General features: G+C 40.4%; 5 protein-coding genes and 1 pseudogene across 14 annotated transcripts; 2 read left to right on the forward strand and 4 right to left on the reverse strand.

Annotated features, from left to right (window-relative positions):
• Positions 1–4,879: 4,879 nt before the first annotated feature.
• On the forward strand, positions 4,880–23,600 carry LOC143856717 (uncharacterized). 2 transcript variants are annotated; one of them, XM_077366994.1, is made up of 10 exons: positions 4,880–5,123; positions 5,355–5,615; positions 8,425–8,458; positions 8,564–8,642; positions 9,163–9,208; positions 9,302–9,400; positions 10,160–10,228; positions 10,321–10,615; positions 11,467–11,588; positions 21,519–23,600. In XM_077366994.1, the coding sequence occupies exons 2-10, from the start codon at positions 5,391–5,393 to the stop codon at positions 23,475–23,477; spliced, it is 2,928 nt and encodes a 975-aa protein (XP_077223109.1). In that variant the 5' UTR covers positions 4,880–5,123; positions 5,355–5,390; the 3' UTR covers positions 23,478–23,600. The 2 variants fall into 2 exon arrangements, with proteins under 2 accessions (XP_077223109.1, XP_077223108.1); XM_077366993.1 differs by having other exon boundaries at positions 4,880–5,615.
• A 6,822-nt stretch (positions 23,601–30,422) lies between these two features.
• LOC143856047 (uncharacterized) lies at positions 30,423–32,106 on the reverse strand. The gene is made up of 2 exons (XM_077366086.1): positions 31,435–32,106; positions 30,423–31,340 (listed from the first exon to the last, which is right to left on the reverse strand). Exons 1-2 carry the CDS (start codon positions 32,104–32,106, stop codon positions 30,423–30,425), a joined length of 1,590 nt encoding a protein of 529 aa, XP_077222201.1.
• Positions 32,107–37,863: 5,757 nt separating this feature from the next.
• LOC143856825 (Acyl-CoA N-acyltransferases (NAT) superfamily protein) lies at positions 37,864–76,423 on the forward strand. 8 transcript variants are annotated; one of them, XM_077367117.1, is made up of 5 exons: positions 37,864–38,411; positions 47,054–47,221; positions 58,824–58,892; positions 58,974–59,030; positions 72,400–74,462. In XM_077367117.1, exons 1-4 carry the CDS (start codon positions 37,986–37,988, stop codon positions 58,986–58,988), a joined length of 678 nt encoding a protein of 225 aa, XP_077223232.1. In that variant the 5' UTR covers positions 37,864–37,985; the 3' UTR covers positions 58,989–59,030; positions 72,400–74,462. The 8 variants fall into 8 exon arrangements, with proteins under 8 accessions (XP_077223232.1, XP_077223234.1, XP_077223233.1 ...); XM_077367119.1 differs by lacking the exon at positions 72,400–74,462 and adding an exon at positions 68,256–69,206; XM_077367118.1 differs by lacking the exon at positions 72,400–74,462 and adding an exon at positions 68,251–68,310.
• Positions 76,424–78,333: 1,910 nt separating this feature from the next.
• LOC143856195 (alpha/beta-Hydrolases superfamily protein) lies at positions 78,334–97,866 on the reverse strand. The gene is made up of 6 exons (XM_077366318.1): positions 97,519–97,866; positions 82,368–82,854; positions 81,249–81,588; positions 80,254–80,352; positions 80,010–80,133; positions 78,334–78,782 (listed from the first exon to the last, which is right to left on the reverse strand). The coding sequence occupies exons 1-6, from the start codon at positions 97,676–97,678 to the stop codon at positions 78,568–78,570; spliced, it is 1,425 nt and encodes a 474-aa protein (XP_077222433.1). The 5' UTR covers positions 97,679–97,866; the 3' UTR covers positions 78,334–78,567.
• On the reverse strand, positions 79,749–79,857 carry LOC143856839 (U6 spliceosomal RNA; annotated as a pseudogene).
• A 5,772-nt stretch (positions 97,867–103,638) lies between the features above and the next one.
• LOC143856126 (autophagy-related protein 18c-like) lies at positions 103,639–134,159 on the reverse strand. Of its 2 annotated transcripts, none has more exons than XM_077366208.1 (5): positions 134,006–134,159; positions 126,126–126,906; positions 105,832–106,087; positions 104,416–104,539; positions 103,639–104,014 (listed from the first exon to the last, which is right to left on the reverse strand). In XM_077366208.1, the coding sequence occupies exons 2-5, from the start codon at positions 126,867–126,869 to the stop codon at positions 103,909–103,911; spliced, it is 1,230 nt and encodes a 409-aa protein (XP_077222323.1). In that variant the 5' UTR covers positions 126,870–126,906; positions 134,006–134,159; the 3' UTR covers positions 103,639–103,908. The 2 variants fall into 2 exon arrangements, with proteins under 2 accessions (XP_077222323.1, XP_077222322.1); XM_077366207.1 differs by lacking the exon at positions 134,006–134,159 and adding an exon at positions 131,418–131,575.
• Positions 134,160–140,107: the final 5,948 nt, after the last annotated feature.

Here is a 140,107-nt window from a genome sequence, read left to right on the forward strand (position 1 = left end):
TGGACACCCTATGGTGATCCAATGGAGCTGATTTTTGGTAGACTACCCATCCATGATGGGGCCTTCCAAATGAATGGTTTGGATCACCCCCCGCCCCCCAATGCCCCCTCCCCTATTTCTGTGCCCGAGCGCAGAAACCCTTCTCTCTCTCTCTCTCTCTCTCTCTCTCTCTCTATATATATATATATATATATATATATATATATATATATATATATATATATATATATATATATATGGAAGTGATATATCAGCCCCTTTTGAGTACTTGGGGCACCCAGCAGCAGTGTATCTGGCAATCAGCCTCATTGAATCCTTCTGACGTGAAGTACATCAACCCCTCTGCAGCCAGTATACATTGTTGCTGGCTTTCCCAAGTAATCAAATGGGGCGGATATATCACTTCCCTACACACACACACACACACACACACACACACACACACACACACACACACACACACACACATAGGGAAAAGTGATGTTACTTGGTCGAGTAGATAAGCTTATCTACTTGGTCGGGTTAAATACAGTGGGGGCCCACATTGTTTGGGCGACCCAAACCATTCATTTGAAAGCCCCTTACCTAGATAGGGTGTCCACAAAAAATCAGATCCATAGGATCATCCTAACACATCCAACAGTGGAGAGGAAAATGGGAAAAAATGGATAGACACAGTTTGTCCACAAATCTGCCCATTTTTCCCTCCATTGTTGGATGGGTTAGGATCATCCTATGGGTCTGATTTTTTGTGGACACCCTATCTAGACAAGGGGCTTTCAAATGAATGGTTTGGATCACCCAAACAATGTGGGCCCCCACTGTATTTAACCCGACCAAGTAGATAAGCTTAGCTACAAGACCGAGTAGTAACACTTTTCCGATATATATATATATATATATATATATATATATATATATATATATATATATATATATATATATATATAGAGAGAGAGAGAGAGAGAGAGAGAGATAGAGAGAGATAGATAGAGAATAGAGTTCCTAAGGTGTCACCTCATATAGCTTATATGAGGTGGCGCTCACAAAACATAAGGGGCCCACATTTTTGGGGTAATCCAAACCACTCATTTGAAAGGCCCTTAGATGGATATGGTGCCTACAAAAAATCAGGTCCATAGGATCATCCTAACCCTTCCATTTATGGAGGTTAAAAATGGGCAGATTTATGGAGGTTTATACCCATCCATTTCAACCTCCACAAATGGAAGGGTTAGGACGATCCTATGAAGTTTATTTTTTGGGCACACCCTATCTATGTGAGGACCTATCAAATGAATGCTTTGGATCATCCAAACAAAGTTTGCCCCTTATGTTTTTAAGCGCCACTTCATATAAGCTATATGAGGTGACACCTTAGGAACTCTATTCTCATATATATATATATATATATATATAGAGAGAGAGAGAGAGAGAGAGGAAACTGTTGGTGCGCTTAAGCTCACCAAACTTATGGTGAGCTTAAGCGCCCAATCACATGGGGGCCCACTTTGTTAGGATGATCCAAAACATTCATTTGAAAGTCCCTTACATAGATGGGGGGTGCACCAAAAATCAGCTCCATAGGATCATCCTAACCCCTCCATTTGTGAAGGACAAAAATGGACAGACACAAATCTGCCCATTTTTTGTCCTCCACAAATGGAGGGGTTAGGATGATCCTATGGAGCTGATTTTTGGTACACCCCCTATCTATCATAAGGCCTTGCAAATGAATGGTTTGGATCACCACAGAACAAGTGGGACCCATGTGATTGGGGAGCTTAAGCTCACCAACAGTTTCCTCATATATATATATATATGAGTAAAGTGTTCCTGCCCAGTTGCTCAGATAGCTTATCTGAGCTATTTGAGCAGCTGCTTCAAAAACTCATGTGGCCCCACATTTTTGGGGTGATCCAAAGCATTCATTTGGAAGGCCCTTCCATGAATAGGGTGTGTACCAAAAATGAGCCCTTTAGGATCATCCTAACCCTGCCATTTGTGGAGGGAAAAAATGGTCAGAAACAGTGTCTGTCCATTTTCCCCTCCACCTTTGGTTGGGTTAGGATGATCGTATAGCGGTGATTTTTGGTACACACCCTACCCATGGAAGGGCCTTTCAAATGAATGCTTTGGATCACCCCAAAAATGTGGGCCACATGAGTTTTTGAAGTAGCTGCTCAGATAAGCTATCTGAGCAGCTGCGCTGGAACACCATTCTCTCTCTCTCTCTCTCTCTCTATATATATATATATATATATATATATATATATATATATGCCATGTACCGCCATGTGATAATTGTACCGCCATGTTTTGATAATGACACAAACTCATCCTGTCTTTTCCTTTTTAATTGGCTACTCAGAGCTTTTCAAGAATTGAAATAGCTTTTGATAGCTAGTTAAATAATAAAAGACAAGATGAGTTTCTGTCATTATCAAAACATGGTAGTGCAAATATTAGTAGACTAAATAAATCTACAAAGTGGATTTTTTATTGGATTATAGTCATATTGGCTTTCTATTTGCAACCTTGTGACTATGGTAAATACACGCATTTTCCTCATCACTAATAAAAATATCTACAAAAAGATTGTGCATCCTGCCATGGAGTTTATGTAATTGGCAGCACAACAATATCACTACAAGAAATACACTCATTGGAGACGGGCAAAATCTGTCACCAAAAGATAACAATTCGTTGCTACATTTTATGCAATAACGATGCAAAAACTGTCTCTAATCTTGTTTTTTAAATAAAAAAATACATTTACTTGTAGCAACAAAAAACAAACTGTTGCTAAAAAAATATAGGGAAATGATACCCCCCCCCCCCCCCGGCCCCTCTTTAACGTTATTCGTTAAAGGGGGTGAATTTATCCTCAAGCAGTGAACCATTCTCACTGTAACCATTACGGGCGGATATCATTTCCCAAAATATATCGCGACGGATTTCTATCTTTTGGCGAGATAGATTCTAACTTATCTTCTTTGGCGAAAAAATCTATCACTCTGTGTCAATGTACATTACCTTTTGTTACTTGGCACATCAATACATTGCTTGTCACGTTCACACCATGCCAGGTCCACCATAGCAAAATCCAGCTATGAATTTTTTTTACTATTTATTGTTAGAAATTATTGATATAATATCTTTACCCGTATTTGCAACAACGGATACGTGTATAGTCGTACACAAGAACGCCACCATCACTAAATTTTAAAAAAAAAATAAAAAAAAATTATTTAATTTTAGCGACAAAAAACAAACCATTGCTGAAAAATATTTCGCGACGGATTTCTATCTTTTGGCGAGCTAGATTCTAAGTTATCTTCTTCGGCGATAAAATCTATCATTCTGCATCAATGTACGTTACCTTTTATTACCTGGCACATCGATACATTGCTTGCCACGTTCACGCCATGCCAGGTAATACCATTTCCCAAAATATATCACAACGGATTTCTATCTTTTGGCAAGATAGATTCTAACTTATCTTCTTCGGCGATAAAATCTATCACTCTGCATCAATGTACGTTACCTTTTATTACCTGGCACATCGATACATTGCTTGCCACGCTCACACCATGCCAGGTAAACCACAGCTAAATCCAACTATGAAATTTTTTCTATTTATTGTTAGAAATTCTCGATATAATATCTTCACGCGTGTTTGCAACAATGGATATGCACATAGACGTACACAAATACGCTATTTTTGGCAAAAAAAAGAAAACTTCTATAGATGGCCTCATATCTTGACAAATTGACCAAATGGACCCTAAATACATTGAATATATATATATATATATATATATATATATATATATATATATATATATGAGTTATGATAGATACAAGGGAGCCCTTGCATAAAGAGCCAAAAAAGGGCTCTTGATTGGATCCTCGTCATCAAATGTAACTGATTTTACATTTTCAACCGATTTTAAAATGTAACTGAAAATGACGTGGATCCAATGAAGAGCCCTTTTCCAGCTCTTTATGCAAGGGCTCTCTTGTATCTATCATTGCTCACACACACACAAATTTTCTCACATTTTCAAGTGACCTAAACCTCCCTATTTTATAATAAAATGACAAGGATCTCCCAACATCTTTTTGAGTACATGAAACCATCCCTTCAAAATATATATGTATATACATATATACATATATATATATATATGTATATATATGTGTGTCTATATATATATATATATATATATATATATAGACACATATATATATATATATATATATATATATATATATAGAGAGAGAGACACACACAGAGAGAGAGAGAGAGAGAGAGAGAGAGAGAGAGAGAGAGAGAGAGAGAGAAAACGGTTCCATGTACTCAAAAAAGATTAATACAACTTAGTGATTGATTTTTTGAATGTTTTGAGATTTAAGGGATGGTTTCATGTACTCAAAAAGATGAAGGGAGATCCTTGTCATTTTATTATAAAATAGGGAGGTTTAGGTCACTTGAAAATGTGAGAAAATTTGCCTTACATTCTTTATTTCTCTTTTTGCTCTCATGCTCTCTTCTTTGTCTCTTTTCTTTCTTGCCCTGCCCCCACTTTCTTCACAGTTCACACACACACATAGGCACTCCAAAAAAGGAAAAAAAACAAAACTCTTCCATTCTAAATAAATTCGCACCCCTATAGAATGATTCACACCCCAATAAAGGAGGGTATGTGGTTTTTTAACAACAATTCACACTAAATCGGTGCGAATTATCCTACAAAGGGTGCGAATTTATCAGGCCCTTTTTTCTACATTTATATTATTCTCACGTAACGCATGGGTTTTTTTGATAAATAGATGAGAAGTAAAAAAATAAAATAAAATCATGCTTGCCCACACTCTCTCTCTCTCTCTCTGTTTCCCCTTGTTTTTCCCGTCTGAAACTCAGAGAAACAAGTAAAACCCTGTAAGACCACGGTCACATCACCCACTTAAACCCTCCCACCCATTTTCACACAAATCTCTCTAAAATCATCCTCCCTCCTGATGTGACATTGTGGTTCTATTTCTCCACATTTCCCCCAAATCAAAGAGAAAGAAAAAAAAAGTAGAATCTGGGTTTTGTTTTTAATGCATTTTCCTAGGTGGGTTTTCAATCTTTTTCAGGAAAAAGTGTCCTAAGTCTTCATTTGATGTGACTGTGGGGCTAGGATTCTAGAACCGTTAGAACTCCTCAATCCATTTTCTTTAAAAAAAGAAATTGGGTTTTGTTTTTCGTGCATTTTGATTTCATTAAAAAAGATTCTCCACCATCTTGATCTTTGTTTAAGAGAGAAAAAGAAAAAATGGGATTGATTTTTTACACATTTTTTTAGGTGGGGTTTGTTTTTTTTGGAAAAAAAAATCCGGTAATGGAGGAAGGGGGAAAAAGGAGGAGTGCTAGGCTTTCTGGTCTAGACACGTGTAAGGCTTTGGGATCGACACATGTCACGGACCCACAACAGAAGAATAGTGAGAAGGGTAAGGGTACGGGCAGCGGGCAGGGGCTGCCCGGGCGTAAGCGTGGTAGGAAGAAGAAGAGGCTAAGAACTGTGCAAGAGGTGGTAGTTAATTCAGTTGAAAGGGTAGTTGAAGAGGTGGGTTTTTTTTTTTCTCTCTCTCTCTCTTGTATTTGTTTATGAATAGAGTGGGAAAATGTGCCTTTCTTTGTGTTGCTAGATCTCTTCTTCTTTTTCTTTTCTGTTCATTTTATTTGTTACCATACTATGTTTTTATTATGATTTTAAAATTAGGTTGGGTGATTTGGAGCTTAAATGGGTGTTGCTGTAAATGATTACTTTTTTCTTTATGGTTAGAGAATCATTTATTTATATTTTGGTTTTGTGTTTTTCTTATGGTTAGAGAATCATTTGTTTGTTTTGTGTTTCAAGTTTATTGTCTTTGTTTTACTTGGAGTTTATTGTGTGTCTTCTGTGGATTTATTGTGGATATTTAAGGCACAGGTACTAAGAACTGAGCCCACAAGCTGAAATCCAAATGATTCTGTTTTTTTGTTTTTTTTCTATTGATGAGCATCTGATTACTACTGTTTTCAGTTATTTCAACAGTAATAACAGCAGTTTTTTTTTTCTTTTTTTTTTGTGGGGGTGGGTGGGTGAGGACGATAGGGTTAATTTTTTTTATTTTTTATTTTAAATTTTATGTGGATCTCAAGGTATTGGCATGAAGAGCTGAACCCAAAAGCTGGAAGCCAAGAGATTTTTCTCATTGTTGAACATCTGGGTATTGGTTGACTATTCAATTTATTATTTTGACAGCCTGTCTTTTTTATGTATATTTGTTGGAGTTGAGCTAGAAATTTGGACCCAATAACTTTTTATTAGAGATATTTCAATTATTTTTTGATGCAGTGTGATGGAATGTATGTTTGTGAGGCATCGACCTGACGAGCTGAAGCCGTAATGATTTGTTCATTGCTAAATATTTGGATATTGGTTTCTGTTACTCAATGACAATAACATTGATAATGTAAAGAATAAGAATCAAGCTATTTCTTTTATTCTGTATCATTTTTTTGCAATTAATTTTGTTGGCTCAGAGCATCTTTTGAGTTTTGACTGGTGTGTTTTCTCCTGTAATTTTACTAATGGATGCTTTCATGAATCATTAGGAGGAAAATATAACCCAAATTTTGAGTTGAGTGACCCTTCTTTTGCTTCATAGTTCAAGTAGAAAAGCTATAGTGATTGGTTTGATGTGACCTGAGAGTCTTAGCCATGGTAGAACCTGATTGAAATACCAACACCTCCATGCCCCAAATAGCCAGGGGTTCAACTTGGGCTGTCAAAGTTCAGCTTAGCAACTCCAACTGGGGAGGAACCTTTTGGCATATGGCTTTTGGGGACTGCAATACATTCGTGTTGAGCTGCCCCCAACATTTTGCTAGAGTCCATGTCAAGGAACAACTTGACGTGGTGAATGTTACGTCTCCTCGACTTTGGGTAATATAAAAGGGGTTATCGATTTTGCAATCAGCTGTAGCCTCAGATGGCACAAATTTTCTTACTAAACACATGTGGTTCCGGTCAAATGCTGCTTAAAGATTTTGTTTCTGGCATTTGTCTATTGGTGGATAAACCTTGGCATCAGGGGATGTACTGAGCTTCCAATTGACTAGGATTTTTTTTCCCTTCTTTGTGTTTATTTTTCACAAAACTATAGGATTTTCTAGTGATATTTAATTTGTATCTGCCTTGTTCGAATTGTAGTTCACTTTTCTTTGCGTGTGTATGAGGGATGTGGGGAGACTCGCCCCCCCCCCCCCCCCCCACGCCCCCCCCACGACCCACGCACACACACCCGCGCCCATATAATTCCTCTGTATATTCATTCAAAAGTAAATCCTCTGTTTTTTTTCTGCCTACATACATATTGTCCATTGAATACTGGCACTCCTTTCTTCATGTGAGTTACTCATACCCGATCTACCGATAAACAGAATTGAAATTCTTTATTTCTTGTTAAAAATTACTTATTCTATTTATTTTTGCTAGAAAATCCTCTAAATTTCCATCAATATACTGTACTCCTTCATTATATTGTACTATTTTTTTTTGTGAAACTAATGAATGAAGTGCCTTTTCCCTCCATTTTGTGTTTAATTGAAGTATATGAATATGTGGTTGTATACATTTTCAATTTAGAATGCTCCTCATTGTTCTAGATATTTGTGACAACAAATGCTATTAAGTGTTGATCTTGTTAAATCATAATGAATGGTTGTCATCCTTATGTGATGGTTTATAACTGTGTATTTGTGCTTATTCTAGCATTCCTTGGAATCTCATCATAAACTTCCATCATTTGCATGCATTGCATAAAATGTTGTAATTTTATCGGATTTACACCAAAATCTATGACTGAAAGTGATGTGTTTCCATTTCTATGGTAACTGACATAAAATTTTGCAATTTTATCGGATTTACACCAAAATCTATGACTGAAAGTGATGTGTTTCCATTTCTATGGTAACCAATAAGCATTCCGAAACTAGCATTTAAAACTTAGTCTCTTGGAGGATTTTCTCATTCTTTTCAAGTTTTGGATTCAGGATCCATTTTGTTTTGCTTTGAGGAATTGTAGGTTTTCTATTGAAAGTGCTAATAATAACTCCATTGTTATTATGGTTCTGATTACTTGTTGGATTGGAGATTCCTTGTTTCTTCCTTGGAAGCCTACAAAAGAAAATTTTGATTTGGATATGAGTTGTGCCTGTTTGCACTAAAATTTTGGTAAAAAAAGTTTCCCATCCTTTTAACATGAGCGACTACAATACTTAGTTTTATTTATCTACTTATTCAATTATTTTTCTGATTCATTCTACTTAAATATCAATAAACTAGTACTTACTCTATTGTGGCATTAATAGATTGCTCTTACTTGCAGGTGGAAGAAAATCCCATACACAATGATTGTCCAGGCAATAATGGAAATAGTTTTTTAATTGCTTTAAGTATATTTTTTAGATTTTCCAATCTAAGTTTCAATCATGTTTATTAGAACTGACTTAGTGTTATTTCAACAGACAATTCTTCAAGAGGGCCATTTATATCTTGGATGCCAGAAAAACGAGTTCTCGAGCTTATCCTTGATGTACTACAAAAGTAAGTCATATGCATATTTATTTCTTTTTTATTTGACTCATGGAGGTTAATTTATTTCATACCTTAAGCAAACTCGTTGGTTGAGAGTAGGGCTAATAGGAGTTCGAACTTTCCAAAATTTTGTCAACCCCACCATAGCGGTGAGCACCGAATTATTTTTAATGTCAAATCTCTTTTGATGTGCAATACAATAATGATTTGTCAAAATATAATAAGAGTATCGACTTTGGACTCCATGCCAAGCCTAAACTTGTCATGAAATACTAATTCGAACTTTCCGAATGTTTGTCATGAAATACTAATAGAAGTTCAAACTTTCCAAATTTTTGTCAAACCCACCATAGCGGTGGGTATCGAATTATCTTTAATTTCAAATCTCTTTTGATGTGCAAAACAATAATGATTTGTCAAAATATAATAAAAGTATCGACTATGGACTCCATGCCAACCCTAAACTTGTCATGAAATACTAATTCTTTCAACAGTTTTTCCTCTTTTATAATCCATTGCCTAATTGCAGGAAAGATACACATGAGATATTTGCAGAGCCCGTTGATCCCGAAGAGGTCTATTCGTAATGATTGATACTTTGGAATCATATTCTGATTTTTAGCATTTTTTAGCCCATAGGAATAGACTGAAATCTTTTGTTCTAGCAGGTTGAGGGTTACTATGACATTATAAAAAATCCAATGGATTTTGCCACCATGAGGGCCAAACTTCAAGAAGGACTCTACACAACATTGGAGCAATTTGAGGTTCTCTCTTTTACCTTGTCCTTAACAGCCGTTGATTCTTTTAGGGATTCTATAGTTCATGTTTCATTTTTTGAATTATGTCACAATATTGTAGTCAATAAAATAAAGGTGACATCAAGATAAGCTTCTTTTGGGTCCTCTAGATAACGGGTTCAAAAAAAGCTGAAGGTTGAACTTTTATTTGAGGGGTTAAGGTTGAGCACCAGAATTTAGTTGGAAATCTGTGTAGGAGCTGATTGTCAAAATGTTATTGTTTGGGTTTTAAAGAGGACTTCAGTCCGTGGACTTTGGTGAGCTCAATTGATGAGATTTTGGACCCGGCAATGGTGATAAATGTTTCTATTTGTCATAGTTTGTGGGAGTTCATGTTTAAAATTCGGTTTCGGTTTCAGACATGGCTGAAACCGAACTTTGATGGAAATTTTGGAAAAAAAGTAAATTTCAGAAGAAAAAAATTTAAAATTACATTTTCCCGAAATTCAGGCCAAAATTTTGGATTTTAGCCAAAATTGTATCTGAGATTTCGACTGAAATTTCGGTATTTCGGCCGAAATTTAAAACCATGGTGGGAGTCAAGCAAGATTGCAGACACCTCACCCAGAAATGTGTCATGACGAATATTATGTATTGGGAAAGCTATGCTTGTTTAATTGTTTCTAAATTTCTACATCAATAGAATTGTTACATCCGCATTTGTATGAAGCTGTATTTTGAATTTTTCAACTAATTCGTTTATTGAAATATATACATGAATTGCAGAACGATGTTTTTTTGATATCCAGCAATGCGATGCATTTCAATTCCTCGAGTACCATTTTCTACAGACATGTAAGATCTCCACTTCATATATTGAAAGGATCGATTTATCATTAAAATATTAGTTTTATTCTTACTGAAAAGTAGAATGCCGGGATTTCTAGGCTCGAGCTATGCAAGAACTGGCAACGAAGATTTTTCATACCCTGAGAACTGATAAAGAAAATTTTGAATTGGAATACTTTACTGTGAGACGAAAATCTGGTAATTTCACGAGGAAGTCATTGAAAACTAATGAGAATGGAGGCAATCATGGTGAAATTGGAGTCTCGGATTATGGCTCACTTGCAAAGCTTGCTACCAGTGTGAATCCTAGCAATTTGGCCTTACATGGTTACTCAGGTCGCAGGAGAAACCTTCAAGCAGGCCCAGCAGCTTTTGGTTCAAGTTCTCTTTTTGGTAAGTAGAGAATTTATTAAGTTATTTTTGGTATGAAGTGAGAACTAACTTGTAGCCTGATATAGTAGAACCTAATAATTGATGATTTTGATTTTAGGATTTATTTCTAAAATTGTATTCAAAGGGTTGCTGCATACATTGAGGGAGAGAGAGATTTATTTTCCACAGAAGTGATTGGCCTTCTTTATAGTCTGTTTATTATTGTTTTTCTGTCTCATCTTGCTTTCTTGGATGCATCTTTGCAAGTGATTTTTTTGGGAATTAATTATTATCTCATTATCAAATGAGTCAAAAGGTGTGGGCTTTAAAAACAAGAGTAAAGACAAAAAATGTCAACTGTTTTATGAAAGACTTATTATTCAAAAAAAAATGTTTTGTGAAAGACTGATGAAATGAAAGTTAGTCTTGAAAGGCAGATTTATATCCAACAAAGGTTTTGGATGACTCATCACGTCTTTGTTTCTTCTGTTCAATTTATTAATCAGAACAGATTTATATCTAACAAGGGTTTTGGATGACTCATCACGTCTCTTTTTCTCCTGTTCAATTTCTTAATCAGAAGGGGGTTCACCCATTTGACTCAAGAGTGATTCTCACATCAAGTTCATTTTTGTGAACTTTTGATAGGATTTTATTCAACCCATGGGCTTTATCTTCAATTATAGATATGTTTCTGCTTTGAAAAAAAAATATTTTTCATTTGTTTTCATTCATTTCTGCTTGCTCACAAACTCTTGACTCCAGTCACCGCATAAGATTTGACTTTATGTTACACATATCATTAGTTAAGTGCCTATTAGGGAAATTTTTTCCTTTACCGTTTTTTTTTTTCTTCTTAACCGGTTTTACAGATGGAAGGCAATCCAATTTCCCTGAAGAACGTCGTTCAAATTCTAGGCCATGGAGTTCTTTTCTCAATGCTAATGAGTCATTATTTTCAACCCTTTGCAATAGCCCAGGACGACTTAACTATGTAAGTTCTTTGTTGTTTTCTACATGTGTGTATTTTCTTTCTTTTATCATGTAATTATTTCCATTTTCAATTGTTAACATTGTTCTTGTAAATGCACTTATCTCAACTCTAAGCCCATTCTTTTGTATGTTGAATTTGGTACAAGTGACGGTACAAATGCATGATTCTTACGTTAATTCTACATATGCTCGAATTACGGACCATTTCTGGTGGCTTTATGTGTATGGAAGGAACGATAATAAAAACTGCTTTCTGTAATTTATTTTATAAAATCTTTACGTATTTCTTGTGGCGTTATGTATATAGAAGGAAAGAAAGACAAATAAAGACTACTTTCTGTGTTATATTTAATAAAAACTGTACCTAATGTTGTATAGTCATGATCGGTAGTGTGTAAACCATAATTGACAACTTGAGAAGGAGTGCAAGAAACAATGTGTAGATGTGATGCCAAATTGAAGGCCTACCAAGCATGTCATTAGTATGACTAACCCCTACACAAAGTTGTCCGCTACCTAATTTAATCTTGATGCTTCCAAACATACTTGATTAGAGGACGCACATAATGTGGAATGAAAATAAATAAATGGACAGTATAATAAATGGAAAGTATAATACTATGGAACCTCAGGAATCATTGTCATTAGTGTTATGAATGCTTTAACGTCTTAAGTTCACCGAAAACAATTTATTCCTAGAACCTTTATGTATTAGAATTCAGATATTTGAGTCCCAATATCAAAATAACTTGACAAAGATGCATCATCATGCGCCCACACACACATTCACAAAGACATATATTTATACATGCATATAAATATATTACATACACATACATATAATTGTAATATATATTGTGGAAACAAATCTAAAGATGAAGTGAAGGAGATAAAGAGAGAATTAAAGAAGATAACCACACTTGGGGAAAGAATTGTGTAACTAACGTCATAAATGATAGTAAATGGTATTTATGCAATGGTAGGAAATGACTAAAATACTCCTATGTGTTATTTTCTAGTACTCCCCCACAAGCTATGGTGATGGTATGAACTTACTTCTTTCGTGAATACTCCTGCAAGGTGATTTTGACTAGATATATGCTAAGGAAGTACTTCACTGTTCTGTTCTCAACTTTTCTCTGGCATTAGTAATCATTCTTGGTGTGTTTGGTTCTAGACTTCTAGCATGGAACACAAGATTCTATGGCATCTATATTGCACTTTGATTATCTCATAGAAGAGGATATACATTTGATTTGGTGGGGAATTTAATCGGGTAGAACTCACCCCTAAAAGCTAGCCATTAAGGGGAGGGTGCCCATTCTCGTATAACCCATCCCTATCCATTTCATTTATCAGATGTGGGACTATTTGCTTTTGCATGAAACCCCAAAAATCTCCCCCTCCATGCGGAAGCAACGTGGACAATCTCGCCCCTCCATGCGGTGGCAACGTGGGAACCACGAGATACTACATCGGGGTTTCCCAAATCTTCCCGAGGGACAGTCCGGCCCTCGGAGGCAAACTGGGGTTACCACGCCCTGAGCTCTTGTACCATTTGTAGGGAATTTAACTGGGTAGAACTCACCCCTAAAAGCTAGCCTCAACTGATGCAGCTCCGCCTGCCACAGTATTCCCTAGCAGCTTGTACAAGTTTCCAAATTTCTCTCCCTTCATTACAGCTAGTGCACCTTTCACAATTTTCATAACTCCTCCTGATGCGCTGTACTGGCAGCCACCAGTATCTAATACCCTAAGAGGAATTAAATTCTTCTTTAAATCTGGAACATGTCTTACCTCAGATAAAATGCGTACCAGTCCATCATGCATCTTGATTTTCACAGTGCCTATCCCAATAGCTTGGCAGGCAGCATCGTTTCCCATGAGAATCGTTCCTCCATTGTATGGCTTGTACGTATCAAACCAGTCTTTGTTCGGGCACATATGATAGGAGCATCCTGAATCAAGAATCCATGCATTTAGAAAATAACCCTTATCTGAAGAAACTAATAAAACACCCACTTCAGCTTCGCTAGAGCTTTCCGCTGCAACAATAGCTTGGTTTGAACTTCTATGTTTCTTCTCTTCGAATTCTTGTTGTCGCTTCTTGCAGTCTCTTCTGATGTGCCCCCTTTTTATGGCACCATTAGCATTCAATTGTGCTTCCACCTCTCGATTTGGATCGAGATTTACTCCCTTCTCACTTCTTGCCACGAGATCGACCACGTCGCAGCCTATTGTTAGCATTCACTACAAGCCCATCTGCCTTGGGTTCTTCCCCAATTGTTTTCTTTAGCTTTTTGCTTGCAAGGAGGGCCGACATTACCTCTGTTGTGACCAAGGTTTCCTTCCCAATGAGAAGAGTGGTAACTAAGTGGTCGTAAGATCCAGGAAAGGACGCCAAGAGAAGTATAGCCTTATCTCCCTCTTCCAACTTGCCTCCAACGTTCAACAGTTCCGAGACCATCATGTTGAAAGTATTGAGATGCCCCAACAGACTTGAGTTTTCTTTCATCCGAAGAGCATATAGTTGCTTCTTGAGAAACAACTTGTTGGTTAGCGATTTCGCTCTGTAGAGACTCTCGAGTTTGTGCCAAATCCCAGTTGCAGTCACTTTGCCGGTTACGTTGTAAACAACTTCATCCGCCAAACACAGACGGATCACACTAACCGCTTTCGTATCCAACTCTACCCAATCGTCGGCACTCATCTTTTCTGGTTTCTTGTCTTTGCCTAACAAAGCCTTCACGAGACCTTACTGAACCAGGAGATCTCTCACTCTTGTTTGCCACAAAGTTGCCTGCTCCATTGAATTTCTCCACCTCGAACTTAGCGCTCGTCATCGCTGCAATCGCCCAAAATTTTATGGCTCTGATACCATTTGTGGGGAATTTAACCGGGTAGAACTCACTCCTAAAAGCTAGCCATTAGGGGGAGGGTGCCCATTCCCTTATAACCCATCCCCGTCCATTTCATTTATCCGATGTGGGACTATTTGCTTTTGCGTGGAACCCCATCAGATTTCAAATGCAGTTCTTGTGGGAGGTGTCATATCTATGACGGCAGCTGATGTTGGACCGTGCTACTGATCGCTGCTTTTCTTTACTATTCCTGTATTCCATGATACAAGGAATCCATTCACGAGCACACAAAAACTAGTAGTAGATTGACACATGTTAGGATCACCAGCCCAGTTTGCGTCAATGTTTCCTTCTACCTGAATATCTTGCCCTTTGCTTGTGTCATAGTGCAGAGCGTAACCCATGGTGCCTCGAACGTATCGAAGAATCCTCTTGGCTACCTAGAGATGTTTTGCTCTGGGGTCATTTAGTTGCTACCAAACCATTAAGTGTGCTTTATTTCTGTCAACCATGCCATCAGGTTTTTGCTGTAGTGTAAAGACCCATTTAAAGCCAACTGCATTTGGTTGTGTGTATCCATTGCCACTAAGTGTGCTTTACTTCTGTCAACCATGCCATCAGGTTTCTTCTTTAGTTTAAAGACCCATTTGAAATCCAACTACATTCTCTTCGGAGGGTCTCACAGCTATCTCCCATGTATAATTCTTGTAGAGAGCTGCCTCATCCTGCATGGCTTCCACCCACTGATCTCTAGTAAAGCTTTTGTAAGAGAGGATGGTTCTGGGATAGATTGCAATTATGTTGTTAGTGCTTGTTGATGCCTGTGATGACGAAAATAGTGTCTCATACTGTTGCACAAACCCAGATGAAGAGCGGCGGTTAGTAGTGGGCATGTGTGTAGTGGAGATGGGAAATCTAGGGTGCGTGATGTAGAAAATTCCCCCCTCAAGTTCACGTGATGTGAAAGGATGTATTGTGGGTGGCAATGTGGAGGTCTTCCCGTAATCTCTCGAGATATGCAAGATGGATCATATAGGCGAGTCTCATCAAAAGCAGCATGTTGAGAGATTAAGATCTCTGGTGATGAAAGGAGTAACATCGAAGCCCCTTTTGTTCGTGATTGTGCCCCATAAAAGTGCATTTTATGGCATTAGGAGTAGCATCGATACCACTTAACGGTAAGGTTTCTCCATTTTGACCGGGTGGTCGACAACAGCCTCAAAGCAGGGGTAAGGCTGTGTACATCTAGCCCTCTCCAGACCCCGCAGTGGCAGGAGCCTCGTGCACTGGGCCTCCCTTTTCATCGATACCACTTGAGTGTCAGGCACATGTGTTAAAGTATAAAAGATAAATAACGCCTTTCTCCAACAACTTAAGCTTTTGGAGCAGTTGGTAAGTTAACATGGTATCAGAGCCAATGGTCTCAAGTTCAAACCTCCCAAATAGCAAAAATCCACATGTGATGGTCGGCCCAAAGTGGTGTGCCACGTGTTTGCCAAGTGGGCCACACGTGCGGGGGAGTGTTAAAGTTTAAAAGATAAATAACGCCTTTCTCCAACAGCTTAAGCTTTTGGAGAAGTTGGTAAGTTAACAACATGAATGTAGCATATGCATCCCTAAGTTAGAAGATGCGAATAGTTCAACTCTTATCCAAGAAGAGCATGTGTGGGTGTGATGGCCCAAAATGGATGATGCTAGCAAATTAATGATGTGGGTCATGGTTTGGAAGGCCTCTATCCAAAGATGTCGGGGAGCTCCTAAATGAAACATCATGGATAGTCGAGATTTTCTGATACGCAGGTGATGCCTCTAAGCAATGTTGTCCATGGGAATGAAGCCAAGAAACTTGCTTCCAAATATCTTGTGGCATAAATCTCCAAAGGTATGTGAAGTATTGATGCAGGACGATCAAAGGAAAGACTAATATTTTGCTCTGATAGCAAATCTGATGTACGATAGATATATGGAAGAAGCATTAGGTGTGAAAAAGATGGGTGAAATTAGGGGTTTTCTCCTAAAATAGGTGATTAGATTGGAAAAATATTTTAAGAGGTTTATGATAGGTTTAGAAGGGTGCATACATATGCCAGGAAGTTGTTGAAGGATGCCGGGAAGGCCTAAAATTAGTTTTGGAGCAATACGGAGGGGCGCAAGTTTAGGTTGAGATGAGATGGTTAAAAAAAGAAAAGAAACTAGGGTCTTAAGGTTTTAGTCAAGGAGAAATGAGGAACTGATCTCAAGGCATCCTACCAAGAGTTTTCTTTGGAATCTCACCAAAGAAACTTCAGCATCTCACCAACGAAGAAGAATTTGCTAGAATCACACTAACAACCCGAGGATTCACACTTTAGGAAAGATCAAAGTATCGCACCTCGAGGATGAAGGCTTCACACCCAATATTTTGCAAAGTAACAAAGAACAATCCTTTTCATTCATTTGTTTCATCATCTTTTCATCATAGCTTTAAGAAAAGAAAGAGAACCAGAAACTTTTGATACCCTAAACAAAAACATAACACTTTTGGACTAAAATACCATCTAATGACTTATAGGTTATAACTTGCTCCCCACTTAAAATTCCCGTAATACATGTGCAAAAAAACAGTTGTAATTCAAAAAAACTTAATTGATTTTGATATAAAGACTGTGGTACCGCTACTATAACCTAAGGAACTTAAAAGGCAGCTAAAAATTAAAATTTTGAGTTTAGGGTGGTCCCCATCATACCATTAAAAAAAAAAGGTGGTCCCCATCAGGTATACTGACCACCGCAAAAAATTCTCAGGTGTTTGATACATGTGTTATGATGTGCTGTGATCATGGTTTTAAATTTCGATCAAAACCGAAATTTCCCGAAATTCCATTTTTCGCCATTTACGAAATTTCAATTAAATGCCATTATTTATTAAAAAAAAAAGTGTTACAAAATTTCGGAATTTCAGCCGAAATTTCAGATTTCGCCAAAATTTCGGTTTTTGATGGGGTCCGAAACGGTTACCGAAACCGAAATTTTAAACCATGGCTGTGATCATGGTTTTAAATTTCGACCGAAATCCGAAATTTTGCTGCGGACCGAAACCAAAATTTTCCTAAACTTCATTTTTCGCCATTTCCAAATTTCAGTCCGAAATTTCGATTAAATGCCATTATTTTTATTTTTTTTAAAGTGTTACAAAATTTCGGCCAAAATTATGGAAATTCGGTCCGGAATTTCGAACCAAATTACCAAATTTCGGACCGAAATTTTAAACCATGGCTGTGATAGAGGTATAAAACTGAGAAAAGTTAAGAGAGAATATTTGATTTTTGTTTTATGAAAATATATTACTAAAACGAAAAAAAATCATCAATGAAAATATCATAATAACGACGACCGGAAGGAGAAGTGGAGAGCCGGTCGTCATACATTGGAATCTATTATCTCAAAGAGAAAAGTACTAATTTTAATAGATGGAGAAGAAGGAAGCTCGGTGTGTTTTTCAAGCTTACAATAAGAGCAGAAATATGAATTAAGTCATTACAATAAACAAGAAGATAATACTATGAAATTAAACAGTACAGCGTGCGACTGTTAGTGTGATTGAGGCAGTGATCCGGACTGATAGAGCAGAAATATGAATTAAGTCATTACAATAAACAAGAAGATGATACTATGAAATTAAAGACTACAGCGTGCGACTGTTAGTGTGGTTGAGGCAGTGATCCGGATTGATAGTGATGGAGATGGCATGGACACAAAGAAAACTTCAACATAAGCGACAATAGTGGAGGATCTAAAATGAATAGCATCTAGAATATATAGGTTGTCACGACAAGCACCCTTAGTGCAGATTTCCCTTATTGTAGATCCCTCACAAGAACATAGTGTGTAAAAATAAAATAGCAGGAGAATTGAGTTGTGATTCGTGAGAGAGAACAATTTACGTTGTGTACTAGGATCTAAATACACTTCTTGGACATGAAAAGAACCACAAGTGGAAGTAATGGAAGACCTGGCAAAGGTTAGGGATGACCCATCACCAATGACGATGCATGAGGAACCAGTATATGGAGAGAGATTAAAAAAAATTGGAAAAGCTGAGACTTCTGGCATGGTTGCGACTGGAGCATGGCTTGGAGTGGATCCTTAAAAACTCCTATCTTCTCATTGGGGTTCACTGCATTCATCGTAGCAGAGGTGACTCCTTCATCCGCGACGACTATCTTTACCTCATTATTCAATTTTCTTTTCCTTTTCTTCAAGCTGGGTCGGAAGGTGGCTTGAAATATTACTCTTGGTAGAAATCTTAAATCAAGCAAAATTGATAGCCTCTCTCATCTTCTTGTTGCTTGAAATGGTCTACAACCCACTTCAAGGGAATGATAGAAGGATTTGGATGCCTGATCCTAATGGAAACTTCTCGGTTAAATGTTTATTTCATTGTTTGGTAAACAGTCAACATCCTCTTCTCCTTGGTCTAAGATTTGGGCTTTGTCGGCCTCATTTAGAAGAGTGGTGGGTTTTATTTTGATGGTGGTGCCCAATAAATTTAGCATTTGCAATAGACTTACGAAATGACAAATTTCTATTGCAAGTAGATATATTCTTTGGAAAAGTGCTAAAGAATCCCTAAATCATCTTTTGATTTATTGCCCCTTCACCCACAAAATTCGGCGTGCACCATCTTGTGATTTATTGTTCCTTCACCCCGAATTCCACAAAATTCGGGGTGCACTCCTCCAATTTGGTATGTCTCCGACCCTCCAAGATTCTATTGACTCAATCATATTTGGATGGGATTCGTGTCCTTTTGGTTCTTATGGTAAATCTCTTTGAAGAATAATTCCTTACTCTTTATCATGGCATATTTGGAAGGGACACAGCAATCAAATCTTTGGTGACAAAAACAAGTCTCCTAGAAAGATCAGGTGACTCTAATGAAGCCTGTTTTGACAACTTCTATCATCAATTACAAACTGTAAGTGTATTCCTCTACCTGCGAGAGAATCCTGCTAGTATCTGGTTGGATGGATGGAAACCTTGCAAATTCTTAAGATCTGTGAGCTGCTTCTTAAAAAACCTCAACGCTAGTGATTCTCAGATTTCAGCAGGAAATCAAGTTAACTTGACACACCATTCCTTGAATCTCGTGGAATCACATGATGTCACTACATCTGAAATCAATCAGTTCAGATCTGCCCTTGTAATTCATAACTGTTATAGAATTCACCTAAAACCGAGCCTGTGCATTATCCATAGCAGAATTATGCTATTGGCCCACGGTTTCTCGCTAGTGTATGGTTGTTCCAGCATTGGACAGTAACCACAGTAGAATTACATAGGTGAAGAGGTATGAATCATGCCCAGACCATACCTGGATAGTTGTTTTATCTCCCTTGGATTCCTCTTTTCCTATGTCGCAAATACTGGCGATAAATTGAAAATCTCACGAAAAAATCACGAGATTTTGATTAACGATAAAAAATGTGAATTTGCCTCAAGAATGCGAATTTATCTGGTGAGAAATAGAATTTCTTTTGAATCTATCATGAATTATCACAATAAATTGGCGACTTGACTTTAAAAAAGTCTCTCAATCTTCTCCTTCACTCTAAAATCTCTCAAACATCCTAAAAGCTTCGACCTAACCCTAATTCCAGGTTAAAAAGGTGTGTATTTTTATATTTTATATTTTTAAATGATTTTATTTTACCATTTTCTCCGACATAAACCTGGGAAAAAAAAAATTTATCCCTAGATTTTCCCTTCCTGAGAAATTCCCAAGAATGATATTTATGACATAGCTCTTTTTCAATGGCTACAGAACACGTGTTATCTTCTTGATTGCTCAGCACGTTTGAACTCTAATGTTGTTTCAACTTGAAAGGACACTTTTGATCTGAGGTTATTGCATCCTACTTTGAAAATGCTGGAATTTTGATGCTTAATCTCTATAGACTTGGAACAGATCTGCAGCGCATCTCAATTTGAAAATCATTACTGTTTAGTTGATGTTATAAGATCCTCACTATTACTGGTCAGGACAGTTATAGGTATGTGATTCCTGTCTAATTGGCATGATACCGTATGTGTTACAAGTTGCATAGTTGTCCTGATATGTCAGAATTGTTATCAGTTGTTGGTTGTGTTGTCCAGTCATACATTTAAGAAAGAGGGGATCTCATTTTCATAAAATTCAGTAGACCATGGAACAGATGAAGATAGGCTGTACGTGTTGGAGCTGGATAATCCCTACGCCTGACTCTATGATGGCATTTGGGTATTTTGAATTTAATTTTTTAATTGTTTTGCAAGGATGTCATGACCACACTGAATATATATTGATATTCCAAGCTCATAATAAAGAATTTAATTTCTATTATTTATTGCATTATGAATATATATTGTAAATTCTTCTGGGTGTATAAAAATAAATTCTTCAAAAAAATTCTTCTGGGCGTATCTTAGTGCTGACACATCCTAGATCTCCCGGAAGTTACAACAATGTCAGAATCCTACTCAAGGTTTTCTGGCTCGTACAATGTTGACCAACCAGGAACCGGCCACTCCTAATTGCACTGTCAATTTTGAAGCTAAGATAAAATTTGGACTGTTATACTCGTTTTGTTGTTATAGCCTGCATCAGGAATTCTGACTGGGCAGATTGGTATCTAGAATACACTTTTCCTAGACACCTAAATCGTGCAATTACTCGACTAAGTCTTATAGCCTCAAGGCTCAATTGGGTTAGTTCCCCAAACTTGGCAAGAGGTTCTACACTATAGAATCAGCATTGCCTATATCTTACTTATAATCTTTCATCCATCAATCAGAAGGTTTGTCATTATAATTTACTTTATTTAGAGAACTTAATTGGTAGCATTTTTTGCTAATCCTCTTGAGTATGAAGCTGAAACTCTCATAACTGATGTGGTCAATGTGGAACAAATTAATGAGTAGTAGCTAGGATGATAGTGGTCAGTGCGGAACAAATTAATTAGTGTGCTTTTATCTGTTGGCTGTTAAAACTTTTTAAGCAAATGCTATTGCTGAAGTGATTAGTCTCTGATTATATACTTTGGGTTCTGTAGGTTAATCAGGGGAATTTAAGTTACAAAGAAAGCTTGACGCGGTTCGTTGCGGATTTGGGACCAACGGCACAAAAGGTTGCCTCCCGGAAGTTACAACAATGTCAGAATCCTACTCAAGGTTTTCTGGCTCGTACAATGTTGACCAACCAGGAACCGGCCACTCCTAATTGCACTGTCAATTTTCCGACTTCCCATAATCCCTTCGGCAACATCTCTGGCTATCCTAGTATCCGCGCCTACATTAGTGATAGAACAAATATTTTTGGACGCGAAACTGGCGAAAGCTCTAATTCCCAATCACATTCATCCTTCCCCACCACCCATTTTGGAAATCAAAGCTCTAATTCCCAACCACATTCATCTTTCCCCACCACTCATATTAGAAATCAAAGCTCTAATATCCAACCACATTCATCTTTCCCCACCATCCATTTTGGAAATCAAAGCTCTGATACTCTACCACATTCATCTTTCCCCACCACCCATTTTGGAAATCAAATCTCTGGTACTCTACCACATTCATCTTTCCCCACCACCCATTTTGGAAATCAAAGCTCTGATACTCTTCCACATTCACCTTTCCCCACCACCCATTTTGCAAATCAAAGCTCCCCCACCACCCATTTTGGAAATCAAAGCTCTCATATTCAACCACATTCATCTTTCCCCACCACCCATTTTGGAAATCAAAGCTCTCATACTCAACCACATTCATCTTTCCCCACCACCCATTTTGGAAATCAAAGCTCTGATACTCAACCACATTCTTCATTCCTCACCACCCATTTTGGAAATCAAACCTCTGATACTCGACCACATTCATCTTTCCCCACCACCCATTTTGGAAATCAAACCTCTGATGCCCAACCACATTCATCTTTCCTCGCCACAGATATTGGAAATCAAAGCTCTGATACTCAACCACATTCATCTTTCCCCACCACCCATTTTGGAAATCAAAGCTCTAATACCCAGCCACATTCATCTTTCCCCACCACCCATTTTGGAAATCAAACCTCTGATGCCCAACCACATTCATCTTTCCCCACCACCGATATTGGAAATCAAAGCTCTAATACCCATCCACATTCATCTTTCCCCACCACCGATTTTGGAAATCAAAGCTCTAATACCCATCCACATTCTTCTTTCCCCACCACCCATTTAGGAAATCAAAGCTCTAATACCCATCCACATTCATCTTTCCCCACCACCCATTTTGGAAATCAAAGCTCTAATACTCAACAAGATTCATCTTTCCCCACCACCCATTTTGGAAATCAAAGCTCTAATACTCAACAACATTCATCTTTCCCCACCACCCATCTTGGAAATCAAAGCTCTAATACTCAACAACATTCATCTTTCCCCACCACCAATATTGGAAATCAAGATTTTTCGGTCCCTAGGCTTGTTAACTCTTGCAAAGGGTACGCAATGACGATGTCTGGTTCTGAACAGATTGCCTCAGCTGAGTTGGCTTCAGAGTTTTCTCAGTCAAGACTGCTTGAATTCGTTTCACGAAATAACAACAGTTTGGGATCCTCATCCTGGTCATTCCAAGCCATGGAGGGAGAAAGCTCGAGCCGAGCTGCGAAACCCCTGAATGGCTTTTCTTCACCTTCTTTAGAACCCCTGAATGAATGTTCTTCACATTCTTTAGATGTAGAGAGTCAAGCCATGGCTGCCTCAGAGCTGAGCCACAGGCATGGCCGCGAACAAATGGGCCCTCCGTCCGTTCTTGACATGACATATTTGCAAGCTCGTCTCTGCGAGATGAATCGGTGGGGTCGGAATGGGATGCCAAGGCAGGAATTGCCTCCAGAAACGGTACCGGAGATGAGATTTTTAGACACCAAAGGTGATAGTGAGACTGCTTTGAGCCTTAGCCACCAAGCTGGGACGAGTTTTCAAGATTTATTGGATAATCAACACCCTGATTTACAACTTCAGCTTTAATTATTGAGGACAATTTTTTTCTCCCAATAGGTTGGAAATTATAGATGTGTTTTTTTCTTTTCAAATTCCCCTTTCTTTGTATATCTCTCTTGTAGGTTATAAGTAATTTTTATTCACCAGCAACTTGGCCTCTTTTTTATGAGTCAAATTGTTCAAGAGTTGGGGCAAATCTTTGTCCTAAACAACATGGGACTAGTGTGAAAGGAAAAGAGGAGTTAGTGTAAGCTGACTTTCAAGTTAGGGCTCTCTCAACAAGGAATGAATGAGGGAGAAATAATATGATGCCCGACCGTGAAAATAAAGGGCGGAGAGAGACACCTCTGCCCTTGATTTGCGATCCTGCAAAAAGTAAAAAAAGACGGCTTTTGCTGGTTTGCAAATTAAGGGTGGAGGGGTTCTCTCTCTCTCTCTCTCTCTCTGCCTTTGTTGTCTTGACGGTCTGGCACCATGGACTCTTACTATGTGGAGCAAATGGGGATCGTTGTTGAGTTCCAACTCCAAGCTACAAAATATTCACTTCAAATACTTCCATTACCACACCTTTGGAACCGAAAGTAGTAAAGAGGGGAGACAACTTTAGATTGCCGGAATCAGGCGGTGGAATCAGTATCCTATTTCTACTCCCGTGTATGGTTCGAAAAAGGGAGACCACTTTGGATTGCCGGAATCCGATGGGGACACGGTATCCTATTTCAATTCCAGTGTGGTTCAAAAAAATGAACAGAATCAAGGGGTGAAAATGACACCAGGCAGAATTAAAGGAGCGAGAAAATGCCGGAATCCATTTCCCGCCCCAAGAGGTGGTATTCTGCTTCTGCTCATTCCAAATGAAATTTTTATTGAATTAAATTTTTTATTTTACTTTTTTCCATTCTGTTTCCAAGGTAATCAGAATAGAAACAGGTCGATTCCTGATTCTGGCAATCCAAACACAACCTAGATGTTATTGGGCAATCACATCATAGTGTGTGTGACTGGCTTTGGAACGGAGGCCCCTAAAATGAAAGTGTAGCCTCCAATTCTTTAGCTTGAAAATTGTTAGGCCAAAAATTGGTAACAGATACGGCAGTGACGTAAGAGCTGGGCTGGAGGGCCCGAGGAGCTGAGGTGGAGGAGCTGAGCCCTGCACAAGAGCACACGAGGTCAGAAGAACAACCCGGAGTTGTTGCTCCGGATGGGCCCTTCGACATTCAAGTCAGTATGAGCAAGAGTGCAGAGCCAAATTTTAAGAGTGGTAGCTTAGAAGTTATTACCTCTCTTTACTTTGAGCCTTGAGAGGCCTCTTATAGAGGGAGGCCTGGGGTGGTTGGATTACCTACCCCAGGACAGGTGTCGGCCCTTCTGTGGGTTTAGGCTTACCTACTCTCAGGTACTTACCGGATTACCCCTGGGCAGGTGTCGAATTCGTGGTGGGCCCTTCCGGGGCCACGTGTCGACAACTCATTAGTTGTTGTTTTTCATACCCCATCAGTTGCCCCCCAGTTCTCTAAGTCATTGTGATGATTTGGGGAAGTGCGGCTGTGCTCTGGGGCGGCTGGAAAAATGAAGCGAAAGGATCTGTCCAGTCGAGCTATCTGGGTGGCCTAGGATGGGCAAAAACTTGAAGTGAAATCTCTCCGGCCAAGCTATCTGGGCGGCCTGGGATGGGCAGAAACTTGGCGTGAAATCTGTCCGGTCAACCTATCTGGGCGGCCTGGGACGGGCAGAAACTTGGCGTGAAATCTGTCCGGCCAAGCTATCTGGGCAGCCTGGGACGGGCAGAAACTTGGAGTGAAATCTGTCCGGTCAATCCATTTGCGCAGCCTGGGACGGGCAGAAACTTGACGTGAAATATGTCCGGCCAAGCTATCTGGGCGGCCTGGGGCGGGCAGAAACTTGGAGTGAAATCTGTTCGGCCAGCTATCTGGGCGGCCTGGGACGGGCAGAAACTTGGAGTGAAATCTGTTCGGCCAGCTATTTGGGCGGCCTGGGTCGGGCAGATTTTTGTCTTCTAGTGGACACGTCATATTCTGTTCGGCTTGGGCCGGGCAGATTTTTGTCGTCTAGCGGACGCGTCATATTCTGTCCGGCTTGGGCCGGGCAGATTTTTGTCTTCTAGCGGACACGCCATATTCTGTCCGGCTTGGGCCGGGCAGATTTTTGTCTTTTAGCGGACACGCCATATTCTGTCCGGCTTGGGCCGGGCAGATTTTTGTCTTTTAGCGGACACGCCATATTCTGTCCGGCTTGGGCCGAGCAGATTTTTGTCGTCTAGCGGACGCGTCATATTCTGTCCGGCTTAAGCCGGCAGATTTTTGTCTTCTAGCGGACGCGTCATATTCTGTCCGGCTTAGGCCGGGCAGATTTTTGTCTTTTAGCGGACGCGTCATATTCTGTTAGATTTTTGTCTTTTAGCGGACGCGTCATATTCTGTCCGGCTTGGGCCGGGCAGATTTTTGTCGTCTAACGGCTTGGGCCGGACACATTTTTGTCATCTAACAGATGCGTCATATTTTGTCCGGCTTGGGCCGGGCAGATTTTTGTCATCTAGCGGATGCGTCATATTCTGGCCAGCTTCGGACGGACACATTTTCTAGACGGGCACAATCGTTTAAAAGGTATCCCGTACACGGGCACTTTATGGACGACCCTTAACCCCTTGGAGATTTTTCCCGCATCCATACCGTATGCGCGTAGTCTATACACGCGCATTTACGCACGTCCTTGCCTCGAAGTGTGTGCCCTCCATTAATGAAGGATACATGGCATTACCTGGTTCACGAATGCGAACCGCCTCAAGCTTAGAGGCTATAAGAAGGGGTTTTCACCCTTCATTTTTTCACTTTTAACTTTTTACTCTTGCTTTTTGCTCTGCCTGCTCGGCTCTGGTAGCTTGTGGTTGTGGTCGTCCGCAAATTAGGAGCTCTCTGTTCAGACCGGTAATCTTCTTGAGCGCATCTTTTATTCGTTTCTTTTCCTGCGTTCTTCATGTCCCGTAGTGCCTCTAGCTCTGAGTCCGGTTCTAGGTCCTCTTCAGGGGAGTTCGCATCTTCGAGTAGTTTAGAGTCTAGTTCTTCGGAGAGGACCCAAGCTAATCCTACCAGGACTCCCGGCCCCTATATGACGAGTCATGATGTCAATGTAGAGGTCGTAGATAGTGGGGACGACGTGATTTTGGATCTGAATACCACCCCGCCCCCAACTAATAGCTACTTTCGAACAGAGGCGAGTGCAGGTAGTGACGCCGCCGAGGCGTCCACCACATTCCTTCCAGGCCGGGCCGTCGAGGTCACTGCTAGGGCTCGGATGGACGCCGATCCCAAATATAACATTCAGGCTCTTTACGAGGAGAATATCCTTGATGAGTCCAGATTAGGGGACATTAGAGATAAGTATTGTATTCCCCTAAGGTTTAGGCCGAGGGCTGCGATAGAGGGAGATAGGGCGTGCAACGACAGCACCGACATCTGTATATATGATGAGTCGTTAAGAGCCGGGCTCAGGTTCCCTTTGCATCCATTCTTCGTCGCAGTCCTCCGATATTACGGCCTGGCTCCGGCTCAGGTCGTGCCGAACTCATGGAGGATGCTGGTCGGGTTCATATACCTCGTCCAGGGCCGGCTCCAAAGGACCTTGTCCCTACCGCTGTTTCGGATGTGTGCGCACCTGAAGAGGCATAAGGACGGTGGTTGGATTTATATCAGCCAACGCCCCGAGGTGAAAATGATTACTGGCATTCCATCCTCCATACACCTATGGAAGAACAGGTTTTTCTATATTGAGGACGGCGAGCCCACTGAGCCCTGGTCGGTTCCTTTGAAGTGGGACACCTCGGACACACTTGCGCTGAGCCGCAAGCCGCTCTTGGAGGGCGAGGATTTGAGAACGTTCGCCCTAGTCTGTGATGAGTTACACCGGGAGGGCGTAATTCACTGTGCGGACTTCTCTAGAGAAGAGGTTCTGGTCGGGCTCGGCATCAGTACTGCGACCCCGGCACGTATGTGCGAGTCTTGATTTTAAGTCCTCTTTTCTCTTCTTTGTCCCTGACCGGTTTTTGTTTGTGTTGTTGGATTTCAGAAATGCAGACGCAGTCAAAGCTGGAGAAGGTGAGGGAAGGGGCCTTCGGTAGGGGCCAAGGTCAGCAGGGCTAGAAGAGGAAAGCCCCTGAGATTTCAAGTCCCGCGCCAACTAAGGACGCACCGCTCCCAAAGGGCAAGCCTACTATGAAGTTGGTCGGCTCCTATGGCAGGGGAGCGGGGAGCTCTAAGTCAGGGGACGCGGCTACCAGAACCCGCCCCACCCCCGCGAGGTTCGGGGACAACGTCTTCCGGCCTAACTGGGCTGTTCAGAAGAGCGACACCGGCCTGGATGATAGCCAGGTGGCCATGGAGAATGTCACAAAAGGCCTACTAAACCAGGATCAGCTCCGGGTTTTGAACGAGCCTCCCGATGCGGCTGATGAGGCCATTTTCTCCTCACTTTATCAGATCGGATTGTATTATAATGACTTCCGCGAGAAGAGTCGGAAGTTCTCTGCCGCTATCACCAAGTCCGAGGAGAAGAACGGCAAACTGACGCAGGAGGTAGCCGAGCTCCATAGGTCCATCAGAGAGAGGGACGCGGAGATACAGCGGCTCAAGGCCGATATGGTCGTAAGCAGAAGGCCGTCGAAGCCCTTAATGCACAGAGGGAAAGAGTCCGGGAGAGGCAGATAGCGGCCGTTGAGGAGGCCGTGCAGAGGAAAGAGGACGAACTCATTAGTTTGTCCACTGAATCCTACAACCTGGGATTCATGGATTGCCTCGAGCAGGTCAAGGGATCCAACCTGGCTGTCGTCCAGACGGGACTCATCCTTCCTGATCCGCCGGTGACCGGTGACGACGAGCAGGGCACCACCGCAGCAACAGAGGTCCCTGGGGAAGATCCCCCACGGGACGGTGGTCATGGGATGTCTTGAGCTCCCCATTTTTCCTTTTTGGCACAGTTTCTTGATTCTTTTTGTAATGGCCCTTGGAGGCCCTACATTTTGTAATGGCTCTTCGAGGCCCACCATTTCATGAATAGAAGTTGCATTTTGCTTTCCACTGTTTCCGCTTATGTCTCCCTTTGGCTAATATTGATTAACTCAACCCTGTGGGCCAATAATATTTGTAGAACAGTTTGTTTCCGAACAGAACAGTACTCCGGGCAGACATTCAAGTTTTTATTGACCCGGGTCCTTGTAAAGATGAACCGGGGGGAACCAAGCAGCGAGTACCCAAGTTTTAGTGAACTGGGTTTCTGAGTAGGTTTGGTTTTTCTACCCGGGCATGTTCCTGACCAAGAGTGCGCTCTCGATCTTTGTGGAGACGAGTCGGGGCGAACCAAGCAGCGAGTACCCAAGTTTTAGTGAACTGGGCTTCTGAGTAGGTTTGGTTTTTCTGCCCGGGCCCGTTCCTGACCAGGAGTGCGCTCCCGATCTTTGTGGAGACGAGTCGGGGCGAACCAAGCAGCGAGTACCCAAGTTTTAGTGAACTGGGTTTCTGAGTAGGTTTGGTTTTTCTGCCCGGGCCCGTTCCTGACCAGGAGGGTGCTCCCGATCTTTGTGGAGATGAGCCGGGGCGAACCAAGCAGCGAGTACCCAAGTTTTAGTGAATTGGGTTTCCGAGTAGGTTTGGTTTTTCTGCCCGGGCCCGTTCCTGACCAGGAGTGCGCTCCCGATCTTTGTGGAGACGAGCCGGGGCGAACCAAGCAACGAGTACCCAAGTTTTAGTGAACTGGGTTTCCGAGTAGGTTTGGTTTTTCTGCCCGGGCCCGTTCCTGACCAGGAGTGCGCTCCCGATCTTTGTGGAGACGAGCCGGGGCGAACCAAGCAGCGAGTACCCAAGTTTTAGTGAACTGGGTTTCTGAGGCGGAGTGCTCGGAGATTTGCGAAAAAACACTATCCTTCATCATTCACATTCAGAATCTTAAAACGGTATTTACTTTCGCGCCAAGCGGCCAGCTATTGATAATATTTTCGGAGGTTCCTCGAATTCCAGGCGTGGGGTATTAGGTGCTCACCAAGTGTTTCCAGTTTGTAACACCCTGGTCGAATTACCTCTTTCACTCGGTACGGCCCCTCCCAGGTCGGGGAGAGTTTGCCTACCTTCTTCGGTTGGGAGATAGCAGCCTTCCTCAGGACTAGGTCCCCTGCTCGGAATTCACTTGGGCGTATCTGCAAGTCGTGATAATTGGACACTTTCTGTTTGTAGGCCGCGACACTGATCTGGGATTCTTCCTGAGCTTCTTCCAGTAGGTCAAGGTTTGCGCGGAGCCCATCTCCATTGAGCTGCTCATTGAAGTTGGTGACTCTGGGAGACGGGACGCCAACATCGACGGGTATTACGGCCTCCGTCCCAAAGGATAAGTTGAATGGCGATTCCCCCGTCGTGGTGCGCGGGGTGGTACGGTACGCCCATAGGACGTGATAAAGTTCGTCTGCTCATCGGCCTGCCTTTTCGTCCAGCCTCTTTTTAATCCCCTGAAGTAGGGTTCTGTTTGTTACTTCAGTTTGCCCATTCGTCCGAAGGTGCGCCACAGAAGTGAATCTTTGTTCGATCTTCAAGTCGGAGCAGAATTTTCGAAAGTTCCGGTAGTCGAACTGTCTGTCGTTGTCAGTTATCAAGACGCGAGGTATCCTGAATCTGCACACGACTGACTTCCAGAAGAAGGTCTGCACGTTTTGCTCTGTGATCTGGGCTAGAGGTTCAGCCTCCACCCACTTAGTAAAATAGTCGATGGCCACCACGAGGAACTCGCGTCTTCCGGAGGCTGGCGGGAAGGGGCCCAAGATGTCCATCCCCCATACTGCGAAAGGGAGGGGGCTGATGATCGGGGCCATTGATACAGCAGGTTGGTGGATGGTGGGAGAGAACTTTTGACATCTCTCGCACCTCTTGACCAGGTCCAGGGCGTCTTGCCTTAAGGTGGGCCAGTACAGGCCTCTCAGCAGTACTTTGATGGCCAGGGCCTTGCCCCCAGGTGTTCCCCACAAATTCCTTCGTGCGTTTCTTGTAGAGCGTATGCGGCGTTGCTTGGCCGGAGGCACTTTAGGTATGGAAGGGTGTACGACCTTTTGTATAGGTTCTCACCATCGAGGGAAAATCGAGCTGCTCTCTGTATCACCTTGCGGGCCTCCTTCTTGGCTTCGGGAAGCTTCCCGCTTCGTAGGTATTCAACGATTTCGTCCATCCAGCATGGTTCGTGCTCGACCTGCATTATTTCGACGACCTCTTTTTCAATACTGGATTCTTTCATAAACTCCATACATATACTCTCAAGAGTGGTGTACCCGGATGCTGGCAACTTAGACAGCACGTCCGCTTTTGTATTTTCCGTTCTAGGAATTCTGATGACCTCGAAGTTTTTGAACTTGCCGGCCAGCTGGCGGACCTTGGAGAGGTACTTGATTATGCGCTCGTTGCGGGCCTCATAGACTCCTTGGATCTGGTTTGCGACCAGCTGGGAGTTGCAATACGCCTTCAGCTTTTGGGCGCTGGTCTGGGCTGCTAGGTTCATTCTGGCGATGAGAGCCTCGTATTCTGCCTCATTGTTGGACGCACGGAATCTGAACCTCAACGTATAATCCAGAACAAATTTATCGGGCCCAGTGAGAATCAAACCGGCTCCACAACCATCCTTGTTTGAAGATTCGTCCACATATACTTCCCAGAGTGGTTCGTCGGACGATGGATTCTGTTCTGCAGGTACACTGATGTTTTTTGTTCTTACTGGTTCAGTCTCAGCTTCTGTTCGTTCCCCAATCGTAGTTGCATTCTCTACAAACGGGATTTGGACAACTTCAGATTCGATGCTTCGCTGGTGGATGGTACACTCGGCCACGAAATCTGCCAGCACTTGGGCCTATCGCCAGCCTAGGAAGGTACTGGATATCAAATTCGCTCAGCTCCACGGCCCATTTCACGAGTCGCCATGAGAAGTCTGGTCTGTGGAGAACCTGCCTGAGCGGCTGATCGGTCAGGACCCTTATTGTGTGGGCTTGAAAGTACAGTCTCAGTTTTCTAGCTGCCATGATCAGGGCGTACGCCAATTTCTCGACCCGCTGGTACCTGGTCTCAGCGTCGTGTAAGACCTTGCTGACATAGTAGATCGGTTTCTGTTGGTTGTGCTCTTCTCGAACTAGCACGGCTGCCAATGCCATGGGGCTTATGGACAGGTACAGGAGTAGCTCCTCCCCCGGCTCTGGCTTTGTCAACAGCGGTGGGGAGGACAAGTACTGCTTCAACTCCTCGAACGTGATCTGGCACTCCTCTGTCCAAGGTGCTGTCTTGATTCCTTTGACAGCGTTGAAGAAAGGCAGGCATCTCTCTGCAGACTTCGAGATGAAGCGCCCCAGCGCGGCCACCATCCCGGTTAGCCGTTGTACTTCTCTAATGGTTTTTGGTGGAGTGAGCTCCACCACGGCTTTGATCTTTTCTGGATTGGATTCTATCCCCCTCCGGCTTACCATAAATCCCAAGAATTTTCCGGAGTTGACGCCGAATATGCACTTGGTGGGCTTGAGCCTCATGTTATGCTCCCTGAGAACTTGGAATGTCTCTTTCAGGTCGGAAACATGATCTTGTGCGCTTCGGCTTTTGACCAACATGGCGTCTACATAGACTTCCATGTTGCGGCCAATTTGCTCCTTGAAGAGCTTGTTCACGAGCCTCTAATATGTGGCTCCGGCATTCTTTAGGGTGAAAGGCATGACGCGGTAATAGTACGTTCCCTGATCTTTTATGAAGGAGGTCTTTGGTATATCTGATTCATACATTCTGATCTGGTTGTACCCGGAGAAGGCATCCATGAAGCTTAGCAGTTCGTGACCTGCGGTAGCATCTATAAGCTGGTCGATTTTTGGGAGCGGGTAGCTGTCCTTGGGACAAGCTTTGTTCAGGTCGGTAAAATCAACGCAGGTCCTCCACTTCCCATTGGTTTTCTTTACCAGGACCACGTTCGCCAGCCAGTCCGGATATTGGATCTCTCGAATGAAGTCGGCCCTCAAGAGCCTCTCCACTTCTTCCTTGATCGCCTGCCGCCTTTCAATGGCAAAATGTCTCATTTTTTGTTTCACCGGCCTGCAGGTTGGATCAACGCCGAGTCTGTGCGTGCTGACCTTCGGTTCTATGCCGGGCATGTTTGCGGGAGCCCATGCGAAGATGTCTGCGTTGTCTTGAAGAAACTGGGTGAGGCTCTGCCGGGTGCTACTGTCCAGAGAGGAACCGATTTGAATGACCTTCTCGTTATCGCCTTCTAAAAGAGGGATGGAGATAAGGTCTTCGGCGGGCTCAGTCCCCTAGGCTTCGTCTCTCAGATCGAGTAGCTCAATCGGCAGCGATTCTGACGCATTTTTGCCCTTGAGTGCCATGGCACAGCACTCCGTGGACTGTGGTTGATCTCCTCTGACTTCTCCCACGCCGTTTGGTGTTATAAACTTCATTTTCTGGTGATATGCTGAAGCAACGGCGCGGATTAGATTCTGGCCGGGTCGTCCCAAGATAGCGTTATAGACCGAAGTGGCCCTCACTACCAGGAAGTTGACCATCGCGAAGGCTTGACAGGGAGGCTCCCCGACGAGGACTGGGAGTTCAATATGTCCTTCTACTTTCACAATCTCCCCTAAGAAACCGAACAGATCGGAGTTCGCCGGCCTTAAGCGGTCGTCTCCTACCATCATTTTTTTAAAAGCATGATAGTACAGGATATCGGCCGAACTCCCGTTGTCGACAAGGATTTTATTCAACTCCCAGTTCGCGACGAGCATGGTTAGGACCAGGGCGTCGTCGTGAGGTAGTATCAAGTTGTCAAGATCCGCATCTGAAAAGGCAATTTCGTTCTCCGTCTTCATCTTTTTGCTGCATGTGTGCATGGCATTGACTCGGCGTGCGTAGGCTTTTCGAGCAGCAGATGATGTGCCCCCGGCGGCCGGTCCGCCCATAATTGTGTTGATGACCCCCTTGGGCTGGGATCAGCGTATCTCCGGCTATGGACTCGGTGGTGGGGGAGATTGATTCCGCGCAGGGGGCGGCTGTGACCGCCGAGGGCTCTGGCCCTGGAGACTCTTCTCCCTGCGCTCTTTTCTCTGGCCGTCATCTTTGACGTATTTTTTCAAGTATCCCCGACCGATCAGCAGCTCGATTTCTTCCTTGAGCTGCCAGCACTCATCCGTGTCGTGCCCGTAGTCTCTGTGGAACCGACAATACTTCGACTTGTCTCTCTTGTTTCCCTTGGAGATCATCCTGGCCGGCCACCTTACAAATTCTTCTCCTCTGATCGCTGGTAGTATGTGTCTCCGGGAGGTGTTGAGAGGGGTAAAGTTCTCTTCCCTCCTCTTGGGAGATCTTTCTCCTTTGGGGGCCTTATCATCCCTACGCTACTTGGTAGGGTTCTTTTCTTCAGAGGTTCTCCTCCGGTTTGAGTCTAGGGCCGCCAGAGTCTCCTCCACGGCTCCAGCTATCAGATCCGCCAGTGAGCGCGGGTTTTGGCGAGCCACCGATCGGCGGAAATCATTGGATTTGGCCCCTGCGAGAAGTGCATTCATGGCGGCTGAAGGATCCAAATTTGGAACTTAGAGAGCCTCTCTGTTGAAACGGCTGACGAAAGTTTTCAGAGGTTCATTATCCTCCTGCCGTAAGGCCATCAAGGATGCTGTTGTTTTCCTTGGCCTTCAGCTGCTCATAAAATGACAGACCAGGTCGTCCCTAAAGTCCTCAAAGTTGCTAATGGAGTTCGGCTTGATCCTCGAGTACCAGTCCCGGGCTGCACTGGTCAGTGTGGTCGGGAATGCCCTGCAGAGGAATCCATCAGAGGCGTCGTGGAGGAGCATCATAGTCCTTAACGTCTCCAGGTGGTCCACAGGGTCGGTGGTACGTCATATTGCGGAACCATCGGTATTTTGAACCCTCTGGGTGCTGGCGCGTTCATAACATTATCGGTGAACGGAGGTCTGCTTGAGTACGTCTTCGCAGCGGGCCAGCCTTGATCCTTTGCCAGCTCTTCTATACGGTGGTCTATCTCTTCTATCCTCCGTAACATTGGGTCAGTCCTCCGGTCTGCTCGGCCCAACGACTTGTTTTTCTCTACTGAGGGGCTCGCGGCGGAGCCGGAGTGACTTTCCGGACTCCTTCGATGATGCCGGGATTTTTCCCGCGGCGCTCGGTCTTCCTTGGCTTGGTGCTTCTGCGCGGAGCGAGATCGTGACCTCTGGCGGTGGCGAGGCTCTGTATGGGCCTGCCTGGTTCTGGAATGATGGACTCGCCTTGTGGAGTGGTGGGTCCGATTTCCACTAGGGCGCGCTGGCTCTCCCCTGTGCCCACTCGATCTTTCTGGTACAGGTCGTGGGGCCTCTGGGGGATGCTGGGGAGGCGCTTGGATCAGGTGTTGGTATTGACCGACAAGAGCGGTCATCTGTTGAAAGAGAGCTTGAACTTGATCCGGAGTGGGTGTGGGATTGAGGTGTTCCGAATGAGCTGGGCTCTGCTCTGCCATGGCAGAGGGAGCCACCACCTGCGAGGCGATTCGTTTGCTCCGGGTCCTGCGAGGTACTACAGCTCGAGTAGTTCAGGCAGTTGGTACCCGAGCACTCTTCTGCCCTGCCATTTTGTATAGGAGATTCGAACAACTTTTAGTTAGGGTCCCACGGATGGCGCCAATCTGTTAGGCCAAAAATCGGTAACAGATACGGCAGTGACGTAAGAGCTAGGCTGGAGAGCCTGAGGAGCTGAGGTGAAGGAGTTGAACCCTGCACAAGAGCACACGAGGTCAGAAGACCAACCCGGAGTCGTTGCTCCGGATGGGCCCTTCGACACTCAAGTCAGTATGAGCAGGAGTGCAGAGCCAAATTTTAAGAGTGGTAGCTTAGAAGTTATTACCTCTCTTTACTTTGAGCCTTGAGAGGCCTCTTATAGAGGGAGGCCTGGGGTGACTGGATTGCTTACCCCAGGACAGGTGTCGGCCCTTCTGTGGGTTTAGGTTTACCTATTCTCAGGTAATTACCGGATTACCCCTGGGCAGGTGTCGAATTCGTGGTGGGCCCTTCCGGGGCCACGTGTCGACAACTCATTAGTTGTTGTTTTTCATACCCCATCAAAAATCGTACTTATTGGATGGTCTGACTATCTGACTGCTTCTTGCAAACCTACCCTGCCCTATTTGGATTGCAGGAAAACCATATCTTGAAAAAAAAAAAAAAATTTACTTCCCGACATCTTAGAGTGAAATATGATTGCAGCTTATTTAGAGTGATATGATTATAAAGTAAAGGTCCCATTAAATATAAAATGAACTTTGGTGGTTCAAGTTAAGCCTTGGATACGATTTTTTCATGTGTAATGAAACAATGAATATGCGGGAAATTCTGGAAAAGCTTTTCTTTTCTGAACTTCTCCACAAAAATTCCTACAATCCAAATAGGGCTTTAAGAAAAAACATAATGCAGCAGAACATAATATATAAATCAACTGTAGCATGCTATGAATTACAAAATAAGAGATGTAGCTGTATGTCCGCACGTAAGTGAACAATCCTCACAGAAACGTTTGGGGGGGGGGGGGGGGGGGGGGGGGGGGGGTATCATTTCCCAAAGAAAAAAAATATTGCTGCAAAACATAATATATAAATCAACTGTAGCATGCTATGAACTACAAAATAAGAGATGCAGCTGTATGTCTGCACGTAAATGGACGTCCAAGTGCGCATATTTTTCAGGAAATGATATCTCCCCCCACGCCCCACCACACACACCAACGCACCAACGTTATCCTCTAAGTTTTAAAGGCAAAGAAAAACGTTAAAGGGGGTGAATTTATCCTCAAGCATTGAGATCTAATCCTTCGATCTTTAGAGGATCGGGATCATCCAATGGAAATGATTTTTGTAGCGCAACCTATTTATGCTCTAGCCCATCAAATGAATGGTTTGGATCATCTGATGTGGGGTCTGTACAGTACGAAAAGTGCATTTTGAAACATACTGTACTGCATATAATTTCACATGGAAACAAGAAACTCTCTCTGGCACGCACTGGGTCCCATTATATTTCTTTTTACAGCATATGAACAGTAGAGATTTTATATGGTGTAAGCACGTGTGGTCCAGTATTTTTCAAAAAGTATTGTACAAGTCGCACCATATTTCTAGACCTGGCAAACAAGCGGGCTGGGTTGGGTTACCCGTGTGTCATGCGGGTGCGGCTCATGCGGGCTGGGTAAAAAATGACCCACTCCTACGGGTCAGCACTTAGGTGCATACCCATTGCTGGTGGGTTGGGTCAACGTGCGGGTAACCCGCAATTTTTTGCCAAAGAGTTTTTTTTGTTTTTGTTTGGGTGAATAAGGAAATTATAGCAAGAAGAAGAAACTTAGAAAAAATGCCTGGAATATACCCATTGCAAACGAACCCTTGTTCCTTTTATACTAGGTTGCATTTCCTCTTCCGTCAATTTCTCTTTTTCTTTGATCTCACGGTTCATATGGATTGCTTCTCAATGAAGTAACACAAAATACCTTAAGTACCCTCCAAAAGAGAGAAATCCCTTCTTTTATCTGAAAGCCGTTCTTTGTTGCGAGTTAGGAAACAGGTTGGTATCTACTCGAACAAAAACAAGAAGAAAAAACAAAATGCGGTACCTGCGGGTTCACGCAACCCAACCCATGTTTTGGCGGGTTGGGTGACCCGCGGGTCAATTTGGACGGGTCACTCAAATGCCAACCCACAACTGTCAATTTGCGGATGGGTCGGGTACCCGCGGGCATGGGTCAATTTTTTTAGGTCTACATATTTCCAAGAAATTCTCCCTGACACACACTGGGTCCCATTATATTTTTTACACCATAAGAAAGTAAAGATTTTATATGGTGTATCCCAGTATGGTCCGGCATTTTTCAAAAAGTACTGTACCAGTCACACCATAGGATGACCCAAACTGTCGATTTGATGGGCCACAACGTAAAGAGGTTGCGTCAGAAATCATTCCATAGGAATCAGCCTTCCAATCCAGAGATTATCATAATATAAAACTCCGCTAATGATCAGAAGGCTAGGGTCATCCGGTGGAAATGATTTTTGGGGCACAACCTACTTATGTTGTGGCCCATAAAAATGGAGTGTTTGGATCGTCCTATGTTGGTCCATACAGTACTATTTGAAAAATACTGAACCATAATGTCTACACCATTTTGGCCACTGATTTTGGCACTACCATATTTTATTAATTGCAAAAACTTTGCTTGTCTTTTCTTTTTTAAATTAGCTTATGATAGCTTTTTGGGAACTGTAATAATTTTTAAAACTGTTTAAATAATAAAAGACAACACGAGTTCGCGCAATTATCAGAACATGATAGTGCAAACATAAATTCCTATAAAAACTCTTCCCATCACCAAAATCCATGACCACAGGATAGAGTCTACAACCATCTACAAGCAAAAGCAGTTCTCTCTCTCTCTCTCTCTCGTTTCAGTCCTTGAAACGCACTCTCTTCTCTCTTAAATTCCTCTCCCTCTTTGAATGGCTATTTCAATACACTCTCTCCATTTCTCAGCAACTTCAAAACCAAAACCCTACGAGAGAAAAAACCCACCTCCCATTTTCATCTCTACCAACCCTTCTCACCTCAACCTCCTTCAACTCAGAGATCTCTTCAACTCCACCAATCTCTCATGCCATAGATTCCCTCAATTCAATTCCGATGGCCGCGTAAAACCCGTCGATCTCGACAAGCTTCAAATTGCCCTGGCCCACAGTTCTGTCATTGTATCTGTATTCTGCAGAACAAAATTCTCTTCCCGAGAGGAAAATGATGAGAAATTGGAGTTAGGGTTTGGAGAATTGTTCCAGAGAGCGATTCCTGTTTCGGAATCCAATGGGCAATTGGTGGGTTTTGGCCGAGCAGTTTCTGATAATGGATTGACAGCATCCATTTATGATGTTGCGGTAAGAAGGGTTTTTCTTTTCTTTTTTAAATGTTGGGTTTTGTTTATGGTGCTTTTAGAGAAATTTACTTCATCTGTTTGTGTTCTGTTTTTGATGGTGATGATACAATAATAGCCACAAAACCATCCCTAACTTGGAACATCCGAGAGAGGGAGAACCAAGGCTCAGTACATATGAGCCACAAACACTAAGCCTAAGAGATCTAAATGCTCAATACTTGTGAATTACGTAATCATCTAATTTGGTCGGGGTATGTTGGCTCTTTGTGAGCGTCTTGGCCAATTTTTCTTCTGAACTTCCTGCCATGATTCTTCTGATTCCTCAAGTTCTAGTTTCTCTTCTTCACAACTAAACTCTTGGTCGTTTGGGATCAGGTGGATTAGATCACATTCATCCGCCCAGGACACTTTCTTTTTTTGATATTCTGTGGGACCTTTTGTGTTTGTTGGATCGTCTTCCTTTTTTGAGGTGGATTCTGATGAGGAGGGAACCTCTTCAAGGTCGAAGTAGTCCTCTGATTCATTGTCCTCCTCACTCTCTATTCCTTCTTCTTCGAGTATGGCATAACCATCGTCTTTTGAATCATATGTCCTCTGATTCAGTGCCCTCATCTGTTTGTGTTGAAAATGGAGTTATGGGGATTAAGTTCTGATTAGTGATTTAAATCACTCATGGGCTTTTATCCTTTTGTATTTTATTTCTTTTAATTTTTATGTTAGGTTGATGACATTGAGTATTGGTATTTGAAATTAGAGATATCTGAGTTGGATTCTCAGTTGTGATTAAAAATATTCAGGGTTTTTTTTGTTCCTTTTTTCCCTTTTCATTGAAATTATTTAGGGTTTTTTGTTATTAACTTTTGCTTGCCAGCTTTGTTTCTTCCATATTTTATGTTTAGATGATTGTAATGGGAGTTTAGCGAATTTTTGCTTATTTTTGTGGTTGGGTTCTGATTAATGATTAAATTGTTTGTCGGTTAAGTTCCTTTTTGCTGTCTTTTCCCTTTTTTATGCATCTTTGTTGGTTTTTAATGAATATTTGTAGCCTCGCCATCTGTTTTTTTAATAAATTAGGATTTATATTGCTGTATGCTATTAGTCATGGTTTTTTATCCTGTCAGGACTGGAATCTGCTTTTATTTGAATGTTATGAACCTAAATCGGTGCGGTTCGTACCGGATTAGATCTTCTTAGAGGAAAAATGATGCAGCGGATGCCGAAATGTTCTTTGTGTTCTTTAATTCTTGAAAGTGTCTTCAAGCGAGGAGACGCGAGATATCAAATCAAGGGAGGAATCGTCAGAATAGGGAATAGGGTTCTTGCATTCAACAAGAAAATGAAAGATTTGGGAAAAAGATTAGCACTCTAATCGATAATTTTCAAATAAGAACAATGGATAAAGAGAAGAGAAAATCCTCTTTCTCAATGTCTCTCTAAATAGAGAATCTCAAAATCTCAAAATCAAGCAAAAATCCCCTTACAAATGAGAAGAAATGGCCTTATATAAGCAGCCCATACATTGTAAAATCTCAAAAATACCCCTACTTATGCTAAAATGACTAACGAGAACAAGAAAAGTGTAAAATAACCAAACTACTCCGACATGCTAGAAATGAAGGAAACAGGCTAATCCTAGATCAGTGAGCAATCTAGGGCTGATGTGAAGTGTCCAAGGGATGCTCTTGAATCATACTCCCCTTCTTGAAAGAACTCGTCCTCGAGTTCTCCATTAGCCTCATCGTCGCAATAGTCCGCCTGGGTCAAATATGTAAATGACCCACTCTCGAAGTAGGAGTAGAAGGCCATTGATGTCCACTCATGATAAAAATCATAAGAAACAGTCCATCCCCAAAACTGCGGCAGAATGGAGCAATAGCAATTCGGCTCAATCCGATCATATGCTGAAAATGGGAGAAGTATAGTGGACCACCATGCCAACTAATGATACGCACATCAAAGATCTCATCAGTACGCAATACCATCTCAATATGAACAATGTTTGCCAATCTCTCCTCTGTGACTGTAGTATCACCTGCAAAATCTGTATCCCCATGTGTTTGATCTACACCGGTAGTCACTATGCTCTCTAGATCTATACCTGTGATCTCTGTAATGGGCTCTAACTCGCTACGAATGTCGGCCATATCATCACAAACAATAGGCTCATCACCGTCTATGTCTTGCTCGAGAATAACAATCTTCCCTACCGCACCTTGACACTCTGATTGTTTGCCATAATCAATCCAAGTTTCATCTTCTGGTATTTGCAATGGATAAGTTTGCTTAGAGCAATCTTCCTTGCAACGGCCTAAATCACCGATCCCGTAGCAACAAATAGGTGAAATAGCAATGGTAGGAAGGCTGGAAAATAGCTTAGCTGGCTGTGGAGGTGTCGAAATAGGCCTAGAGTACTCATACTCTCGATGTAAATACATATCCTGCTTATAACTGTGTCGCTTGTACTTGTGCCTCTCCCCTTCTTGCAATTCTTGCATATCATCAAATTTCTGATTCATTCGTTGGAATGCAGCTAACAATTCATCTTGTATCTTCATTTGCCCTTACATAAACTGTGCAAGTAGCTGGTTGTAGTCTAACCCTTGTGAAGTTATGTCGAAGTTCCCAAATTTGACAGAAGAGAGTGGGCTTTCAAGCCAACAGAAAATAGCTCCAATTTAAGTCGATTCAACAAAATAATGTGGTCATCCAATAGCATGCATATTTGAACTCAGGTTCACATTTCTACAAACAGTCAGAACTCATTCCAACAACAAGTTTAGGCCAAGAACAATTTGCAAAAAAGTCACCATCTTCCTTTGTAAACTGAGCTTAATGCATATGAAATTCCAATTCAAGACCTTAGCTTCTACCACAAGGCAACATTAATCTCACCAAAATATGCAAGTGGCTGAAACAAATTTCCTTCTCCACATAAGATACAGAGTTATTTGAGGCACCATGCAGCTAGTTCTGCCAATGAAGGTCCTCACTTCAATACCAATATGTTTATCAACTCCTTTGAAAGTCTTTTTACAAGCACCAACAGTAATAGCCTATGGAAGATTCCACTTGCTGTAACATGCCAAAGGACAAAATGGTATTTCGTTTTCCAACAGAGGCACTAAATCGATTCCATAGCAATTCGATTCAACCTTCAAAAGTGGCACTTTAATAACGAAACTCTAAACTATAGGACTCTAAATCCAAGTCCAAAAATATGAAATAAGGCAAGGAATCAAACGGCTATAACTCAGAGGTCCTGCCACCAAACCAAACTTGGGAAGATGTTTCATAAATGTTCCGGATCTGAGTTGGATCCATATTGAACTTCAGAAAGATTCGTTGAGGAGACTCTACAAACTGTCTTTGTAAATATTCATTATCTTATATGATGCAGGAGTATCCCTTGGACACCTCACATCAGCCATAGATTGCTCACTGATCTAGGATTAGCCTATTTCCTTCATTTCTAGCATGTATGGGTAGTTTGGTTATTTTACACTTTTCTTGTTCTCGTTAGTCATTTTAGCATAAGTATGGGTATTTTTTAGATTTTATCATGTATAGGCCGCCTATATAAGGTCCTTTCTTCTCATTTGTAAGGGGATTTTTGCTTGATTTTGAGATTTTGAGATTCTCTATTTAGAGAGACATTGAGAAAGAGGGTTTTCTCTTATCTTTTATCCATTGTTCTTAGGATTTGGAAATTATCGATTAGAGTGCTAATCTTTTTCCCAAATCTTTCATTTTCTTGTTGAATGCAAGAACCCTATTACCTATTCCGATGATTCCTCCCTTGATTTGACCTCTCGCGTCTCCTCGCTTGAAGACACTTTCAAGAATTAAAGAACACGAAGAACATTTCGGAATCCGCTGCATCAAATATAACCCACGCTCGGTTCAGGACCATACTCCCGTAGTAATCATCCAATATGCACAATACTCGAAGCGCCCGTGAATGAAGTAAGAGATGCGGACGGGTCAAAATATAAGAAGCATCAAAGTACTGCAAATCCTCCCTGTCAAGCAAAGCAGCTGGAAATATGAAAATATAGTCATCCTGGATGGGTGTGATGGTCATAGGTAGTATCAATCCAGGATCCTCCTCTAGCAAGTCATTTTCTACCAATAATCCTCTGCAAAAGTCCTCAATAATGGCATCCTCATCAAGCTCGATGTAATCAATCTGTGCAAATGCTATGGCTCCTGATCCTGTATAAGAGTCTCCTCTGTGTCAGTGAAGTGGGACTGACAATCACCCCAAACATCACCCTCTGTATTGGACTCATCTGACTCGGCTCCAAGCTTGACAATCTGCTCGATCAAATCTGAAATATGGCAGTCCACTACAATATGCTCTGGCTCGTCTAGCGATAACAATAGCTCATCTGTCGGAACACTAGTCTCTGACTCATAGCGGTCCTCTGCCTCAGAATAATCAACTACCTGCCCTGTGACTATCTCCTCATGAAATACTAACAATGTATCTGCCTCAGATGTGACAATATTAGTCTCTGCCTCATCATCATGCTCATCTGACACTGGAATCGAATGTGGCTCTGAGTAGTCCTGGCCATCCTGTCTGTGCATAATGTGTGGCTGATATGAAATGACATGATCAACAGGAGACAGATGAGGAATCACGCTAAGTGGCTGCAACGGCGGCGGCGATGCACTCCGAACTCGCTGTGGCCGGTGATGTAGTCTACGGTGATACTCAAAAGGCAACAAATCTATCGCAATCACCTTCTTCAATTCAGCCCATGACTGAATTGGTAACCCATCCAGCTCACGCCGTCGATACTCTCTAGATTGCCACCAATCCGCGACTCTGTCTCTGAATTTGGTAACCACTAATGGCACCTGTCTCTCCACTGGAATCCTCCTGGACTCAATCACATCGTCTACCATGTGTGCCCACTTGATAATCTCCATATACTCCATAGGCCAAGAGAGCTCGGGAATGTCAGTCATAATATGAGAATCCATCGGTCAGTCAAAAGAGCCGTGAAAGCTTGGCCTTGGAGCGGATCTCCTCGGCCCTCTACTATCAAATCCAACCAGCTCCCCTTCTTGAAAAGTGTACCTTTTCTTTGGAGGGGGCTGACTGCACTGAGAAACTACTCGATCCCATGCACCGTCGAGGCCTCGGATAGCAGTCATCAACTCATCGTGCCCTTGCTGACTTTCCTTCAGCCAAGCAGATATATCTTGTGATGTAGGATGATCCATCTCAAAGAAATGTCAACAATATGGCCAATGAACAATATACGGAGATGACATGCAATGTGAGTAATAAGTATCCCAAAGACAATCAACCACAAGTAAGAGCTCTGCCAAATCAAACTAAAGCAGCCACAAACTACCAAATCACAAAGAATCTGATCCGCAACCATAGAAAGGAAAGTGTAGCAGCCCAAAAAACTCAATAACAAGGCAGCTCAATCCAAATTAGCCACTAGCAATCCACAATAACCATATCACGCTACAATCATAAGCAAACAACCTTGCAAATAGCACACTGAAATCAATGTCAAACAGCCCAAGTATCCAAAACAGCCCACTAAAAAAAAATTCTACTCAAGGGCCCTGCAAACAACCCACTCCTAGGATCCACAAGGCTAAGAAACCATGTGAGATAACTCTGATACCAATTTGATGCAGCGGATCCCGAAATGTTCTTCGTGTTCTTTAATTCTTGAAAGTGTCTTCAAGCGAGGAGACGCGAGAGATCAAATCAAGGGAGGAATCATCATCAAATCAAGGGAGGAATCGTCGGAATACAGAATAGGGTTCTTGCATTCAACAAGAAAATGAAAGATTTGGGAAAAAGATTAGCACTCTAATCGATAATTTCCAAATCCTAAGAACAATGGATAAAAGAGAAGAGAAAACCCTCTTTCTCAATCTCTATCTAAATAAATAATCTCAAAATCTCAAAATAAGCAAAAATCCCCTTACAAATGAGAAGAAAGGGCCTTATATAGGCAGCCCATACGTGGTAAAATCTCAAAAATATCTCTACTTATGCTAAAATGACTAACGAGAACAAGAAAAATGTAAAATAACCAAACTACCCCTACATGCTAGAAATGAAGGAAACATGCTAATACTAGATCAGTGAGCAATCTAGGACTGATGTGAAGTGTCCAAGAGATGCTCCTGCGTTAGAAGATCAGCCTCTTGATCCACTTCAAGAGAAGGGTCGGTCCTCATTTCTATGCAAAAACACAATTTTAGGAATAAATTTCTTCATTTCCCAAGAAAGGCTGTGTACAAGTTACTTATAGAAAATCCCTAATCTAGCCCTTATCGCTAAGTGTCCTACACATCCCAAACATCTACTAAGCAAATCCTACAATTAATAATATCTAAACTAATAAACTAATTTCTTCCATCCTATAAGCACGTAACATTCCTCCCCTCTTGAAATCGACCTTGTTCTCAAGGTTGGAGATTAATCGATGATTAGTTGGTGAAAAATCACATCTTGCGCACTTTTCGAAAGTCTTTTTCCTTCTCCCTCCTTTTCTTCTTCTCTTTGTCTTGAGATTAGTCAACATTTCATATGTTGTCACCCGGGGGGGGGGTTGAGGCAGCTCCCTTTTCAAATCGCTCTCATCGCACCGTTCATCAAAGCTCCTTCATTGTGTCTTTTTGAAACGATTGGGATGTTGATGCATGGATGGCCGTGTGTGAGAATCTTTTCGTTGACATTGGGCAATTGCAGAAAAACTATAGAATTTTCGCCGACAACCTTGTCTAAATCGACGATGCTAATAATCACCGACGCTTTTCTTTTGTTGCTTTTTCTCTTTTTCTTCTTTCTGATTTCTCGCTCTCTTCTTTCCTTTCCTTCTGTTGGTTCTTCTTTTTCTCTCCATAGAAGCCTTTTCGATATTGCTCGTGCTGCACAAATTAAAATCTTCACTCACCTTCAGACATGGAGGTTCCTCTGGCTTTAGGATGAATGTCGACGCCATTCAATTGTAACTAGCACTATCGCTCGTATATTCTCCTCCCAATGATCCATTGTTTGTCCGAATTCTGCGGGATCGTGCCGCTCTGATACCAATTGTTACGAACCTGAATCGGTTCGTAACAAAAACACAATTTTGGGGATAAATTTCTTCGTTTCCCTAGAAAGGCTGCGTACAAGTTATTTATAAAAAATCCCTAATCTAGATAGCCCTTTATCTCTAGGAGTCCTACACATCCCAAACAACTACAAAGCAAATCATATAATTAATAAAATATAAACTAATAAACTAATTTATTCCAGCCCAACTAGGATCCATGTAAACACGTAACACTGAAATTGTCTGTAAATAATAATGGGATTTGTCTTGTTTCCAGTTTTTAGGTTGTTACCTAGCAGCTGAAGGATTCTCTTACAAGGTGATGCAGGAGCATCCCCTTAGAAAAATCACATTGGCCTAGAAAAGTCATTAGTATAGAAACTCCCTTTTATTTCATTACTTAGTTTAGCCATTTTAAGCCTTTATTATCCATTTTAAACAGTTTCTCTTGGTGACGGTAATTAGGTATTTTAATGTTGTAATGGGCTATATATAAGGCCTAATTCCTCATTTGCAAGGAGCTTTTGATGAAATGAAAATTTAGGGTTTTTTTTTTTTTGGGGGATCTGTACAAGAGATTTCTCTTGGTTTTCTCTTGCCTTTGGGAAGAGGGTTTTAGGACTGTTGAATGCAGCCCCTTCGCTCCCAAATTTCACCTTCATCCTTGTAGATTGCAAGGGTTTATCATCTACTTCGGATTAGGCGTCCCATCGCCAAATCATTTACTATTTTATATTGGGCGATTCAAGCAAGGAGCCTTGGATTGCAGGCACCATCAAGAGTGGGAATCGAATCACCTACTTTGAAGAGTTTACAAAGGAAGGATCGAGTGAAGAATCTGCCTTTAGAATTGCAAGTTGCTGGAACCATGGTTTAAAATTTCGACCGAAATCCGAAATTTCGGTTACCAGTGGGGAGGACCGAAACCGGAATTTTCCGAAATTCCATTTTTCGCCCTTTACCAAATTTCGGACCGGTAATTTCGGTCAGAAATTTCGGTTTAATGACATTATTTATTAAAAAAAAAAGTGTTACAAAATTTCGGCCGAAATTTCAGAATTTGAGTCCGGAATTTGGAATCAAATTACCAAATTTCGGACCGAAATTTCGGCGAAATCCGAAATTTCGGTTTTTGGTGGGGTTCAAAACGGTTACCGAAACCGAAATTTTAAACCTTGGCTGGAACAGAGAAGAAACATGAGTTTCGTTCTCCATTTCCTTGAAATTTGGTCCCTGTAAGTGTTTCTAACTCGGTTTGCTAATAATTCAACTGTTCCCTACGAGCTTGCTTATAAAAATACCCTAGAAATACCATGTTTGTTTAGTCCTCCAAGAAAGAAGATGTAATGTTTTCAAACCAGCATTCCATTAAGCTCCTCGAAACTTTGTTTCCTTGCATTTCACTCCCGATCTATTCGTGAGCTGCATGTTGCTGAAATGGCAAGCTCCTGAAGGTGTCCATCAAATTTGTTGCTGCATGAACATTCTGGAATAATACTTTGAGACCTTGCAATTTAATGTTTTGAGTGTTGAAGAAGCTAAATCAGTGTATCCTCCATTTCAGCCGAGGTTTGGAAATTTCATTGCCCGCCGGGCGGTATGTCGCGATCGGATTCAAACGATTAACTTCCTCCGAAAGCGCGGTATGATGCTTGTTGACCATTGCCCCCTATGCTTGAAAGATGGTGAATCTGTGGATCATCTCTTCATGCATTGCTCTTTTACGTGTCAGGTATGGAGTTTGATATTTCTAAGATTTGGCATCTGTTGGATTTTTCCTTTTTCTATTTCGGAGTTGATGCTTCTTTGGACCTTTGTGCCATGGAAGAAGAAAGGCAAAGTATTGTGGAATTTGTGTCTTCTTGCAACATGGTGGATGATATGGAAAGAGAGAAACTCTCGTGTCTTTGAAGGGGTTGCAAAATCTCTGTATTGGCTATATATGAAGATTATTGCGCTCTCTATTTCATGGGAGAGAAGTTTACTGGCTTTCCGTTTTGTATCGGCCTTTGACTTATGGGAGGGTTGGAGGATTGTTTGCTTTAGTAGCGAGATCCGACATCGGATTGTTCAGAAATGGAAGGCTCCGCCTATTGACATGTTCAAAATTAACTTTGATGGGTCGAGTATTGGGAACCCGGGCCCGGCCGGAGTTGGTGGTTTGTGTCGGGACGCTTGTGGTGAAGTTGTATGGGTTTTTTCCGGCCCTCTTGGAGTTTGTGATGCCTCGGAGGCCGAGGTGATGGCGGTTTATCATGGCATACAAAGGCTTGAGAGAGATAGCATGGATAGCACTATTGTGGAGGGAGACTCTTTGAATGTGATTAGATGGTTGAAGGGGTTGGTGTCGCCTCCTTGGAGATTTTCTTCTATTTTTTATGAAATAGATGATTTAATTGTGGGCTCATCTATTGTTTTCAATCATGTTCGGAGATCTGCTAATGGGGAGGCGGACTCCTTGGCTAGGAGTGGGGTTAGGAGGTTGGAGTTGGAGTGGTTTGACTTCCTTCCTCCCTGAGATTTGTATTTTTTGTTTTTGTTGTTTTGTTTTCTTGTAATTTTGGTTGAGGTCCACCTCGGCCCTCTTCCTTTTTTAATGAATTCATATTGCCATTTCAAAAAAAAAGAAGAAGCAGCTAAAATCAAGACTCCTAAATTGAGAACGTGGCTGGTGTAATGTGGACCTTGTCTCTTATCACAAATGTTATAATTTGGAACAAATCTATGGCAGGGACACAAAGGCCATATGAAGTTGAGTTCTGTTAAAGTATAAAAGATAAATAACGCCTTTCTCCAATAGCTTAAGCTTTTGGAGAAGTTGGTAAGTTAACATGGTATCAGAGCCAAAGGTCTCGAGTTCAAACCTCCCGGATAGCAAAAATCCGCATGCTATGGTCGGCCCAAAGTGGGACCACATGTGCCACGTGTTTGCCAAGTGGGCCACACGTGCGGGGGAGTGTTAAAGTATGAAAGATAAATAACGCCTTTCTCCAACAACTTAAGCTCTTGGAGAAGTTGGTAAGTTAACAAGTTCAGTTACAGAATTGCTTGTTATCCCCTGATGGAACCAGCTCGTTTCTGCCTCTTTGTTTCAGCACATACAACATAAGGATATGAGTAATGTAATAGCTGCCTTCTATCTGTTTGATAAAAATCCTCAACCACTATCCCATGTATTGAAGTAATGGGGCTCATTTCTGGCATGTTAATTCATATTAGCCAGTGAGGTACTCACTCCAAGTCATTGCAGGAGCTTAGATAATTGGCATTTCATCCAGCATCTTGTTTGAATGGTGTCAATTACTATTTACTTAACTTCAGCTAGTGTTAATCACAAGCTCTGATGATTTAATGACTCCTATGCACCTGAAAGACAGCAAGATACCTTAATTTGATTCTTTGCATCACTGGCTCATCACTTCCGCATACATCCCCCTACATCATATGGTATCATAGCATTCCCTTTGACACTTAGCATTGTTTCCACCCAGTAATTGCCATTTGAAGCTCACTCTCTTCTGTCAACTCTGCGTCAATTTGGTATGAGAGCTTCTCTGCATGTCTTGACCTGCGGCACAAGGTCTCTTAATCTGACTAGTAGAGGCTGTTAAAGTATAAAAGATAAATGACGCCTTTCTCCAACAGCTTAAGCTTTTGGAGAAGTTGGTAAGTTAACATGGTATCAGAGCCAAAGGTCTCGAGTTCAAACCTCCTGGATAGCAAAAATCCACATGCGATGGTTGGCCCAAAGTGGGACCACATGTGCGATGTGTTTGCCAAGTGGGCCACACGTGCGGGGGAGTGTTAAAGTATAAAAGATAAATAACGCCTTTCTCTAACAGCTTAAGCTTTTGGAGAAGTTGGTAAGTTAACAGAGGCATTGAAGTACATAAAATAAAGAGGGTTGTAAAATGGTCTCTTACGGGTTTCCTAATTTATGTAGAGTTTCTTCTGAATGTCAGTTCCTCTTTTTGTATTTATATGCATGTATAGATGAGAGGATAAGCAAGAAGTCTCACATAGATTTATCGTTAGTGAAAATAATAAAGGGTTAGAGGAAGTGGGTGTTCTTTGTTATGTGAGACGAAATAGTTACGATGAAAGGGAATTGGTATCTCACTTTTACTTTTGGCATTTTTCTCTCATAGTGGAATATTAGTTATTGCCTCTGGATGTAGGTATTGTTTTCGAACCACAATAAATCTGTGTGTTCACTAGTTTGTTTCGTTATTTTCTAGTGTTTTCTTGTTTTATTTACCACTGGGTGTGTATGTTTGAATTTCACCACAAAAGCACAACAATTGGTATAAAGCAAGATTTTAGCAAGGAAGAGGATCAGAGAGCAAAAGAATCAATTCCTTTTGCAGGAAGAGTTGGACACATGTCTTAGGAGACTCGACAATCTAGTCACTATTTTGTACTCGGAATCATCGATCGACGATCGATGTTGAGTCTTTAACAAGTTCTATCTTCCTTTTTTTTAGAAATTGTCCTTTGATGCTAACTAACCGGGTGATACACAGTGACATCAAATGCTTTAAATACCAATTCCACACTAAGGAGTTTAATGGAAAAGGCAAAAAGTGTAAAGAACATCCTAGTTCAACAAGGCCTGGCTATGACGTTTTAAGGGAAAGGATGGCAAGCTAGAGAATATGGAAGATGTGAGTGAGATGATATTAAGTTGGTGATCATTAACACAATTCTACTTTGTCTGACAGATAATATTATGTTCAATTACCATTCAAAAAAAAAAAAATGTTATGTTCAATGTTATGTATGAAGATTAGCACTAGAATTATGGGAGAAGTTTGAAAAACTTTACACGGCGAAGAGCTTGACCAACAAGTTGTATTTGAAGCGTCAGTTGTTGTCTAGGCTAAAGATAATCTGGTGTTCGCAACAAATTTCACATGCATGGAAAGGGAAATCACACACATAATATATTGGGATCAAATTTCCCTCTTGCGAGAAGAGGTTTTATTAATTTTGGTAGGGATCGTACACTTCCGGCTTTATTGGCTGTTAATTACATTTCTTGAAGAAAGAAAATACCTCTGATTATCCATCAAGAGGTTCCCTATCTAAATACAACTTTTAGTTAATTGTTCTCCAGAAAGATCTGATTTCTGTTAACAGATCTTTTCAGATGAAATTTCTTTGTCTTTGGGACTTTCTTCATCTTCTCAAACTTTCTTCATTTTCCTTTGGGGAGACGTCATCTTTATCGTCTTTCTTCATCAAAAGAAATGTCTTCTCCCTTTAACAAGTCTCTGGGAAGAGGTCTTAAAGGGACCTTTAGAGAGTCTCTGGAGAGAGATTCTAAAGGGATTTTCTTCTCTCCTGAAGGAGAAAGGTCTTCTTTCGGGGGAATCGTCGTCTTTATCATCTTTCTCCCTTTAGAAAGTCTCTGGAAGAGACTTTATTTAAAGGGATGTTCTTCATCATCTTTCTTCCTTTAGAAAGTCCCTGGAAGAGACTCTAAAGGGATTTTCTTCATCATCTTTCTCCCTTTAGAAAGTTCCTGGAAGAGACTTTAAAGGGAGTTTCTTCATCCTTCTCATGAAAGAGAAATGTCTTCTTCCTCGAAGAAAATTTGCAAAAAGAAAGAGAGAAGGAAAAAAAGAAACGGTTAGCCCAAATTTTTGCTCACCTTTCTCTCTTTTTGCCTTCTGTTTCTCCTTTTGCGTAGCCTTTTCTCCCCGAAGATCCGATCCTTCGGTAAAGTATTTTCTCTCTATTTATAGAATTCTCTTGAAGTGGTTGGCAACTGCCACATCACCATTTTTCTCTCAACTTCACAATCTCCACTTCTCCTTTTGTGCGGAGTTACGTAACTTTTTTTTGAAAAGTGGATGACTCACTTTTCCCTTCGCATGAGTTATTTTTATTTCCCAAAAATGTAGGGACTTCTTTTCCCTTAGTTGTGGTTTTTTTAAAAAAAAGTGGATGACTCACTTTTCCCTTCGCATGAGTTATTTTTATTTCCCAAAAATGTAGGGACTTCTTTTCCCTTAGTTGTGGCCTTAGTTGTGGGCTCTCCCTCTCTCTCTTCTAGTTTTTTTTATTAAAGTGCTTTATTTTTATCCTTTTTACTTTAGGGGATAGCGTAATGTGTAACTCTCCTTTTCTCTCTTCTTATTTTAAGAAGGGATTTTACTATTATGCCCTTTTTGTAAAATTTCGAGTCCAACATCTGGTGACTACGTTGTTGTTTGGTAAAGAAATAGTGAAGCTAGAAGAGATCACAACGTTGCTCCTGTCCGAAGAAAATAAGAGGAAGCCCAATCGCAAGGGAAGTTAAAATCATAGATTGATTACTTGATGGAAGCATCAGAAAAGAAGATCGTTTGCTACAGGATCTGGGAAAGGTAAGTCAAGATCAAAGGTTAGCAGGAAGGGCATGCAATCCTTTCATTTCAAGGAAACGTCCACTTGAATCAGGATTTTCCACTGCATGGATGATAATTTTGGTAGGGCAATGGTAACAGAGGCAACTGAGCAGAACGATTTTTTTGGAGATGTCCTTACCGTTTCTAATAGCAGTTCTCATGATGAGTGAATTTTGGATTGCGGTTGTTTTATTGGTATGTGCTAAAGGAAGGAATATTTTGATTTCTTTCAAGAGAAAGAGCAAGTGTTCTTGGGTGATGAGTCTACTAGATGTTGGACCATGAAGATCAAGATGTTTGATGGAGTAGTTTATAGTCTGGGTACTTTGGTCTATGTTCCAAAGATGCAAAGGAATTTGATATTGCTTGGCTAGTTGGGCTTCATTGGTTTTGAAATTAGGTTAGGCAACCAAGAGGGGGTGGGTGGGTGGTGAATTGGATTTAATTAAAATTATAAAGATATTGAATGTGATTAACCTCAAATTCAAATTACTACTAACCCTTGTTAATATGGAAGTAAAGTAAAAATAAAGGGAAAGAAGTGACCAATCACCAATGTAGAGAGCAAGCAAGAGAAGGAGGTTAAGAGGCAAAGAGATGAACACAAGGATTTTACAGTGGTTCGGTACTTGGATACAACACTAAGACCAACACTAAGACCTACATCCACTCTCCAAGTCCTTGTCAGCGCTTCCACTATCACGATCCTCCTTTCTCAACAGGCCGGATTGGAAAACCCTCTTACAATGTCGAGATTCACCTTTCTTAATGGGCCGAATCGGAGACCCTCTTACAAAGCTTGTTGAAGAAGAAGAACAATGATAAAACTCTCTTGGCCTCTTGTAGGCTTGATGTACAGTAAAAGCTCTCAAATAACTCTCTAAAGAAGATTACTAGTAAGCCTATGGAGATCTTCTTCAAAATGATTTCACAAGTCTAAGCTCTTTGAAGAATCAAATGGATTTTGAAAGTTTAAGCTCAAAATAGATTTTCAATCTTTCCAAAAGTTGTTAAATGTGTGAGGAAACATCATATTTATAGTCCATATAAATTTGTGACCGTTTGGGAGTAATTTGGGCTAGAAACAATTCAAAACGGTCAAAGAGTAACTAGCCGTTTGAGCCCCAACGGCTCTATTTCATACCGCTGGCAGTCGGCTAGCCAATAGGATCTGTTGAAATATATAAAAAACCTGTTTTAAGCCGCTCCAATCGACTAGGATACCATTCGGCTGCCCATAGGCTACTGGTTTATTTTAAGAAACCAGTTTCAGGGTGTCTAGTCGACTGGGGGAGGGTCTAGTCTACTGCTCCTGCAGAAAACTGGTTTTTTCAGAAACTGGTTTTTCCAGTTTCTGCAGCAAGTCTTGTAAAATTCATCTCTTTCTCATTTCTCGTCGGATTTTGACATTCTTGTCCTCTACGGATATGAGAAGAATGAGAGCTATCTGTTAAAAATATTTTCAAAAATATTTGAATATGTTATGGACTAGTTAAATTAGGTTTAAGGTGTTGGATTTATAATTCAAGTGCCAATGTCATGTCTTTCCATTCAAGGTGGCAACTGGGCCGTGCTGGGCCGCGGCTTGACAGGCACGGCACGACACGATTGCTACAGTGACATGGGCCGTGCTGGTACGGTACGGAGACGTGGGCCCTGCCGAGCTACGGGTTTAGGCCCGCGGCACGAAACGGCCCGGCATGACAAAATCAGTGTAAAAGTGACTTTATGTGGCTGTTTTCCCGGGCTGGCATGGCACGACACGGGCTAGGGGTCGTGGGCCATGCCATGCCTAATCTCAGGCTTATTCGTGCCGGCACGGCCTGTGGCCAAATCGTCCCGTGCCGTGCTTGGCCCGCGAGCCATGTTGGACCGGGAATTATCATGCCATGTCGGCACTGCACGACCCGTTTGCCACCTTGACTTTCCATTTCTAAACTTTGGTTAGCCCTTGTGCTTTGGTTCTTGGGCTATGGACTTTTGTTTTAATAATATTTAGGATCTTTGAAAATGATGTTCCATGAAATACAAATAGGTATCAAGGTTGGTTTTGAAAGAGGAGTAAAAAAACACTTTGAAATGCAAAACCACTTGAAAAAGATCTCCAATACAATCTAGAAAATATATAATACTTCGACTCCTTGATTGAATTGGATTCAAAGGTCTTCTTCGGGCTCTTGGGCTTGCAGGTGAACAATTGATATGGCTTTGGTACATGTGACTTCTCTTCTTGAATCATCTTCACTTTGAATGCTTGAGATAATCACCAACACTTGTTCATCTTCAAGCTCCTCATGGCATTGTGCAAGGCATGCTTGTGAGATCTTCATTGTGAGCTCTATGCTTGAACATCTTCCAAGGTTGTTGTCTCCAATATGTGCAAGCTCACTTAGATCCTTTGTGCATGTTGATCCTCAAGCCATGTGTTGTGTTGTATTGTGCTAATGTGCTAATGGCGATATGACATATGAAGTTCTTGTCTAAAGTACAACACTACAAAGCAACACATTAGTCCATAAAGACTAATCAGCTTAAGTTTGCTAGCTTCAAAACAACAAGGAAAAGATGATTAGTTGAATCCATGGGGAATCTTGGGCTAATAGGTTTCGGGTATTCTGTTGTAGGTGAAGACAAGGAAATCACTTGCGATTACATGATCCCGATGAAAGGAGAAAAGTGCAGTGCCTTGTATCATCTGGTGGAGAATATGGTGTTTAATATAATCCTATGATCTTGATATGTGGTTAAAAAAGGGATGCAAGTGCTTGTGTACTGTAGCGTCTCTTTCGCAGTCGGGACAGAGACTGATGTGAAAGGTTTGTAGGTTGCAGATGATAGTAAAGTGATAGTTTATGTATTAGGAGATGATAGATCGAGGTCCCTCTATGAAATTGTCTAGGTTAGTTGATTCAAGGTAGCTACATATGTGCATTGAGCTTACAAGCAGGAATCTTCCCTCGGGGTGCCGCTTCATACTCGGAACCTCGATTCGGTTCTCCTTAGTAGGGCTGCAACTCGGGTCGGGCTGTATGGGCTTTCTAGAACCCAACTCTACCCTAGAAATTATCTCGAGTCGGGTCGAGTTGGTTTTCTTTGAGAAAACCCAGATTCATAAACCCGACACTACCCAAGATAGTTTCTCGGGTTGGTTCGGGTCGGGTTTTTATTATTTAGCGTAGGATAATGACTAATTTCAAAGATTGTAGAAAACGACATTTTTTCACGCCAAAAATCTCATGATTTATATCATCAAGTGTATAAATTTAAGAAATAAACTATTTTTTCAACAATCATGATCAACCCAACGAAAACAATTATATCAATTTATTAGAAAATAATTCACCATGTTATTCAAGAGATATTTAAAAATGTCATAGTACACCTATACGAGTTGGGTCGGGTTTTAGGTTTTTTTTCTCTTGAAACCCTACCCGGCCACACAAGGTTAGATAGAATTAAAAATGAAGACGTTCTTAAAAAGGTGGGGGTGGCACCAATAGAGGAGAAGATGAGAGAGCACCGCTTAAGATGGTTTAGACGTATCCAACGTAGGCCTTTGGATGCTCCGGTGAGAAGAGGTGACTTGTGCCGAATTGATAGAGTAAAAAGAGGTAGGGGTAGACCGAAAACAACTTGGGTAGAAACAGTGAGGAAAGACTTGATAGCTATGAACATAACAGAGAACATGACCTTGCATAGGATAGAATGGAAGAAAATGATTCACGTAGAAGAACTAACTAGAGCCGGGATTAGAGCTGCGTAGATTCCTTTCACCTTCTTCATGAAATTTTTCTAAAGGATTCATTTTAGCTGACCCCAACTGGTTTGGGACAAAGGCTTTGTTGAGTTGAGTTGAGAAACCCTACCCGACCCAAGATTGAGTCGAGTTTTTCAACCTAAAACCCTACCCTACCCAAGACCCATGTTTTCTAAACCCGACCTGGGTTATTTTTGGGTTGGGTTGATGCGGGTGGGTAAAACTCTACCCAAGTTGCAGCCCTAATCCTTAGGAAGGAGCTTCCAGGGAGGGCGATCCCGAAGAGATGGAAACCGCTCCCAACCCACTCCTATTACTCCATTAGTAATCCCCTCATAAAATTACTTGCATTAAACTCCTCCAACTGTTCAAAGTACTTCATTGGAGCAAGCACGTAAGCAAATCTTCAGAAGGCATGAGGAAAGAAAATGAAGACGATTAGAAATTACTGCTTTTGTTGTACTTCAATTTTGAAAGATTATAGAAGATAGTTAAAAATTACTATTTTTTATGTACTTGAATTTTGAAAGACATGGTATGAAAATATTACATTAACGCTCCCACGACGCTCCCAAACTTAGACTCTTCTAGACCCCTACGCTTCTCCGCCCACGCCCCTGCACCCGCTTCGTGCTTCTATGGCATTGACCATGTTGATCAAGTTAAGGGAGTGAGAACTAGATTGATTCGATGGTGTTGGTGTAATGGATGCTTCTTAAGTCCAATGGTTGTTTGTGGTGATAGTAGATAGGTGAAGACTTGATGTAGGACCGGAAAGAGAAATAGACGAAATAGGAGAAATAAGAAGGGAAGAGAAGGAGAAGAATAGAAGAAGAAGGAGAATATGAGAAGAAGAGAAGAATAAGGAAAGAAGAAGAAGAAGAGGGGAAAGAATAGAGGAGAAAGAGAAGGAAGATGAAGAAGAAATCTTGGGGAGAAATTGGGGGAGAAATCTCAATCAATCTTTATTCATCAAAAAACTGAAAATCTCTACTATATAAGGCCATATAAAGGCAATGGAAGTAAAAGTCCATGGAAATAAATAAAAGCCCTAAAAACAAAAAAAATATGAAAATAAAATCCTAGAAACTAAATAACATGGAAATAAAATCCTAGATACTAAATAACATGTAAATAAATCCTAATGGGCAAATATTCTTCTTATTGGGCCTACAATCTGCATCAAGATGCCAATGGGATATCTTCAAGGTAACTTAACAAGCCAAATTGGAGATTGTTGGGATTTGTCTTGTTTTCACTTGATAATCTGTTACCTAATAATTGGAGGATTCTTTTACAAGGTGATGCAAATTGTAGGCCCAATTAGAGGCATATTTGGACATTAAGACTTTTAGAAATTTATTTCTCTGTTATTTAGAGTGGGAAATAAATTCCTAAAAGTCCTAATGGGCAATTATGCCTCTTATTGGGCCTACAATCTGCATCACAAGGTCTCCTAGTTTGACTTGGAGTGGCGTTTAGGTGGGTTAACTAAATAGGGCGGTAAAAGGGTCTCTTAAAAGTTTCCTAATTTATGTAGGAGTGTATCCTCTTAATGTTAGTGGTCCTCTTCTTCTACTTATATGCACATGTTTAGATGAGAGTGGATACACAAGAAGTCTCAAGTAGGGTTTTCTATTATGGTGAGTGAGGGAAAGAGAGAGTCACATAGCGTAGGTGTTCTTTGGTTGTGAGAGAGGAAAGGGCTACCCTGAAAGGGGATTGGGGTCTTGCTTGTATTTTTCTCTTGTAGGCTGTGTTATTATCTTATGTTTTCTTGTTTTATTTACTGCTATGTGCATGAGAATTTAGGCGTAAAAACACAACAAAGAATTCTTTAGTTTTTTTTTCTTTTGTGTTCTAATTGTTTGTATAGGGATTTCAGTGTATTTCCCCTGCAGTCAGAAACTGCAATCTGCAAACTACATAATTCACTTGCATGCTATTCTCTTGTGTTTTATGATTTTATTTACTATATGTGCGTGAATTTGTACAGTGAAAGGGGATTGGGGTCTCACTTGTATTTTTCTCTTGTATGCTGTGTTATTCTCTTGTGTTTTCTTGTTTTTTTTACTGCTATGAGCTTGAGAATTTTGGCGTAAAAACACAACAAATGATTCTTTAGTGTGTGGTTTCCATCAAATGACTACAATCTGAAATTATTGGAATTTCATTGCATAAAAGTTACAATTTTTTTTTGTACTTTTCATATAAGTTTTACCTTCTGTTGAATTTTTTGGTGAAGTTCTCAGCAAACTTTTATTGAAATCAGGCAAATGGGAGTTCGATTTTTTTATTTATAATTGAAGTTATTCAAGGCTTCCCATTGTCCCTGTTGTTGGTTTTTTGTTGCTTTGGTTTTTTATATGTTTTATGTACATTTTGACCTATTTGTGTATACAATTTATTCGTGTGAACAGAAATTCGGGGGGTTGGATTTCTATGCATGTCTGAAATTGTTCATCTATTCTCATCCTTTTGGACTATATAATCTATGATTTTCTGAATTTTATTTATATTTTTGATGACTCTGTGAAGCTAACATCTTGGCAAAATATAATACATAATTACCTAAAATACAAAAAGGAGTGGCAGTCACCATGTTCCTCTTGCTATATACTTTCCGGCATCTCAGAAAAAATGGAATAGGAAAAATTAGAGACTTTAGCATTGGGTTTATGAAATATGATATGGCATGATGTTAGCATGAGGTGGAAGGAATCCCGCCTCTTACATTCATTTAGTCACTCACAAATACATCATCCATTGAGCAAAGCATGTGCAATAGTTCAAACACGAGTATATGGATATCTCCGGGAAATTTCATGTCCCAAATTGTTGAAAATCAGTTATATTCATGCAACCTTTTTTTAAGGGTAGTGATAAATCGACCCCCATATTATCTTAAATCGACCCCCATACAGGGCAGTGCTTAGAGGAGGGAGAGAGGGAGGGAGGTCGACTTAAGATATTAGGGGGGTCAATTTATCACTGCCCTTTTTTAATCATTGAATTGTTGCCTTCTTTCTGCCAGACTTTTTATATAGTCGCTATTTTGTGAATTGTAGTATGTAGTGCATTTATTCATTTCATTTTAATTCAGCGGCTTTCAGGTCACTTTATATATAGTCGCTATTTTGTGTATTGTAGTATGTAGTGCATATATTCATATCATTTTAATTCAGCGGTTTTCAGGTCTTACCTTCACTACAGAGATTGGGAATTGGTCACAAGATAGTCAAAAGGATCATAAGGTATGTTGCTACTCTTTCTAGTATAATATACTGATTCCTGATATTCTTCTAGACATCTTACATTTATCTAGTTCCTTCCAGGGTTCTTACTGGTAGAGGCATATATGATATAGCAGCCCTCTGCTCAGAAAAAGAGAGGTACACGTCTTTTTTCTTATTTCCTTATATAGACTTCAAAACAACACAAAGTATTAAGGCTGAAATCCAAATCTGACTTGGGACTTAGTCCAGTGCCTGATTGAGTTTTTCAAGTATAAATAAGTCTTCTTGTATTCAATTTCTTTTCAAGTAGTCGATCGAGTTTTGTCCAGTGAGTGGCCCCATCGCCCCATTTATCAGTCTTCTTCAACTCTAGTTGACTCGGTAAGTCTTCTTAATATCAAAGTTTTTAAACATTGCTTCAAGACTTAACTGGTGGAACAAAGTCAATGAACATAAAAGATGTATTTTATACTTAACAGGCAAATCCATCATATGACACTGCAACATCTTGAATTGTCACCCTTAAATGTCTCTGAATAAATCCACCAATTCATCTCACCTATGACCTGTGTTTCCGTGATGCATGTTATTTGCATGGTCTTCTACTCAGGTAGGAGGCTGCACCCATGTCAGAATATTCTAATTTCTCGATGCTTCAAATTCTGAAATAACTCTGTTTATACTTTTTGTCACCACATCCTCTTATTCACAGGCTTCTACTGCTCTCTACATCCGATCAAGGTTTTAAATTTCGGTTTCGGTGTTGGTTTCGGTGGAAATTTCGGACGAAATCAGTAAAATTAGGTTAAAAATTTCGGTATTTTTAAAATTTTCCGTAGAAATGTCCGAAATTTCGGCAATTTTGGTGGAAATCTTTAAATTTCGGTGGCAATTTTATAAATAAGGGGTAAAACAAAACTTTGGTGAAATCTTGTAAAAACCGGTTCATGGTGAATTTTGTTTCTGCTGAAATTCGGCCAAAACGGCATGTTTCGGCCGAAATTTTAAACTACGCCGCCGGTAAGTGAGTTTGGAACACTGCTCCCAGCAAACGAGTTACCTCTTCAACTCGGTTCTTTCAATTGCCATCAATACCATCATTTCCGATCATTGTTGTTCACTATTCTTGATACTGGTTACCTTCTCGTTCTCATTATCTCTGTGTTTGTGTATGCATGCTATCTTCCTCCACAAGTGTCCATGCACAGTGGTCGAAATGTAATGTTTTGGAAGCTTTTGCAGGTTGTTTTTTGAAGCATGCGGATTTGGAGAGGATGCTCTGGGATCTACCACAATGATGTATACTCGAACCACATCAAGTTATACAGAAGGCAATCCAATGATAAAACGCGCCGGTCGGATGCTGCTGTTAGCTCCACCATTACGAGGACCCTTCTTAGAGCAACATTGATTATCAAACACATTCTCCTAAAAGGTTTCTTCGAGCTCCACACAACCATGCAATGACGCGTCAATCAGTGAATATTGCTTTGAAGTTAAAAGTAGACCAACCCCACTCAAATGGGATCTTGGTTTTGAGTCTTCTTGACAGAGAAGCACTGCTCTTTCACCTCCTGCTGCATATTATGGAGAATTTGGAGACTTGGGATTAAATCCCTTGAGACCAGTATCTCGTTGATGCTACATGTTTTCTTGTTCCAGTCAATCAAGAAGAGAGATACATATCCATCTCCTTAGCCATAGCTTACTATAATCCCAAACAAGAAAAGGAGAGAAGATGCCCTTGAGCTGGTTCGGCTATCCCTTTGTATGACATCCCAACCCTATTCGGTGTTTTGCTCTTATCATAGTTTTTCTCTTGCAAGTTTGAAAGCACACAATCTCCTGTAAGTTTGTACATTGATCAGTTTTGAATCTTTGTTGTGTTGTATTCAATTGCTCGTATTACTCCCCTGCCTTGGTGTTGTAGACAACATACTGCACACATGGATCACACTTGGAAAGTTTTAAAACACTTGGATATTGACTGTTGCTCTTGATCATCTGGCTCTTGTTTCATGCCAAGCCCATCAGCTCCTATTAGATTCACCCTCAAAAGAAGGTAAAACTATTTCCATTTGAAGATGCGTTAGATGGTCAAGAATTTCATTCTCATCGAGTATTATTTCTTGATGATGCAAATATCACCTTTTCCCTTTGTCTCTTCTTTTCTGATACCAACTTTTATCAAAAAGAAACATCTTCATACAGGAAAATTCTCTAACCTTCTCTTGTTTTCCCTGTCACAAGAACTGTTCAATAATGGCAAAAATCAGCACGCAATCTTGGCCGAGACGTGGTGCTCAAGAACGAAGATCGGCTAGGGGTAGTCATTTGACATCTCTTCTAGAAACCCTAACCTTAGAAACCAACCCTTAAAAGGTAATCTTGCTAGAAGCAAGATCAACTTGGCAACCAGTTTCTTAGGAAACTTGACCAATCACAAGACTCCAACAAAGGCAACTTTCCTAAACTGCATAGGACTAGGAATCTTAGTCTATAAAAAGGGATCACCTAGATAGCTCTCGTAGCTCTTCTTGCCTTGCTCAACTAGTAGCACCCCCCCCCCCCGCGGAGTCCAAACTCCAAGCCTTCTGACGAGTTCTCTGTGTTCGCAGGTCGTCCGAAGGAGCTGAGCTCATCGTGGGACTTCTTCAGACGAGCTCAACACCTCTTCGGACGAGCTCAGTGCAGCACCTCTTCAATCGAGCTCAGTGCAGCACCTCTTCAATCGAGCTCATCACGGGACCTTTTCAGCAAGGCTCAACACCTCTTTTGCCGAGCTAGTCTGGATTTTAGCATCGACATATTGGCGTTGTCCATGGGAACCGAAAGAAAAAGTAGATCCGAGCATGGCACCAGTTTCGAAAAGGAGGGCAAGAGGAGGAATCCAATCCAAAACCCGGAGATCACTCCCGGCAGGACAAAAACTCAGGGACCACCTCGAGCAGGACGCGTCGATCACAAATCCTGGGAGTCCCTTGAAAAAAATCGTCGATCCTTTCAGCTTGATCACAAATCCAAGAAGTTCCTTGGAAAAAATCGCCGTCCCTCTCGGCTCGATTACAAATCTAGGGACTTCCTTTTAAAAAATCAATGAACCTCTCGACTCGATCACAAATCCAGGCACTCTCCGGAAAAAATCGTCGACCCTCTTGGTTAGAGCACGAATCCAGGGATCCCCTCGGAAAAAATCGCTGACCCTCTCGGCTTGATCACAAGTCCAGGGAATCCCTCGGAAAAAATCGCCGACCCTCTCAGCTCGATCACAAATCCAAATAGTCCCTCGGAGAAAATCACCGACCCTCTCGGCTCGATCACAAATCCAGGGAGTCCCTCAGAAAAAATCGTTGACCCTATTGTCTCGATAAAAACTCCAAGGAGTCCCTTGGAGAAAATTCCTGACCCTTGCAAATCGCTCCAAAGCTTAAGGACTACCTTGTGCAATTAATATCAAACTCAACGGCTGAGCTGATCTCAAAAGCTCCATTGACCTCATGGTCAAGCTGATCTCAAAAGCTCCGCTGACCTCAACGGACGAGCTGATTTCATTCACTCCGCTGACCTCAACGGCTGAGCTGATCTCATTGGCTCCGCCGACCTCAACGGCCGAGCTGATCTCAAAAGCTCCGCTGACTTTAGCGGCCAAAGTCACCGCTGACCTCAACGGTTGAGTTGATCTCAAAGGCTCTGCTAACCTCAACAGCTGAGCTGATCTCAAACACTGCTGACCTCAACCGCTAAGCTAATCTTAAGGCTCCGCTGACCTCAACAGCCTAGCTAATCTCAAACGCTCCACTGACCTCAACGTCTGAGCTGATCACGAAGGCTCCGCTGATCTCAACGGTTGAGCTGATCACAAAGGCTCCGCTGATCTCAAAGGCCCCACTGACCTCAACAGTCGAATTGATCTCAAATGCATGCTCCGCTGACCTCAATGGCCTAGTTGATTGGCTTCGTTGACCTCAACGGCCGGGCTGATCCCAAAAGCTTCGCTTCCCTCAATGGATGCGCTGATCCCAAACGCTCTACTGACCTCACTGGACGAGTTGATCTTAAAAGCTTCGTTGAACTCAACGACCAAGCTGATCCCAAACGGCCGAGCTGACATCAACGGCCGAGTATTACGGCCCACCAAGCGGGGAATCATCTAATCTCAAAACTCCCTACAAAAGGTCCGACAAGTCTAGAGCGGTCGAACTCAGGAGAGGGCTATCACTTCAGGATAAGTCGGCCCGGAGCCGCTCCTGGTTGACCGAGCCAAACACCACGGCCTGACCAGATCCAATTGATATAAGCGACTTCAATCCGCACGAAATAGAGAACCCCGTTGACAAATCCCAGAGGCCGACTTCAAGTGAATCAAATCCACTGTAAAGGCAAATGTCGACCGAGTTTGATGAGCCAAGGTGAGGAATGCTAACCTGACAAGACAAAAAGACTACTTCCTCAGCCCAAAGCGACCCAAGGAAGTGGTGGTAGCGGTGGTGTGTGTGTGTGTGGTGGGGGGATATATTAGGGTGAAAATCAATCCGTAATCGTGGCCGAGCATGTGGCTTCAGGGATGAAGATCACCTATGGTAGAGGGGTCATTCCACACCTCTTTTAGAAGCCTTAACCTTAGAAACCGACCCTTAAAAGGCAATCTTGCTGGCAGCAAAATAAACTTGGCAACCAACTTCCTAGGAAACGTGACCAATCATGAAGACTACAACAAAGGCAAGTTTCCTAAACTACCTAGGACTCTTTAAGTCCATATGCATCTCATTGCTAGCTCTCAATCCTGGCCGAGCATGTGGCTTCCAGGGATGAAGATCGCCTATGGTAGAGGGGTCATTCAACACCTCTTTTAGAAGCCTTAACCTTAGAAACCAACCCTTCAAAGGCAATCTTGTTGGCAGCAAAATAAACTTGGCAACCAACTTCCTAGGAAACATGACCAATCACGAAGACTACAACAAAGGCAAGTTTCCTAAACTACCTAGGACTCTTTAAGTCCATACGCATCTCATTGCTAGCTCTCATAGCTGTTCTTGCCTTAGCTTGTACCTATTGCCTCGTCTGACTTAAGTATCGGAGGGTCCTCGAGGATCCAAACTCGGAGCCCTCTGTCGAGTTTTCTATGCTTGCAGGTCACAACTCGTCTGAAGGAGCCGAGCTCATCGCTGGATCTCTTCAGATGAGCTCAATTCCTATTCAGACGAGCTCAGTGCAACACCTCTTCAACCAAGCTCAGCACCTCTTCCGCCGATCTAATCCAGATTTTGCTTTAGTTTCCAATCGAGTGAATTGATCCCGAACACAAATACTGTTCAACAGCAGTGGTTGTGGGAGCTCAAGCTCCATATGGAAAACCAAGGTTTCAGTCGTTCAAAGATACAAATCCGAATTTGCTTGGTCTAGTCTAAATGTCGAAGTATATGACAGAGAACCCATTTTCCTTAGGGTCTGTTAAGTTGCGATGTGGATTTGGAAAAGAAACGGAAAATGAGCCCCTTTTCTGCGGAAAGTAGCTTAAATGGTCGTTTTGTTGACGAGGATATAGAAAGCGCAAATCTCATGTGGAATCTGACTAATCCGACATGTGAAGCCCATTTCCGCTTAAAAAAATCTGACTAAAATGCTCGGATTTATGTTACTTTCCGAGACTTCCGTCGAAAATTGAATGCGCGTCTCTCGTGGGTCTGTTCGAAAGCCCTAAACCCATTTCGACACAAAGAATTCGCGATCTCCACTCCTCCTCGCTTGGTTGCGAGATCCAAACCGGTTCGTCGTCTCCTTCTCCTTTACTCCTGTTCAACAGGTAAGACTCGTCTCCTTCTCCTCCTTCCCTCTTACTTTTTTTTTTTTTTGGATTTCCTGTGCATATGCCTTGATGTTTCATTTTGGGGCTTGTATCTTTGTTTTGTTTAGTGAAATCTTTGGATCTATCTTTTGTTGGGGCTTGTAAGTTGTAACCATGTTATTTTGGGTTATCCTTGGTGTTTTTTCAGATTTGTGGGTTTTCCTTCTTTGTTTTTGGGTTATCCTCTTCATGGTTTTTGGTATTTTTAACCCATTTTGTGACACAGAGGATGCGATCTCCACTCCTCTTCACTTGTTTTCCGGATTTTTGGGTTTTCCTTCTTCGATTTTGGGTTATCCTCTTCGTGGTTTTCAACATTTTAAACCCATTTTGTGACACAGAAAGGGTGCGATCTCCACTACTCTTCACTTGGTTTTTTTGGATCCTCATATGTTTGGGCTTGGATTTATATCTTCTCAACCTAAAACTTGGTTTTGGGATCTGATTTTTACATTAAATCTCATAAATTTGATTTTTTATTGGTCATTTGATTGGGATTTGTGAGCATTGGAAGGTCTGATGGTTGTCTGTGATGGTGATCATGATAATGTATTTCAATGATAAATCTGTGACAGTGAATGCTATTTCATAAGTTTGTTTGTGGTAGTGAATGTTCTTGTTTGTATTTGAAATTTTCTAATGATGGATGTTATCTTCTTAAGTTTGGTTTATCTTCTTAAGTTTGGTTGTGGTAGCATTGTTTGATTACGTTGTGGTGGACTATTGACATGAGGGTGTTTATGTTGGTTTATTGGAGACTTTGGTGTTGTTGTTTGGGTTTGGAGTGCTTTTCATTTAAATTTTTGGAGGGTTTTCTCAGTGGGTTTAATTGGAGATATTAAGATGGTGTTGATGGTAGTCTAGACTAAGATGCCTCGTTTAACTACAAAGAGGACTTCAAAGAGTTGATGCGAAGAGATGAGATGAAGCGTAGGAATGAGCTAATTGGGCAAGCAGTGGCACTACCAATGGCTGGTGCAGTAGCTATGTTAGTACTCTGCAAAGAGCTCTCTATGAAAGCAATTACTTCACGCAACGTACGTTCATTGCTCAGGTCATCGAATCAGACGATCATTGTCATAGCCTGCTACGGATGAACATTGACTGCTTCCGCAATTTTGTCGAAATATAACCCTCGAGGATACAATCCATTGTAAAGTGGAGGAGCAAGTTGCAATGTTCTTGAATATATTAGCTCATAATCAGAGGGTTCGGACTATCAGAGCATGCGTTAGACGTTCGGGGGCAACTATTTCAACCATTTCAACCTATTTTAACAAGGTACTAAAAGTGATCTTGTCTTTGCAAGATATGTTTATCAAACCACCGACAACTGAGACACCACAACAGATTCAGGAGAATCAAAGGTGGATGCCATAATTCAAGGATTGCACTACATACGTGCTAAAGGTCCAAGTGAACAAAAACCTTGCTTCTTTGGCCGTAAGCATTTTGTATGTCAAAATGTTTTGGCGATCTGTGACTTTGAAATAAAATTCACCTATGTCCTAGCTGGATGGGAAGGCTCGGCATCCGACTCGAGAGTATTAGCGAATGCATTGACAAGGTATGATAAGATTCCACTTATGCCATGTACCTTTGTTTTATACGTAGTCACATTGCAATTAACTTTTTGCAACCCCTTATATTAGTTTCTCATATACAATCTATTTTTATAATGGCTGGAAAGTTTTACCTCGCCAATGGCGGCTACCATCTCTTGCGACATTTCATTACCCCTCATCGTCAGACAGCGTACCACCTAACTAAGATTAGAGGGCGGATTCCACGGAGAACAAGTTGTTCAATCATCAATACTCGTCATGTAGAAATGTCATCGAGCGCGCATTTGGCATCTTGAAGAAGCGTTCCAAGGGGATTCTGCATGTATCGAATTTCTGTGAAAATAATATCAAGATTCCATGGCCATGGGCTTTGCAACTAGCCCACGATTAGACGTTTGTCGAATTACCTTCTATAATCAAAGGAAGTAGATGGCTATTTTAACCCCAAACGATATTTCTATGAAGCTAAACCCTTCTCTTATAGCCCTTTATCTTATTCATGGGATTCATTGGGCAAGGACCATATGAGTCCCCCATAATGTTCTACAACATCAATGGTTGATGTTGGTTTGTTGCTTATGATTATTTTACTCCATATTTGTGGTCTATGTTTATGCTTGTGTGTGGTTTCAATCAGAATGACAACTGCTCCACAAGACATTAGGAGGAAGGGGAAGAATGTTATATGGAATGACCAAATGGATAAGGTGCTGGTAGATACCCTCATAATTCAAATCGCGGAGGGTTACAAAACCCCAAATGGTTAACGCGGCCACTCCAATGAATAACTATTTCATCCTCAATTTCAACAAGAAGCACATAAAGAACCGCATAAAGACAATGAAAGGTACATATAAGAATGTCTGCATCCTTCTTAGTAGAAGCGGTTTTGGTTGGGACAATGACATGAAAACCGTCACTTGCGAGAAAGAGGTCTACGATGACGATATCGCTGTAAGAAACACTTCCTCACAAGATACAATGTTCTTATAATATTACCATATTCAATATCTTCTTATTTTTTATGGTCCTTGTCACTGGCTAATCCACAACATAAGAAACTGTTCATTACCCATCATATTTTGTATGAAGACATGCGCAAAATCTTTGGAGATGAGTTCGCAAAAGGGTGCCTTCGCTAGAACACATTCGAAATCAAACAGAGAAAATTCGCAGCCAGTCAGTCTTGATGATATTGGGGAGAACTATGTAGATGAGCAAACCCCCACGTCTCAACGCCCACCATCTCCGACATAAGATCCCATTAATAGTGGTAGTGAGACATTTCCACTAAGGCGGGTTGGTACCAGATGACAGAGAAGTCGCCAGAGTGAGGGAGTAGTGACAGCGTGTCTCGTCTTTCATCGAGCATTTACAAGGTTGCCGATGCGCTTACAGGTTCGAGTGTCCCTGGTTATCTCGCGTAGCTTCACGAAGCTGTTAGAGGGGTTGGTGGTTTTTCCCAGGAGATCTTGCTGAGGACCACGGAGTATCTCACCAAAAATCCGTTTGAAGCGCATCTTTTCATTATGTACGAGGATGACGAGAGGAGGTCGTACATCCGTGGGAAGATGGCTCGTTTTATAAGGCGGGAGATGGATGCATGAGGCTATGGAGAGAAGAGAGAATATGGGGATGGGCGTTATGGTTGCACTGAAATTTTATTTTATGTTTTACATGGTCTTAAAAACTTTTGGTGGTATGTAATGATACTTATCTTAGTTATGGATTTAGTTATAGTAGCTACCTTCTTATGGTGGTTTTACTTCATGTATTTATATGTATTGATACTTATAGTTGGATGGTGGTAGATAATTATTGATAGTAGTAGTTAACTTCTCATATGACATCTTTCTAACTTCTTTTATGTTTGTTTATGTTATTGGATGGTGGCTTTAGTTTATGTTTAATGTAACATTTTTTTTTATCTTATTATATTTGGATGTGATAATAATTGTTTTGTCAGGTCAGTATGGAGAAACAAATATTAGCCATCTATGTATGTGGTTCACCAAATCAACAGTTCCAGAAGTTGTGTGCCTACCACTGTATGGTAGGGATGGGGAACAACAAGCCATAGAGTGAAATGTGGCGGGCAAACCCCAAACTCATTAGATTTATGCTCAAATTATAGTCGTTTGTTGAGATGGACTATATCTTCCCAATGAAAAATAATGATCATGAGCCAATACAAGTGGCACATGTGCTTGGGTATCGGGGCTGTTGATATGATGGAACATTGCAGGTTGAAACTGATGAGTCTTCCTTAGACATCTTAATGGACTGTCTTTTCATCGTGCTTGATCAAGGGATGAGAATCATCCGCTAAGAGCAAAACTAGACCTGGCAAGAAGTGACCCGGACCTGGCAAGGGGTGGCGCATTGTGTGCTCTGAAGGTATGAGGAGAGAGAAGAGAAGTCAGAAATGGGAAGCCCCCCTGAAGGTTTTCTTAAATTAAATTTTGATGGGTCCTGCCTGGGTAATCCCGGTCCAGCTGGGATTGGTTGACTTTGTAGGGACTCCCAAGGGGGGGTATCGTGGGCTTTTGCAGGTCCAATTGGAAGGACTGATTCATCTGAAGCGGAAGGGCTACATATTAGGGGATTAAGCGACTAAGTGATGATTCTTATGATAGGGTAATTGTGGAAGGGGATTCTTCAAATGTGATTAGTTGGTTAACGGGGTGAGTGACTCCCCCGTGGAGATTTTTGAGTTACTTTGAGGAAATTTCTGATCTCATTTCAGAGTTATCTATGTTTTGTAAGCATGTTAGACACGAAGCAAATGGGGAGGCGGATTCCCTCGCTAGATCTGGCGTTCTTAAAGAGGGGCCGGAGTGGTTCGACTTCCTTCCCCCTGTGAGAAGTGTGTGCTGTATTTTCCATTGTGTTTTGTTGTTATTTCTGTTTTCTCTCTTTGCATCTCTGGTGGACCACCTCGGCTCCCTTTTCAATATATTACCATTTAAAAAAAAAAGAAGTGACCCGGACCTGCGGGTCGACCCGGCCCGCCTGTATTTTCCGGGTCCAGGTCACTCATTTGTGACCGGTTTGAAAATGACCCGCGGGTCCACCCGGCCCGTAAAAACTGGGCCGGTCAGAAGTGAAACAAAGTTTTGGCCTTTTTCCCGTAGTTTTTATATTTTGATGCATTTTTCGTAGTTTTTTTCGTAATTTTTCTATAGATGTACCTTCTTTTGGTATTTTTTCAGTAGTTTTTCTAATTTGAGGCTTTTTACCGTAATTTTTTCCCAAACTTAGTACCTTACCCGCATGATTATTATTGCTAGCCACCTTTGCATAAAAGTACTTCCGGCCATCATTTACAGTTTGCACCTGCCAAAAAGTCAACATAAATGGCTATCATCTGATCACATGTAATTGTAAAGGATGGGCGCGAAGTGGTGGTTGGCAAATCGCTGTAAAAACAACAAAAATCTTTTAAAAAAAAAAAAAAGCATTAAAAGAAACGGGAGAACCGTGGGTCCACCCGACCCGTACAGGTGGGGTCCGGGTCAACCAATTAGTGACTTGTAAATTTCCGGGTCATTTTTTACCCGGGCGAAAACCCGGCCCGGCCCACCCCGTTTGCCAGGTCTAAGCAAAACCATGGAAATAGGCCAGATTTGTGATGGCCAACAATATCCATTGACCAAATCACCATACGGGTACACGTGGCAATAGAAATCCAATCCATGTCCAAAGCAACTCAAAATCCACTACCCCATCTCCAAAGCAACTCAAAATCCATGTTCCTCCTAAGGTCTATGTGTTAAACTAGACCATTTTTCTAGATAAGATTCTAATAGTGGATCACTTGCATAACCACCAGATGCTAATCAATGATCATTACGCCCTTTGTGTAAAGGTTGGAGAGACAATGGACCATATGTTCCTCCACTGCAGGCTAGCCAGAGAAGTGTGAAGTAAAATTCTTAATAGATTTGGCTTGACATGGGTTTTTCCAGGTTGTATTATCAACATCTTAGAGCGCTTGACCTCTTAGAGTGTTGATCCTTTTCTCCTTGGTGGCAGAAAGGATCTCCTTGGTGGCAGAAAGGAAAAATCTTATGGAATGTGGTATTGTTGGCCACTATATGTGTCCTATGGAAGGAAGGAAATGCTCGAGTCTTCGTTTCCAACTTTGATTTATGGTATGATGAGTGGAGACAGATTTGTACAAGTAGCATACTAGCTATCACTCTATCCCTGTGGTGGACTCATCATGATCAAGGTCTCTTGCAACTTAACTTTGATGGCTCAAGTATGTGTAATCCAGGGTCCACAGGTGTGGGTGGCGTTCTAAGAAATGAGCAAGGTTCTACTAGATGGGCTTTCTTAGTCCCAATTGGATTTATCAATTCGAATGAAGCGATACTAAGGACTGTTCTACACGGTATTACGGTAACAAATAGGCGAGATCTGGGCAATCTGATAGTGGAGGGAGATTCACTCAATGTAATCCGCTAGCCTGTTAGAGATCTTTGATTTCCTCCCCCCTTTAGATTTCTGATGTATTATGTACCCCTATCTTTTCTTTAGCCGTTATACCTTTTTTTTACCACCTCGGCTGTGAGATTTCTTTCCTTTTTTTATATTAATAACTTATCATTGAAAATGAAAGACTTGTAAAGATCACCCGATTATCCTGGAATCCGGTGACAAGAAACTGCATAAAGGTTTCAAATGGTGGCTTAAATCAGATTGAACAATTTTCCTTCTAATACCTGCCTTAATTTTTTTTAGAAAAGCTGTTCATCGTAAGCCTAAGAATCAAGTCAAGTTTGAATTGAAATGAGCAAAAACACCCAAATCTAGAGTTGATGAAAAGAATATTGACTTTGGAAGTTGTCAAGAGGCAGGCCCTAATTAGGGGTGTAAATGGATATTCGGAAATTCGATTACCGTTCGCATCCAAATCCGTTTAAAGCGAATATTATCCGAATCCGTTTCAAGCGGATATTATCCGAATCCGTTTATGAGATATCCGGCTCTTAGCGGATGCGAATCTGGTAAATGATATATCCGATCCGTTTAACATCCGAATCCGAGAAGTAAATCCTTTTTATTTATTATTAATAATATCATTAATATTTATTTTTAGTAATGACACACTATCTTTTGTTTTTATAAGAAAAGTGAATATTCTTTTTAGAAAAAATAAAATAAAAACAAAAATAGCCCAAACCCATTCTATCAAAATAACCCAAACCCATTTCATCATATACAAAAAAAAAGGAAAAAACCCAAAGACCACTACCAACACTATCATCTACCCCCATCCCCATCGCGTCCCTCTCTCTCTCTTTGCCTTTGTTTTAAAAGGAAGAAGAGGATCCCATATATTTTAGGGTTTGAGAGTTAATTTTGTGAAGAGAATGTAGAGTTATAGTTTTAGGGTTTGAAAAATTCATTCGAGTAAGTAGGAGAAAAAAGATAAAGTGCTGCAATAAAATGTTTGAATTTACCGGATAAACGGATACGGATAATATCCGAATTCGAACAATATCCGACGGATACGAATTCGGTAATAGATATTAAATATCTGTCGAATCCGAATCCGAATTCGGATAGTGTATACTGTAATCGAATTTGGATATAGCCATATCCGCTCCGAATTCGATCCGTTTACACCCCTAGCCCTAATGCGTTTGCATATGTGGTGATTGGAACCAATAAAAGGCCCTAAGGTGTTATTCTCTATACACCGGAGCTCCTTCCCTCATTTAATCAATGTTATTAGACAGTGTATTTTTTTGAAACAAGGCCCTCGCTGATAAGACATAACGACTCCTTATTTTATTGAAATTTCATTTTACAGAATAAACCTAAATTTATACCGAACTAAACGATGAACAAAGCTAAATCCACTGAAGTACTACAAAGAGGAATAAGATGAATTGTATCAATATCTGTATTATTTTGTACGTACTACAATGGGTCCCACTTAGAATAGAATAAATTAGTTTTGATTTTATGCTTTTAGAGATTGCTTTCATAGTTGTTTGGTTTGGGTAGGATTCTTAGAGATAAGAAGTGGTAAGTTGATTTTCTATAATTAGTCTTTTTTCAAAGAAAAGAAGAAACTTGTTACAAAAAGTTTGTCTTTGTGCAGACAGGAGGATTGATCCGTCTCTTGAATGTATCAAGAGGCTGACCTTTCCTCTAAAATGATCAAAATCGTTGCAAACCGATTTGGGTTTGTAACAAGTGGTATCAGAGTGGTCGATCTTGCGCCATGGCTACAACTTGGGAGATTGTGAATTCCATGCGTGATGATTTTCTAGAGATCAAGGTAATATTTTTGAAATTCATGAAGGAGCACCGGCGATTTGCGGAAGGCTTCAGCAAAATCAGCATGGTGATCGAGAAAATTCATGAAGATGAAGGAAAGCAAATAGAAGAAAAGAAAAATACAAAAAAGAAAGGCATCGATGATTTTCAGTATTGTCAAGTTCGACAAATTCGCCGTCGAAAACTCCCTCGTTCATCTCAAACTGTCCAATGCCATCAAGAAGAGCCTCATCTATGATCATCCGTTCGTCAAAATCTCAATAATTCCAAAAAACTACGTCGAAGGAGCTTTGATGAACAACACGGTCAGAATAGTTTGAACATGGAGCCATATGAATCCCTGATGATAAAATACAAAATGCTGACCAATCGCAAGATAATGAGTAGAAGAAAATGAGGGAGAAAGAAAAAGACTTTTAGAAGGTGCGCAAGATTTGATTTTTCATCAACTAGACATCACTTTTTCTCTAACTGTTGCAAGTGCATCTCATCCGAGCATGCATATCAACGGCCCACGTTGATCCCATGGGAGTTTTATTTTATCAGAATGTCTTTTCAATTATTATTATTCGAATTTTAGGGAGCTGATATATTCGCCCCTTTTCATTACTAGGGACACCCGATTCAAAACCTCCTGACCGGCTAATGAGAGTATCCGGTTAGATATACTTAGTCCTTTAGGAAATGACCAAAATGCCAAGCAACACTCATCCCGCATCTTTGCCCATTACTCTCGCCCAAATCCATAGGAGCCCAAGTTCAGAGATGCCCCAGGAAGTGCAGAAACGCCCTAGGTCTCTCTCTAGAAATCAACAAATCTGGAAATTTTCTTCTTTTAGAACATCTTAATTTGTAACCCACCAGCAAAACGAGGAAGATAGAGACCATTGCTGCTTACGAGAAGCAGCTTTTCTATTTTGACACCCTTCTCACTGCCACGCAAGATTTTTTAACAGAAACATAAGCTTGGAGGCAGATTTGGGCAATTTATGGGAGCTGATGGTTTTCTCTTTCGAAACCCTTTGATCTATAGAGAATTGTGAATGATTCACAATATATGATTCACAAGTTTTCTGCACAAATTGAAATTTTACTTACCCTTTTACCACCAGGGTCATCAAGCCTGAGGCAGCTAAGGAACTTTGTACAGAGAAAACTTCTCTGATTTTCTAGATACAGAATTTCGATGGCCCCATGCCATAAGAATACCATTTTTATGCTAGTTTCTATATCGCATTTGGTTCCAACACCCATGTCCACCAATGAATAATGAGAGAGACTTGGGCGCTGGATTTGGTTTCTGAAGTTGGGCTTTGCATTTGGGCGAGAGGTAGGTGAGAGAGACAGAAACGAGATGGGATATTGGATGCCTACATGGGTGTTTTGGTCATTTTCCAAAATAATCCCTACGTGTAATTGGCCACTTGCTTTAGCCGGGACAAGTGTTTCACAAAAGGTGTCCGCAGAATTGAAAGGGGCGTATATATCAGCTCTCGAATTTTAGCTTAATTAGGAGTTTTGAGTTGGACGAATTACACACGTCCAAAAGTAGAGATTATTTAGGAGTTTGGTAGCTTTTAGGATAGTTTAGATTTGATAAATATTGTGTAGAGATATTTTAGGAGTTTACTTTATCTTGTTTCCTAGTTTTAGGAGAAGTGGAAAACGTCCAAGTTGCCTATAAATATGGCATTGTAAAACTTTTTTGATGGCTTTTGAATAATAGAAATTTGGTTTGGGTTATGGTGGAGAAAAGTTCTCTCTTTTATCTCGTGTTTTGTAAGGAAGAATTTGTAGGTTTTTCATTGTGAAAACTTCATCTTCTCTTTGTTATCCTCACCCTGTTTTATGCAGGTTATCAAGTTTATTGAAGGCAAGTTATATCCCCATCAAGAAGCAGCCCATTTCCAGCTTCGAATACCATCTAAGATCATCCGTTAAGCAGCCTTTTCCTCTTGTTCTTATCACCAAAACCAGTCCCAAAACTGATTCCCCAGCCTCCCTTGATTAATAACTATTTTCTCTGTAGTTAGCCCCTTGACCATCACCTAAATATTAGCCACCCTTTATTTTCACCCGAACAACCCTTATACTACCATTATCCCAGCCTTGTCTTTAACCTGCTATCCCTCTTTACCATTATACATACTGTTAGGGGTAAAATCGGCAGTTACCGTGGATGAATGACACGTGGCACTTCCGACTAATTAGAAACCGACCTACGTATAAGGGAATGAGATATAATCCTCTCCTTATAAATAGCAACGTCCATAATTGAAAAATCACCTCTCAAAGAGGCAATGCACCCTAAGACAGTAGATTTCCAAATAAAGAAGTCCCATTGTTAGTAACTTACTCGAACAACGAAAAATGATATCTATCAAAGATAGATATATACTTATCTCCCGAGGAAACCGACCAATTAGACAAGGTTTCTAAAATAGTAAGATTCTAATCATCATGGACTCTGTTCTCTATAAAAGGAGACCCTCACCTTCATAATGGAACTATGTTAGACTTGATCCTCAATAAAGGAGTACATAGGCAGCCTGGGAATATCAGGTTCAGTCAAATCATCTTCCACCTCTTCTTCGTTGGTAACACTTCTGTACTTCATCTCCTTCCCTTCAATTTACCAGTGATTCTGATTTCTAGCTTAAATATTGAAGTATCATAATTCTGATACCACTAATATCTTTCTGTGAGTGCAACTTGCTTACAGGAATAACTCTATCACTACTAGATCGTGTAGGGCGATTTTCGGCATCATCACTTACCTATTATCAAATTTTCTTAAACCAACCCTCTATTATGGCTGGCAATTTCACCATTGAACATGGGACCCGCCCCGCCCCGATCGGGCGGGGAATCCCCGATTCCGGTAGGTACTGGGACCGGGGCTTAAGCAATTCCCAGAGGCGGGGACGGGCGGGGATGGAACCCCCCCCCCCTACGCGCCCCGCTACCAATTACTCGTGGTTTTACACGTACAGTTTAAAATTTTAGACTTTTTAATGGTAAAATTAATTTATTTTTATATGTTATTGACATTGGCAGGACCATGTTTTGAAATTTGAATTTTGATTAATCCCACTCATATTGTCTTTTACCATCCAAACAGCTGTCAAAAGTCAAAACTCAAAATTTATTGTAGTTAAGTTTCCAAAACACCAAAATTTATTATAGTCGTCTCTATATCTCACCCTACGAAGCCTAAATTTCTCTGCAAAAAAGAACAGAGAGAGCATTTATGGGGGCGGGGAATTTGGCCTCGTCCTATGCGGGGCGGGTACCAGGGGGTGTGGGGGGGGGGGTAATACCTTCATGGGGATTCCTCATTTTCCCCGAAGTGGGGACGGGGCGGGGAATCTAACTTGAGGCGGGGACGAGGAATGCAACATCCGGCCCCGACCCGACCCGCCCCGTTGCCAGCATTACCCTCTATCAAACAGACCCTAAAACCCTTTGTAAAATCTTCCCTTTTACTTAAGCTTCCGCTACTCGCCCCTGCGTCACTAACGGACAAGGTTGATTTAAAGGCAGGTGAAATGTTGCGTGCCATAATGGGTCCCAAGTCGAATGGAATAAATTAGATTTGATTTGTGCTTTTAGATATTTCTTTCTTAGTGGTTTGTTTTGGGTAGGATTCTTAGAGATAAAGACCAGGGTTTCTAGATTAGCTTTGATAGGTGTTTTAGAGAAAGTGATAAGTTGATTTCTATAAATAATATGCAATTAGTCTTTTTCAAAAGAATGAAAAAACTTGTTACAGAAAGTGTCTTTGCGCACAAAGGAGGATTGATCCTTCCCTTGAAGTGGATAAGGGCTGACTTTCCCTCTAAGAAGATCAAAACCGTGCGAACCGATTCGGGTTTGTAAAATAAGGCCCTATCTGGATTGCATGAATTTTCTTTAAAAGTTTGGAAAAGAAATTTTTTTCCAAATACAATCGTACTTCTCCATTGTTTGATTACAAATTGAAAAAAGTAACTTAAGCACAGCTATTGCTCTCACAACTAGCCCCACAAATAGTCCATGGAATTTTATTTCCATGGTGGCAAAAAATGGCTCACAAGTGTATCATTTCTCCCTAAATTGTGGAGATAAAAAAATTCTGTAGGAAAAGTTTTTCCACGGGTTTTCCTGGAATCCAAACGGGCCCGTTGCCAAAAGAAAAGTTTCAACAGAAAATGCTAAATAAAGTCACTTATGCACTCCTTCCTTGTTACTTAGGCCTTTTTTGGATTGTAGGAATTTTTTGAAAAGTTTGGAAAAGGAAAAATCGACCCCCATATATCTTAAATCTACCCCCATGTAGGGCAGTGCAGAGAGAGAGAGAGAGAGAGAGAGAGAGAGAGAGAGAGAGAGAGAGATAGATGGGGTCGGTTTGAGATATTAGGGGTGGATTTATCACTGCCCAAATCTTTCTGTCAGAAATATTTTTCTTGCCATCCAAGTGTGGCCTTAATGGGTCCCATTTTTACCTTGTTTACGTGATTAGATCTGTTGATCTGAATAGCAACCATAGGTCCAACCAAGGTTTTAACTTTCGTTTTTTGGTATGAAATGTCAACCGAAATCTTGCAAAATCACGGAAATATTTTGGTACGAAATCACCACTGAAATCCAGGCAAGATTCTTCACTACTAGTATTTTTTTTGTATTTTGTATCGTTTTTCAAAAAAATCTTAAAGGATTCTCGTTGTTCTTCTCTTTTCTGCAAGTGGAGTAGAATTTTGTGAGGTTTTATGTCGAAATGTCGAAACATTGATTCTTTTATCTGAAAAGTTGCATGTTTTGCATTTTTCAACTGAAATTCGCATTTTTCAACTGAAATTTCGGCAAAATTTTATTTCACATGAAAACTTATATATTCCCAAAACCAAGTGAATTTTGTTTCGATACCAGACAAAATCAAAATGTTTCCTTGCTAATTTAAAACCATGTGTCTGACCAAATACCGTTGAGAAGTCAGATGATCGAAGGTGCCGAGTAAGGGCTACTGAATAAAAAGCAACTGCTGAAGTGATTTCTCAATCAAACGAGAGCTTCGTTTAAGCCTACTCTTTTAAGATTTTGAGAATTGATTTTGAGTCCAGTGATTATTGGACTCAACATTAAATAAAATTTCTCTTGCAATAATCAATTTTGGAGTCAAAATCCAAAAGGAAAAGTGCTTAGAGTTCAACCAATAAAATACTTAAACAATGAACTTTTCTAGTCCTTTATCTTATGCACGGGATGTCCGTTCCAGATAGGTCCAAAACCATACGAGTCACCTCATGACGTTCTTCCAGATCAACTGTGGTGATTTCACATACATTCCCCCTATGCCCTCTCGAGTCAGACATGGAAGTTGCAAATTTCATCATGACAAACTTCTAAAAAGGGACGAAATGATTTGTATTTATTTTGTAGATAGTATGATTTAAGGCAACACACCCTGTTGAAGTAAAAGGAACATTTACTGGAAGATTTGAAGTTTAAAACTGGCAGATGATTATAAGGAAATCAGATTCCTATGGAGGATGGAGGAATCTCCACTTTTAATTCATAATTTTCCAAGGTTTGTTGGGTAAATTTTTTTTTTTTTTAATTAGGAGGGTGAACTAATTAAAAAGAACAAAGTTACTGTGTGCTCAAGCACTGATGCTAGACAATTTGAATGTGGGTATATCCAAACTCTTTTTCTCACTTGGTATGAAATGCATTATTCAGAATTTCCAAGTTTTCCAACACATTCATACCCAATTAGTAGATATACAACAACATGGGAAACTAGAATTTTTCTCACTTCTTAATTTCGAGTCATACCTTATAAAAATTTAATTAAGACAGGGTAACCTGAAATCCCTCTAGTAGCGTTTTCTAATGATGGACATGATATGCACCAGATTTTAGTGTCTGTATCAAATTCAGAGAATAAAACAGGAACAAAATAAAGAAATGATGCCATGTATACAACATACCTGTGAATACTATTCAAGCTTCAAGCCGTTGCTTGCAGAAGCTGTTCCTGGGGAGCTCCGAAAAGTCCCCGAAAGAACTTCTCCACGACTGAAAGGAACTCTTCCACCTTTTCTTCGTGAGGCAAGTGGCCGCAGTTCTTAATTACTTCGAGACTGGAGCCAGGTATAGCCAGTGATAGCCGCTTGGCATTCCAAGACGGGACAATCCGGTCATTGTCGCCCGTGACGATCAATACTATATTGAATCAGCAAACGGACCCAAGAAGTTAAATAGAGCAGTGGTCAATAGTACACATTTTTTTGGGTAGTTAAGCTGGGGTTGAAACTCCAACCTCCCCATTGGAGAACAAAGCCCTGACTATTGAGCTGGAGGGTCAATAGTACTCATATTATTTCATTTCTTTACAAAAGAATCAGTTTTGAATTATCTCTGTTCCTCACTTTTGGTACTGCAGAGCAGTGTTTAAAAATCTGATCTAATAGTCAGAACTCAAAAAACAGGACCGAGTACAAGGGGAAAAAAAAACTAGAGTGGACTCTTCATTTTCTTGAAATGGCAAGAAATATATTAGGTAAAAACAAAAAAAACAAAAACGACCGTCCTGAAGACGCCGCTTCTAGAAAGGGGGACCCTAAAACATTAGCACTTTGAGGAACATGGAAAAAAGAAAAAGAAAAATCTTTCCCAATATATAAATCAGTAATATTATCCATAAAACAATACTTAAATTTTCTTGCAACAGTAAGGCCCTCTTTAGGGTAACCCGAAACTATGTCACAAATATCGTCCCTGGGAATTTCTCTGAAAGTGAAAACCTCAGGATACATCACTTTTTTTTGGGTTTATATCGGGAAAAAACGAAAATAAAATTATATAAAAAATAAATTATAATAAAGGATATAAAGTAAAAAATCACGATATTATCTTGATATTTTCATTGTAAATGATAAAAAAAGAAAATATTGCTATATTTTTAAAACTTTCGTGATTATTTCAGGATTTTGTCGTTATATCAAAATGTTGCGATAAAATTGTGATATTTTGAAAATGTTGGAGATATTTGTGACGTGTCCCCGAAAAATTATTTGCGTATATAATCTTATATGCAAATAATGGTCATAATACTCTACATCTTAATTGGTGGCTTCCAAAGTGGCCTAAACGTCCCATATGCAAAAAAGATTAACTTTTTCTTGAAAGGAAAATTCTAACCATTTTTCGATTTGTGATTGTCATCCTTGCACAGGGGCATGCCACATGCCAATCCTCTCTGTATCGTTCCAATTTTATCCGATGTCTCCAAAGAGACAAATATAAGATTTATAAGAATAAAATTAGCTATAAATAATCTTATTTGCAAATAAGGACCAATTTTGGTTGAATCCAAAGAGGCAATTAGTCAGTTTCTTAACTTTTGATAATATATATACAAAAGGGGAAATGAGAGTCCATGATTACTACCTGGACAAGAAATCTCATGGAGTCTCCTTGCAAGTGGTGGCTTCTTTGATTCAGATGAGGAATCTGTAAGCATGGCTACAGTGTACTCTAAAAGAGCCTTGTCCCAATCCTTAACCCTCAATGGCTGAAAAGGTAAAAAACAACATTGAGTTAAGCATAAAAGAGGAGCACATATTCAATATAGACTACATGACATAAAACTGTAATAATCAAAATGTAACCAGTGGTTAGATGATTGACTTGCCTTGGTATAACCCTGAAGGACATGATCAGTGACTTGATTTGCATCATACCATGCATTTCGAACGGCAGGTATACCAAACTTATCCATGATCATCCTTACCTGTAAGCCACCAAGAGGCATTCAATTCGGAGCTTTTATATCTAAGATACTTCATACACTTAAAAGTTCGTCATGCTAAATAGCCTGCGTAACCCAAGTATCAGACATGACATCCAGGGAAAACATTTTTATCTACCTGATTTCTTGTGTTGTGGTGTTCTTGTATATGAATATTACGTTTCAAAGCTTAAGTTTCAGTACATATATTTATATTATCTGCCTGGATGTGTCAGTGACTCAGTGTGTTGGATTTAAACCTTTTAGCAATTGCTGTGTCAGACACCTCATGTCCATGTTTCACACTGGCATAGATGCCCATGTACAAGTTACATAATTTGGAAGCATGATGAAACCTTGCACATCGACCCTAGTAGAAAGTGATTTCTAACATCACAGAGACCATGGGAAGCAGTGTTTCAAAATGTGGATGCATGTCAAAGTGCGGTCGAAGAAAATCAATCAACTTGACACGGCGCGGTCGAGTACTCGGTTGACGCGGTCATTACTCAAGAGAGGCAAAGGAGTTTTTATTGACTCTGTAGGGCCAAACGTGGAATGCGGGGGCAAAACACGGAACATGGACAAGGGAAAAGGGAGTCGACTCAGGGAGTCCAAGATGACGTAGGTGAGTTTTAAAACTATGATGGGAAGGCTACGTCCTCAGCAATTTTATGCAGCCAGGCATTTTTGGTTATTTCATGGAACTTGCAGAAAGATATAAAATTGAAATAACTTCAAATGGCATTTTAAAAATAGCAGGAATGGCAGGAAAAGATAACTCGTCCACTTTCATGAAATCCCCCAACAAGAATAAGGAATGAAAAGCCGTTATCAAGTTCAAACGCTGACATGATTTTGTGGAATGTATTATGCAACCAGATGGAGTTCACACTTACCAACATTAGAGCGACTGTTGACCGGAGAATTGCGGATAAAACTTTCCTATACAGAGAGCTGACCATATCCACCATCCCTTTAACCATCTGCATTGTTGCCCGTGCAATGTACTTATAAAACTTAGATAATATCTTCCTAATCTTTAAAAATAGGTTGTCTTGATCACTCGAATTCAAAGAACCATCTCCTATCTGACTTTCGCTTGTCATTTGACTTTCTCCTGTTTCCTTGTGTTTAATAAGAGGGGCCACAATTGCTGGGGCAACAAGGATCAGAGCAGCGACACGTTCAGGAGCTTCAAAGTATGTATTAACTGCTACAAGGCAACCAGCTGAGTGCCTGGGATCTCATTTTTTCAGGTTTGGACAGATTTCAGCTGTCAGCAAAGAGAAAATGTCGCAGGAAAAAGAAGACTTTGAGTTTTTTTTTATTTAATTAAGAAAAGAATAATAAGTAAAAAGCATGATAGATGTACATTTGCCCCATATTAGAATTCCTAAAAGAAAAAAATGAATTTTCAAGAGTGGCTGAAACAAAGGTCCAGAAATTGGATTGAACTCTAAAATCTTAACATGAATGGATTGAATCAAGTCATAAAACCAAACCATAATTATAAGAGTTTATTTCTATTAAATTTTCAAAAAAATAATAAAGTACATTTAAAATGCAAAAAATAAGAGCCCAAGTTAATCATATTTTAACATTCCAAATCAAATTTAGTCAATGACAGCATTTCATGGTTTTTTTCGTTGTTAATGAAACGTATATGCATCTAGAACAAACACTAGATAGACTTCAGGATTAGTATATAACCCACATTTCAGTTCTGCCGCGCTTCAGTTCAAAAGATAAAACTTGAGCTCAACTCTAAAATAATTAACAATCATGAAACAAAATGCCATTTCATTTTTCATGTGAAACAATTCATATTTATGATTTGTCAAATGGTAAGTAAAATCATGAATGACTTTCTACAGGAGAGAATACATTCAAATAGGATATGCATCTCTAAGACATACATTTTCAACAACACAGGGTTGGATGAACATGATACTAGCGCCTTAAAACCATTTAGACAAAATTGATGTATGGCACTGAGAGAGAAAATTTTTACATACCCCACTAAAATCGCCTTCTCAGCAGCTAAAAGGTTGATGAAGGAAAGGGTTGCAAGCACGGAAAATGCCATCGAATATGGATATATAGGTGCACTATCCTCACTATTAGAGGTCAAGTGTCCCAAAGAATTTACTCTTGATGTCAGCCCAAAAGCAGGCCTGTCAAAAGCAAGAACTTTTGTGCCAACCAACCATGCCAAAGGCTTCATGACTCGATTCCATGAGAATACAGAAGCACCAAAACCATGTAATAGAATGATGGGAAACCCAATCTTTATAGATCTGCCGGGAAGTTGAGAAGAAGCCCGATCCTGAAATGAGGAGTCCATATGTTCATCTTCTTGGCATATTTTGTGGTGTAGCTGAACCCCTTTAAACTCACAAAAGTAACTATCTGGTTCGGCTAACATTGCTGGATCCAATAATTCGTCCTGATCTATACCAGCTACACTTCGCCTTTTCTGCTTCTTTTTACCGATCAATGACTCTGAAGAATTCAAAAGAAGCCGAGAAATACTCCAGAAGTATAAAGACTTACAGAAGTATCAAGTTTCATGGATAATTAAATTGAAAAAAATCAGCTTCTAATGCATCGTTATTCAAAGTGTGTATAACTATATAGTTGTTCAATGTAAATTGATTTTTAAAAATGAAATTGACTCATAAATCAGACATTAGTTCAACTCTATAGCATTAATGAAAAACTTGCTATTTTTCTGAATTAAATACTTCAACAGTATTGGATCTATGAAAGTAATGATTTCCAATTGTTGCAATGAATTAAGTGGTGAGGATTTCAACCCATATTCCATCAGCATAAATCATGAAAGGATACTATGAATTAAGAATTCATTGAAATTAAAATTTTAAGTCATAAATTCCATTTATATGTATGTGAAGAAATGAGAAGTTTAAGACTGATAAAACACAATTATTGCAATGAAAAACAAATAAAGGCTACTTATAACATGGTTTTCAGTGTGTTTAAACTATTTCTCATTATACATTATCTAAGTATATTTGAATGAAAATCAGGCAGGCCAGTCACAATCCATCTTCAAGAGTAAGTGTAACCAATGTAAATTCCAGCTATTCTAAAGCTATTGCAAAGTTTGTAGGGTGCAATTAGGACACATTGCCTTGAAATACCATAGTATTGCCCTGATATTGAAGTTCTCTATGAGCAGGATTTGGATCTATTTATCAAGCTATGATTAAAGCTTGGAGGCCTAGAAAGGAAACCCCAGAAAAACTGCAATCTCAAAAATGTTTGTATAAAACCTGGACAAGAGATTGGCTGGCTCGACAAGCCAATGGATTTTGCATTGGGTCTGATCACCCTAAATCGGTATTTGGCAAGACTTCCTGTACAATGTATTGAAATCTAGGATCTAAGTAGTAGGACTATGAACCGGACTTACCTGAGTCGGGCCTGAAGTTGATCCATTGACAATAGAGATCCGATAAGAATTAGAGAAAAATTAAGAAGAATTAAAAAACCTAAAAGGCTAAAACGAAAACCTCTAATGTACTTTTTTGAATTATAAAGACAAAACTTATTAAAAACCATGAAGAAAAGACCTCAACAGAGCTAGTCAAGGCAGAACAGGAACAAACAAGACAACACAACTAAAAATTAAATACAAAGTTTAGTTTAGCATGAAGTCATTCAAAAAAAAAGTTTAGTTTAGCATGAAGAAAGACAAAGATCTCGCCAATCACAAAAGAGGTAAGTTGGGCAAAGAAATGAATACAACATTTATTACTCTCACTCCAAAGAAAGAAGGGGCTATCAAACTAAAAGACTTTAGGTATATCAGCTTAGTACACAATTCCAAGGGGAATTTATGAAAGGCCAACAGACCCTGGATGGAATTCTTGCTGCTAATGAAGTTATTGAAATGAAGAGAAGAGGTGAGAAAGGGATTATATTCATGATCGATATGGAGAAGGTGTACGACCATGTGGATTAGCACTTTGTGGATTTCATTTAGGGGAAGATGGGATTTGGCAAAAAATGGAGGGTTCAAGGAAAGCTTGCATATCCACGCCAACTCAACTCAACTAAGCTTTTGTCCCAAACTAGTTGGGGTCGGCTAATGAATCCTTAAGAAAATTTTCATGAAGAAGGTGAAAGAATCTACCCGGCTCAAATTGACTAAGTCTAATCCTGACACTAGTTGGGTTCGTCTACATGGGTCATTTTCTTCCATTCTCTCCTATCCAAGGTCAAGTTCTCTGTTATGTTCCTAGCCATCAAGTCTTTCCTCATTGTTTCTACCTAAGTTGTTTTCGGTCTGCCCCTACCTCTTTTTACTCCATAATTTGGCACGAGTCACTTCTTCCCATTGGAGCATCCAAAGGCCTACATTAGATATGCCCAAACCATCTTAAGCGGTGCTCTCTCATCTTCTCCTTAATTGGTGCCACCCCCACCTTTTTACGGATGTCTTCATTTTTAATTTTATCTAACTTTGAGTGGCCGCACATCCATCTAAGCATTCGCATCTCCGCTACAGTCATCTTATGCACATGCTGCTTCTTGGTGGCCCAACATTCTGAGCTGTACTGCATGGCTGGCCTCACAGCTGTCTTATAAAACTTTCCCTTCAACTTGGTAGGTATTTCACGGTTGCACAGAACTTCTGAAGCATGCTTCCACTTCAACCAACCTGCTCTTATCCATGCCAACATTCTCTATTATTGTAAATGGGAGCCTAGCTGATTTTTTTGGCAATACAAGAGGGATAAGGCAAGGTGATCCCATATCATCATTCCTATTCATTATGGGGGTGTAAGCTCTACGTTTTCTCTTATCTAAAGCGGAAGAAAGGGATTTTCTTAGAGGAATGGAACCCAACAGAAATGTCCAGCCTGTATCGCATTTGAAGTTTGTTGATGACACTCTCCTATTTCTCAAAGCGGACATTGAGCGAGTAAGAAATCTAAAAAGAATCGTTAGATGGTTTGAAATGGCCTCTAGGTTGAAATTTAATTTCTCAAAGAGATTGATAGCAGCAATGAATATGTAGATCGAAGAGTTGTCATATCACACTTTAGCATTAGGCAGCAGAAGGGAGGAGTTGCCCATCACATATCTTAGTTTACCTTTAGGACATGGAATTCCTAAAGCTTCACTTTGGGACCCTGTGGTGGAAAGATTGGGAAGGAAGATAACATCATGGAAGAAGAAATATTTACCCTTTCGGGAAAGAATTACCCTAAGGCAGTTGGTAAATTTGTCGGTATACTATATGTCTCTATACAAAATCCCGGCAAAGGTAGCAAAGAGAAAGGAAAATTTACAAAGAGATTTCTAGGGGAAGGAAAGCTAAGAAAGTTATAATACCTCATACGCTAGAGAAGAACATATCCTCTTCCAATTCTAGGAAGAAAAAAAAAGGTGGGAGAGGGGGATTCTTTAATTATATCCCTTCTTCTGGCTAGGCAATAAATCACATATTGTCCTAGGGCGGCGTTCCATGTCGCCGGCCGTGCCTTTTGGTTTTGTTAGCAGTTGACTACTCGTTTTTTGGCATAGCATTCCCTTCTGCCTGGCTTGACTATTGACCTCACTTTATTAGCCGGAGGCAAAGGACGCTAACTAGGAGTAGGAAACCATTCATTCATTGGCCCCCATTCAATACTATTCGAATCTCTCTAGGTTGAGCTCAGCCCTCCAAATCAAACTTGGACTTTGGAAGGAGGCCCGGAGTGCTGCTTCGGGGAAGAAGGGGGGCCAAAGAGGGTCCTTAACTCAACGAGCAGATTTTGTGAGCGATTCTCCCTTTTCCTTGAAGAAACATGGAGGCATTGGAATTGGTAAAATAATATTGTAGAATAAAGCTCTTTGGGGGAAATGATTTTGAAGATATGGGGAGGAGAAAGAGGCATTATGACAAAATTATTGGTGATAAGTATGAGTGGGGTTGGGGGTTGGGGGATGGGAGAGTATGAATCCTTCGCTAGGAAAAGGTTTGGGTGCATGGAAGTCCATTTATGTGTTTAAATCCTTGTATGAGTTCTTAATTGATTTATAGTGAGGAGAGAAGATGGAAATAGATTCTGAGAAGATTTCTGGGAAGGCAAGACTTTGTTGTGCAATGCATTCTTGGACCTAGACCTAGTAGCGACTCATAGAGGGGCTAGAGTGTGTGACTACATGGAAAGGAGGGGGATGAATGCTTGGATAGGGTCGTTAGACTTAGGAGAAACCTTAAGAATAGTGAAATAGCTAGCCTTTCGTCGCTTCTCGGCCTCCTATATTCCTCTCATTGGCTTCCTCTTGTCCTGACCAAAGTGTGTAGCTCCTTGATACTCAAGGCTCTTTTTCTGTTTGTTCTTTTTTTTCCCCATTAATTAGGGACCCATTTCAAAAGTATTTGGCAATCTATTGCTCCTCCACGGGTAGTGGAATTTGCTCGGAATATGGGGAATAAGAAAATCAATACTTGTGGTTGGCTCAAGAGGAGGAACATCCATCTTGCCAATTAGTGCATTTTATGCAAGGAAGAAGAGGCGTTGGATCATTTAATGGCACAATATTCCTTTGCTTAGCGGATTTCGAGGCCTATCATCCAAAGTTTCGAATTTCTTGGGTTTTCAAAAAATCAATCGAGAAAATCATCCTTCATTGGAGCATCGGGCCATTTGGAAAAGTTGGATAGAATCTTTGGAGTTCGGTACCTTATGCGACGATTTGGCATTTATGGAAAGAGGGCAATAGTCGCATCTTGGAAGAGAAAAAAGGTGGATCGGGAGAATATTATTAGAAATCGAAATCGGCCTCCTATCATGGGGAAGAAATGAAAAGAAATTCTCTATCAATTATTCCTCTCCATACTCCCTTAGAAGTACTCCATGTTCCATATCCTTCTGTGTCTGATTCTAGAATGGAATTGAGCACCCATCAGGGGCCTAATACAAATATTATAGTGAGGCAAAAGGTGGTCAGTGATAATGAAATGGGAATGGTTAATGTGTCTGATTCAGATAGTTTGGCTCTGGTAGAAGTTGGGGTTTTTGAAACAGAACCGATTGATTGGCAACATCCAGAGGAGGATTTAATTGAAATGTATGTGAATCATGTAGTATCTACTGGTAAAATTCTAGAACTAGCTTTCTATGGTTTGGAAGAGTATTTGTGGAATCATCTTAGAGCGATGGAGCACTCAGAGATACAAATTAGAAAGCAAATAGATCCTTCTTCCATGGAAGCTTCCAGGAAAATGGTTAGAGAATTGGCGCGTCTGAAGTTTGGAATAAACTATGAGGGTCCGTTGCAACGATCAAAAAATGAAAAAGAAATAGCAGCCAGGAGTCCTTTGGGGGGGGGGGGGGGGTTTACCATGAAGATTCTATCGTGGAATGTTAATGGGTTGGGCTCCCTAGAAAAAAAGGCCCATGTCAAGCAGGTGGTAAGGAGTTATAAGCCGGATGTTGTTTGTATTCTAGAAACAAAAATGTCACAGTTCACTTGATCTGAGATGAAACGGCTTGGACTTCAAACCCATTGGAATTTTATTACTTTAGATTCAGTGGGGGCTTCTGGTGGAATATTGGTGGCTTGGAATGAGAATAATTTGAAATGAAAGACCAGTTGATTAGTGCGTTCTCAGTTTTGGTAGTGTTGGAAAGCCTTAACGAAAGATCTAAGTGGACTTTCACAGGTGTATATGGCCAGTGATAAACGAGGATAAGGAACTTCTATGGGAAGAATTAGAGGTGGTGCGTAGAAAGTGGAACCATTCGTGGTGCCTAGGAGGGGACTTCAATGAAATCAGAAGGATTGAGGAGAGAGCGGGATGCAGTAGAGCTAGCCAGAATATGATAGCGTTTGCTGATTTCATTGCCTCTCATGAGTTGGTGGACTTACCTCTGACTGGGGCTTAGTTTACTTGGGCTAGAAGCAACAGTCGAAGCCGGTTGGACCATTTTCTCTTATCCCCCTTGTTGGAGAAGAACCAAAAATGAGAGAATAGAATGAGTTAAGGGCTTCTTCCTTCACTCAAGTATTTATATTATGAGAGGAAAAGGCAAAAGACAACTATGCCCTTATGGCATAACATACACACATACATAGCTATCCAACACTCCCCCTCAAGCTGGAATGTATATATTACACATTCCCAACTTGTTACAAATATCAATAAACTTAGCTTTGCTCAATGGTTTGGTGAAGGTGTCGGCTAACTGATCAGCAGATCGAGTGAATGTAGTACGGAACACGCCCTGCTGGATCTTGTGTCTAATAAAGTCGCAGTCTACCTCAATATGTTTGGTACGCTCATGAAACACTGGATTGTTTGCAATATAGATAGCCCCTTGTTATCACAATACAACTCTGCAGGAGAAGATGGAGGAAACCCAATCCCAGATAGAAGAGAACGTAGCCAAATGAGCTTACTACAAGTGTGAGACATGGCCCTGTACTCAGCTTCTGCAATTGACTTGGACACAACATTTTGCTTCTTGATGCGCCAAAACACAAGATTTCCCCCAACATATGTGCAATACCAAGTAGTGGATCGTCTGTCAGCCGGAGATCCAGCCCAATCAGCATCACAAAAGGCCTCTAATCTCATGTGACTATGTTTCTTGAAAAGTAGCCCTTTGCCTGGGGTACTTTTCAAGTAGCGAAGAAGATGCACCACAGCAGCCCAGTGAGAAGTGTGAGGCTCACTCATAAATTGGCTAACTATTCCCACAGCATAGGAAATATCAGGACGAGTGACAATGAGATATATGAGCTTTCCAACAAGTCTCCTATATCGGCCGGTATCCTCTAATAAGTCCCCCTCTTCTGGGAGAAGTTTAGTATAGGGTTCCATAGGGGTACTAGCAGGTTTGATCCCCAAGGATCTAGTCTCATCCAAAAGATCCAACACATATTTCGGCTGAGATAGGGAAACATTTGTACCTGAATAGGATACCTCAATCCCTAAGAAGTATCGAAGACGACCAAGATCCTTTGTAGAGAACTGTGTCTGAAGGAACATCTTCAATCGTTGAATGCCACAAGAGTCACTCCCTGTAATGATAATGTCATCTACATAGACTATGAGAATGACATATCCAGCATCAGACTTGAGGCTAAACACAGAGTGGTCTACCTCACATTGTTTCATACCATAGCCCATGAGAGAATCACTGAACTTGCCAAACCATGCACGAGCAGATTGTTTGAGGCCATATAATGACTTGCGAAGACGACAAACAGAGGAAGTGAACTCCCCCTGAGCAACATACCCTGGAGGTTGCTCCATATACACCTTCTCAACTAAATCACCATGGAGGAAGGCATTCTAGACATCAAGCTGATGAAGATGCCATCCATGATTGACGGCCAAAGATATAAGGACACGAACCGAGGGAATTTTGGCAACAGGGGAGAAGGTCTCGGTATAATCAATCCCATACGTCTGAGTGTATCCTTTGGCGACCAACCGCGCCTTAAGGAGCTCAACAGAGCCATCGGGAAGGTACTTGATGGCATAAACCCAGCGGCATCCAACAGCATGGACGCCAGAAGGAGAAGGAACAAGATCCCAAGTGTGATTCGCCTGAAGGGCGCTCATTTCAGCATCCATAGCAGCACGCCACCCAGGGTGGGTAAGAGCTTCCTGTAAGGACCTAGGCAAGGAGACAGAGGACATGGAAGACACAAAGCTGCGGAAAGTAGAGGGAAAATGATCATAAGATACATAAGAAGATATAGGATGAGCCGTAGTACGAGAACGCGTACGAGATGCAATGGGAGAGTCTAAATGAGGTGCAGAAGGAGAAGGTAATACCTGAGAAATGGACGGCGGAGTCTCTGGCTGAGACGAGAGGGGCGCAGGTGGAGCTGGAGGTGATCTAGGCGGGCATGACACTGATATACCTGCATAGGGCCAGATGTGGGAGGAGGAGCAGGCAGTGAAACGAACGGAGAGGGTGCCGGGGTAGGGGTAGGAGGAACTCGATCAGGGAGAACCGGAAGCGGAAGAGGAAGTGGGTCCAGAGACACTGGAGGAGAGGTAGGACTAGGAAAATAAGGAACTGACTCAAAGAAGGTGACATCAGTAGAGACAAAGCACCGACGAAGATGAGGACTATAACGCCGATAGCCTTTTTGGGTACGAGAGTATCCCAGAAAAACACACCTCTCAGCTCGGGGGTCTAGTTTGTCCACACCAGGACTCAACTTGTGGACAAATCACACACATCCAAAGACAAGAGGAGTAAGAGAGAAGTGGTCACCGTGAGGGTAAAGAACCGAGAAGGGAGAGCGAGTATCTAACACTGACGAGGGAAGACGGTTAGCAAGAAAACATGAAGTAAGAATGGCATCACTCCAATACGTTTTAGGAACATGCATTTGAAAGAGTAGAGTATGTGCCATGTCAAGAAGATATCGCAACTTTCTCTCAGCAACACCATTTTGCTGAGAGGTGTATGCACACGAAGACTGATGAAGAATACCACGACTCGCTAAGAACTCCTCAAAACCACTCGAAGAGGAAAAATATTCTCGTGCATTATCCGTGCGTAAACACTTAAGAGGAGAATCATATTGAGTAGTAATTTCAGCATAGAAGGTGCGAAAAGCATGAAAAACTTCAGAACGATGTTTAAGTAAATAAACCCATGTCATCCGACTAAAATCATCCACAAATACAATAAAGTATGTAAATCCAAAAAGAGACTTGGTCCTTGAGGGACCCCATACATCGAAATGGACCAACTCAAAAGGTTTCAAAACTCTAGATACAGGCCTAGAAGGGAACGACACACGATGGTGTTTTCTAAGTTCACATGACTCGCACTGAAATGGCTGAATGCTAGAGGAGACAATAGCGGTCTGCCGAAGAGATGGATGACCAAGACGGCAATGCCACTGATAGGCATCCACGGAGCTACTCAAAATGGTGGGAGAGGAGTGGTACTGTAGGTGGTATAGGCCGTCCAGCTCACAACCCGTTCTAATCGTCGCCCCAGTCAAGAGATCCTGAAAAACACAATATGAGGGAAAGAATGAGACAGAGCATTTCAAATTTTTGGTAAGTTGACTTACTGATAATAAGTTAAATGGAGAGGTAGGAACACACAAGACAGAAGAGAGGGTAAGGCCCTCATGAGGGGAAATAGAACCCATACCATAAATAGGGACTCTATTGCCATCTGCAAGAGTGATAGAGTGAGATTGAGAAGGGAATGACTGAAATGAGGAAAGAGATTGGGAATTACCCGTCACATGATTGGAGGCCCCAGAATCAATGATCCAGGAGCTGGAGCTCGTGAGAAGTGAAGCAGGCGAACTACCTGACTGGGCAACGGCTGCAGAAGGTGGGCGGCTGCTAAGTCGGAGATGCTGAAGCTCCTCATAATCAGCTCTGGAAAACTCAAAAGGCTCGTCTGGGAGATCCGAAGCATAAGACTGGAATGTGCCATTAATAGGGGACGCAGCAGAAAGGTGGGCAGCTCGGGAATGGCGGAGCTCAGGATGGAGCACGAAGCAAGTATCAACACGGTAACCATCCCGCTGACAGTGAGTGCAATAGGGTCAACCACGACCGCTAGTACCACGACCCCCACCTATCATACGACCACGTCCACGGCCAAGGGAGCCGCGACCATGGCCAAAGGAGCCAGTGCCACGACCGAAAGAACCAGTGCCTCGGCCGGAAGAAGTCTGAGTATCATACGAAGCAAGAGCGGAACCCTCAAAAGGAATCATAGTGGAGAGCCACCCGGGTCACACTGCTGAGCACGAGAGTAAATCTTCGGAAGGGAGGGTATGGCCCCTGATCCAATAAGCTGTTGTTCGGGCCCAAAGACTCAAGATAGTGTATAGCCCGAAGCTGATCTCGCTGACGAGAATCGTCGATCTGAAGTGAGGGGCATAAACACATCTAGCTGCTGAAATAGAGAGATAAATCGGCTGTAATGGTCAGAGAGGGATAAATCGCGGCGCTCAAGCCGAATCCACTCAGAGTAAGTCGCACAAATGCGAGTGAGTTTGTCGACCCCAGAAAACATGAGAGCAACATGCTCCCAACTGTCCTTGGCAGTCGCCAAGTCCATCATCGGCCGAGAAATATGATAAGCTATGATCTGTCATAGCAACGTGCATACCATCACATCATCCTGACGCCACCGGTCATAGGATTGATCTGAGGAGGGTGGAGGAGCCCGCTCAATGAGACAGACTCTGCGGCGAGCAAGAAGATATGTCTCAACCGCTCTCCGCCAGCTAAGATAATTGGAGCCATCAAGGCGCTCCGAGGTCATCTGAGGAAAGGACTGCTCAAGAGATGGAGAGTATGCGGGAGGATGGTAGCTCAAAGAAGGAGCCACAGGAGAGGCTGTCGCACTGTCAGTAGGAGAAGTGGTGGCAGGAAGCTCGGAAGTAGTGAAGGTGTCCATCAGGAGAGAAGAGGCTCACAAAGACCCGAAATAAAAACAAAGAAAGAAAGAAGAGGAAACCAAAAAGGGATAATGAGGAGTCACAAAATCGACTCCAGCAGACGAGCGCGGCTCCGAGGGCAAAGAAGAAGGAGAAGAGGCATAGAGAGACAAGATACATAAGACAATAACAAGTGCCAATCGGAGTCGCGAAGAAAAGGGATAGATATAGAAGAGATTTAGACCATAAAGAAGGAGAAAAGGAAAGAGAATAGGGTTTTAGGGCTTGAAGAAGGGTTTTAGGAGGGAGAAAGGGGAGGCCAAGAGCGAGAGAGATGGGAGGGAAGGTAGAGAGGGAGATGGTGGCGAGAGAGAGAGAGAGCAATAGGGTGGCGTGAGAGGAGCAGCAGGGGGGCAACCAGGGGGCGCGCAGGGGGGGCAACCAGGGGAAGAAGAAGAAGAAGAAGAGAGAAGAAGAGGGAAGAAGAAGAAGAAGAAGAATGGGAAATGGGTTTAGGTCATAGGGTTGGGTGGAGAGAGAGGAGGGGAAGAAGGAGAGAATCTCCAATTTGGTCCCTAGGGCACAAAAACCCTAAGGCTCTGATACCATGTTGGAGAAGAACAAAAAAGGAGAGAATAGAATGAGTTATAGGCTTCTACCTTCACTCAAGTATTTATTTTAAGAGAGGAAAAGGCAAAAGACAACTATGCCCTTATGGCATAACATACACACACATACATAGCTATCCAACACCCCTCTTGGATGGAGGTTTTCCCTGACATCCATCAGATAGCCATTGATCATGCGGTATCCGGTAATATATCTTTGAGCACTCTAACTCATATAAGCTATATGAGCTAGAGTGCTCAAACACATGGGTCCCACATTTTTTGGGGTGATCCGAACCATTCATTTGCAAGGCCCCATCATAGATAGGATGTGTAGCAAAAATCAGGTCCATTGGATCATCCTAACCCCTCTAAAAGTGGATGGCAAAAATGGGCAGATTTGTCGACAAACAGTTCTGTCCATTTTTCCCTCCACTTTTGTATGGGTTAGGATGATCCTATGAACTTGATTTTTGGTACACACCCTATCCATCAATATATATATATATATATATATATATATATATATATATATATATATATATATATATTTATATTTATATATATATTGATCTTGAAAAAAAAAAAGATTCCATTTTGCTTTTTTATGCGTTTTTCAATTATGACTTGCTTGGTCGGAGCGTAGACGAGCGAGCAGAGCCCAGGAAACAGGAGCAATTGACCACATTTTTAAGTAGGCCTCGTCCGTCTAAAGGCCTTCCAAATGAATGCTTTGGATCACCCCCAAAAATGTGGGACCCATGTGTTTGTGGAACTCTAGCTCATATAAGCTTCGTGAGCTCAACAAGCTCACGAACCGTTTTCCCTCGCTATATATATATATATATATATATATATATATAGAGAGAGAGAGAGAGAGAGAGAGAAGCATTTTTGCGCTATAGCGTAGATAAGCTTATCTGCGCTTGAGCACAGAAACAAGAGTGGGCCCACATTTTTGGTGGGATCCAAAGCACTCATTTGATGGGACCCTTCATGGATAGGGTGTCCACCAAAAATCAGCTCCATTGGATCACCTTAGGGTGTCCATTTGTGGGGCCAAAAAATGGGCAGATAATAGTATCTGTCTATTTTTTGGCCCCACAAATGGACACCCTATGGTGATCCAATGAAGCTGATTTTTGGTGGACACCCTATCCATGATGGGGCCTTCCAAATGAATGCTTAGGATCACGCCCCCAATGTGGCCCCACACCTGTTTCTGTGCTCGAGCGTAGATAAGCTTATCTGCACTCGAGCGCAGAAACCCTTTTCTCATATATATATATATATATGAGGAAAAGGATTGTACGCTCGAGCGTACCAAGCTTATGGTACGCTCGAGTGCCCAATCACATATGGGCCCACTTTGTTAGGATGATCCAAAGCATTTATTTGAAAGGCCCTATCATAGATAGGGTGTGTACCAAAAATCAGCTCCATAGGATCATCCTAACCCATCCATTTGTGGAGGATAAAATGGACATACCACAAATCTGCCTATTTTTGCCCTCCACTTTTGGAGGGATTAGGATGATTCAATGAAGCTGATTTTTGGTACACACCCTATCTATGATAGGGCCTTGCAAATGAATGCTTTGGATCATCACAAAAAATGTGGGACCCATGTGATTGGGGGACTTGAGCGTACCATAAGCTTGGTACGCTCGAGTGTACAATCCTTTACCTGTATATATATATATATATATATATATATATATATATATATGAGAAAACGGTTCCTACACATATGTGTAGATAACTTATCTACACACTAGCTTAAAATACAGTGGAGGCCACATTATTTGGGTGATCCAAACCATTCATTTTTAAGGCCCTTACATAGATAGGGTGTCCACAAAAAATCAGATCCATAGGATCATCCTAACCATTCGAACTGTGGAGGCAAAAAATGGACTAATTTGTAAAGGTTTAAAGACATCCATTTTACCTCCACAAATCGTAGGGTTGGGATGATCCTATGGATCTGATTTTTTGTAGACACCCTATCTATGTGAGGGCCTTTAAAATGGATGACTTGGATCACCCAAACAATGTGGGCGCCAACTGTATTTTAAGCTAGTGTGTAGAGAACTCTCTACACATATGTGTAGGAACCGTTTTCTCTCTCTCTCTCTATATATATATATATATATAGAGAGAGAGAGAGAGAGAGAGAGAACATTTCCTACACACTTGTGTAGGTAAGTTACCTACACACTAGCTTAAAATACAGTGGGGCCCACATTGTTTGGGTGATCCAAACCATTCATTTGAATGATCCTCACATAGATAGGGTGTCCACAAAAAATCAGATCCATAGGATCATCCTAACCATTCAAACTATGGAGGCAAAAAATGGACTAATTTGTGAAGGTTTATACATGTCCATTTTACCTCCACAAATCGTAGGGTTGGGATGATCCTATGGATCTGATTTTTTGTGGACACCCTATCTATGTGAGGACCATTCAAATGAATTGTTTGGATCACCCAAACAATGTGAGCCCCCACTGTATTTTAAGCTAGTGTGTAGGTAACTTACCTACACAAGTGTGTAGGAAATGTTCTCTCATATGTATATATATATATATATATATATATATATATATATATAGAGGAAAGTGTCTCTAGTCTCTCCCCTAGATAAGCTTATCTACTCCTCCCTTTAAAAAAACACAGTGGGCCCACGTTGTTTGGATGATCCAAAGCATTCATTTGATAGGTCCTAACATAGATAAGGTGTGCCCAAAAAATCAGCACCAAAGGGTCATCCTAGAACTTCGTTTTGTTGGGCACACCGTGTCCAAAATGGACGCATATAAATGTGGACGTTTATATGCGTCCAAAATGGGTACCACAAGGCACCACAAAACGAAGTTCTAGGATGACCCTTTGGTGCTGATTTTTTGGGCACACCTTATCTATGTTAGGACCTATCAAATGAATGCTTTGGATCATCCAAACAACGTGGGCCCACTGTGTTTTTTTAAAGGGAGGAGTAGATAAGCTTATCTAGGGGAGAGACTAGAGACACTTTCCTCATATATATATATATATAGAGGAATTTGTGGACAAATAATGTCTGTCCATTTTGACCTCCACAAATGGATGGGTTAGGATGATCCTATGGAGTTGATTTTTGGTACACACCTCATCTATGTAAGGGCCTTTTCAAATGAATGCTTTGGATCATCCTAACAAAGTAGGCCCCAGTAAGCCCCAATGTGATTAGGAGCTTAAGCTCACCAACACTTTCCTCATATATATATACTTTTTTTTTTTTTTAATTTAGTTTGTTTAATAAAAATTATTGAATCCACGAATCCTACCTTTTGGGGTTTGCCAAATCCGATACCTCGAATCCGTGTCAGATACCGACACGCGAATCCGAATCCATGCAACACAGGGTTCATTGGTTGCTTGGTTTGGGTTTGGATTTGATTCGCAGTTTGCAACTTCCATCCAATCCCAATTCGAGTTTTTTTCGATTTTTAAGTTTGATTTTCTCTAGCTCAATCACAAGCTATACTTAGAGAAACCATTCAGATTGAGATCCACTATGGACCGAGCTATCGACTAATGTTCCTCTCTTCTTCGTAATCGCCTGTAATCCAATCCCAGAAGATGGAAATGGGTTGACCACCCCTAGAATTGAATTTTGGACATTTTATAAATCAAATTGGAACTCCTGCGCATTCATCACAGACACACCACTCGCACTGACCAACCAGGGCAGCCGCTTGGCGACCAAGCAAATAAGTAGTTGGTGTATTTCACTGAATTAAAATGGTGTGCCAAATCCACAGTGGAATTACCAATTCCCGTTTACCAATTCGTTGATGTTTGTTTTTCTAATTCCAAGAAAATCAAGTAAAATAAACTCCGCGAATTCTAAAGTAAAATAGGTAAAAGCAAAAAAGAGAAAAAAAAAAGGCTACTGATATTGAAACTGGCACTACCAAATTTTAATAACTGCACGAACTCAGCTCGTCTTTTCCTTTTAATTTGACTTCTAAGAGATTTTAGGGAATTGTAATAAGCTTTGACAGCCGTTTGAACAATAAAAGACAAGATGAGTTCGTGTAATTATCAAAACATGGTAGTGCCAGTATCAAAAAACAAAAAGTAAGTATGATGGGAAGAATGAAATTACCAGAATATTCTGCACCGGAGCCGCTAATCGAAGCAGCTCTCAGGCGAGTATCCGGGGTCCTCATTTTCTGAATCTTTGTGAAAACGAGCGATTCCTCGCCAGAGAAATTCGTGTTGGGTGGAGGGGCGAAGCAGAGGAATCGATGCAGTCCAATACTCATTGTCTTGCGAAGGAGAAATCAGATTCCACGGAAAATGGTGGAAATTGGATGATTCCACCAAGAAAATGATACTTTTTTTTCCTCACCAGATGATTTTGGCAGGAGCCAAGAGATTGCGCTGGTAATTGGAACTTGGAACTTCTACTTTCTTTTTACCGTTTTGTTAAGGGAGAGAGAGAGAGAGAGAGAGAGGGCCAAAAGCATAAAAGTTAACCATATCTATTAGGGGGGGGGGGGGGGGGGGGGATATCCAACAAGGGGGGGAAAATATCACTGCCCATAATCTATCGTTTGAAGTTCGTACTGGTAATAAAGATTCGTGGTAGCTTGGTTTTTCATCAATCTCCACCGTACACGTGGCAGTAATTAAGCGATGGGAGATTGGGAGCAAATCAGTACAGGGAAGTGATATATTCGTCCATTTGTTTTTGGGACAGCCCTCTCTACTAGTTTACACTAGGGGGGGCTGTCCCAAGTAAAAAACGTAGCGAATATATCATTGTCACTCATTATTACATTGCGAATGATGTCAGTACCAAGCACAATCAACAATACACCAACCCACATTGTTTGTTTTTAATTATTTTAAGAATCGATTCCTAGACCGAATTTTGGCAAAACGAGGCGTTTGGCTTTCTTTCTAGAATTGATTTTGGGATGAAATTGATTGGACCACCATATTTTCTTGGACGTAGAATCGCTTGGAGCTCAAAATCAATTCTACAGCTGAACCAAATGCCCAATTGTGCGGAGAATTAGTTTTGGACTCAAAATCAAAGACCGATTTTTTGGAAGAATGAGGCATTTGGCCTCTCTCTATGAGTCAGCTAGTTCCCAGCTTGTATTGCTCTCAAGTTGGCCCTTTTACTCTATGGATATGATTTTATGCCTCTGCATGAGCTTGAATACAGGCCTGACTCCTGAGTGCCCGAGGTGGGTAAAGAAGTCCTAGGCATTAGCTAATCGGGTTGAAGCTGTGCCACTCACTTGCAGCCTATTTGAGACTAATGCTGCTATTAAGGCATTTGGCTTTCTCTAGAGTTGATTTCAGGCTCAAATTGATTCCACATCCTTTTTTCATTGCGACGTTGAATCGCTTGGAGCCCAAATCAATTCTACAGCTGCGAACCAAATTCCCAATTCAGCGATGAATTAGTTTTGGACACAATCAATTCTCAAAATCCAAAACAGATGCGACCCTAAATTATGAAAGAGAAACAAAAAGAATAGGATCTCCAAGTTCTCACATTTAATCTTGGGCCTTTTCAAGTTCTCATGATCTGCTCCGAGGTGACAAGTCTCAGGTCTATCAGGAACAAAGTGAGGTGTCTATAGAAGGTTTCTTAGATTTTTAACTTCTTCAATTGCTTTTTATGAAGTAATGAATATTGATTCTCTGGTGGACCGAGTTTGCTTCATTGATTTTCAATAGTGGATTTTCAAGAATATTACTGCTCTTCTTAGAATGAATGCATATCCACTCCTATACTTATAATTTCACGAAGCTATGACAAACACCACAATCAAGAACGATGAAGAAGAAAACTCATTAGGCAGAAACTATTTTTCATAATTCCCTGCCATGGCTCTAGCAAGCAGCCTTCTCCAACAAAGGACTTCCCTTTGAAGGCACCAATACAAGCATTTCAGAAATTCTACAGAGAGCCCATGATCTAAATTATTGAGAAGAATTTACCATTTGAAAGAATCATAAAGAATTTTGACAAAGTTGTACAAAACTTGAGGTGCATTTGTGATGAAAAATTCCATTGTGATTTCTTGAGCTTTTACAAAGTTGGTGAGATGTAAAATAGAACAGGGTATGTTCAGAAAATTCAGGGTGATTCTAAATAACAGCTTATTAGAGTTTATATTTGTATCCCTTGCATTTCTCTATTGACATTCATTTAGTTTCCATTTATTTGTTCCTATTAAAAGGATTAGGTAAATACTACTGCCGAGCAGGTGGGAGATTTTAAAATCACTCAAAAGAAAACCCACATTCATCTCTGATGTCTTCCTCAAAATCATGCTTGCTCAACCCATAAAGTAAACTCAACCTTATCAGAGTTCAAGCCTTAGTGTCCCCCAAACATCAAGAGATAAAAAGAGCAGAGAAGAGGAAGACTTCCTTTTCTTTTAACTCTTGAAAGAGACTATTATTTGCTCTATTTTCTATGAAATTATCGAACCGAAATTGCCTAGCTATTCCTGCGGAGGATAAGTTCAATGCAAATCGTATGAAAGGGACAGAGTTAGAAACTAATTTCATCTTTTGGTTTCTTATAAAAAACACATAACTTAAAACATAAAGAGAAAAAGGACCTTGCCCTGGTGCTTTCTTCTCTTTCGGGACTGCTCGGTGTAGAAATAACTTAACATAACTATTGTTACGCGTGCGAGATAAAGTCTAATTGTATATCGACGTTTGAGATTTAGCAGGCAGTTGTAGTTAGGGAGTTCGTTTCATCGATAGTTGTGATGTGGACAAGTTAGGAAGTAGTTCTATTTTAGTGGGCTTTGTTTCTACTGGTAGTCAAGTTAACTGTTGCTTGGCATGTCCTTGAATTTAATTTGAAAAAAAGCTAATGAGAAAGGATCTTTGGCAAAATCAAATCACTTTCTTATCTGGAGGATTGGGTTCCCTCGAAGTAACCTAGATTCATCTCTTTCCCTATCTGCGTATTCTCTTTCTCCTTAGTTGCGAGCCCGTCTTCAGTTTTTTCCACTCCACGGTTTCCTTTTCTTTCTTGTGGTGGCAAAATAGGGAGAGTATACCATGAATATACCGAAGTGGTATCAGAGCCTATGGATGGCCCAAAGGGTGAAGTAGCTTGAAGACAAGGTGCTTCTCTCATCAGAGGGCAACGACAAATCATGGACAGAATGACCGAGCTCTTTCACAAATTAAGCACAGAGGCAAATCATGGACAGAATGACCGAGCTCTCTCACAAATTAAGCACAAAGGTTGATCAATTGTCTGCTCAATATGTTCGTGATGCTAGTCAGAGTTCTCGAGCTCACCCGAGATCCAATGGTGGGTGGCTGGGTGTTAACAGAGGAACGCAAGCCAACGGTTTTCAACAACCATACACTCCCAAACTAGTTAAGTTGGATTTTCCATGTTTCAATGGCGGAGAAGACCCGACTAGCCGGGTATGTAGGGCGGATCAATTTTTTTATTTTTATGAAACGTCGGAAGTGGAGCGAGCTGCGTTGGCATCCTTTCATCTTTAAGAGTTGGCATCCTTTCATCTTTAAGAGACGCTCAATTGTGGTACCAACGACTTAAACAAGAGATGGGAATGGTTTCACGGAAGGGATTTCGCGAGGGACTACTCTTACTATGGTCCTACAAAAATCCTTGACTTCTTTGGCGAGCTCACAAAGCTTCATCAAATGGGATCATCAAATGGGATCGGTAAATAATTATCATACTCAGTTTGAAAAGCTACTAGTGAGGGTGGGTCATTTACCACAAGCCCATCAAGTTAGGTGTTTTGTAAAAGGATTGAAGGATAGCATTAAAGTGTGGCTTTATGCTGGCTACTTTATCGGTCGCAATTGGGTTAGCCCAATTACACGGAGCTCGTAACTTATCCCAACAACGAGCAACACCGCCTGGCATAAGAAACATTCAAGCAGATAAAGATGGAGTGATCAGTCGTCCCAACCTACCAGTTCGTAAGATGTCACCAGCTGAGTTATAACAAAGGAGAGCAAAGGGGTTGTGAGACAACTGCAGCAAAAAATTCAGTCCGGGGCATCGCTACAATAAGTTATTTGTGACAGAAGCATGTTGTGAAGAGGTCGATGTTATTATGGAAGATGAGGATGCTGCGGAGGGAAATTCAACAGAGGTGCCAGAAATATCATTGAATTTGATCTCAGGCAAATGAGCCCCGGAGACCATGAGAGTAAAAGGGTGCATTGAAAGAATAGCTTCCATGGTGTTGATAGGGTATCAATCACAAGTTTGGAAGTGAGACTTTAGGAAAGAGGCTGATTTGAAGTGGTAGATGCCTGTAAATGCATGGGTGTCATATTAAATCTGCAAGAAGTTCCAATTTCTATAGATTTTTATTTACTTCCATTAGAAGGATATGATGCTGTATTGCGTACCCAGTGGCTATGTACACTAGGCCCAATTATTTGAGATTTTTCAAGACTGCAGATGAAATTTAAGGCAAATGGCAAGGAAAGGTTTTCAAAGTGAAATTCAAGAAATAAGCTTATTAAGGTTGATGAGGACATTTCAAAAAAAAAAAAGGTTGATGAGGACAACTCTCATAAAGTGAAATTCAAATATGAAAGTAGATGAGAGCGAATTGTATGTCATATGATGAGGCCGTTAAGAGATGTTTTCAAAGTCTTATAAATAAAATTAACAACATGCATTCCCAAATCAGCATAAATATAACAAGAATAATCAAACTGATGAAAGGATTTTTAAAGAAACTCTACGCTGGAAATTTCAATCATCTATAACAATTAAACTATTCATACATGTTCCATATTATAAGTCCCAACAAGAAAACCCTTCAAATAAAAAAGTCCCAACAAGAAGTAGCTAATCAATATGAAATTAAAAAAAACAGTCCTCAACTATAAATCTGTCCCAAGGGGCAAGGATATGATGTGTGAATGGTAAAAGTAAGATAGGAGTTGTGGGCAAAAAGGGTAGGGTCGATCCGGGCAAAATAAGGATGTAAGGACTGTTGGAATAATTCAAATGGTAGGGAAATATCAGTAGGTTGCTGAAAATGAAAGTGAAAGTATACAGAACCTAGGAACGACATGCCGGATGTCTAGCCTTAATCGCCTGCATCAGTGTCCGAGAGAGGAAAAAGAGAAAGGTAGAGTGAGAGAAAGAATGACTGATATCTGCCAAGATAAGGCGGAATGAATGAAAGAAAGATCAAGATCCAGAAAAGAAGGAAAGAAGATCAAGGAGAAAAGATAAGCGGAAAAGAGGAATGGTTTATAAACCCAACCATGACGGGTGGAGAAGAAAGTAGAGAAAGAAGAAAGAAGAGGTACCTTGCGGTTGGGGGCCCTTGGGGCTTTTTTTCAAAACATCAAAACTTCCCTCAGGGCTTCCTCCTTTTGGTCTATTATATGGGGACTGAAGGTTTTTTTGCCAAGGTAAATATAAGTCTGCGATTACTATAAGTGGGTCGTATGTAGATGTGGACATCCCCCACATCTAGGATAAAAATTATAACTAAAAATAGAAATGAATTTCAAAAAAAATAGCTAAACAAATCTCTCATGATAAAAAAAAGAAACTAAAATAAAGTCTGGCTAATGGATGACATCAATTTCCCCAATGCGGGAAGAACTCGACTCCGTCGAGTAGAAGTCTGCAGAATGATGTATCACGGCCTTGTGAAGTCGCCGCAACTGTATTGTATACAACCACGAGCACTCTAGCAGACAACACCCTCACCAATGAATGAGGTATCTCCAATGAAATCCGTGATGGATCCCCGTCAATGGAACATCCAGTGTAAACTCCAAAAGATGACCAAGTGATGATAGTAAACTCTGATAAAGTGAAATTGATGTGATCCATAAATGTTATAGTGCACCTCATCCATATTGAGACATAAATAATTAGTGTAGCCCAAGTTCAACTACATCAAGTAGGTCTAGATAATGTAGTTGGTTGAATGAATTAAGCCAATTATAGCTTTATTGTGGTTGGGGACTCTAGGAGGTCATTTTTTTAATAAATAAAGTGATTGGTCTATGCTGCCATTTAACTGGCTAAAGGAGATTTTCCCACCCGAGATCAGGCAGACCAGAGATGCAGTAGAAGATCCAGGCCGATCGATCACCACTTTGGCTGATCGAGATAAGTTCTTTTCCCCCTTGTATATTCTAGTGGTTAGACCGATTTATATTGATAGATCTATAATATGATTTCCATCAGATCAATTGTTGTGACCATGCCATATTCTGTATGTATAATTGAATTCCATGATCCAAGGTTTACAGGGAAGTCTCCATAAGAAGCAAGAAACATAGTAGCAAGTGTTATTCGAAGGAAGTAATTTTTATCATTAGGAGCTCTACGCATATCCCATGCGCTTATATGACGAATACACATAATTCTAATTTTAGATGATGAAATGATAATGCATATATAGGTAGATAGATATAGAAAGAGATAAACGGGCATGTATTTACATATGGAGAGAAGCAGTAGCGGTTGACATGTGAATTTTCAGGCGCTAGCAGATCTCAGTCGATTGTCGGCTTTCAACAAGCGGACGTACTCCTGCTGAATCATCTCGCCTCCGTTCAAAGGATCAAAACTGCATCTGTAGAAACTGGAAACAGGACGATAAATTTGAGAAAAAAGAAGGATCAAAAGCCTGCTGAGAAAGAAGATAGTCTATATTACATGTATTTTATGAATAAAATCTGCTAAAAAACAAGCAGATTTCCCCCAAAAAAATGTGTTTCTGGTCAATTTCTTTTTATTTTTAGAACCTTATTTCTAGAGAATCCAGATAATAAGTCCTACTTAGGACACCCATTAGATAATCCTAATGTTTGATTTGATGGGTGCAAATACAGCATATCAAAGAGAAAAAGGGGAATCAATAAAAAGAAAAAGAGAAAAGGGAAGGTCCACGTTAAAGTCCTATGTTTTTTCGTTTAGGGGGGCTTTGAAATCGACAGAAATTGATAAAGACAGCCAAAAAGTTCTAATATAAAAACAGACTACCTCCCATCCATGCCAACTATTACGACAGTGTTCTGAGATCCAAATGCAGCAAGAAACCGAGTGTTTTCCGTTAAGTGGAACTGAGCAAAGGACCACTCCGAACTAAAATATTTCGGTAATACACCTGCCAAAGTTCAGAAGTGGGAAGTAAGACAATATACATGAATTCATGAAACCAAATACTCCTTTTAAAGACAAACGTATTGGTAAAAAACAATTTGGAATTGGTGAAGCATCAAGACACACAGAATTCCTCAGATTCAGCAAAGCAAAGCAAACTATGTTGTAGAACCAAACTATGCTGAAATTCAAATTTTAGGTTAGAGTCTTCAGACTCATTGAAGACCCAAATATGAGCCATGTCTCACGGACTCAGTTGGGTACTTGATCAAGTATTTTGAATTAAAAAAAAAAAAAACTACGTGGTAGTTTGTGTTTTAAGATTTATGCGCAGTTGATTGAGCTTTCCAATTGTTTGGGCCATTTTTTTCTGAAAAGTTGAAGTTCTCTGGTTCTATGCAAACCAAATTAACCCCTTGGCCTGACTGCAGTCTCGACTGAGTCAAGTCAACTGACCAAGAACTTCAGGTATTTGATGAGTTTAAGCCAAGCAACAACAATGTGTATACTACAAATCCATCATTTCTCATACGGAGTTATATAAGGCCCTGTTTGGACTGCAGGAAAAAAAAATTCTCATGAGGAAAATATTGTCTCCATGATTGTGAGGAAATTGATGTAGTTATGGCTTATTTAGATGCATATCATTATAAATTGAAGTTCCCTCTAAATAAAAATTGAACTGTTGTGGTTCATGTTACTTGTTTCATTTGTAATCCGACAATTGAAAAACAAGAAATTTTGGAAAAACATTCTTTTCCAAATTTTCCCAGAAAATTCCTGCAATCCAAACAGTGCCTAAGGCCCTGTTTAAATTGCAAGAAAAATAGTTCGGATGGAAAAAATTTCTTGCAAAAATTTTATTTACACAATTTAGGCCCTGTTTGTTTGGATTTTGAGTTCAAAACTGATTATTTGACTCAAACTATGTTTAATTTTGAGCCCAATAATCAGTTTTAGACTCAAAATCGATATCCCACCCCCACCCCCCCCGGGGATTATGCGCCCCCTTTTCACGTTATTTGACGTCAAAAAGCGTTAAAGTCAGCCCACAATTCACGTGAAATGGGGGGGGCATAATCCTACAGGGAGGCGAAAAAATCATCTCCCTTATTAATTTAGAGAGAGATAATCATAAATTGAAGGTAAGTAAAAATTGAATAGGGTTAGTTCAAGTTATCTTCTTCTGTATGTAAACAAAGTAGGAATATTTAGAAATATTTTTCCTTTCCAAACATTTCCAGAAAATTATTGCAATTCAATCAGGGCCTTAAGGAAGACAAATTTTGCCCGCACCTTTCATAAAAGACAAAGACGAGCTCAAGTTGGCACCCGGGTTTGGAGATATGAGGGGGTCAAGAGAAGTCGACGAATTCTGTTGAACCATTTCTGGTCCTTGATCAGTAGGATGATTCGATGAATCTTCTCCCACCACTCGAACTCTGAGACTGAACAAATGGACTGTACCCTTGTCACTAGACACCGCCAGCCATTGGACAGTTGGAGAGAGAGCAATGCTATAAATTTCTGCTCTCTCTACGCCTCTGCGGACCTGTCAGGCCAGTACCCAAAGATCACACCCAAATGTGATTGTAGTCACAACTATCAGAATCAGGAAAGCAGACATCTAGATAAGCAATCAAAAAGCTTAATATCCAAAACATTGCTAATCAATTCGGAGCTCCGACAGGTTGAGTCAGATTGGGCTCCAGAACTGAGTCTGAACTCAGATGTGAGAATAAAAGGATGAGCTCAGATTCAAAGTTAACTCAGAATTACTAGTTCGTTTCTGGGAAAATGATATAAAGACTCATTTTCTCCTAACTCCAAACCCAACTTAGTTTACACTTTAATTATTAACTCCCCTAATGTTTATGAAACTTGTAGGTAGTAATCTAGTATTATAAGATTTTCTATCAAATTTTCGCTTCATTTTTTCATTTTATATTCACTTGTTTTCCCTAGAATATAAACCGAAGTTTGTTACGGAATTGCTTTGATCTTTTATGTTTGAGATTCTTCTTCATTTTCCATGTTTCTCCCCTGGATTTTTCTCTCTCTAGGCGTATGCTTTGGTTTAGTTTTGATCCAATCAATTCATCTTCTTCTAACCAGCAAGCCTTTTCCAACGAATTCTCCAGCAAATGATCTGGATTGAGATTTTCACAGATCTTTCCCCTTTAAACGTTTACTTTGATTTAGTTTTTCTATATTAAACATTTACTTTGATTTAGTTTTTCTATACCAGTTGATGTTCTTTCAAGTAAGCCTGTTTCCAGTGAATTCTCCTTCAAATGATGTCTGGATTGAGATTGCTGCAATCTTAGTATGTTAATGGACTTAGGATAGGTTTAGAAATCACTTTTTTCAATTTGGATGATTGAAACCTTTGGTTGTCAATTGTCATGCCTCTCCATGCAGCCTTTCTGCGGTTTTTTTCATTCTGATAATTTATGGTTTGCATTGTTTCGTCTTGACCAAGCCTTGTTTTTTCTCTGTAGGTACAGGTAGTAAAAGATCGCTTAGTCTGGGTTTAGATTTCATCTTAAATCATTTCAAATTTCGGCTGCTTTTCATTTATTCTCTTCATCTACATCTTGTGTTGTTATTTCTCTAAACAAAGTTTGTATAAAATCTTAGATGTCCTCTTATACTGTTTGTCTCAAATGTTTGCTGTAATTCTGTTTTTCTTCCAAGGGAAACAAAGAAGAAGACATGAAAGTTGGAAAGAGAAATTGAAGGAAAAAATGAAGTAAAAAAGAATATTATTTAACTACCCTAACTAGAACTAAGATGGCAATGTGGATTTAGAAATAAAATGGTGTATATAATTCCTCCTCCTCTACCAGAGACTTTCCTAGACAAATTCAAAATTGAATCTATTTTCAATTGAAGTAGTTGGACATTGGTAACAAAATGTCAACATACAAAGAGAACATTTTTCAGAATCTATAATACAAAAAGAAAATTCATTGCACTCTAGTAGTATATATGAAGCAGTTCTCAAAATAATAAAACTATACATGAAAGTTTGTAGATATATTTTCTTCTGTCTAACAATGCGTAACATAGGTGAGTAGAGTCCAAATCTAAGTAGATGAAAATTGGCTTAGATGATAATCAGCTCAGCCATTTTCCTTAAACAAATTAACATGTTTCATGTACAAGTTTCTCATGAACAATAATATACATATAATTTCATTAACAATGCAAATATAGAATATCATGCTATAATTTGAAAAGCCGTGCATGGTTACCAAAACATATACGGGTCAAAATCATGAGGTGAGACCCCATTTGAGATGGCATGGTGATGGGATCTAGTCTACACTAGTGCTTCAAAAATCGGACACAGATGAGAACTCGGCCAAGTAAAAGGGAGTCGGCTCAAGCAAGTCAATGTTTTGTGTGGTCATAACTCGGGAGTGTCAAAGGATTTTTATTGATTTGATAGGGCAATACGCGAACTTGAGAGTCAATGATTGATGCAAGAAGTTTTAAAACAGTAGTTAACACTACATAAGGTGTATCCAAGAGAATTCACAAATTGGTCCTTTGGGAACCTCACACAGGCAAGAGATAGTGCAAAATTACTTGCACACATGAGGGCAGGGGGTTCCCTAAATGAAGCCATTCTATACCTTCATGCTGCTATCAAATATCACACTTTTCTTCATGCATTTGTGTGTATTTTGGGTTAATGCTGAGAATTCCTTTAATGGCAAACATTGAAGGCATCGAACACAAGGGCTAGTCAGGGTTTGAAAAGAACTTGAAGGTATTCAACAATATTACTGATTCAATAAAAATGCTTGATGAAGATGCATGATCTATGAGGGAAAGTAGGAGACTAAGGAAAAAGGTGAAGCTCAGTGTTCTACCAACTCACCTTTGAACAGCCCTATTACCTATGTTTGTGATTGGATGTAACTTATTCGATAATATCAATTATTTGCTTCTGCTCACATTTATGTCATTAAAGTTTGCATGAATATTTGGTGATGTGGTGAGTGGATCTGAGCTTATCGTTTTGCGTCATAACTATAACCTTTTAGCTGATTAACATGGGTTACCATGTACATGGCCTAGAACATACTTTATTTATCTACATTGACATCGAAATCTACAAAATCACATGTAAGAGTTTATGCATGTTCGGCTAATCATGCTCGAGATATCTTGAGATTCATCAACCTTAAGATCCTGATGCAAGCAACCACCATTCGGCTCAATCCTAGCATCAAGTCATGACCGACTGAAAAGAAATCACTATTCAGGTGTGGACTTTCATACTACACAGATAGTAGATTTACAATACTAACACTTTTATGGGCGAACAAACCAATAGAGATTTGGATAGGCATGGCAAGGATGGATTCCACCTAACCCAAGATCCACCCAAACATACCACCACCGCCCCCCAGGGGGAAGCAAGAGTCGTCATCTACCTATCTTTCTACAATCCCACTCATCCGACCTCTCCCCATATGAATCACATTATTTTCTTCATGAAGGTTCCTCCTTTCCCTAAACCGTCATAACAATGTCGCAAAGATAATTTTGTTCCTTAGAACCAAATTCCCCAATCCAAGCCCACAACATCTCACTGACTTACACTCCTACTTAACAAGATGCTAAATCTGTACTTCTCCTAGCTACCTCCCTGTAAAAGATCTCTTTAAAGGTGTCTCCAACTCATTCGCCACATATATCAAATTTAAAGAGACATGAAATATGTAGGGAGATTAGACAGGAGGCCTTAATGATTGTAATCTTTCACCCAAGAGACACATAGCCCTTCTTCCACCTCACCATGTTCCTCTCAGTTCTTTCCAATATTTGTCGCCATAATGCCTTAGACAGTGTGCCCAACCCAAGAGGAAGGCCTACATAAGTGATCGACACGCAATTCACATTACCTCTACCCTCAGAATTTTTTTAGTCCGTAATGTAAAACTTTATTTAAACACGTAAAAACTGTGAATAGCACATAAAAGGGACCGCGAATGAATGGTAGTAATGTCTCTAATCTCATTGATGATGTTGGTAAAGCTCCATGGACCCAATGTGTCTCCTTTGATCCATGAAATCACACTAGCAGAATCACCATCTACCAACATCGAACATCCCTCGTGATGAGACCAAAAATTCTATGGCCCATGAGGATAACACAAACCTCCATCTTGTTAGAGTTGTACATCCCAATCAGATCATAGGATAAGAGCAACACCTCCCCCACATGGTTTCTGATAACTCCAATAATGCCTGCAGAGCCCAGGTTGCTCAAGAATACATTGCCAAAGTAAAGCTTGATAGAATTAGGGGAAGGCGGACTACTTTGGACAGCACTTATCCTTTGCGTCCTTTGCCCCTGGATGTAGCTTTGTAAATTTTTTTCCTTTTTCAATAAATTCATTATCTTAGTAAAAATATCCACATTACCTCCCAACAAAAATATAAGGTGACATTCGAAAATTGGAGGTAGTTGATAAATCATAAAACAACTTTTTCTATATCAATCGTACATATGGTGCCTAACTCTTCTTTGAATTTGGCCATTCATTAGCTATGAGAACCCATCTAAATATGGCATTGTACTGTGTAAGACCCTTGAAAGGAGAAATAACAAGGCCCACATAACCTTTCTATCCACATCGAAAGCATCTTATCGATAATCTTATAAATACCACCACCACAATCTCTCTCTCTCTCTCTCAGCATGGGGCACTATTCTCAAGAGTTTAAAGATGATGAATCTGTGTGCCTTCTCAATATTTTTAGTGAACCCGAAGAGTTTTTTGTATCACAGGTTGAAGAAAATCTGAGAGTTTGTGGAGCGGCCTTTGAGGAGTTTTCTTGGTGAAGCCATTATTTTGCTCTCTTGTGGCAAGAAGATGAGATGGCAAAGATTTGGAAAGGTTTAAGAAATGATTAGTATTTCATGAGTTAGGGAAACATATGTTCATTCCGTCTAAACTGGTTAGAAGAATTTGGGATTGCGATCTTCAAGTGGTTTTGAGTGGATTGGGTTTCCTTATACTTTTCTTGGCACTTTTTTGGATGGATGGCAATGTTGACATCTTGGAGAGAGTGGCAAAGTACTTTGGTCTTTCTCTCCGTTTGGGGGGTATGGATAACTAGATGGAGACATTATAGGATTTTTTTTTGGATAAATGTTCTTTGGGAGGGTTGTCCTTGACACCAAATAATTACTTATAAGGTGGGCACTCATAAGAAAATACTTCGGGAGATTATCACAAGACCTTTTCAGAAAATTCAAAGAGAGTTGAGGGAAAATTACTGAGGACAAGAAGCGCGAGATATGGCCTGCTTATCAAACAATATTAAGCTTAATTTCAACAATTTTTTGTTGCAGAATTCAGAGTTGGCAGGGGTTGGAAAGAATTTTAGGGATGATAAAGGTGAAAGTACTTTGGCTTTCTTTAGACCAATTGGTATTAAGGATTTGAACAAAGCTGAGGCAACAATTCTCCTTTTGGGGATGCAGATCTTCCATGAGAAGTTGGGAGAGAGTTTGAAATACAAGGTGACAATCCAAGAGGGGGGGTGAATTGGCTAATTAAAAATTTGGGGCTTAATTAAGTGGATTATTAAAATCAATTTACCCATTAAGTCTTAACAAGTCTAACCCTTTATCAATCAATAATTATAATGTAGGCTAGGGATTAGATATGACTTTATGCTTATATACTCTAACCCTTGTTCAATGAAACATAAACACAAGTAAAGGGTAGAGATTACCAACCACCAAAGTGCAAAGAGAAGGAGATAAGAAAGCATCCACAAGGCACAAGTTTTATAGTGGTTCGGTCACAACTTGACCTACTCCACTCTTCCAAGTTTTCCTCCTTCGGATCTCCACTAAACCAATAAGATTCTTCAACAGGCGAATCTCAAAGCCGTACACCAACTTCTCCTTCAAAGGGATCACACCCTTTTCACACAAAGCCTTGCGAGGGCACCTCCCTCTTACAATGATTCACCTTTCTTAACGGGCCAAATCGGAGACCCTCACAAACAAATGAAGAAATAAAATAAGAACTCTCTTTGCCTCTTAGATAGGCTGATTACAACTTTGAAAGCTCACAAACACTCCAAGGAAGATAAAATATAAAGCCTATAGAGTACCTCTTGGTAGAATGTACAAATACAAGTTTAGAGAGGTTTTAACCTTTCATATAAAAGTTTAGGTTCAAGAAGATAGGATTTAATCTTACAAAAAATGTTGTTTAGAAAGGTTAGGATAGTGTAAATATAGTCCACAAGGAAATATGACCATTTGGGGGTAAAACTGTAAAATACAGGGTTGAGAAAGTCAACTTGCGCAAGCCCCAACGGATCTATTTCCATGTCGCGGCAGTTGACCGAGGCACAGCAGTTGCCCACCCTTATCGGGCTCTTTATTTGAATTTCAAAATTCATACCGGCGCGGTCGACCGGCCCTAGGGCGGTCGCCCGACGAGGGCTACCTGTTTGAAACCAATTTTCGGCTCAAAAACACTATCGCGGTCGGCCTCCAAGCCCAACCTGGATGTTTTTTGGATTTTCAGAAAACATATCCGCAGTCACCCGGCTTACCCCGGTCGACCGGCCCGATAAATTTCGAGATGCCCTGGACTTCCAGGTAGCATCCCGCAGTCGCCCGGCATAGCCCGGTCGACCAGCCCTGAGTAAAATTCCATATTTAACTTTAAATTTCAGGGGCTTTGGGCTTTGGTCTTGGGCTTAAGTCCTAGGCTTTCAAACACATTTTTGGGTCTGTGTATGGTTTTCAAAGATATAAAACCTTAGGTATGAAAACCATTTTGAAAACCTTTTGAAGGTGCATTTAAAGTTTTAAACATAAAATCAAGAGGAAACCAAATACATTCTAAAAGTAAGAACCTTGAGTCTTCTTGGAATGTCTTTGCTCTTTGCACTTCCTTGGACTTCTTCAGCTTGAATGAACATCTTGAACTTTGTCTTGACTCTTGTGACTTGTCCTCCAATCTTCAATGCATGTCGAGGTACATGAGGTGTCACCATGGCATGTTCAATTCCAAGCTCCTTCTTGACACTTGCTGGTGAACTTGTGGGATCTTCATGTTGAGGTCCTTGACTTGATCATCTCCAAATGGTGATGACTCCAATGTAGGTGCAAGCTCTTTGTTCCTTTGTCTCTTGATCCACAAGCCATGTGTTATGAAGAGTTGTATAATGGCGATTATGACATGAAATTCCTGTATACAACACAACACCTCAAAGCAACACATTAGTCCATAAAAACTAATCAATTTAGTTTGCTAGCATCAAAACAAGAAGGTCAGGTGAATGATTAACCCATGGGAACCCTTGGGCTTACATTCTCCCCCTTTTTTATGATGGCAAACAAATTGATTAAGGAGGAAGGAGATGTTAACCAAATAGATGAGTATACATGATATAATATACACAATAGAGGATAGATCCCCCTCACTATATGCACAAATATAATTAATGACTACAAAGCATATGGTGCATATACAATTGGACTACCTAATCAATTCCCAAAATTCTCCCCCTCTTGGCAACAGCAAAAGGTAGGAATAAACAAGTGAAAGTGCAAGTGGGGTGTCAAGATGAATAATAGATTGTCTAAGCTATGTGCCTTGTATATGATATACTATTCAAGCTCTGAGAATGCTTATCAAAGAAAAAAAACAAAAGTGAAATGCAAGATAAGCCCCCTTTTTTTTATCAAAATGATTTGCAAGTTAAGCATAAGAATATGGGTGGGGTGCAAGTTTGGCCCTGTCAGCCCTGACCCCGAACACGATCAGGGCTGGATTTTCCAACCCTGAGGGCAGGTCAGGGTTCATTTTTTTAGACCCTGACTCAGGTCGGGTCAGGTTCTGGGTTAATGCCTCGGGTACCGTGACCCGGCCCGACCCTAAGTTTTCTATTATAGAATTGAACCATCTGTGCATGTTTCCTTTGCTAATGTTTTCTATTATCTTGGATTGATGTTTCTTTAAATTATTATTATTAATTGTCTCTGTTGCCCGTCATGTTGTTGAATTCATATTGTCTTATTTTGTTCCCTTTCTCTGATCATTTTGTTCTATATGATAAGTGGTTGCTTTATTTTTGGCACTCTTAACAGGTATTTGCACTAGGGTCAATTAGGCCGACCCAGCCCGACCCTACCCAATCAGGGCGGGCCAGTGCCAGCACTGAGCCCTGTAGGGCGGGCAATGGGTTGAGGATTTTCGGCCCTGACTCAGGGTCAGGGCGGGTCAGGGCCGAGATAATGGGATCCAGGGTTGGGCTAGGGTTTTGAAAAATCCAACCCAACCCGACCATGTTGCAGCCCTAAATATGGGCAATAGACCTTGTGAGAACATCACAATGATATATAGAAGCATGAAGATATAATCATTTGGCTCTCCCCCTATGAATTTGTCATTGGCCCTAGATGAAACCTATATTGTAGGGCATGACATGGCAGAATGATTTGAATACTTGGGCTTCATTTGCAACTTTTTGAAGCAGATAAGCATCTACCAGAGTAAGGATATGCTCAGATCTATAACTTAACCTTTCAAGTTCACAAGTTACATTATGTAGGGGTTTTCTTGTCATAGGGCATACAAGTCTCTTCTTGAGCATGAACATTCTCAGAACTATAAAATAACTTTTGAGTTTAAGTTGTTTGGCTCTAGATAGTTATACATTTGCAAGTGAAAGCTCCTCCTGACTATGTGCATCAAGTCTAAATGTAAAAAGTTCTAAGCACATAGGCCCAGTGATTTGAATCACTTTAACCATTCCACATTTGCTCCATTCAAGAGGTATTCACTATTTGAACATGGATGGGTGAATATTAGACAAAATATGATGACCTTGAGGCGAATTCAGTCTAATAAACACAAGGATACCAAAATAGTAAACAACAAGGGAATATGCATCCATGGCAACCAAAAGATCATGTGTATATATATATATAGGAAACATAAAACTCCATATACATGAACCAATAGATGGAAGAGACACACCCTCTTCTCATCATGTCAAAACATCATCAGAGATACATGAATAAGTGTGAAAGACATATACTAGATACCACAATAGATACAATCATATAATCTCTGAGACATGGACCAAAATAAAACATAATGCCCTTTATTGGGCACAGAATATCCATCACCTAACCATAAAGCCCACACTGGGCATCTAACCAACAATATCCAAAAGCACATCTAGGGCAACATCCACACAGTCATAAAGCCCATAATGGGCATATACATCCAGACATAAAAGCCCACATCGAGCATAAACGACATCCATGAAGAGAGAAAAATATAAACATAGTCCAAAAGCCCAAACTGGGCAAGAAGAAGGCTAAACAAAAAACATGATAGTCAGCAGCAAGATGTGATCGACTGTGTCTGCTGCAGGGAAGGTGTTGTCTATCGATCAGTCCTGAGGTGGAGGCTGGTGCTCCTCACGAGGTGGAGTCCTGGAGGTGTAACATCTGGTGGCCTGACTCCGCTGATAAGCTTGCATCATCTCCCTATGCTGCCTGCCATAAGCTCCATAAGTCTATCATGATCAGAGGCTCTCTGACTCTCTGCAGTCGTAAAGGCAGTAGAGAGGTTATCAAAGCCAGTCGTGAGGGTGTCCATCCCAGATTTTAGTGATGCAATATCTCTGGCAAGAATCTCATATGAACCAGTGGTAGGGGGCTGACGCTGCTGAGCCTGTGCCTGCTCATGTGCTCTAATCTGCTCCTGCATCTGAGATATGCGTTCAGCTTTAGCTATCGCCTTATCAACCTCATCAGGTGTGACCCTACTAGGACCACCTACTCCTGGTATAGGAATTCTCATAAGAGTAATGGTGGCGTGGTTGAGTGGTGGATCAGGGTTTGTTGAGAAGACTTTTCCAAAATTGAACTTATTGCGCCTTAGGAGCTTAATAATCTGGACCCCATAAGGAAGACCACCTTGTCCTCTCTTGACTGCCTCATCCATATAACTCATCATAATGAATCCTAGGTTTAGCTGGATATTTTCCATAATGCAATGGATTATGAGAGCTTCGAAGAGCTTTACGATATCAAAGTTTCCTGCTCTAGGGGTGATGTTGTAGGCCACAATTTTGTGAATCAGTCTTGCAGTGTAATTCATCGAGCTGGCATTGATGTTCAGTTTTTCTCCAGAAGGGGGTACAGTTCCTAAGGTTTTATAAACAGCCGTCCTTGAAAAATAATTTTCTATTTCATCCTTTTTCCAAAATAAAATCCTTCTCCCGCCATTAGGTATATCAAGCCAAGTACAAAAGTCCTTCAAACTTAATCCAAATTGTTCTCCTCGAAGGTGGGTGTTCATTACTACTCCTTCACGGGTGATTTCGAGATTGGCATAAAAACACCTAACTATTTCACGATAGACCAAGGAGGAGTAAATGAGGAAAAATGACCAACCTTGGAATTCGAAAAGCAATAGAAGATCGAACTTATTGAAGTCTTGAAAAATCACTTTCGCCCTGCGATGACACCTCTCTGTTGAAAAACTGTGAAGAGATTCATGGCCTTTTTGTTGAAAAAGTGTTCGGTGGGGAACTTCTCTTCTTCCGGTTCCATTCTTCCTCGTTTCCCTTTTTGAGCCAAGGTTTTCCTTGACATTTTAGTTTCTAGGGTTTTGAGAGAAAAGTGAAGAATCAAAGTAAGAATCAAGTAGGTTTTGAAAAAGATGATGAGAATGGATGAAAATGATGGGAACAAGTAGAAAATGAATGATTTGTGGGAGAAAATGGCAAGAGAAAAAGAGAAGAAATGGAATGGAAAGTTTATATGGATGAAAACAAGGAAGAAGATGAGAAAATGAGAAATAGAGGAGGAAGGATGGATCAAAACTCACTTGAATGCCTTAATCTTGATTATCTTCCAGCGAAAATGGCTTGGAAGCAAGGAGGGAAGAAAACCCTAGGAGAAGAAGAAATAACTCGCGGCCGCCCTTTAAAACGCAGTTTTCGACCGTCGCGGTCGACTGGGGTATCGTGGTCGCCCGCCGCAACCCGGCTGTCCCTTTTTATTTTTCATTTTGCGACCATCCGCGGTCGACCGGGTTCACACGGACCCGGTCGTCCGCCGCGTCTAACCTGTTTCGACTTATTTTTCTCCAGATTGCCTTCCGCGGTCGCCCGCCAAGGCTCGGTCGACCGCCACACCCCTATTTTCAATTTCTTGATATTTTCCAAGGGATTTTGTGGACAAATCGATTTTTCTCGTATTTTTCTCTCTTTTATGAGATTATAATGGACATGTAAACTCGATCCCTAGGCTATGTGATGACATCTAAAAAATTCAATATAGCACAACATATAGTCTAAAGAGGTAATTTCTTATTTTCTTTATAGACTATAAGAGATATATGATATGATCATAAAACTCAATAAGCAAGGATACATTCTATTAAAAACATGACTAATGATATGTATCTATGCTTAATTATAAAATGATATATCATTAAAGCACATGTGATCTAGATACAATGAATGTAACATTGAAATAGTATCTAGATAGAATTCATATGATATAGCAATTAAAGCACAACTCATTCAACCAAAGTGTTCAATAAAGAGTTTGAATGGGTGATTTTGTAACCCAAATTACTTTGGTTCCAACCAAGTTTGTGTGTGGAAGTGTATCTTTTCTTATCCACACAAACTTGTTTGATTTCACAAATCTAAGCTTGCACCTAGATTTGTGATGCCCTAACCTACCACAATATGAACATGTATATGAGTGGGTAGATGAGGAGCAACTAGAACCACAAGAGTACACATGAGAACATGCATGTTTATCTTTTTCTTCTTGTATTCTTTGGTTCTTTAAAGAGAGTTATTTATTCGCTAATTTTATCTCAATTAATTGACTTTCAAAGCAATTTGTTTATTGAGACAAATTAGCTTTTAATTTTTCTTCATTTTCACAAAGTGTGTATTTTTCATTTAAATTCTTGTTTGTGTTTTCAAGGCTTTCTTTTTCTTTTCCAAGAATAATGCACTTTTTAAGTAAGTCATCATTTTTGTTTATCAAGATTTTGCTCAAATGACTTAATTTTTCATTTCTTTCTAAACATTCATTAACCTCCGATTTCAAATTCTCAATTTGTTTTTCCAAATCTGAAATTGAATGTTTGAAAGAATTTTCTTTTGCAAAAGATTTTTGTAGTCACTTTTTGTTCAAGAACAATATTTTTATCATTTGAAGAGAGACTACTATTTTTCTCATAAAAATTTTCAAGATTAGTCCCAATATCTTTTGCATTTGTACATGATGATATTTTCTCAAAAGCATTGGGACATAGTCCACAACATATAACAATAATAGCTTTTGAGTTTAATGAAAATAATTTTACATCATTTTTAGTGCATTTCCTTGTAATAGAAAATCCCCTTTCAATGACATCTAAGATGTCAATGTCTATAGATTTGAGATAGGCAAACATCTTTACTTTCCAAGCTCTATAATTTGATCCATCAAAAAATAGAGGAATTACCGCGGATTGGCCTCACTCAAAATCCATTTGGATTGTCACGAATCTTTATCTCTTGTAGATTTCAAATTTAAAAATCTCTTTAAGAGCCTAAGCTCTGATACCAAATGAAATACAAGGTGACAATCTAAGAGGGGCGGTGAATTGGCTAATTAAAAATTTGGGGCCTAATTAAGTGGATTATTAAAATCAATTTACCATTAAGCCTTAACAAGTCTAACTTTTTATCAATCAATAATTATAATGTAGGTTAGGGATTAGATATGACTTTATGCTTATATACTCTAACCCTTGTTCAATGAAACATAAACACAAGTAAAGGGTAGAGATTACCAACCACCAAAGTGCAAAGAGAAGGAGATAAGAAAGCATCCACAAGGCACAAGTTCCATAGTGGTTCGGTCACAACTTGACCTACTCCACTCTTCCAAGTTTTCCTCCTTCGGATCTCTACTAAACCAATAAGATTCTTCGACGGGCGAATCTCAAAGCCATACACCAACTTCTCCTTCAAAGGGATCACACTCTTTTCACACAAAGCCTTGCGAGGGCACCTCCCTCTTACAATGATTCACCTTTCTTAACGGGCCGAATCGGAGACCCTCACAAACAAATGAAAAAATAAAATAAGAACTCTCTTTGCCTCTTAGATAGACTGATTACAACTTTGAAAGCTCACAAACACTCCAAGGAAGATAAAATGTAAAGCCTATGGAGTACCTCTTGGTAGAATGTACAAATACAAGTTCAAAGAGGTTTTAACCTTTTATATAAAAGTTTAGGTTCAAGAAGATAGGATTTAATCTTACAAAAAATGTTGTTTAGAAAGGTTTGGATAGTGTATATAAAGTCCACAAGAAAATATGACCGTTTGAGGTTAAAACTGTAAAATACAGGGTTGAGAAAGTCAACCTGCGCAAGCCCCAACGGATCTATTTCCATGTCGCGGCGGTCGACCGAGGCACAGCGGTCGCCCGCCCTTATCGGGCTCTTTATTTGAATTTCAAAATTCATACCGGCGCGGTCGATCGGCCCTAGGGCTGTCGCCCGGCAAGGGCTCCTGTTTGAAATAAATTTTCTGCTCAAAAACACTAACGCGGTCGACCGGACCTATGGCGGTCGACCTCCAAGCCCAACCTGGATGCCGGTCGACCGGCTCGCTAAATTTCGAGATGTCCTGGACTTCCAGGTAGCATCCCGAGTAAAATTCCATTTTTAACTTTAAATTTCAAGGGCTTTGGGCTTTGGTCTTGGGCTTAAGTCCTAGGCTTTCAAACACATTTTTGGGTTTGTGTATGGTTTTCAGAGATATAAAACCTTAGGTATGAAAACCGTTTTGAAAACCTTTTGAAGGTGCATTTAAACATAAAATCAAGAGGACTCCAAATACATTCTAAAAGTAAGAACCTTGAGTCTACTTGGAATGTCTTTGCTCTTTGCACTTCCTTGGACTTCTTCAGCTTAAATGAACATCTTGAACTTCGTCTTGGCTCTGGTGACTTGTCCTCCAATCTTCAATGCATGTCGAGGTACATGAGGTGTCACCATGGCATGTTCAATTCCAAGCTCCTTCTTGACCCTTGCTGGTGTGAACTTGTGGGATCTTCATGTTGAGCTCCTTGACTTGATCATATCCAAATGGTGATGACTCTAATGTAGATGCAAGCTCTTTGTTCTTTGTCTCTTGATCCACAAGCCATGTGTTGTGAAGAGTTGTAATATAGCGATTATGACATGAAATTCATGTATACAACACAACACCTCAAAGCAACACATTAGTCCATAAAAGCTAATCAATTTAGTTTGCTAGCATCAAAACAAGAAGGTAAGGTAAATGATTAACCCATGGGAACCCTTGGGCTTACAGAGTTTATGGATTAAAGGTCCATGACAATTAGCTTATATCATTGAAGACATTGTGATGTGTCTAACAGGAAATATTTTCTATTTTCCATGTCAATGGAGGCTAATGATGTAACAGATTCCCTTGCAAAAGAGGTGCTCACAAGACGTGGCTGATGACTTCATAAATCCTGATCCAAGACTGATTGCCTAAATAATAATCCAAAAATTTTTCTTAAAGGAAAAAGATAAGTTTATAATGGGAGTGTTCTCCCGGTCATTGTGCAAGAGAGTGTGAGTCCATGCTTCCCTATACTATTCAAAGATGAAATTAAAAGATGAGGCTTGGAAAAATAAATATAATAAATGGGAATTGGTCCAAGCCGCTCTATACACTTCAATGATTAAATTGTTCGAAAAGACTTGGAAGACAAAACTGTTGGAATATGTAACTTGCCTAAGGGCATTTAGGACTTTGTACATTCCTATATGTTTTAGTATAAAGATATGAGTCAGGGGGAGATAACCCTAACTCATTTACTTTTCTCTGTCTAAACTTTCGGCTAACATGGTATCAGAGCCTTAGGGTTTTCTGATCCCTAAGGTTCTCTATCAGCCTCCATTTCTCTCTGTGGATGGATCATTCCCACATATCACTACTGTTAAGTTGGATGGGGCAAACTACGTTACTTGGAAAGCAGTCGTCGAGAAGTATCTTATTGCCCGTGGGAAAGCCCACGTCATTCGTCGTGATCCTCCTCCTACGACGGATCCCACCTTTGATCGATGGGAACATGAGGATGCTCTTGTTTGTACCCTTCTGTGGCAGAGTATGGCCCCTCACGTCTCTGGGCCCTTGATGCTTCTGCCTACTGAGAAATGGATCTGGGATCAGGTTACTCTTCTTTACTCTGGCATGGCAAACATTAGTCGGATCTGCTCTACCTATTCTGAGTGGGTGCGTTTCCGCCGTAGTGATCTTCCTCTTGCCACCCATTACAGCCAATCCGTTAGCCTCTGTCAGCAGCTTGATGTTTGCATGCCGCTTACCACGGATCTCACAGAGGCTGCCCGTCAGAGGGATCAGATCCGTGTTGTGCAGTACCTTGAGAGTTTGGGTCCAAAGTACATGCATCTTCGTCAGCAGATTATCGGTTCTGGCGCTATTCCTTCCCTTACTGAGGTTTACTCCTGCGTCCAGCAGTGCTCTCCTGGTGATCCAGTGATATATGTTCCTATTGATGGTTCTGCTCTCGCGACCTATGATGGCAGTACTCGCCCGCCTCGTGGTGGAGCCTCCTCTGGTCGTGGCCGTGGCCGTGCCGGCCGTGGTGGTCGTCGTTCTGGTGGTGGCCGTGGCCGTTCTTTTTGCACTTACTGTCAGCGCGAGGGACATCATATTGACCATTGCTATACCCTGCATCCCGAGCTTCGTCAGGCACGCTCGGCTCACATGGGTGCTACTACTGCTTCGGCTTCAGATTGCGCTCCCTCTGCTTCCAGCAGTGCTCTTCAGATTCCTTCCCTTACTGAGGTTTACTCCTGCGTCCAGCAGTGCTCTCCTGGTGATCCAGTGATATATGTTCCTATTGATGGTTCTGCTCTCGCGACCTATGATGGCAGTACTCGCCCGCCTCGTGGTGGAGCCTCCTCTGGTCGTGGCCGTGGCCGTGCCGGCCGTGGTGGTCGTCGTTCTGGTGGTGGCCGTGGCCGTTCTTTTTGCACTTACTGTCAGCGCGAGGGACATCATATTGACCATTGCTATACCCTGCATCCCGAGCTTCGTCAGGCACGCTCGGCTCACATGGGTGCTACTACTGCTTCGGCTTCAGATTGCGCTCCCTCTGCTTCTGTTCCTGCACCAGCTGATTCCACCTATACATTATCTTGTGCCGATTATGAGGAGTTCCAGCGTCTACGGCTCAGTTCTCGTCCTCCCTCTGCAGGTTTCGCCCAGCCAGGTAGTTCACCCACTACCCTTCTATCTAGCTCAGGGTCATGGATCATTGACTCTGGCGCATCCAATCACCTGACTGGTAACTCTTCTCAGCTTCATTCTTTTCGCTCTTTCTCGTCTCCCTCTCAGTCTATCACCCTTGCTGATGGGTCCACTACACCTATCACTGGTGTTGGTCATATCTCCCCTCATCCTGCTCTTACCTTATCTTTTGTTTTATGTGTACCAAAATCATCATTTAGTTTACTTTCAGTTAGCCAAATTACTAAATCTCTTCACTATTCTGTCTCATTTTTCCCATCTTACTGTTTGTTTCAGGATCTCTCGACTAGGAAGACGATTGGAACGGGTCGTGAGGTAGATGGACTCTATCGTCTTGACTGCCGGCCGCCTACTGTCTTACATAGCTCTGTGGATACATTTCAGTGGCATTGTCGCCTGGGGCATCCTTCACTTCAACGGCTGCAGCAGACTTCTCTGGTTCCCAGACCTTTTTCTAGTTTTCAGTGCGAGTCCTGTGAACTGGGGAAGCACCGTCGTGTGTCGTTTCCGTCCCGGATTATTAGTCGAGTGTCTAGTCCATTTGAATTAGTCCATTCTGATGTATGGGGACCCTCTAGGGTCGCGTCTAGTACTAGCTTTCGGTATTTTATTGTGTTTATTGATGACTTCTCACGCATGACCTGGTTATATTTACTGAAGAGTCGATCCGACGTGTTCTTTGCTTTTCGCACATTTCATTCTAAAATTAAGAATCAATATAATTGCAATATTAAATGTCTTCGTACTGACAATGCTAGAGAATATTTTTCTGATACTAATGGCTTTCAATCCTATCTCTCCCAACATGGGATTTTACATCAGTCTTCATGTGCGTACACCTCTCAGCAGAATGGTGTTGCTAAGAAGAAACTTCGTTATTTGATTGAAGTAGGTCGCACTCTTCTTTTTCAGATGAGTGTTCTTAAGGCATACTGGAGTGATGCCCTTCTCACGGCGTGTTTCTTAGCAAATCGCCTTCCTTCCTCTGTCTTAGAGGGTGCCTCTTCTTTCGAGATTTTATCTCCTAGTAAGGAACAGTTTCCTCTGACACCTCGTGTATTTGGATGCGTTTGTTTTGTTCATCACCTTGGACCTGGTCGTGACAAACTCAATCCCCGGTCTGAGCGTTGTGTCTTTCTGGGGTATTCACGTACGCAGAAAGGCTATCGTTGCTATAGCCCTCATCTGCGTCGCTGGTTTGTCTCAGCCGATGTTACGTTCTTTGAGTCTGAGGCATTCTTCCAACATGGCACGGCATCTTTCACCCCTTCTCTCGAGTCCGAGGTCTCGCTTCCCTTACCAGATCTACCTGCTTCTCTTCCGTTATCTCCTATTTCCGTGCGGCCAGCTTCTGCAGCTTCTACTTCTTCTGCCACTTTGGAAAAGCCAGCTCCATCTAAAATTACACAGCAGTATCAGCGGCGCCAAGTTACAGATAGGTCTCTTCTACCTCCTCTCGTACAATCATCTTCTGAGCCGATGATCCCTCTCTCCCGCTCTCAGGTATCTTCTCTTCCGCCTTCCTCTGTTGTTTCTTATTCTCCTATTGCATCTCGTACGAGATCCCGTTCCACTGCACATCCTATTTCGAATTTTGTTTCTTATGATAAGCTCACCAGTACCTTCCAGAGCTTTGTTTCCTCCTTGTCTTCTATGTCTTTACCAGGGTCAGTGGCTGAGGCTCTTGACCATCCTGGCGGCGTGATGCTATGAACCTAGAAATTGGCGCTCTTTATAGTAATGATACATGGGATCAGGTTTCCCTACCCGCTGGTGCCCGTCCTGTTGGTTGTCGGTGGGTTTTCTCCATCAAATACCTCCCTGATGGTACTATCGAGCGCTTAAGAGCACGGTTAGTCGCGAAAGGATACACTCAGACTTTTGGTGTTGACTACACTGAGACCTTCAGTCCCGTTGCGAAAATTCCCTCTGTCCATGTGCTCCTGTCTCTTGTTGTTAATCATAGCTGGCCCCTTCATCAGCTGGATGTGAAGAATGCCTTTCTCCATGGCGACCTGACTGAGGAGGTGTATATGGAGCAACCACCAGGGTTTGTTGCTCAGGGGAGACTTCCTCCTACGTGTGTCGCCTATGCAAGTCACTCTATGGCCTCAAACAATCTCCGCGTGCGTGGTTTGGGAGATTCAGTGAGGCAGTCATGCGCTTTGGCATGAAACAATGCGCAGTGGATCACTCAGTCTTCAGTTATCACTTTTCAGCTGGGTGTATTTTGTTGATAGTTTATGTGGATGACATAATCATCACAGGGAGCAATTTACAAGGTATACAGCGTTTGAAAACCTTCTTGCAAAAGAAATTCTCTACTAAGGATTTGGGTCAGCTCAGGTATTTCTTGGGGATAGAGGTTGCTCGTTCTTCTAGAGGCTTGTTCCTATCACAGAGAAAGTATGTCTTGGACTTGCTAAAAGAAACAGGCAATCTTAGAGTTAAACCAGCTTTTGCACCCATGGATCCTAATGTGAAACTCGTTCCAGAAGAAGGAGAGTTGTTGGAGGATCCTGGCAGGTATCGCAGGCTTGTCGGTAAACTTATATATCTCACGGTTACTCGGCCAGATATTTCATATACTGTTGGAGTTGTCAGTCAGTATATGAGCTCTCCACGTACTTCTGACTGGGCTGCGGTGACACAGATTCTCAAGTATTTGAAAGGGGCTCCAGGGAAGGGATTGATGTTCAAAAGACATGGCCATATGAAAGTTGAAGGCTTCTCTGATGCAGTTGGGCTAGATCCCTAGCAGATAGACGGTCCACCACTGGGTATTGTACATTTGTAGGTGGCAATCTTGTTTCATGGAAGAGTAAGAAGCAGGATGTTATAGCTAAGTCCAGTGCAGAGGCTGAATACAGGGCAATGGCACAGACAAGCACGGAACTTATTTGGCTACGTTCACTTCTTTCTGAAATTGGCTTCATTTCATCTTCTCCTTCGCAGCTTTATTGCGACAACAAAGCTGCAATATACATTGCCAACAATCCAGTCTTCCATGAGCGCACCAAGCATATTGAAGTGGATTGTCATTTTATCCGTCAAAGAATCCAGAAAAGAGAGATTTGCACTGTGTTTACTCAGTCAGGGGACCAATTAGTCAAAATTGAGTGATATATGTAACAAGCTAGAAATGTATGATATCTACATTCCAGCTTGAGGGAGAGTGTTGGAATATGTAACTTACCTAAGGGCATTTAGGACTTTGTACATTCCTTTATGTTTTAGTATAAATATATGAGTCAGGGGGAGATAATCCTAACTCATTTATTTTTCTCTGTCTAAACTTTCGGCTAACAAAAACAATAGATGGGAAGTACAAGAGCTTAACAAAGAAGAGAGGGAACATGAAAATGGACAGGAAACACCTTCTAGAAAATGAGAAAGGAAATGGAAACACCAGAAATAAACCAATCCACTGTTAGAATAAGGAACATTCTATGTTCATGAATGGGAGAAACAACATTTAATTCAAGGGCTTGATCATTTTGGTCATGCACAAGAACTAAATTACTGTAAGGTTTTTCCAACCTTTAAGGCATTATTTATCATAAAAGATACCGTTAAAGTATAAAGAATTTAAAGGACACTTGAAGCATTTTCAAAGAGCAAAAAGAACAATACAGTTAGAATTGAAGGCTATATAATTATACAGAATGAGGATGTAAACCAATACTTCTTACCAATGAAAGATACTGAAGCAAATTGTGCTTCTTAAGGACCGATACACGCTTAAAAACTAGCAGAAATAAGAGCCTAGATCTCATGTCTGCACTAATGTAAATGCTTAAAAGAAGAAAGTTCACTTGATTTAATTTATGGTTAACAACAGAAACATTCAGTAGTCTCATCAAAAAGATCAGCAGGCTGTTTAATACCAAAGTAAATAAATGACTGTAAATAAGATGCCCTCGAAACACTATGACTCTATGAGATACATGAAGAAAGGTGTTTAATTCGAGCCTATTTTTTACTGAAAGAAGCAACTCTGCCGCTTTTTCATTTTGTGTGTAACCAATCAATTGTGAAATTCCAGAAAAATTTTGGTTAAACCTGGAAGAAGTAATAAATCCTTTTGATGAGAATAAAGGAGGTTTAGCAATAAGTCAAGCTATCCTAAATAAGAATTCACCAACTTCATAGCGAGCCTAAATAAGAATTAACCAAATTCATAGTAAGCCATTGTTAACTAATGATACCTCTTGCAAGCGGGTTCCATCCATTGTGTTAGAAATCCTAATCAAAGTTCCCTTTGTGCTTGCAGTGGCAAGAAGAAGCCCATCCATGGTCAATGTCAAGCAAGCAATGTGAGAATCATGTGCACTAATGAACTTAGTCACCTTCAAACCGAAGTGTTCAACGCGAACCTGTCCACGATGAAGACCCGGACAAGCCAATACAGAGGTATTTGAATGATGTGAAAGACAGCAAAGTCCCCTTAGATTAGCCAGAGTCTCTATTTGATGAAGAAGCTTCAAGTCCGCGAAGTTGTAGACATATATTTTGTGTTCAAGAACCACGACTATGCGATCTCGTCTTAATTTCACTGCACGAACCTCAGATCTGAATGAAAATTCACCGATGCAACGGCTCTGATGATCATCCCAGATCATAACTTTGTTTGGAGGGTATTGTGGATTAGCTCCACCCCCAACCAGTGCCAGGATATTGCACCGAAACAACATTTCCACTATTCCAAATCCTCCACCTTTTAAATCCCTTCTGAATGTTTCCTTGAAAGGGTCACAATTATAAATACGAAAACCACTGCTTGTGCCGGCAGCAAAGCATCCATAGTCCTGGTTCCAAGAGACTGATAATAATTCTGTTTCATTGTTGTCATTGAGCTCTGGTTCAGATTGACCAAAAGGAATTGAAGGCCATGTATGTATTCCCCTAGATGTTGAAACTGTCGAGCTCATGGGGGGTGGCACAGCAGCCATCAGTGCTGCAAGTGATCAAGAGCCATTGCAATTTGATCTGAGAAAGCAAATCAGAGAACCCATTAATCAGAAACCAAACATAGCCTGGCTGATGAACAAAAAGCCATTTAACTAGCCATGCAAATTTGCCAGGATTTCTAGAGAAATAGCATCATTTTAAACGAAAATATAGGATAATGCAAATCCAACAATTTATTGGACAAAAGAGTTCTGAACCAGGCCAATATACAACTGATATGGCAATACCGCAGTTTACCAATTCACATAGAAATGCCAGAAGCTTATCCAATCAGGTAAACTTAAATGGAGAAAAGGTAAAGAAACTGCATAAGAAGAAAAATAACAATAATAGAAAATGCCAGAAATAGAAGGACAAGGTAAAGAAGGGGTAATGAAGAAACTAAGAAAGCTTATCTCTTGTTGCGGAGAAAATTTGCAAGGATGTTGACAACTGTTTAGGACCAGATAGCCAAAGGCAAAAATCGAAAAATTGCAAAGAACCAGTTCTCATGGCTCCTTTTAACCAGATTTCATTTGGTGCAGCTGAGGACTGTGTAGGCCTTATTTTTCTTCAAATAAGAAATCGATCAAATTAAGGCTTCCATATCTAAGCCAAAGTCCAAATGGTCTCATTCAGCTACTAACAACATCAAGTTAAACTTCAATGGTAGTTCGCTTGGCAATCTGGGGGAGTGGGGTGTGTGTGTGTGTGTGTGTGTGTGTTTGTGGGAGAGGGGGGGGGGGGGGGGGGGAGATGAGGTGTTTAGTGGCTACTTCGAGACCAATCCGATGAGATTATCAAAGCTTTCTCTGGTCTGATAGGTTTGACCGATTCAACCAAGGCCGATATTGAATCCCTATTAACCGGACTTTGCATCTTTTAGTATGCCTATATGGTGGTTTGGAGGTCGAGGATGATTTGTCATGCTAAACTTAACAAAATTAGTACCAATTAGCAGGGGCCAATGATTTGGCAGAGATGGAGATAGTACTGTATCCTTCTCTTCTATTCCTTGGAGCGCGAACAATTTAGTTGATAAGTTGGCTAAATAAGGAGTGTATAGAGAGCTGCTTTTTTTAGGATCAACCTCTGCCCCTATGTAATTCTGCTCTCATTTCAATAAATTTGTCATTGTTTCCAAAAAAAAAGAAAAGGGAGTCATTGAGTTTTAGAAGAGTTCTTATGATAATGAGGACCATGTGGAGTTGACATACATAAACCCAGCCTGCCGGATGGTACTATAGTGGTGGAGGAGGTAATGTAGGCTACTTTTTCAATGTCATCTGTTGACCCAAGGCAGTAAATTATTGCCCATATTGTTTCTCATGTCACAGTGAAACAAAGATGTGGCAGATAGGCATGCTATCGTGGGTGCAACCTAGTACTGGCTGTGTGCCATGACCCATAAACCTTCAGCGGAAGTTTCTTTCCAACATTTTCAATAATGTTTGTCCTTTATTGATCAAAGAATAAAGACAATTAAAATATTTGAAAACATTTGATGAATCTTAGGACTCATTTTTTACTTGTTTGTGAGAAAGCAAACAAACATAAATAAAAAGGGCGGCCCAGTGCACGAGGCTCCCACCATTGCGGGGTCTGGGGAGGGCTAGATGTACACAGCCTTACGCCTGCTTTGCAGAGAGGCTGTTTTCGTGACTCGAACCCATGACCACCAGGACACAATGGAGAAACCTTACTGTTGCGCCAAGGCTCGCCCTCTAAAGCAAACAAACATAAACAAATCAAAATAGTAATGTAGGTGGCACGAAGATCATAAAATCGCATTCCATTTTAAAAACAAAAAATTATAGCGAAATGAAAATAGAAATCAATCATAATGCGAACCGTAAATTCTCTACGATGCTTTCCCATGAGAAAGACTAAAGCCTAAAGCAGGATTGAACAACAGCCTACATGCAATGTTTTAATAACCTATGCCCGAAAGCTTCTTTTATTTTATATTTCTTACAAGCATGATGTGCCTCAAACCAGTTTACACTTCCAAATTCAAATTATACAGTTTTTGTAATGAGAAAGAAGATATAAATAATATATATATAGAGAGAGAGGGAAACAAAATATTCAATATATATATATAGAGAGAGAGAGAAAGAGAGAGTAATTCTACAGAACAAATGTTATGTACCTGATTGGCCGTAACACAAATAAACAAGAGAAAAAGATAGAAAAAAGATGAGGGAATGGTTAATTCGAGGCAACCGGACCTCCTAGTGGTTCAAATCGGGAGGAACCATGACTCTCTTAGAAACGTAAGTTTCCTTTGGTGTAAAATTCTCTTCCTACATTTCATTCAATTACCATTACTTGAATACAAGCACCAAGGTGTACCACATCACCAACCCATTTGCCCACTACCTAACACATAGGCAATAACTACACCCACAAACCTTCACCACATAAGCTATAACTAACCCCACAACCCTAAAACATATACCCGTAACTACATACTAACTAACCCCATTTACAATACTAACATGCACATAACATTCCTTTCCCCTTAGAAAAAACCGTTTCCTCAAGGTTGTATTATTAGGTAAAAACTTTATTCCACCGGGAACCCAAATCTTAATAGTCGTGATCATTCGAACCTCGTGTAAAAAAAGTTGGGAAGAAATAAGATTTTATGAAGCCGCTTCAAAAATGATGAAATGATCTAATAGTTGAATAAAATCAAGATGATCCTTAGCAGTGTCTTCAACAAACCTATCTTTGTCGCCGGCAATTCTTTCATTTTTCTCTATTTGAAAATCAGCATTTTCAAGATTCTGTTTTTCTCCACGTTGCTCATTTCCTCCTTCACTATGCTGATTTTTTTCAAACCGTGCACAAATCGTTGTTATCATTCCATCATTTTCAAAACTAGTGCTTTAATGTCCTGTAGATCTTCACTTATGGATTCCCAAAACTTCGAAGATGCAGCCATGGCTCAATATCTACAGCTCTAATACCACTTGTTACGTGCCCGATTAGTTGTAACACAAATAAAGAAGAGAAAGATAGAAAAAGATGAGGGACTGGTTGATATGGGGCAACCGGACCTCCTAGTGGTTCAAATCGAGAGGAACCATGACTCTCCTAGAAACATAAGTTTCCTTTTGTGTAAAATTCTCTTCCTCCATTTCATTCAATTACCACTACTTGAATACAAGCACCAAGGTGTGCCACATCACCAACCCATTTGCCCACTTACATAATACATAGTTAATAACTGCACCTACAACCCTCCACCATATAAGCTATAACTAACCCCACAACCCTAAAACACATACCCACCACTACATAACAACTACATGCTAACTAACCCCATTTACACCACTAACATGTACTTAACATTCCTTTCCCCTTAGAAACGACCTTGTCTTCAAGGTTGTATAATAAGGAAAAACTTTATTCCACCGGGATCCCAAATCTTAATAGTCATGATCATTTGAACCCCGCCTTCATATTGCCCAAAATGTGAGGAAATCATTCTGCAAATAGAGAAGAGGAAAAAAAAAAACATATACAACAAAATAAAGTCAATGCATCAATAATAGATCTCATAATTCCAACAGATTTCCACATAAAAAATCAAATAATAAGATGTAAAGCGGCTCTACAAAATTAAAAGTAGTTCAAAACAACTCATAACTTACTGAATTTTCCGCAGTAAGAAACTACAAGAAGAATAAAAATCAAATACATCGATAAAGAGGAAGAACAACCAAATTTTGCGAACGTCTAATATCCACCGAAAAGTCCAAGCAGTTCAACTGAGAAAAAAAAATTAAATTCATGTACAAAAAAAAAAAAAACAAGGCTACTGATATTGGCACTACCCTGTTTTAATAATTGGATAAACTCAGCTTGTCTTTTCTTTTTTACTTGGCTTTTGTTAGCTTTTAGGGAACTGTAACAACCTTTGAAAGCTGTTTAATAATAAATGACAAGATATCCTAATGCAATTATCAAAACAATAACCTTTGCCAGCTGTTTAAGTAATAAACGACGAGATGTTAGTGAGATTATCAAAATATGTCAGTGCCAATATCAGTAGCCAAAACAACAAAGCATCTCAAAATCCAGAGCATTTTCTTCAGTTAAACGTGCATGAATTGGAAACGAAATGGATCGATCCGAACAAATTTTAAAAAAAACTACAATAATTCAAACAATTCACTGAAAAAAATCAAGCAATCCAACTAAGACATTCACAGTCCCTGCAAAAATCAACAAAAGTGAAAATCGTCTCATAATTCACCAAATTTTATCAAAAAAAGAAGTGTTAATAGATCGGAGATGAAATCTATCAATCAAAAACAGACAAGCCTAAAATAAAACTAAACAGCCAAGCCTAAAATAAAACTAAGGGTAATCTACTTGAAATTCACAAAGATTCAGGAAAAAGGACAAGTGAAGCAGTAAAATCACTAGATCTCATGATTTAAACAGAAATTACACTAAGAATCACGTCCTTGGAAGCATTTGGATGAATTAAAGCTATGAAAAAAGATAGAGAGGGGGAGATGGAGAGAAGAAAAAACCTTGAGATTTCTTTGGAAAGGATTTTTCCAAGAAGGCTTGGGCGAGGGGGAACTGAGAGATGTGGAATAAGTCTTTACCGTCAAGTTTTTTTGCTCTTGGCCCATTTAGAGAGGAAAGCGTGGCACTTGTATGTGTTTTCAGGGGTCAAATGCTATAATACGCCGGTGGCAGTTAATTCTCTCTGTAGATCGGAGGGCTAGGAACATCCTATGGAAAATGATTTTTGGGGGCCAACCTATTTACATGGACGGTTTGGATCATCCTATAGTGGGGTCTGTACAGTACTTTTTGAAATATATGGGACTATAAGGGCTTACACCATATAAAATAGGCAGTGATAAATTGATCCCCTAATATCAAAAATCGACCCCCATACATCTCTCTCTCCTCTCTCTCTAAGCACTGCCCTATATGAGAGTCGATTTAAACTTCTCCTTTGGGCTGAATCACTTGTTGGATGTAAAGTTAGTAGGTTGGGTAAACCTGTAATCACTTAAAAAAGAAGAGAGGAATGATCGATGCAAGGGTGCCCTTGTATAAAGAGCCGGAAAATGTCCCTTTATTGGATCCACGTCATTTTCGGTAACCTTTTATGTATTGTTGGGTATATAATATAACCCTAATTATGTTCTAATATAAGCCCACATGGATATTGGACCGGTGTAGTGGGCCTACATGGGTTAGAGCCCATTACCTGTTATAACCCTAGTGTATCTCTTTATGTAGGGACTGGAGGCAGCAGTCTAGGTATTCCAAATTAGATACCTAGGGTGTAATGCTTTAAGCAACCTTGCTTAACCTAACAGGGGTGTCGTTTCATCTATCTCCCCAAGAAAAAAAAAATATGTAAAATTATGAAATTTAACAAAAAATTAAAAAAGAGTTTTGTCTCTTAATCAATAATTTTATTACAAAAGGTAATATTCTAAAATCTTAATGATGTGTCTGATTATTCTTATTTCTTTCAGTGTCATTCTAATAAAAAAAACATGCATCTTTATATTTTAAGGAATAACTATAAAGAGAATAATACAAATCTTTGTTAGATTCAAAATCAGTTGCATGACCCAATGTCATAAACATGTAGTCTGGATCTTACTAGATCATGATCGTCCTCTACTATCATCATCCAATCGCATCTGATCGGGTCTAACGGGTCAGGATCATACCTGATTGTAATGAACGACCTAGATCTCAATCTGAAAAAAAATAAAAATTAAGGTGCATAATGACTATGCACAAGTGCAAAGCGAGCCACATGCTTCTCTACAACCCACTTGTGGCCCGTCATATCAGCCTCAAGTTCATAGAGTATTTACCCCAAGGGTTCAAAAAGTAATCCAGAAATTTGTATTTTGATGATTAACAAACTCAAATTAATTATCAAAACAAGTTAATATGGACTAATGACTTGTCATGTAAGTAAAATTTTCTAGTCCATAGCCGAAGACGGAAAAGAGCCTATCCCCACTTGGATCAATGATCAGAAGACAAAGTAGTAACCTCACTTGGACACTCAATGGAGCTAAGGCAAGACTTGAGAATAAGTCCAAAATTGAAGCTTCAAGGGAGTTATTTGTTAAGTTTTAGATTGTATTTAGCCTGCCTTTGAAATTGCAAGTCATTGCACTTTAAGAGAGATAAAATGAATTAAACAAACTTATATGGATAAGCGGACCCACATCCAGATGGCCATGGACGAGTCCGAACATGTTCGGAACCATTTAGCACTCGTACATATGATTTGAAGTAAGAGGAAGCACATATAAATGTTTTCAAAACAAAAACTGGAAAATCACTAGAGAGCCGACCGTCCCCTCCACGGCGGCTCCCCCAAATGAATGGTCATCTTCAGGGTAATGTTTTGATGAGGGACACTTTTCTAATGCGATCATAGTTGGACTATTTGTTTGAGATCACAGTGGGGCCCATAGTGGGTCATACATGATCGACCATTGGATCCCTGCATCGATTCCACTCAGGACTCGGGTTCGGGATTTGATCCTACGCATGGGATATATTAGATTCACTATATGAGATACAAGGAGGAGGTGCACCATACATAGGATGCATACTTGTTTATTAGATGTGGTACACCAAACTTATTGTGTGTGCATGTTTTAATTAAAATGTACATAATCAATGCTAAATCCTATTGGTTGGGAGTTAAGTGAAATCCTATTGGTTGAAAATATATTGTTTGCTAGTGGTTGGAATTTTAAAAGGAGTGAGAGTTCTAAGTGGAAATGAGTTTCTAATTTCATGGAATCCTAACTGGATTTAGAAACTGATAAAAAGAGTTTTATTTATCTAAGGTTCCAAAACCAAAAGGAGTTATAGGAGGAAACGAATTCCTCTATGGGTGCGTTTGGATGGTCGGAATCATGAATCGGTATCTGTATTTGATACCGACTTAGGGGATTCTGGCGTTTGGTTTCGTTTTCAAAACGGAATGGGAAACATTGCTCGACTCCAGACGGGAAAATCGTTGGAATATTGAGTGCATTTTGATACCCACCCAAGGGGGTGGTATTCTGATTCCCGGAATCGGGAGAAAAAAAAGGCGTGAAATCTCATGTCATATTACCTTCCAGTATTACGTGTTTCCTTTCTTAAGCTTCCCTCTCTCGCCTCTTCGTCTCTAAACATCGATATCTCCTCTTTCCGGCTATGCTGCAAGTCAATACCGGAACCAAGGTATTTATTGTTGGGTTGTCTCCGGCAATTCTAAACAGACAACGGCTCCCTTCATTACGCCATGATTTTCTTCCTTTTTCGTTCCATGACGAATACCAGGTTTTGCTTCCATCTTCTGTTTTTCAATTTGTATTAAAAAAAGGAAGAAGATGCTAAAATGGCTTAAAGCAAGAAAAAGAGGCCACCTGTTAATCTCGTCAGAATCTACTGTGTTAGAGAATTGAAAGAAATATATAATATAATATTAGAGCTCTCTTGATAAGAGAGGAGCGAAAAGAAATATATAATAAAATATTAGATTGGGATATGCCTCAGTGAAACAGGAGAAATATATATTTTATGTGGGATTTGCTAGGGACCATCGAAGAAGGCAACACGCAGGCTCACTTTGCAAGCAGATTTTGTCTTCATTCACGAGCTGGCTGCTCTGACATGCAACAGACCAGCCTCAAAATGTCTTCTGCCATGGACGCTAGCAAATCCCATTTTATATTATACATTTGAAAGAGTAACAAAATAAAATAAAGAAATGGGCAAACGCTAGAATATTATATTAACCTAGCAATGACATTTCTCTAGCGTGAATCTTTTAGTTATACATAGCAGTGATAAATAGACCCCCGTATATCTTAAATCAACCCCAATATATGGCAGTGCTTAGAGAGAGATAAAGGGAGACGAGAGAGAAACATGGGGGCGATCTATATATATATATATATATATATATATATATATATATATATATATATATATATATATAAAGTTTTTCTAGTCGGCCGACTAGAGAACCTTCTCTAGTCCGCCGACCAAAACCACAGTGGGCCCATGTTGTTTGGATGATCCAAAGCATTCATTTGTTGGGCCCTGGCATAGATAGGGTGTGCCCAAAAAATCAGCTCCATAGGATCATCCTAGCCCTTCGATTTGTGGAGGTTAAAAATGGACAGTGGAGGTCAAAAACACAGTGAGCCCACGTTGTTTTGATGATCCAAAGATGGGCCTTGACATAAATAGGATGTGCCTAAAAAATCATCTCCATAGGATCATCCTAACCCTTCGATTTATGGAGGTTAAAATGGACGCTTATAAACTCCACAAATCTGTCCATTTTTAACCTCCACAATCAAAGGGTTACGATGATCCTATGCAGTTGATTTTTTGGACACGCCCTATCTATGTGAGGGCCTATCAAATGAATGTTTTGGATTATCCAAATAATGTGGGACCACTGTGTTTTTTGGTCGGCGGACTAGAGAAGCTTCTCTAGTCGGCCGACTAGAAAAACTTTCCTCTCTCTCTCTCTCTCTCTCTCTCTCCCCCTCTCTCTCTCTCTCTCTCTCTCTATATATATATATATATATATATATACACATACATATATATATATATATATATATATGTATGTGTATATATATATATATATATATATATATAATAGCCGGTTCTCTCTTTCTCTCTGTTTTTATTTTGAATGATCACTGTGTTAATGGAGTTCAAATATAACATGGAAATTAAGAGTAACAATATAAATTAAAAAATATATAGATTTATTATAAGTTTATTATATAAATTGAAAATTTAATTTCATTCCGGACGCTACCAAACGCTAGAATTGGAATCATCACTGATTCCCTAGACAAATTCCATTGCTTATACAAACACTGGAATTGGAATCATTAGCCGTTTACGAAGGGAATTGGAATTGGATTGTAATCTGATACCTATACCAATTCCTGATTCCGACAATCCAAACGCACCCTATGGAGTTCTATAAAAGGGAATCAAGGGGGTGGATGTTTTTACACGTACTCTCTCACACTCTCTTGCTCAAAAACGTCCAAGGCATTTCCCTCTCAAATTATATATATATATATATATATATATATATATATATATATATATATAATAGCCGGTTCTCTCTTTCTCTCTGTTTTTATTTTGAATGATCACTGTGTTAATGGAGTTCAAATATAACATGGAAATTAAGAGTAACAATATAAATTAAAAAATATATAGATTTATTATAAGTTTATTATATAAATTGAAAATTTAATTTCATTCCGGACGCTACCAAACGCTAGAATTGGAATCATCACTGATTCCCTAGACAAATTCCATTGCTTATACAAACACTGGAATTGGAATCATTAGCCGTTTACGAAGGGAATTGGAATTGGATTGTAATCTGATACCTATACCAATTCCTGATTCCGACAATCCAAACGCACCCTATGGAGTTCTATAAAAGGGAATCAAGGGGGTGGATGTTTTTACACGTACTCTCTCACACTCTCTTGCTCAAAAACGTCCAAGGCATTTCCCTCTCAAATTCGTTTCACTCTCTCCATCTCTTCTAGTTCTTTGGAAGAACAGGCCAAAGGTATTTCATTTGGGATTGGATCCCAAGTCTGTCATTTTCTTCCTCCTTCAACCGCACTATACGTGGAGCCATTACTTCGACTTTCGGAGTGCTCAAGTTTGAGAAACATTGAGTAACTTGCGAGGAGTGGATCAAGCAGTGATTATCATTTGATAAACCATGGTAAAGTTTTGAAAACTCCTGAATATCAATTCATCACTAACAGAATCTAGTAACTAGGATCTTGGCTTAAGTCGGTTGAAAGAAAAGTTTTTGTTTTCACGTATTTTAAAGCTTTTGCCAGGCATAGTTCTTCCCACGCCTAATTTCATAAACCCCACCCACCTTTTAGTGACCCCTGAGCAAAACCATATCTTCTTTGGTACCTATAATTGGGATGTACTATCCGTTCGATGTATAGATGGAATTTTTTTTTTATATCGAAAAGAAAATCGTCTAATATTTGAAATTAGGAAAAAATGGATTATCTAGGTAATTTCTCAAAAAGTCATTTTGAGGCATACTTTTTTTAGGAGACCATCTACCTAGCAGCAGATTTTGTCTTATTCATTTAATTCATGAGAGGTAGTTGTTCTCTACCGAAAAAATGAGCTGTGAAATTGCTTTTTGCGAAATTGCCAAGCAAATCCCTTAGGCTCTGTTCACTTGCGTCCCCAGGAAAGCAAATCCCTGGAAAACAGCCTCTTTTTTCCTTGACAAGACAAAATTCTGGTGTTCACTTGCTTTCCCTGGAAAATAGAATTACACATGTGGAATTTCTACAATAAGTCAAAAAAATGACATGGAAAAGCCCATTTTCCCCCCTTTAGGGATTTCATTTCCGACCAAAAACACTCGGATTTCGTTTCTCGGGAAAACTAGTGCAAAAAGAAGGGCAAGCAGTTTCTCTAGAAACCTTTTCCTGCGCAAGTGAACATTCCAGAAACTGTCCAGGGAAACCTTTTCCTGCACAGATTCTCTGGATTTCTTTTCCTAATGCCACGTCAAATTCTTGGGAAACATTTTCTTTTCCTTTCCCGGGAAAACAAGTGAACAGAGCCTAATAAAATTCAATTTAATTAAGAACAACCCATTGATTGATTTCATATAATAGAAACTTACCAATTGGTGAATTTAAGAAATTATCTTTATAATAAACCAATTAAGAAGCAAATTCATTGATAAATTTGGCCATAACAAAAAGCAACAATAATCCACACATCCAAGAATAAACCCATAAAAGCAATTATCACTGAGAGGAAAAATATAAAACAAAGAACTACTCACCATTGAGCATGAAACAACCATATACCACTAACCTGCAAAGATACCATAAGCAATATTATTAGTAACATCCACAAAATAAAAAAGAAATGATCATTCTGCGGAACAAAGCTCATCTTCACACTAATGCACTTTTAGCTTCCTCCTTTATCTTGAGATAAGTTGCTAATGGTTAATTATAAGATGACTATTATAAAGCTAAAAAAGGCATGCACAACCTCAAATCCACAATGGGCTTAGGATACATCCAATCGTCACCGGTATTCTTTAGTTTGCCCCCACAGATACAACTGCCCTCCACCTCAAAAATATACATCATGATCATTATCAGACTAAAAGAAAATGTTCAAACTCAATGTATGTTAGTATTGAGTATGTGATTTTCATAAAATCGTATCAAGTTTGGTACGATGGATGAAGAGAGTTACCAAAATTGATTTAAAATGTTAAATATAAGAAACCCAAATCGTTTGGAAATATTAACCTTATTCAGGTAGATAAGAGACCAAAATAGTTTAGATATTGTTTTTGAAGAGAGAGGGAGAGAGAGATAAAGAATTTGATTATAAGGTATTTAATAGCTACAATTATAGTTTTAAATTTCATCCGAAATACTCAACTCAACTCAACAAAGCCTTTGTCCCAAACTAGTTGGGGTCGGCTAAATGAATCATTTAGAAAGAAATTCATGAAGAATGTGAAAGGAATCTATCTGGCTCTAATCCTGGCTCTAGTTGGGTTCTTCTACGTGGATGATTTTCTTCTGTTTTATCCTATCCAAGGTCATGTTCTCTGTTATGCTCCTAGCTATCAAGTCTTTCCTCACTGTTTCTACCCAAGTTTTTTTGGTCTGCCCCTACCTCTTTTTACCCCATCAATTTGGCACGAGTCGCCTCTTCTCACCGGAGCATCCAAAGGCCTACGTTAGATATGTCTAAACCATCTTAAGCGGTGCTCTCATCTTCTCCTCAATTGGTACCACCCCCACCTTTTTACGAATGTCTTCATTTTTAATTATATCTAACCTTGTGTGGGCACACATCCATCTAAGCATTTGCATCTCCGCCACACTTACTTTATGCACATGTTACTTCTTAGTGGCCCAATATTCTGAGCCATACAGTATGGCTGGCCTCACAGTTGTCTTATAAAAATTTTCCTTCCTCCTAGTAGGGATTTTACGGTCGCCCAGAACTCCTGAGGCAAGCTTCCACTTCAACCAACCTGCTCTTATTATATGGTTAACATCCTCTTTAATCTCTCCTTCATTATGTAGAATTTAACCAAGATAGCGAATATATGTCGTATGAAATGAAATCCGAAATTTCGTTCGAATTGGATTTCGGTTGGGAAAGATCAAACCGATTGGATTTCGGTTAGGACCGAAATTGAAATTTTGTGACCCAAAATTTCCTTTCCACAGGTAGCTTCCTTGCAAACCTTATGCGACTGCAACATCAAGCATTGCCCGTTCTATGACCACCATTTTTTATGGGATTATTTCGTCAAGGTGAGTGTTTTGTTCCAATATTTAGTTTTTTGGAGCTTAACGTTATCCTTTTTCTTTTCTTTTTTCTTTTTCTATCAATATACTGCAGATAGTATGTGAACATCTATGATTTTTTAATGTGTTTTTTTTTTCCCTTTTTCATTATTTCAATGGTGAAGCGAGTAGATTGGAGGCCGCTCTTCTGTGAAGACACTACAATATGAAGACTAGATGAACTCGGGCACTAGAGCTGCAAGATCCTCAAGGGTAAAATGACTGGGTTACCATGCTCCACTCACCACCGTAGACGCATCCATTTTGGTCATGGCCGAGTTCAACTTCAAGAACCATTGCTTTCCCTACGTTGGATTTCCTTGGACACTGGACTCCTCAAACTAAGCAAAAAATTCATTCTCACTATATATACTATGCAAAATGATATTTCCATCCTCATTCCCAATTTTCGGGTCCCTTTTAGGAAAATACAACACGTCCATGTGTTGTTGAATTCAACCCTTATACATGTCTTTTAAAAAGAGGAATGATATTCCCCACCCCAGATAAAATCCCCCTTTTCACGTTTTCCATGAGAATGGTTCACTACTCGAGGACAAATTCACCCCCGTAACGTTTTTCCTTACCTTTGAAAGTTAACAGATAACGTTAGGAGGGGGGGATGATAGATACAAGGGAGCCATCATTGCTCTTTATGCAAGAGCTCCCTTGTATCTATCATTGCTCTTTACTATTATTGATTGCAGGTTCAAGATGTATCCTTTTTTATCCTAAGATAACTTATTATATTTAACCTTCTATGCAGTAGCAAGCTATTCTTACATGGTAGAAATCTATTATTGCTT

Source organism: Tasmannia lanceolata, unplaced genomic scaffold (assembly GCF_043159265.1).
Source record: "Tasmannia lanceolata isolate RefF3 unplaced genomic scaffold, GAP_Taslan_0.1 ptg000023l, whole genome shotgun sequence".
NCBI classification, from domain to species: domain Eukaryota; kingdom Viridiplantae; phylum Streptophyta; class Magnoliopsida; order Canellales; family Winteraceae; genus Tasmannia; species Tasmannia lanceolata.

Excerpts from the sequence above, each read along its gene's own strand:
- LOC143856825 (XM_077367114.1), top strand. The coding sequence starts at position 37,986 with ATGGCTATTTCAATACACTCTCTCCATTTCTCAGCAACTTCAAAACCA. Across the intron at positions 38,412-58,833 it reads CATCCATTTATGATGTTGCG|GTCTTACCTTCACTACAGAG; the intron begins GTAAGAAGGGTT and ends AGCGGTTTTCAG. Across the intron at positions 58,893-58,973 it reads ATAGTCAAAAGGATCATAAG|GGTTCTTACTGGTAGAGGCA; the intron begins GTATGTTGCTAC and ends AGTTCCTTCCAG.
- LOC143856126 (XM_077366208.1), bottom strand. The coding sequence starts at position 126,869 with ATGGCTGCTGTGCCACCCCCCATGAGCTCGACAGTTTCAACATCTAGG. Across the intron at positions 106,088-126,125 it reads ATGGAACCCGCTTGCAAGAG|GTCCGCAGAGGCGTAGAGAG; the intron begins GTATCATTAGTT and ends CTGGCCTGACAG. Across the intron at positions 104,540-105,831 it reads GTCTTTGTCTTTTATGAAAG|GTGTATTACCGAAATATTTT; the intron begins GTGCGGGCAAAA and ends GAACTTTGGCAG.
- LOC143856047 (XM_077366086.1), bottom strand. The coding sequence starts at position 32,106 with ATGGAAGTCTATGTAGACGCCATGTTGGTCAAAAGCCGAAGCGCACAA. Across the intron at positions 31,341-31,434 it reads CCGATCAGCCGCTCAGGCAG|GCCCAAGTGCTGGCAGATTT; the intron begins GTTCTCCACAGA and ends GGCTGGCGATAG.
- LOC143856195 (XM_077366318.1), bottom strand. The coding sequence starts at position 97,678 with ATGAGTATTGGACTGCATCGATTCCTCTGCTTCGCCCCTCCACCCAAC. Across the intron at positions 80,353-81,248 it reads CAACAGTCGCTCTAATGTTG|GTAAGGATGATCATGGATAA; the intron begins GTAAGTGTGAAC and ends GGTGGCTTACAG. Across the intron at positions 80,134-80,253 it reads TCCTTCAGGGTTATACCAAG|CCATTGAGGGTTAAGGATTG; the intron begins GCAAGTCAATCA and ends TTACCTTTTCAG.
- LOC143856717 (XM_077366993.1), top strand. The coding sequence starts at position 5,391 with ATGGAGGAAGGGGGAAAAAGGAGGAGTGCTAGGCTTTCTGGTCTAGAC. Across the intron at positions 8,643-9,162 it reads ATCCTTGATGTACTACAAAA|GAAAGATACACATGAGATAT; the intron begins GTAAGTCATATG and ends GCCTAATTGCAG. Across the intron at positions 9,209-9,301 it reads AGCCCGTTGATCCCGAAGAG|GTTGAGGGTTACTATGACAT; the intron begins GTCTATTCGTAA and ends TTGTTCTAGCAG.